Here is a 144,179-nt window from a genome sequence, read left to right as displayed (position 1 = left end):
TTACCAGCTGGAACCCCAATATTGTGACTTTGGGTGGGTGGATCAGCGAGGGGGAGGATATCAAACCCACCCAAATAGACCCTCAGCTCCTCTTTATGGCCCACCGTATGTACCAACAGCTTTACAACCGCCGCCCCCTCAGAGGGGCCATTGGTCTACTGGGAGAAGAGGATGGGTCAGATATAGAGGGAACAATGCATGTTTTAATTGCGGCCATGCAGATCACTGGCATCAGGAATGCTCCTTTAAAAGACAGGCAGCAGAAGAAGACTACCCGACCCAAAGGAGGGGGTACCCACCAAGGGGAGGACAGACGAGGTACACTGACTTCTCCCAGGCAAACCCTTACCAAACACAGGATTTACTAGCTAATTTAGTCATAAGGACTCTCCAATCGGACAGGGAACCTGTTATCTCTCTGCAGATAGGAGATCAACATCACCCATTTGTAATCGACACTGGAGCAGCCATGTCTTCAGTGCAATCAGAACTTCGACTACTACTATCTGACCATACACAGCATTTGTCGGGGTTCCAAGGACAGGTGTGTGAGTATCCTATTTCTGAACATGTGACAGTCACTTACGAGAATAAGTCTGCGGATCATCAGTTTGTAGTGACTACTGGATTGGACTGTAACTTGTTGGCCCGAGATTTACTGTGTATCTTCCAGCTACAGCTAGAGTGCGGAGACGAAGGGGTAACAATTCAATCATGGAGGATGAGACAACAGTGCTATATTTCTATCACCCCCCAGTGGTGGACGTTAGACATTGAACATTCACTGCATCATGTTACCCTGGCCTATGACAGAACCGGACAAAACAGGGAGTTGGAGGACAAATACCGGCCGTTAATTGGGACCGAATGGCCAGTCAAGGTTACAGCCACAGTCACGGGAAAAGAAGGTACAGCCGATTTTGTTACAATACCACCACATTTATGGCCACAGTCAGCTTTGGTAAGCCCTCACATTACACGTCAGGTCCATGACCAGTACCATGCCAGGGATCTGGGGCCTTTGGTAAGGAGGGCAGTGGATCATTCGGATCCAACAGAGTACGCACTTCAAGTCACGCCAGACGGCACTGCCATAAAATATTTTGAGGTCCCTGAAACGATTAACACTCGACTGCAGCATCACAGGGGACATGATGTTTTGGACTATGTCAATCCACAGGTCTGGGCGGAATACCCATCACAATGGGAAAGACAAATGTTACACCTATTAAGGTAATGATTAAGGACCATGTAAAGCTGCCTTCCATTCGGCAATACCCCCTGAAACCCCAAGCTGCCCCGTCTATCGACAAATTAATCCGAGAGCTGTTGCAACAGGGTATTTTGGTCCCTTGCCAATCAGAATGTAACACCCCCATACTTGCTGTGCCTAAACCAGCCAAGCCAGACCAGTACCGATTAGTACAGGATTGATGTTTAATCAATGCCATCGCACAGCCGTTACATGCTCTCACTCTCCAACAGGATATTACGGTGTATAGCTCCCACTCGGTCATCGCACTACTGAGGCAACTGCAGACTCAGCATCTAACCGCAGCTTGTCAGAATAGGTATGAGATATAGCTTTTGAACAATCCACGTCTGACATTTAAACACTGTACCACTATCAATCCAGCCTGTTTTCTTAGCGGTCCCCCTGTCCATGAAGACGCACCTGGCCACGACTGTTTAGCCTTGATTCAGGAAACTACCACAATAAGGGACGATCTGAGTGATATTCCGTCAGAACAACCTGACATGATTATGTATGGTCAAATATCCCACCAGGGTTTAGTTAATAACCTACTACAGGCCCTCCTTATGCCCGCGCAGATTTCCGTCATTAAATGCGCTGTCCATACAAATGGTAAGACCCCGGTTGACGTTGGTAATGAACAAGCAGATTGTGCAGCACGGAGGACAGTCGTGCAAATTCAGCAAGTGATGGTGCCTAAAATGTTAGGTCAGACTAAACGTTCTGCAATAAATAGGTCTGCCTCTGACAAGCCAATGCCAACCATCCAAGACGTCATAAGGTTACAGGAGGATGCTCCTGAGAGTGATAAACAAATGTGGAAACGGTTAGGTTGTACATATGATTCTGTTTCTTCTTTATGGACCACGCCAGCACATCAGACTTGTATGACTGATGTACTGGCTTTATGGGTCACTGAATGTGTACACTTTGCAACTCATTGTGGGGCTCGGGGGACTAGTGATTTGTTGCTGGACACTTGGTGGCACCCTAAAATGCAGGGGTTGGCCCAGAGTATCAGTAATCGGTGTTTAATCTGTCAGCAATATAACACCGGCAAAGGTATCCCTTGTGGTATGGGGCAAACCCTGTTGCCCAGTGGTCCCTTTGAGACGCTCCAAATGGATTACATTGAGTTGGAAAGGTGTCAATGTTATAAATATGTTTTGGTCATTGTGGATGTGTTCAGCAGATGGGTTGAGGCGTATCCGACTATCGATAATAAAGCTGCTACTGTGGTTAAAGTTCTGATGCGGGAAATCATTCCCTGGTACGGCGTCCCAGCTCAGTTGAGTTCTGATAACGGGCCTCATTTTCTTGGACAGATTAACCTGCCTCCCTTCCCCAGTGCTATTTTACAGGTGTGGAGCATGACGGGGTGGCTACGCACCGCCTGTGTGATCTTCGGCCTCACCTCGCTTGGAGTGACATTGGCGACGGACATATTATCTACATTTGTAACCCCAACCAATTACTACAAGGACATTTTGTTTATGCAGAGGTGATGTTCTTCGGTGCCCCCATATACGAGGGCATGGTATCGACTCATAGAAGGTCTTCAAATTAACGGACAATGCAGGACTCATGAAGCAATTGCACTGGTCCCGGCGATGGGAAGGGAACATTACATGGACATTGCCGTGTTTTTGGAGTACATGTATATTTGATTTTGGGATGTGTTAAGACTGGTGCCATAAAGGTAAAATCAGACCGTCAGGAGAGGGTAAGAAGAGGCTGTGAGAGAGAGAGAGGGACTAGAGAGAGGACGGGGCGTGTAAGGAGGGGAGTACAACTAGAACGTAGGTTATCAGGAGATACACTTAAATCATTTAGGGCCCAGACTGAGGAAAACCCGGGTAGTATGAATCTCTTCTACCAGATTTACCCCCGCTTGTTTGGCCAGGGACGGGTTGTTTGCTACCCGAACCCCGCAGCGGTGTCTAGGTTATTTTCTGTTTCACCGCTTTGGGGCACTCCCCAAACGGTGGTTCATTGTCAGCGCTCCGAGCCACCGCCCAAGCAAGTCACTCTTCCTTACGATCCGGGTTCAGCACCACCGGCTATTTGCCGTCCCCTTCCTCGGGATAATTCCCACTCACAGTATGATAGGCTGCAACGGTGGAGGGCGTACATACCTAGCCACTTCACTCCCAATAGGGACTCCCGGTCGTACGAGAATTGTTTCAGCAGTGAAGGATACGGCTGTTTGCTGGTAGAGGTGGAAACGAATATAACATGTCTGTTCTCCACCTGTACGGACAGGTGGTGTTATATCACCCAGGCATCTGGCAAATGCGTTTGTTACAACACCACCTGCGTTCCATTGAATGCCGGCCTCCAGCTCCTTTGTGGCTGGGCGAATGTCTCTCATATCACTGTTGGGACTAGGGCTTTCCGCATTGCCAGGTGGCCCGAATGGGCGTTCCAAAGCTGGATAAACTGGGCTACTGGGGGATCCCTACGCAACCGATATACTGATTGTGATGCTAGCCTGTGCACGGAGCAAGGATACTACTTTTTATTTAATGGCACAGCGACCAATGGTTTGTCACCCCCATTTCCCCGCCAAATTGCTATTGGGACTCTAGTCCCTACCACAGTCCCCTGCCCCTCGATGTGGATGCTGCATAATCAGTTAGCACGCCGGGCAGTCTCAGCTGAATTCTGCGAGAACTGGAAAAAACCTCAGGTTCTCGCACCCAACTGGGGCCACTCAGCCGAATGGGGAATTCTGAGTGTCTTGACACTGGGAGGTGTGGGGGGTTCCTTGGCGGTCAGCGATAGGAATTATTTTATTTGTGGCCTTACCATCTTGGGAAATGAAACCTTGGGAGCCCTTGGGGCAATAACCAAGGAACTGTCTCAGCTGCGGTTGTTTGCAATGCAGAACCGGTATGCTCTTGACTATCTTCTGGCCCGTGAGGGAGGGGTGTGCGCCATAGTACAGGGCAAGTGTATCATGGGAGTTCCAGACTTAACCGCTAACATCACTAAATTTATGAATCGCATACGGGATCACCTGGATGGAATGCAGGACCCTGGCTCTTGGGGCAACTGGGGATTTGGAGGTTGGAAGGGCTGGTTGATAAATATGGCCATGTATTTAGCAGTGGCACTCGGCTGCATCTTTGTGGGCCTGGCCATCCTTAAATGCGTGATGGGTAGAATGCGGGGTGAACTGGAACAGATAGACGCCCCTAGAATCTTGGCTGTTAGGATCCAAGAGGGTGCAGCGGATGAGGGGGGGGGCTACAACAGGAATTGGAAATGCAGCGAGAAATCTTTTTAGATGAGGGGCCGTAGCTACGGATTGAATAGCTCGGTTATCATGAAATGATAAAAGGAGGGAATGACGAATGTGATATCAAATAGTTACTTTAAATATATTAGTTACTGTAATGTAGATATAGGCCGGTCTAATTCATGTTAGTTCACAGACAAAGGATTTCAGAGAGCATGGCAAAGGAGGGGGGGGGGGGATGGGGTGTTTAGTGCATGAGGAGAAAGGGATGCTGGGAAACAAGAGGCCAGGGGAAGGAATGAGAAGTGAGCCAATTAGGATGTATGGCCAGGTCAGGAGGGGTATAGGATGACCTATGGGAATCTGTATGTGAAACTTGATGCCATTTGAATGTATTTGCAGAGAACCCTTTGTCTCGGACCTCATTCGTTTCTAAGGGGTCCAGGAGACTGGAACTGTGTTCTGTGTCCCTGAGAAGCGAGTCAGACTTGCAAGTCGAATAAAAATAACTAATGCTATGCCTACAGATCCATCTCGAGTTTTATTGAGGCCAGACTGACGGGTAAAGAATTTAAGAATTCTCACAGACGTCATGTCGGGGCATGGGATGGCAAAGGGAAAATGGGAGTCTTCATCGATCACACTGAGGAAATACGTGTGTCTGTCGGAGGAGGGAGGGGGCCTTTGAAATCCATGCTGAGGCGTTCAAAGGGGCGTGAGGCTTTCACCAGGTGCGCGCGGTCCGGCCGGTAGAAGTGCGGTTTGCACTCCGCACAGACCTGGCAGTCCTTGGTGATCGTCCTTACTTCCTCGACGGAGTAGGGCAAATTTTGTGCCTTAATGAAGTTGTACAACCGAGTGACCCCTGGGTGACATAGGCTGTCGTGCAGGGCCCGGAGTCGGTCTACCTGTGCGCTGGCACATGTACCTCGGGATAGGGCGCCTGGGGGCTCGTTGAGTTTGCCATGGCGATACTTAATCTCGTAATTATAGGTGGAGAGCTCGATTCTCCACCGCAAGATTTTGTCATTTTTGATCTTGCCCCGCTGTGTGTTGTTGAACATGAAGGGAACCGACTGTTGGCCAGTGAGGAGAGTGAATCTCCTGCTGGCCAGGTAATGCCTCCAATGTCGCACAGCGTCAACGATAGCCAGGGCCCTCTTTTCGACGGATGAGTGCCGAATTTCGGAGGCATGGAGGATGCGGGAAAAGAATGCCACGGGCCTGCCTGCCTGTTTTTTAAAAATTTTTATAAATTTAGCGTGCCCAATTCATTTTTTCCAATTAAGGGGCAATTTAGCGTGGCCAATCCACCTACCCTGCACATCTTTGTGTTGTGGGGGCGAAACCCACGCAGACACAGGAAGAATGAGCAAACTCCACATGGACAGTGTCCCAGAGCCGGGATCGAACCTGGGACCTCGGCGCCGTGAGGCAGCAGCACTAACCACTGTGCCACCTTGCTGCCCCTCTGCCTGCCTGGTGGAAGGTGGCGGCAAGGGCGACGTCCGATGCGTCGCTTTCTACTTGGAAAGGAAGTGTTTCGTCTGCAGCGTGCATTCCAGCTTTGGCAATATCAGCTCTGATCCAGGCGAAAGACTGTTGGGCCTCGGCCGTCAGGGGGAATTGAGTGGACTGTATGAGTGGGCGGGCCTTGTCTGCATAGTTTGGGACCCACTGAGCGTAATACGAGAAGAACCCCAGGCAGCGTTTCAGGGCCTTGGGGCAGTGGGGGAGGGGAAGCTCCATGAGGGGGCGCATGCGGTCGGGATCGGGCCCCAGAACTCCGTTCTGGACCACATAGCCAAGGATGGTTAAGCGGTTTGTACGGAACACACACTTCTTCTTGTTATACGTGAGGTTGAGGAGAGTGGCGGTGCGGAGAAATTTAGCGAGGTTGGCGTCGTGGTCCTGCTGATCATGGCCGCAGATGGTCACATTGTCTAGGTACGGAAACGTGGCCCACAATCCGTACCGGTTGACCATTTGGTCCATCTCCCTTTGGAAGAACAAACCCCATTGGTGACGCCGAAGGGGACCCTAAGGAAGTGATATAGCCGGCCGTCTGCCTCGAAGGCGGTGTATGGCCGGTCCGATTTACGGATGGGGAACTGGTGGTAGGCGGATTTCAGGTCCACCGTTGAGAAGACCCGGTACTGTGCAATCTGATTGACCATATCAGATATGCGTGGGAGGGGGTACGCGTCGAGCTGCGTGTACCTGTTGATGGTCTGGCTGTAGTCCACGACCATTCGGTTTTTCTCCCCCGGCTTAACCACAACCACTTGAGCTCTCCAGGGGCTGTTGCTGGCCTCGATGACTCCCTCCCGAAGCAACCGCTGGACCTCGGACCTGATGAAGGCCCTATCCTGGGTGCTGCGCCGTCTGCTCCCGGTGGCGACGGGTTTGCAATCTGGAGTTAGTTTGGCAAGAGGGAAGGAGGATCGACCTTTAGGGTCGCAAGGCCGCACACCGTGAGGGGTGGTAAGGGTCTGCCGAATTTAAGGGTCAGGCTCTGGTGGTTGCACTGAAAATCCAGGCCAAGGATAAGTGCAGCGCAGAGGTTAGGGAGGACATAGAGGCGAAAACCGTGGAACTCTACGCCTTGGACTGTGAGCGTGCTCGTGCAGTACCCCCAGATCGCTACGCGATGGGATCCGGAGGCCAGGGAGATACTTTGATTGGTAGGGTGTACCGTAAGGGAGCAGCACCTTAACGTATTTGGATGTACAAAGCTCTCGGTGCTCCCGGAGTCCAGTAGGCAGGAGGTCACGTGGCCGTTGACTTTCATACTGGTGGATGCGTTGGTCAGAGTGTGGTCGAGACTGGTCGATTGTCATGGATGCGAGTCGTGGTTGATCGTCAGGTAGTGAGGCGGCCGCTGAGTCAGGGTCCTGAAACGCCGTTGGTCTCCATGTGCTGCGGGGTGGACAAGATGGCGGCGCCCGGAGGTCCTGGGGGTCACAAAATGGCGGCATCCATGGAACGCACGTTGCGGGGGTGGAGCAAGATGGTGGTGCCCATGAAATGCACGTGTTGTGCGGGGGAGAAGATGGCGGCGCTCATTGCTTGCACATGGCCTGGGAGGAGGGGAGGATAGCGGCGCCCATTGTCCGTGACCAAGGGGGGGGTGGGTCGTCCACGGCCGCTGAGCGGGCCTGGCACACCACTGCGTAGTGGCCCGTCTTCCCGCAGGGCTTACAAAGGGCAGCGCGGGCCGGGCAGCGTTGGCGAGGGTGTCTTTGTTGGCCGCAAAAATAGCACCGGGGCTCCCCGGAGATCACCGGCTGGCGCGTAGCGCAGGCATATTGGGTGGGTAGCGCCCCCGCTGGGGCGGCTACCTGTGGGGCCCATGAAGCGTAGGAGGAGTGGGCCGCGCGGATGGGTGCATAGGACTGTACATTGCGCAGGCCGACTGTCATGGAAAGCGCTTGTGTTTTAGTCTCTGCGAGGTCGCGCATGGCCCCTTCTAGGAGCCGCTGCCTGATAACGTCGGACCCAATCCCAGTTACAAAAGCGTCCCTCATAAGGAGATCTGAGTGCTCCTTAGCTGTAATGTCCTGGCAGTCACAGTCCCGAACTAGTGGGATCAGGGCCCTCCAGAAGTCCTCGATTGACTCACCAGGTAGTTGAGTACGCGTTGCGAGCGCGTGTCTGGCGAAGAGCGTGTTCGTCTTCTGCTCATAATTTTCTTTGAGTCGAGTCATAGCGTCAGCGTAATTGGGCGCATCCTGGATCAGCGGGAAGATTTTGGAGTTGAGTCTGGAGTACAAGATTTGAATCTTCGGAGTCTCTGGAACAGGGGTCGGCGCCGCGTTGATATACGCTTCAAAACAAGCTAGCCAGTGCTGAAAGTCCTTTCTGGCGTCGCTTGTGTGTGGATCCAGCTGCAGTCGATCTGGTTTAATCCGGAGGTCCATCTTCTGAATCAGATACTAATAAATTGAGGCACGATCAATTTGGCTGGAGACGAAGTTGAATTCAAACTGAGGCTTTAGTAGTATCTGATGTGTGGCCTCCTACAGCAGCTGATGAAATGGCTGCTAGCGGAAGGCCACGCATATTTATATCCCGGCCCCTGGGCGGAGCTAGCATGCAGGGGCCCAGGTGAACCTGTAGTGCAGGTTCTATTGTACAACCCTTAATATAAGAACACAGTGGTTTGCCACAGAGGTCATTCGGTCCTTCAAACCAACTCCGCCATTCATTTATGATCGTGCCTGATCATCCAACTCAATAGCCTCATCCTGCCTTCCACTTATATTCTTTGATCCCCTTCGCATCCAAGTGCGATATCTAACTGTTTCCTGAACAGCAGGGCGGTAGATCTCGCGAGAGGCCTCTTGTGCGATTCCCGACGATCCTAGCATCCCGCGGGTCTTACAAGATATCACAAGAGCTTAACTGCTCACTTAATTATGCCAGATCTAACCGGCCCCTGGATCTACCGGCCTTGCCGAGGACACCCCACACAACAGGTGAGTTGGGATGTTGGAGGGGTCCGGAGGTCGCATTGGAGGTCAAGAGGTCGGGTGAATGTGTCTGAGTGCAGCCTTGGTGGGGTGTTCCCCATCGGGTTCTGAAGAAAGTAGTGCTACAAGCATCGGGAATGACCCTGCTAATCCTGCCCAGAATGAGATTCTTTTTCATTAGATTGCACCCGCAATGGTTTGGCTTCAACTACTTTCTGTGGCAATGAATTCCACAGGCTCGCCACTCTCTGGGTGAAGAAATTTCTCCTCATCTCAGTCCCAAATAGTCTATCCCGTATCCTCAGAATGTGACCCTATTCAACCCACCAAACAATGGGCGCGATTCTCCGACCTTGTTACGTTCTTGCTCGAGCGAAACAAGGTTGGTGAATCGCGGGAGAGGCCGAAAATAAGAACCACGCCAGGCACCAAACAGTTTGCAATGCAACCAGCCCGCTCCTGTAGGCAAAATTGGGATCTTGTCGCAGCGTGACGAGAAACCAATTATCACCATTCAATTAACTGGAGCAACCCCATATCCAACGGCCACCTGTGATTTTGCGGCCTCCCCAGCATGTGATCACACTGGCGCCAATTTGTATTCCCTTTTAAAACCGTGAGCCTGGCGAAAGGGCTTCCATGGGGAGCCGAGGAGGTGAGTAGCCATCTTTGCTCACAGGTAAAGAGCCCGGGCGGGCTTGGATTGCCACCCCAGTGCTCGGCAGTTAGTGGGGCTCCCTCGGCTGGGGGTGGGGGGCCCCTCGCAGCGGTGGGCTGCCTTGGGAGGATGGGGGGAAGCACTAGGGGGAAATCACATGTGGCACCATCATGCCACCCTGGATCATGTGTACCCATTCCGAGGGCAAGCTTTGTCCCTGCCCATCTGATCCACCAACCACCCATCGACTGCCAAGGGGTTTGGCCGTGCGCCTGAAGGCTATTGCTTATAGGGAATTGCCAGTCATGGTTAAGAGATCACTTAACACAACCCAAGTGGATTCCCGTGGGTGGGCGGGCCATTTAACATGTGGAAGTCATTGCCTAGCATCCCAATCACACCCTAATGCATGGACACTATGCCTGAGCACTGCGAGAGGCCACTCCACACACGCAGCAGTCAACATCCGAACACCCAGGGGATGAGACACAGCTTCGGGGACATGTCCACGGCCAGACGCTGGGTGAGTGCCACAGAGAGGGGGATGCCTGTTGAGATGGACCAAAGATTCAGAGATCGGCCTGCATTGCGGAAGAAAGTGACAGAGGCAACATAGTGGTTGTGCACAAGTGTGTTTATTGTGTGTAACAATTCCCCACTCTCCCGATGGTACCGAGCCCTCCCACCTCCCTCACCACCTACCCCCCCCCTGCCCCCCCAACCCTGCCCCCCTGTCCTGGTGCCCTCAGTGATCCTCGATGTGCTTTGCCTTCTTAGCTCTACCGCTACTTCTAGGTGTGTCCCCAGGATGCTCATCTGAGGTGGTGGCAGCCAGCTGCTCACCTCGTCCCATGGGCTTTGATGCCCATGGCGGGCGTCTTCTGGGGACTCTAGCACCAGAGGGCCCCTGCTCAGTTTTCAGTGGCACATGCACAGCAGTGCCGCCCTACTCTGGGTGCTGACTGCGAGACATGACCTCAGAGGGGTGGAACTCGGGGGAGCTGGTGGCCACCGCCGCCACTCCCTGAGATGGGTCCGGGTTGGCACTCAGCACCCATTCCTCCCGGTCAGTGCCCATAGGGCACTGGGGTTCACCTTGGGATAAAAGGGCAGCTGGTTCAACCCCCAGCTTCCCCTGCATCATCTGGCTCTGTCAGCCCAGGTGGTTGCCCGCGGTCTGCACCTGGTGACACTCTTGGCGCTCCCAGCCGCCATCTCCTCGTCCCAGGCAGCACTGTGACTGACCCTCCAGGTGAGCGTGGTGCTGGCGAATCGGCTGGCAAGCCTTCAATTGCGGCGGGAAGCCTGTGAAGCCCCATTAAGTGGACCATTTAAAGTTGAATAGCGTTGCCGGCCTCACTGGGCAGAGCAGCAGGATGTTCATGGCAGATCCCGCTCGCTACCATATTTAGAAATTGTTCCGGACAATTGAGCCCATTAACTCTGTTCTGTCTCCCTACATGTGCTGCCAGACCTGCTGAAGCTTTCCAGCAATTTCTGCTTCTTTCAGATTCCAGCATCCATAGTATTTTGCTTATTTTATTATACCAGTTTTAAGTGTTGTGTTCAGGGCTTACACTGTTTCAGTTATTATTTAGTTAATACCTGCGAAGTGTAACACACAACCGATGTTCATTTGAGCATACGGCATTTTGCTCAAAGCAAGAACCACAGAAATTATCCCCACCCACAATTGAATTGACCGGTGAATGATAGTGGACCATATCTGTGGTCTTTGGTGATACTCCTGGGTTACCCACATTGCGCACCAGATAATACTTTGCATGAGTCAACAGTGTGCAAATTCACAAGCAGAGAAAGTATTTCTCTCACCGTTTGAGTCAAAGGGCCAGTAAGAAGAGGGAAATCCCGCAGTAACAATGCAGAACTGCACAGAGACCAACAACTTACACTTCAAAGGTTGAAGTCGATACATAATTCTAAGAAGGATTTGCTTGCCAATACCAACCACATCGTAAGTGCAACAAGGACTGCAACATGACAGAAAATAACATAATGGAGCAACAAGAACAAAATACTGCAGGTGCAGGAGAGCTGAAATCAAAACAGAAGAAGCTACAAACAGTTAGCTGGCCTGACAAAACCTATGAAGAGAAAATCGAGATAATGGGCTGCGCTTTTGATGCACTATCAATTACGACGAGAAGAGAGTAGAGTGTAATCGAGGCTTTATTACGCAGAGATGTGTAGCCTCCCGCAGCTGCTGCCGAAATGGCTGCAGCTCGGAGAGCCCACACATTTATACTCTGCCTACTGGGCGGAGCCAGCAGGCAGGGATCTACCCCCGTACCTGTAGTACAGGGGCCTTACCCCACGTATGCGGTATATACAATACAACAGTGGTGACTACCACATTCACCCCCTGTTAAAAAAGAGTCCAGCGGGGGTTTTAGAAAACTATTTACATTCAGGTGTTTGACATTTTAAGGAAAAGTTTACAAATTCAGATGATCGGGTGCCTTGATCCATCGTTGCGAGCGCCGCAATTCTGGTGGCGATTTCGGCAGCAGCTGCGGGAGGCTACACATCTCTACATAATAAATTGATGCACTATCAATTACGACGAGACGAGAGTAGAGTGTAATCGAGGCTTTATTACGCAGAGATGTGTAGCCTCCCACAGCTGCTGCCGAAATGGCTGCAGCTCGGAGAGCACACACATTTATACTCCGCCTACTGGGTGGAGCCAGCAGGCAGGGATTTACCCCCGTACCTGTAGTACGGGGGCCTTACCGTAATACCCCTCGTATGCAGTACATACAATATAACAGTGGTGACTACCACATTCACTCTCTGTTAAAAAAAGAGTCCAGTGGGGGTGGTGGAAAACTATTTATATTCAGGTGTTTAACATTTCAAGGAAAAGTGTTCAAATTCAGACGATCGGGCGCCTTGAGCCTTTGTTGCGAGCGTCGCAGTTCTGGTAGCGATTTCGGCGTGGGTTCGGTCGTCAGTGACTCCGGGTGGGTGGCGCCGGGGTAGGGGGGAGGGGGGGGTGTGGGGACCCAGCTGGTGCCAGGTCCCTGAGGGAGACTGTGTCTTGGCGGCCGTCGGGGTACACTACGTAGGCGTACTGCGGGTTCACGTGAAGTAGCTGTACCCTCTCAACCAACGGGTCTGCCTTGTGTAGCCGCACGTGTTTGCGGAGGAGGACAGGTTCTGGAGCTGCCAGCCACGTTGGGAGCGAAACCCCGGAGGTGGACTTCCTGGGGAAGGCAAAGAGACGTTCATGGGGAGTTTCGTTAGTCGCAGTGCAAAGGAGCGACCGAATGGAGTGAAGGGCGTCGGGGAAGACCTTCTGCCAGCGGGAGGCCGGGAGATTTCTGGACTGTAGGGCCTGCTGTAAGGCAGTCCAGACCATCCCATTCTCCCGCTCCACCTGCCTGTTTCCCCGGGGGTTGTAGCTGGTTGCCCTGCTCGAGGCAATGCCCCTGTTGAGCAGGTACTGGCGCAGCTCATCGCTCATAAATGAGGATCCCCGGTCGCTGTGGATGGAGGCGGGGAAACCGAACAGAGCGAAGATGGTGTTGAGGGCTTTGATGACGGTGGCAGACAAAATATCGGGGCATGGGACGGCGAAGGGGAATCTGGAATATTCGTCGACCACATCAAGAAAGTACGTGTTTCGGTCAGTGGAGGGGAGGGGCCTTTTGAAGTCCACTCTGAGGCGTTCAAAGGGGCGGGAGGCGTTCACCAGGTGCTCTCAGTCTTGTCATAATATCCACTCATGTATATAATGAGATGCAGACAAGCAGTGATTGACACACAGGATGACCAGTAAGCACACAACACAGTGCAGCCAATCACCAGACAGGACACTACCACTATAAAGCCAGTGGGCACTAGGTTTCCCGCTCTCTCGGGCCCCAGCTACTGAGACAGTCAGAGTCCATGAGCTAGCAAGTGCAAACACCATGCGGCAGCTAGTAAGTCTGGTCAGGCTACTACAGGGTCACTAGTCAGTTCAGTATAGTGTCGACCCACAGCCGAATATGTATATCAGTTCTATCGTTGAATAAAACAGTGATGGATCTTCTCCAGTGTTAGACGTCTGTTTCTAGCTTCCCTGCATTGAGTGCAGTCCACATCGAACCTACCTGCCTAACACATCATGGTACCAGAGTGATACTGATCTTGATGGACCTACCTCGAGTGAATCAGCATTGACCAGCAAGCTGCCATCCGGTGAAATAGAAAACATCCAGCCTCCTCCGCAGCTCCGCATCTCCGGAAACCTCGGCGCCAATTGGAAAATCTTCAAGCAAAAGTTCCTCTTGTACATCGAGGCCTCCGACCTCGAAGCAGCATCGGATGCCAGGAAGATCGCGCTATTTCTCTCCACCGCGGGCGACCATGCCTTCCACATCTACAACGCCCTTACGTTCGCTGACGGTGAAGACAAAACAAAATTCAAAACAGTCCTGCTGAAGTTTGACAGCCACTGCAACATTGAGGTGAATGAGAGCTTTGAACGGTACGTTTTCCAACAGAGGCTTCAGGCTAAGGATGAACCTTTTCAGTCCTTCGTGACCCATCTCCGCATCCTCGCGCAGTCATGTAACTATGACTCGACGGCTGATTCCATGATCCGGGGTCAGATCGTTTTCTGGGTCCACTCCAACTCCCTTCGGCAGCAGCTCCTGAAAGTCAAACAATTGACCCTCTCTGTCGCTATCGAGACGTGCGTTGTCCATGAGCATGCCAAGAATGGTTACTCCCACATCAGGGCGGCAGAAACTGCAAAGCTGGCCTCCCACGAGGCGGAACGGGTGCAGGCCATTGCACAGATGCAGGCCTGAGCATCGAGGAGAGTGGCTGTTTTGCGTGCTTTTCCCGGGTCCCTGCGCATACGCGCCACGACCGAGTGGACGACGAGCCCGACAACCCGACTGCGCAGGTGCGTACGTCGACCGACCGCACTGCGCATGAGCGATGGCGCATGGAACGCGCTGACGTCGGTGTCATGACGTGAACGAATAGTGGCTCCGCCCATTTAAAGCGGCAATGTCCGGCAATAGGACGCTGGTGTCTACAGTGTGGCAAGCTTGGCCAATACACAGCCCTTTGCAGATTGCTCCACCGCTCAGCAGCCAGCGATCCCAGCTGCGGTGCAGAAGTGTCCGCTCAATACAACAAGGCATGCCAGATTCCGATCCAGACAGCCCTACAGACCCTGATGCTGAGTGCCTCAAGTCCCCATACCGGGTGAGCATCGTAACTACACATGCACTGTCTTCCACCACAACGGCGAAACAACTCTCGATCCTCAGTATGGATCCTGACAACGAGTGGTGTGCTGCCCTCACAGTTAACAAGGCTCGCATCCAATTTAAACTGGACACCGGTGCATCAGCCAACCTCATCTCAAAATCCGACCTCGACACCATCCGCGCCAGGCCAAGCATTCTTCCACCGGCCTGCCAGCTCCTTGACTACAATGGCAATGCCACAGCTGCCAGTGGCTCCTGTCAACTAGGGGTATCCAACAAGGCGAGCAAGGCAACACTGCGGTTTGAAATCGCCGTGCCTGACAGAGCGTCCCTGCTCGGTGCTCGAGCCTGCAAACTCCTTAACCTGGTTCAGCGAGTCCACACCATGTCATCATCACCGGCGACGGCTTCACCTGATGGAATATTGCAAGCCGACATAGATGACAGTCTCTCGCAGTACCACAGCGTATTCGATGGAATTGGCATGCTCCCGTACCGATATAAAATCCTGCTCAAGCCGAACACCACCCCTGTAATTCATGCACCACGCCGGGTGCTGGCACCACTCAAGGATCATCTGAAGAAGCAACGACAGGACCTCCAAGACCAGAGCATCATATCAAAGGTCACAGAGCCAACAGACTGGGTCAGCTCCATGGTCTGCGTAAAGAAGCCGCCAGGGGAGCTTCGCATTTGCATTGACCCGAAGGATCTAAACCGCAACATCATGCGGGAGCATTACCCGATACCGAAACGTGAAGAATTGACCAGTGAGATGGCTCATGCCAAATACTTTACCAAGCTGGACGCCTCCAAGGATTTTTGGCAAATACAGCTGGACGCGTCCAGTCGCAAGCTGCGCACGTTCAACACCCCGTTCGGTCGCTACTGCTACAACCGGATGCCTTTTGGGATCATATCTGCCTCCGAAGTACTTCACTGCATCATGGAGCAGATGAAGGAGGGCATCGAGGGGTGCGAGTATGCGTTGACGACGTAATTATCTGGTCCACAACGCCCCAGGAACACATCGCTCGCTTCAAGAAGGTATTCCAGAGAATTCATGAACATGGTCTCCAGCTCAACAGGGCCAAGTGCTCATTTGGTCAATCTGATATTAAGTACCTGGGTGACCACATCTCGCAGCAGGGTGTGCGGCCAAATGCCGACACGATCAATGCCGTGAAGACCCCGGAGGACAAGAAGGCGGTCCTCCGCTTCCTCGGGATAGTCAACTTCCTCGGGAAATTCATTCTCAATATGGCATCCCACACCACGGCCCTCCGCCATCTCGTCAAGACGTCGACGGAATTCCAGTGGCTGCCCACACATGAAGCGGAATGGCGGGAGCTGAAAGCAAAACTCACCACAGCCCCAGTTCTAGCGTTCTTCGACCCAACCAAGAAACCAAGATATCGACTGATGCAGGCCAGGACGGCATTGGGGCGGTGCTCCTTCAGCGAGATGACTCCTCGTCCTGGGCTCCAGTGGCGTATGCCTACAGGGCCATGACGCCCACTGAGCAACGGGACGCCCACTGAGCAACGGTACGCTCAGATTGAGAAGGAGTGTCTGGGCCTCCTGACAGGGATAGTCAAGTTTCACGACTACGTTTACGGCCTGCCAAAATTGACAGTAGAAACGGACCACAGGCCTCTTGTCCATATAATCCAGAAGGATTTAAATGACATGACACCTCGGTTACAGCGAATTCTTCTTAAGCTACGCCGCTACGTCTTCGAACTTGTCTACACGCCAGGCAAAGACCTGATCGTTGCAGATGCCCTATCCAGGTCCATTACCACACCGTGTGAACAAAGTGACTTCATCTGCCACATAGAAGCGCAAGTGCAGTTGTGTGCCACCAACCTTCCGGCCTCAGACGAACGGGTCGTCCAAATTCGTGAGGAGGCAGCCAAGGATCCTCTGCTGCAGCGTGTGATGCAGCACCTTACCCATGGCTGGCAGAAGGGACAATGTCCCCAGTTCTATAACGTAAAAGACGACCTGATGGTGGCGGAGGGGATCCTTCTGAAACTCGACAGGATCGTAATTCCTCAGAGCATGCGGGCTATGGTGCTGGGCCAACTCCATGAGGGTCACCTTGGGGTCGGGAAATGCCGACGCAGAGCTCACGAGGCGGTCTATTGGCCGGGCATCAGCCAGGACATTGCCGACACAGTCTTCAACTGCCCTACCTGTCAGAAGTTTCAACCAGCACAATTGCCCTTAGTGTTGGGTGGGGTTACTGGGTTATGGGGATAGGGTGTAGGTGTTGAACATGGGTAGGGTGCTCTTTCCAAGAGCCGGTGCAGACTCGATGGGCAGAATGCCCTCCTTCTGCACTGTAAATTCTATGATATGATATGAGACCCAAGGAAACGCTGCAATAGCACGAGATCATGACCTCTCCTTGGTCCAAAGTAGGTGTAGACCTTTTCCACGCCAAGGGGCGTGACTACGTACTCCTGGTCGACTACTTCTCCAGTTACCCAGAAGTGGTGAAACAGTCCGACCTCACGTCGAAGGCGGTAATCAAAGCCTGCAAAGAAACGTTCGCCAGGCATGGGATTCCGCTCACGGTAATGAGCGACAACGGTCCTTGCTTTTACAGCCAGGAATGGTCTGATTTTGCTCAGTCCTACAACTTCCGTCATGTAACCTCCAGTCCCCACTACCCGCAGTCAAACGGGAAGGCCGAGAAAGGGGTCCACATTGTCAAGCGGTTACTGCAAAGCTGCAGACTCAGGCTCCGACTTCAACCTGGCGATGCTGGCATACTGGACAACCCCACTGTCCACTGCGTTGTCTCCAGCGCAGATGCTCATGAATCGCACTCTGAGGACCACAGTTCCAGCCATCCATGTTCCCGACATTGACCACCTCACGGTCTTACAGAAAATGCAGCAGTCACGGGCCCAACAGAAGGCCACATACGATGCTCATGCCACAGATCTACCCGAGCTGGCCCCAACTGATCATATTCATGTCCAGTTGCCTGAGGGCAGCTGGTGAGCCACAGCTGTTGTGGTCAAACAAGTGGCCCCAAGATCGTTCCTTGTCCACATGGCTAATGGCTCCCTGCTACGGCGCAACAGACGGGCACTGCGAAGAGTTCCACGCCCGCTACCTGACTGAAGTGCCCCGCCGCCTACGACGCTTCCTCCGGACGTACCATGCCACGAGGCCACCGATCTACCAGCAATCCTGCCGACCCATGTGACCACCGCAATGGCAGCGATCCCACCTATCCACGTGCAGGCGGCTCCTGATCCACCTCTGCGGCGATCAATAAGAATTCATCGCCCACCACAAAGACTGAATCTGTAGACTGAACTTTTGTACATTTTGTGCCTTCATCGATTTAACCTTGGTAAATATTGTTTTGTTTGCCATGTATCTGCACTATCGACACCTTCCTATGTATATATGCTCATTTAGACACATTTTGTATATAGTCAGGCATACGCACACCTTAGTATTTATTTATCTGAAAAAAAAGGGGGGGAGATGTCATAATATCCACTCATGTATATAATGAGATGCAGACAGGCAGTGATTGACACACAGGATGACCAGTAAGCACACAACACAGTGCAGCCAATCACCAGGCAGGACACTACCACTATAAAGCAGCAAACTACCCAGTCTTCAGAACAGTGACCACGACACCACACAACCCTGCCATGGCAATCTCTGCAAGACGTGCCAGATCATCGACATGGATACCACCATTACACGTGAGAGCACCACCCACCAGGTACGCGGTACATACTCGTGCGACTCGGCCAACGTTGTCTACCTCATACGCTGCAGGAAAGGATGTCCCGAAGCGTGGTACATTGGTGAGACCATGCAGACGCTGCGACAACGAACGAACGGACATCGCGCGACAATCACCAGGCAGGAATGTTCCCTTCCAGTCGGGGAACACTTCAGCAGTCAAGGGCATTCAGCCTCTGATCTCCGGGTAAGCGTTCTCCAAGGCGGCCTTCAGTACGCGAGACAACGCAGAATCGCCGAGCAGAAACTTATAGCCAAGTTCCGCACACATGAGTGCGGCCTCAACCGGGACCTGGGATTCATGTCACATTACATTCATCCCCCACCATCTGGCCTGCGAAATCATACCAACTGTCCTGGCTTGACACAATTCACACCTCTTTAACCTGGGGTTACCCCATCTCTGGATCTGTAAAGATTTAATCACCTGCTAATGCTCGCATTCCAAGCATTGTCTGGCATCTTTGAATTTGTCAATATGTATGTTTCTGGAACATACCTCTCCATTCACCTGAGGAAGGAGCAGCGCTCTGACAGCTAGTGACATCGAAACAAACCTGTTGGACTTTAACCTGGTGTTGTAAGACTTCGTACTGTACCACTATAAAGCCAGAGGGTACTAGGTTTCCCGCTCTCTCGGGACCCAGCCACTGAGACAGTCAGAGTCCGCGAGCTAGCAAGTGCAAACACCATGTGGTAGCTAGTAAGTCCGGTCAGGCTACTACAAGGTCTCCAGTCAGTTCAGTATTGTGTCGACCCACAGCTAAACATGTATATCAGTTCTATCGTTGAATAAAAGTGTTGGATCTTCTCCAGTGTTAGACGTCTGTTTCTAGCTTCCTTGCATCGAGTGCAGTCCACATCAAACCTACCTGCCTAACACATCCGGTCTGGCCGGTAGAAGTGCGATTTACACTCCGCGCTGACCTGGCAGTCTCTGGTGATAGCCCTGACTTCCTCGATGGAGTAGGGCAGATTGTGGGCCTTTATGAAGTGATAAAAGCGGGTGACCCCTGGGTGACAGAGATCATCGTGCAGGGTCCGGAGTCGGCCCACTTGTGTGCTGGCACAAGTACCTCGGGAGAGGGCATTGGGGGGCTCGTTGAGCTCATCGGGCGATACAAAACCTCGTAATTGTAGGTGGAGAGCTCGATCCTCCACCTCAAGATCTTACCACTTTTGATCTTGCCCCGCTGTGTGTTATTGAACATAAAGGCAACCGACCGTTGGTCAGTGAGGAGAGTGAATCTCCTGCCGGCCAGGTAATACCTTCAATGCCGCACAACGTCAACGATAGCTTGGGCCTCTTTTTCGACGGAGGAGTGCCGAATTTGGAAGCATGGAGGGTGCGGGAAAAGAATGCCACGGGCCTGCCTGCCTGGTTGAGGGTGACGTCTGATGCATCGCTCTCGACTTGGAAGGGGAGCGTCTCGTCAACCGCGTGCATCGCAGCCTTGGCGATGTTGGCCTTGATACGGTTGAAGGCCTGGTGAGCCTCGGCCATCAGGGGGAAAAGGGTGGAGTGAATGAGTGGGCGGGCCTTGTCCGCATAGTTAGGGACCCACTGGGTGTAGTATGAGAAGAAGCCCAGGCATCGTTTGAGGGCCTTGGGGCAGTGGGGAAGGGGAGTTCCATGAAGGGGCGCATGCAATCGGTGTCGGGCCCTAGCACTCCGTTCTGGACCGCATACCGGAGGATGGCTAATCGGTTCGTGCTGAACACGCACTTCTCCTTGTTGTAGGTTAGGTTGAGGAGTTTAGCGGTGTGCAGGAATTTGGAAAGGTTAGCGGTGTGTTCCTGCTGGTCGAGGTCGCAGATAGTGACGTTATCCAGGTACGGGATGGTGGTCCGCAGATTATTCGGTCCATCTCCCGTTGGAAGACCGAGACCCCGTTAGTGACGCCAAAGGGAACCCTGAGGAACTGGTAAAGGCGGCCGTCCGCTTCAAACGCGGTGTACGGGCAGTCCGCCTTGCGAATGGGGAGCTGGTGGTAGGCAGATTTCAGGTCCACTGTCAAGAAGACCCAGTACCGTGCAATCATACTGTCCATATCAGATATGCGTGGGAGGGGGTGTACGTCAAACTGCGTGTACCGATTGATGGTCTGACTGTAGTCAAGACCATCCTGTTTTTCTCCCCAGTTTTCACAACTACCACTTGGGCTCTCCAGGGGCTGTTGCTGGCCTCGATAATACCTTCCCATAGCAGCCGCTGGACCTCAGACCTGTTGAAGGTCCTGTCCTGGGCGCTGTACCATCTGCTCCTGGTGGCGACGGATTTGCAATCCGGGGTGAGGTTTGCAAACAGAGAAGGCGGGTCGACCTTAAGGGGCGTGAGACCACAGACAGTAAGTGGTGGTAGGGGCCTGCCAAATTTCAGGGTTAGGCTCTGGAGGTTGCACTGGAAGTCCAGGCCGAGTAGCAAGGCAGCACAGAGGTCGGGAAGGACGTAGAGCCGAAAGCCGCTGAACTCTATGCCCTGGATGGTGAGGGTGGCGGTGCAGTACCCCCGGATCACCACAGAGTGGGATCCGGAGGCCAGGGAGATTTTCTGGTTAATGGGGTGTACCGTGAGGGAGCAGCACCTTACCGTATCGGGGTGGATGAAGCTCTCAGTGCTCCCGGAGTCCAGAAGGCAGGATATCTTGTGCCCGTCGACCTTCACTGTTGTCGACGCGGTCGCGAGTTTGTGCGGTCAGGACTGGTCGATTGTGATGGAGACGAGACGCGGCTGGTCGGCAGCGGTTGCATGCAATGAGTGACCCGGTGAGGTGGCCGATGAGCAGGGGTCCTGAGGCGGGGAAGATGGCGGCGCCCACGGGCCGCACGTGTCCTGAGGCAGGCAAATGGCGGCGCCCACGGGCCGCACTTGTTGTGAGGCGAGGATGAAGGCGGCGCCCACGGGTCGCACCTGGGGAGTGCAGGGACAATAGTGGCGGTCGAGCGGGCCTGGCACACAGCAGCGAAATGTCCTTTCTTCCCGCAGGCCTTGCAGAGCGCACTCCGCGCTGGGCAGCGCTGCTGGGGGTGTTATGTCTGTCCGCAGAATTAGCACTTGGGTCCCCCGGGGTTGGTTGGCTGCTGCGCGGTGCAGGCCTGGGGTTGGCTGGGGGCGGTCGCTGGCGGGGTCCACGATGCCCAGGAGGGGTGGGCCATGCGGTCAGGATGGAATGGTCGGAGTACTGGACCTCATGTCGCTGTTTAGGGCAGATTAGGACCAATTAAGGTCAAATGGAATTTTTCAGTCAGCTTCCAGATCCCCACAAGTGCCTTGGCCAGTTTAACTCCCTGGAGGTTTGCTTTATTTGATTTGATTTATTATTGGCACATATGTACACAGTGAAAAGTATTGTTTCTTGCATGTTATGCAGACAACGCATACCGTCCATAGGGAAGGAAGGAGAGACTGCAGAATGTGATGTTACAGTCATAACTAGGGTGGAGAGAAAAGATCAATTTACTACAAGGTAGGTCCATTCAAAAGTCTGATGGCAGTAGGGAAGAAGCTGTTCTTAAGTCATTTGGTACGTGACCTCAAACTTTTGTATCTTTTTCCTGACGGAAGAAGGTGGAAGAGAGTATGTCGGGACTGCGTGGGGTCCTTAATTATGCTGGCTGCCTTTCCGAGGCAGCGGGAATTGTAGACAGAGTCAAGGGATGGGAGGCTGGTTTGCGTGATGGATTGGACTTCATTCACGACCTTTTGTAGTTTCCTGCAGTCTTGGGCAGAACAGGATCCTGTGATACAACCAGAAAGAATGCTTTCTAAGGTGCATCTGTAAACGTTGGTGAGAGTCGTAGGTGACATGCCAAATTTCCTTAGTCTTCTGAGAAAGTTGAGTAGTTGGTGGGCTTTCTTAACTAAAGTGTCGGCATGGGGGGACCAGGACAGGCTGTTGGTGATCTGGACACCTAAAGACTTGAAACTCTCGACCCTTTCTACTTCATTCCCATTGATATAGACAGGGGCATGTTCTCCACTACGCTTCCTGAAGTCGATGACAATCTCCTTCGTTTTGTTGACATTGAGGGAGAGATTATTGTTGTCGCACCAGTTCACCAGATTCTCTATCTCATTCCTGTATTCTGTCTCGTCATTGTTTGAAATCCGACCCACTTCGGTGGTGTCATCAGCAAATTTGAAAATCGGGTTGAAGGGGAATTTAGCCACACAGTCATAGGTGTCTCAGGAGTACAGTAGGGGGCTGAGGACACAGCCTTGTGGGGCACCGGTGTTGAGGATGATCGTGGAGGAGGTGTTGTTGCCTATCCTTACTGATTGTTGTCTATGGGTTAGGAAGTTCAGGATCCAGTCTCAGAGGGAGGATCCGAGGCCCAGGCCACGGAGTTTGGAGATGAGTTGTGTAGGAATAATGGTGTTGAAGGCTGAGTTGTAGTCAATATATAGGAATCTGACATAGATGTCTTTGTTATCTCGGTGTTCCAGTGTTGAATGCAGGGCCAGGGAGATGGTGCCTGTTGCAGTGGTAGGTGAACTGTAGTGGATCAAGGCAATCTGGGAGGCTGGGGTTGATTTGTGACATGACTAACCTTTTGAAGCACTTCATGATGATGGATGTCAGAGATGTGAACATATACCTGGAATTCCCTCCAAGTGGCACAGTGGGTGCAGCTACATCACATGGACTGCAGCAGTTCAATCAATCAATAAATCAATCAAATCATCCTGCCTCTGAATCAATCAAAGCAGTTCAAGAAAGCATCTCACTACCACCACCTCAAGGGCAATTAGGGATGGGAAATAAATCCTGGCCTGGTCAGCGTCGCCCACATGCCACAAATGGATTTTTAAAAACTCAAGCAGAGGTGCTGCCTCAAAAAGCATCTCTGCAGCGCTACTGGAAGTTGTGGCCACTGCTGGAACAACAGCAAATACCCAGAGTCCAAGTCCTGGAGGCAGGATGAGGGTAAGTGCCAGGGGAGGAGTGGTGTTGTGGTAGTAACAGAGATGGGGGGGGGGCTGAGGTGGGGTGAGTACGGTGGGGGTCCTGATGGAGTTGCTGGAGTGAGAGAACACAGGGTAGGGAAGAACCTGGGGGGCGGAGGGTGGAGCACCCGATGTGGAAAGGAGACCAGTGAGGGAGGCGCTCATCCCGTTCCTGGTGAGGCCTGACTAGGTTAACCTACCAGGCGTACGCGTGCTTTACCCTTGACCTCTACCCGAATGGTCTCAAAATTGAGGCTGAGAAGTAGCACTTTGGTGTCCATTAATTCCTCTCCACCCCACCTACATGTGGGGAGTTGATAGCATAGCTATATTGGTAATATTAGTCATCCAATGAACTGGGCTGATTCTCTGAGAATTTGGGTTCAAATCCCACTGCTGCAAATTAAAATTAATTAAGCTTTGACAAAGAGTCATCGGACTCGAAACGTTCGCTCTTTTTTCTCCCTCCAGATGCTGCTGAGCTTTTCCACCATTTTCTCGTTCGCTGCAAATGAAATGATTTTTTTAAAAGTCTGGAATTAAAAGCCAGGCTCAGTAATGCTCCCATTATACTTTCATCAATCTTTATTAAAGCCCATCTGATCCACCAATGTCCTTTCGGGAAAGAAATCTGCCATCTTTACCTGGCCTTGTTTACCTGTGTCTCCAGACCCACAGCAATGTGGTTGACTCTCATCTGTCCTCTGAAATGGTTGTAAAAGCATTCAGTTCAAGGGTAATTAGGGACAGACAGTAAATGTGCCTTGCCACAAAAACAAAGCCTGCCAGTCGATGCTGGTAAAATTCTGCCACAGGTGTCGGCCTGTAGGTTCTCATCAATCACAGATGTTGTTGAGTGTGGCTTGTTCAGACATAGCATGATGGTAAATCATTTCATGAAGAGATGCTAAATATGACAGGGTCAAAATGTGTGTTTTGTCACTGATAACTGACTGGAAACACAGAGAAAAATGTAACTTTAAGCCACACTAATGCTTATTTGGCACAGCAAAATGCGAAGGGCAATCAATCTTGGCAAACCATCCAGTCACTGTTTTTTCAGTAAACAGTTTCATGATTCTGCTTGCTTATTCTATGATGCACCATCAGTTGGACACGAGGCGAAGATGCGATCCAAACGCAAGGCTTTAATACACAAGATGTGTGCCCGATAGCAGACGTACAGAAGAATGGTCGACTGCCGGGGAACACGGGTTCTTATATCCTGAGAGGCACATGACTTACCTGGGCCAATGGGCAGCGAGTCCTCTACACCACTGGCAGCTCACCTCTGAAGGTACCGTAATACCCCCAGTCATACTACCACATTCACCCCTTGTTGAAAAGGAAGCCGGGGGGGGGGGATGTCCCATGAGTACGTGAGGCTGGTAGTATGACTAGAGAAGTTAACACCGAGCTGTTGCATCTATGGCTGCCCACTGACGCGTAATCACTATCCAAAAGGAGAACAGAACAATAACTATGTACAGTGTGCAATAATCAGGGGGGAAAAAAAATGGGTGAACAGTTAAAGAACAAAAAAATCACAAGAGTCCATCCGCAGCCAGAAGTCCACCCCAAGTCCACCCGTAGGTCACATCGATTCAATCAGTCGAGTGGGCGCCCGCGATATCCTGCTTGACCTGCGTAGTGGTGCCGGTGACATCGGAGCGGTAGGTGACGTCAGAGCGGTGGTCGTCAGTGACTCCGGGAACGATGATCTTGTTGGAGCGGTGGTCGTCCGTGACTCCGGGAGCGATGATCTTGTTGGAGCGGTGGTTGTCCGTGACTCCGGGAGCGATGATCTTGTCGGAGCGGTGGTCGTCCGTGACTCCGGGAGCGATGATCTTGTTTCTGTGTCCATACCCCTAGTTGGAGCTAGCGGGGGCCAGGCCGGGGGAGGGGGTCCCTGTCCGCTGAGCTGTGGGTGCGTCGTTGCTGGGGGCAGTGGGTGTCGAGGGGGGGGGGGGTGGCTGGTGCTGGGGGGTGTGGCCTAGATCCGGAGAGTGCCAGGTCCCGGAGGGAGACCATGTCCTGTCAGCCATCGGGATACTCCACATGCGCGTACTCCGGGTACGCGTGGAGTAGCTGGACTCTTTCGACCAACGGGTCCGACTTGTGCACCTGCACGTGTTTCCGGAGCAGAATGGGCCCGGGGGTAGCCAGCCAGGTCGGGAGCGGGGTCCCGGAGGAAGACTTCCTGGGAAAAACAAGAAGACGTTCGTGAGGCGTTTAGTTAATGGCGGTACAGAGACATGACCGGATGGAGTGGAGGGCGTCTGGGAGGACCTCTTGCCAGTGGGAGACTGGGAGATTTCTGGACCATAGGGCCAGCAGGATGGTCTTCCAGACCGTATCGTTCTCCCTCTCGACCTGCCCGTTACCCCGGGGGTTGTAACTGGTCATCCTGCTGGAGGCGATGCCCCTGCTGAGCAGGAATTGACGCAGCTCGTCACTCATAAAGGAGGACCCCCGATCGCTATGAAAGTATGCGGGGTAACCGAACAGGGAAAAGATTGTATGCAGGGCTTTGATGATGGTAGTTGTGGTCATGTCGGGACAGGGGATGGCGAACGGGAAGCGGGAGTACTCATCAAACACGTTGAAGTACGTGTTGCAGCTGTTGGAGGGGAGGGGACCCTTGAAGTCCACACTGAGGCATTCAAAGGGGCGGGAATCCTTTATCAGGTGCGCTCGTTCAGGGCGATAGAAGTGCGGCTTGCACTCCGCGCAGATGCGGCAGTCCCTAGTGACTGTCCTGACCTCCTCGATGGAGTAGGGCAGGTTGCGGGTCTTTATGAAATGGAAAAAGCGGGTAACCCCCGGGTGGCAGAGGTCCGCGTGGAGGGTACGGAGGCGGTCCACTTGTGCGTTGGCACAGGTCCCGTGGGACAGGGCATCGGGAGGCTCGTTCAGCTTCCCAGGACAATACAGGATGTCGTCGTTGTACGTGGACAACTCAATCCTCCACCGCAAGATTTTATCGTTCTTTATCTTGCCCCTCTGTGCATTATCGAACATGAAAACTACTGACCGTTGGTCTATGAGGTGGATAAACCTCCTGCTGGCCAGATAGTGCCTCCAATGTCGCACAGCTTCAACTATGGCCTGTACTTCCTTCTCGACCGAGGAATGTCGGATTTCGGAAGCGTGGAGGGTCCGGGAGAAGAAGGCCACGGGTCTGCCCGCTTGGTTGAAGGTGGCCGCCAGAGCAACATCAGACGCGTCGCTCTCGACCTGAAAAGGGAGGGACTCGTCGATAGCGCGCATCGTGGCCTTTGCAATGTCTGCTTTGATGCAGCTAAAGGCCTGGCGGGCCTCCATCGACAGGGGGAACGTGGCTGATTGGATGAGGGGACGGGCTTTGTCTGCGTAATTGGGGACCCATTGCGCGTAATACGAAAAGAAGCCCAAACAGTGCTTGAGGCCTTTGGGGGAACTCCATCAGGGGGCGAATGCATTCGGGGTCGGGGCCTATCACTCCGTTACGCACTACGTAGCCGAGGATGGCTAGACTGTTGGTTCTAAACATGCACTTATCCTTATTGTAGGTCAGGTTAAGGAGTTTTGCGGTACGGAGGAATTTGCGGAGGTTGGCGTCGTGGTCCTGCTGGTCGTGGCCGCAGATGGTGACATTATCGAGATACGGGAAGGTTGCCCGTAAACCGTGTTGGTCGACCATTTGGTCCATCTCCCTTTGGAAGACCGAGACCCCATTCGTGACACCGAAAGGAACCCTTAAAAAATGGTAGAGTCGCCCATCCGCTTCGAACGCAGTGTACCTTCGGTCACTCGTGCGGATGGGAGCTGGTGGTAGGCGGACTTAAGGTCCACCGTGGAAAAAACCTTGTACTGCGCGATCCTGTTAACCAGGTCGGAGATACGTGGGAGAGGATACGCGTCCAGCTGCGTAAATCGGTTGATGGTCTGACTGTAGTCTATGACCATCCGATTTTTCTCCCCCGTCTTAACCACCAGCACTTGTGCTCGTCAGGGGCTGTTGCTAGCCTCGATAACCCCCTCCTTCAGGAGCCTTTGGTCTTTGGACCTGATGAAGATCCGGTCCTGGGCACTGTACCGTCTGCTCCTGGTGGCGACGGGTTTGCAATCCGGAGTGAGTTTTGCAAACAAGGATGGGGGATCGACCTTGAGGGACGCGAGGCTGCAGACAGTAAGGGGAAGCATCGGGCCGCCAAATTTGAAAGTTAAGCTCTGGAGGTTGCACTGGAAATCTAACCCCAGGAGTGCTGCCGCGCAGAGGTGGGGAAGGACGAAGAGCTTATAATTTTTAAACACCCTCCCCTGGACCGTGAGGTCCGCTATGCAGCACCCTGTGATCTGGACCGAGTGCGAACTGGAGGCCAGAGGGATTCTTTGTCTAACCGGATGAACGGGAAGTGCGCAGCGTCTTACCGTGGCGGTGTGGACAAAACTTTCCGTGCTCCCGGAGTCCAACAGGCAGCTTGTTTCGTGACCGTTGAGGAAAATCTTCGTGGTCGCCGTGGAAAGATTGCGGGGCCGTGACTGAATTGTGATGTTATATTTATTGAATTGTGATGATATATTTACTGAATTGTGATGTTACATTTTATTGAATTGCGATGTTATATTTATTGAATAACAATGTTATATCTATTGAGTTGTGATGTTATCATCATAGAATCCTAGAATTTACAGTGCAGAAGGAGGCCATTCGGCCCATCGAGTCTGCACCGGCTCTTGGAAAGAGCACCCTACCCAAGGTCCACACCTCCATCCTATCCCCATAACCCAGTAACACCACCCAACACTAAGGGCAATTTTGGACACTAAGGGCAATTTAGCGTGGCCAATCCACCTAACCTGCACTTCTTTGGACTGTGGGAGGAAACCGGAGCACCCGGAGGAAACCCATGCAGACACGGGGAGAACGTGCAGACTCCACACAGACAGTGACCCAAGCCGGGAATCAAACCTGGGACCCTGGAGCTGTGAAGCAATTGTGCTTACAACAATGCTACCGTGCTGAATTGCGATGTTATATTTATTGAATTGTGATGTTATATTTACTGAAATGCGATGGTATATTTACTGAATTACAATGTTATATTTATTGATTTGCGATGTTACTTTTACTGAATTATGATGTTATATTTACTGAATTACAATGTTATATTTATTGAATTGCGATGTTATATTTATTGAATTGCGATGTTATATTTATTGAATTGCAATGTTATGTTTATTGAATTACCATGTTTTTTTACTGAAATTTGATGCTATATTTGTTGAATTGTGCTATTATATTTATTGAATTGTGATGCTGTATTTGTGATGTTCTCTGTTTTGTAAATCAGGATGTTTTGAGTACATAGTGTTGACCAAAGAATTAAATGAACGAAGCTGATTGATTTAAACTACTTCAGTAAGATTCAAACAAGTCCCAAGGTAAAAGTTATTAAATTAAACTATACGATATCTCTAACTATAGAACTCTACACTGTGCAATTAATCTCTCTCATGCCTAAACACCTTCTTCCAGAATCCCAGGAGTCACATGATATTTACATGACTGCTCCTTATCTCCATCTGATGGTGAGAAGTATTAACATCAAATTGTTAACCCTTTGTATTCCTTACAATATATATATTGTTACAACATTTACTGACTTCAATTTGCTGCGTGCATTCTAGAGCCTAAGAAAGTTTGAAAAATCATGACTGGTACATCTACTGTCTCTGATGCCACCATTTTTAGAATCCCAGGATGTATAGAACATAGAACATAGAACAGTATGGCACAGAACAGGCCCTTCGGCCCTCGATTTGTGCCGAACTTTATCCGAAACCAAGATCAAGCTATCCCACTCCCTGTCATTCTGGTGTGCTCCATGTGCCTATCCAATAACCGCTTGAAAGTTCCTAGTGTCTGACTCCACTATCATAGCAGGCAGTCCATTCCACACCCTAACCACTCTCTGAGTAAAGAACCTACCTCGGACATCCCTCCTATATCTCCCACCCCAAAACTTTTGGTTATGCCCCCTTGTAACAGCTACATCCACCCGAGGAAATAGTCTCTGAACGTCCACTCTATCTATCCCCCTCATCATCTTATAAACCTCTATTAAGTCACCTCTCATCCTCATCCGCTCCAAAGAGAAAAGCCCTAGCTCCCTCAACCTTTCCTCATGAGACCTACCCTCCAAATTGAACCCACGCTGTTGGCATTGTTCTGCATTACAAGCCAGCTGTTTAGCCCACTGAGCTAAACCAACTTCGCCTTCTCCTCTTACCACACACTTACATTTGCACCTTTTTCTTTTCATGTACCCAAGCAATGGAGGAAAACAAGAAGATAATAATGATAATGGAACACCTTCATCTGATCTTCCACCCCTAGCCACTAGTTTGGATATTGGCATGGCACAGATCTTAGAGGATAGCACAAAGAGCGGGCACAAGTGTGCTGCAGCTAGGGCAGGATGCAAGATGCAAGAATAGCGCAGGTGCCGACTGGCAACAGGGCAAGGTTGCAAATGAGTTCCATTGCACGGAACTCCATAGAGTCCCTCCAATACAGAACAAAGTAATTCGGCCCACTAAGTCTGCACTGACCTTCTGAAAGAGCACCCCACCTGGGCCACAGGTGAGGACTTTGAAGGGCTTAGCTACAGAAAAATGTTGATGGGTTTACACAACAAAATACTTTGCAAATTGGAAAACCTGTCAGAAAATCGGCCTTCAATATCAAGAAACATGGAAGAGCACAGCACCAATTTGCCACGGGGCTTGGAGCATACCTTGAAGTCCATCCTTGTCAGCACGGAAGTGGTGGCCAATTCTGTTTGCACCCTTGCGGGCACAACCATGGAGCAACATCTGATGCTTGATGTCTTAGCTTTCTTTACAGCATAAGCAACAGCCACCCATTGTATAAGTGCTCCTGAACCGGCAGCTCTTGACCCACCCTTGAGGCGGTCAACCAGAATTCGTCACCCACCTGAGAGACTAAATTTATGAACTTTTCGAATTAATGGACACTCTGAATTATTTTGTTGCTTTGTTTGATCGTTTCCCTGGTTTGTATATAGTGTTGATCTCGTTACTCTTGTTGCATACTGCTTCTCTGCACCAGGCACCTTCCCATGTAAATAGCTTAGTTCCCATGTACATAGTCCTGTAAATATGTCTTCGCACCCCACACGTAGTTAGGAACATTATCACCACACATTATTTATTGCCACAAACATACATTTTTTGAAAAAAGGGGGAATGTCATAATATACACCAGTATATCATGATGAAGACACACACACTGATGGACACACAGCAAGACCAATCAACACACACAACACCGCAGCCAATCACCATTAGAGCACACTCACTATAAAGACAGAGGGCATCAGTTTTACCGCTCATTCGGGCTGCAACCGCTCAGAAGGACAGAGCTTACAGCTTACAGCACAGATCTTCACTATGTGCTGAGTGCATAGACTGGTTAGGACAGGCATAGGTCTTTAGTTTAATCTAACATCGTGTTAACCCACAGTGAAAGTATGTTCAACAGTTTCTAGCTTAATAAAATAGTGTTGCACTATTTTAAGTGTTGGTGGCCTGTATGTGTTCCACGGATGCAGAGCACCCAACACATCACTCCCGATCAGCAAACCGGTGGAACCGCACCAGCACAGCCCGCAGTGGCTCGTTGGGCTTGGGCCTCCTTGCCAGCACTCGGTGGGCCCCCTCCAGCTCCAGGGCCCCTGGAAGGACCCCACTCTCATCAGCGAATTCAGCATGGTGACCACGTAGGCCCCCACGTCCGATCCCTCCAGTCCCTCCGGGAGGCCCAGGATCCGCAGATTCCTCCGCCTCGACCGGTTCTCCATCTCCTCGAACCTCTCCTGCTTTTTATGGAGCGCCTCGTGCGCCTCCACCTTCACCACTAGGCCTAAGATCTCATCTTCGTTCTCAGAGACCTTTTGCCGGACCTCCCGGATCGCCGCCCCTTGGGCCGTCTGGGTCTCCAGCAGCTTATCGATTGACGCCTTCATCGGCTCCAGCAGATCCGCTTTCAGCTCCCTAAAGCAGCGCTGAAGAAACTCCTGCTGCTCCTGCGCCCACTGCATCCACGCTGCCTGGTCTCCACCCGCCACCATCTTGGTCTTCCTCCCTCGCACCTTCTTTTGCTTCACTGCCACTTTTTTGATCGCCCCACTCCTGGTCCAAGCCATACACTATTGGGGGAATGTTGCTATCTCCTTCCCACACCGGGAAACGTCGAGCAAGCTCCGTTACGGGCTCTAAAAAGAGACAAAAGTCAGTTTCTAGTGGGAGCTGCCGAACGTGCGACTTAGCTCTGCATTGCCGCAACCAGAAGCCCGCCAACTCTGTTTCTTGTTAGCGAGCCAATCTTCAACCCACGCTAATATGTTACCCTCCACAGCAGGAGTTCTATTTTATGCAATAACCTTTGATATGGCACCTTCTCAAATGCATTCTGGAAATCTAAGTACATCCACCAGTTCCCCTTTATCCATAGCACATACTCCTTCAAAGAATTTCAATAAATTGGTTAAATGTGATTTTCTTTTCACAGGCCTGATTACAAGATGACAAGATGTAACTAGTGGAGTGCCACAGGGTTCAGTCCTTGGGCCCCAGCTATTTACAAACTATATAAATGACTTGGATACAGGGATAGAAGGTCCTATAGCCAAATTTGCAGACAACACAAAAATAGGTGTGACAGTAAGTTGCAATGAAGAAATAAGAACGTTACAAATGGATAGAGATAGGTTAGGAGAAAATGTTGCAGATCGAGTTTAATGTGGATAAGTGTGAGGTCATGCATTTTGGTTGGAAAATGGGAAAGGCAACTTATTATCTAAATGGGGAGAGACTTTGGGATGCTCCGATGCAGAGGGATCTGGGGGTCCTCATTCATGAGTCACAGAAAACTACCAGGCAAGTGAAGCAGATAATAAGGAAAACAAATGGAATTTATAGCTAAAGGAATAGAGTATAAATGTTAGGAAGTGTTGTTGCAACTATACAAGGCATTGGTGAGACCACATCTGGAGTATTGTGCACTTTTTTGGTTCTCTTATTGAGGAATGATGTAGTGGCATTGGAGGCAGTTCAGAGGAGGCTCACTCGGTTGATTCCAGAGATGAGGGGTTTGCCGCATGAAGAGAGATTGAACAGTTTAGGCCAATACCCTCCCAAGTTTAGAAGAACGAGGGGAGAACAAATTGACGTATACAAGTTGATCAAAGGTATGGATAAAGTTGACATAGAGCGGTTGCTTCCTCTTGTGGGGCATTCTAGAACATAGTCTTAAGATAAGAGGTAGCATCTGTGGAATTCGCTATCCCTGAATGAGGTGTTTGCTGGGACAGTGAGTAAATTTGAAAAGTTAGACAGATGTTTAATTAGTAATGGGTTGAAGGGAAATGGAGAATGGGCAGGACGTTGGAGTTAAGGCCAGGATGAGATCAGGCATGATCAAATGGTGGAGCAGACTAGATGGGCCAAATGGCCTGCTTCTGCTCCGATATTTTATGAACTTATGATTACCATGAATTTTTTCAAGTGCCCCGCTATAACATCTTTAAAAATGGCTTCAACCATTTTCTCAATAACAGGTGTTATAGGTTAATTGGCCTAGTTTCCTAGTTTTTTGTCTCCCTCTTCTCTATCCCTTTTTGAATAAAGGAGTCACAGAAAGCTACCATGTAGGTGCAGCAGACAATAAAGAAAGCGAAAGCCAATCTAATAGAACTTTCCCCGAATCTAGGAATTTTTGGAAAATTAAAGCCAATGCATCAACTACCTCATTGGCCATTTCTTTCAAGACCTTAGGGTGAAGTCCATCCGGACCAGGTGATTTGTCAGCCCCCAGACCTAACAAATTGCTTAATACCAATTATCTGGTAATTGTAATTTTCTTGAGTTCCTCCCTCACTTCCATTTCCTGATTTACAGATATTTCTGGGATGTTCCTTGTGTCCTCCATAGTGAAGACACATGGAAAATACTTGCTTAATTAATTCACCAGTCATACTATAGCAATTCCCCAGGCAACTTTCTTTGGGACCAATGCTCACTTTGTTAACTCCTTTTTTATCTAAATATCCACAGAAACTGTTACCGCCCATCTTTATATTATTGACTTGCTTTCTCTTGTACTCTAATTTTTCCCTCCTTATCAATTTTTTTTCACTCTTTGATGTTCTTTATATTCTTTCCAGTCTTCTGACCTGCCATTCGCCTTATATCGCAAATATATGACTTTTCTTTAAGTTTAATACAGTCCTTAACTTATTAGTTTCCCAGAGATGACAGACCTCCCTTTGGAATTCTTCTTTCCTACTGGTACATGTTTATTCTGTGTATTCTGAAATATCCCTTTAAATGTCTGACACTGAATATCTATGATCTTTCCCTTAGGGCAGCACGTTAACACAGTGGTTCGCACCGTTGTTTCACAGCTCCAGGGTTCCAGGTTCCATTCCCGGCTTGGGTCACTGTCTGTGCGTATTCTGCACATTCTCCCCGTGTCTGCGTTGTTTTCCTCCGGGTGCTCCGGTTTCCTCCCACAGTCCAAAGATGTGCAGTTTAGGTGGATTGGCCATGGTAAATTGTCCTTAGTCTCCAAAAAGGTTAGGTAGGGTTACGGGGATGGGGTGGGCTTAAGTGGGGTGCTCTTTCCAAGGGCCGGTGCAGACTCGATGGGTCAAATAGCTTCCTTCTGCACTGTAAATTCTATGATTCTATGATTATGCATATTTACCAGTTCACTTTAGCAAGCTCCACTTTCATGTCCTCAAATTTGTCCTTATTTAAGTTTAAAATACTAGCCTTGGATATATTCTACTCTCCCTAAAGCTGAATGTAAAATTCAATCCTAATATGATCGCTGATACCTTGGGTGCCTTCACCACGATGTTATCAATTAATTCCATTTCATTGCACAATACCAGATCTAGTATAGCCTGCCCTGTGTTTGGCTCCAGAATGTCCTGCTGTAAGCTGCTATCCTGAAAACATTCTATGAACTTATCATCTGCACTACCTTTGCCAATATAATTTTTCCAATCAATGGGCATGATTTAACGGAGAAAGAAAAGTCCTGTTTTGGGCACAAATATTGGCCTGTTTCTCAACGACCTCGCAATCAAATGGGACTTTTTGGGGGCCTTGATGAGGAATGCCCAGCCGAGGCTGCGCTTTGCTTCATTTCCTACATGCCGAGCTCAGCTCACCCGTGCAGAAAGAGATTGCGGCGCCATTTTGAAATGCTGTCCCGATCTCTGGATCCCGCCAATGTGGCCTCTGGATCCTCCCAACTGCCCGACTTACCTGCTAGGGGGTCCTAGAGCACCCCAATAACGACTTCATAAGTGCATGGGACCCCCAGGGCCATGTCATGATATGCAAACATGCAGCTAATGAACACATAGGATCGAACACTCAGGGGTGGTATCTCACTGTAAAAGGGATGAGGCACTCACACTCTGCCTCTTTCCACAGACCAACGTCTACAGAGTGAGACAGGGTGTATCCTCAGCATCACACCCCAGCACGTGGCTTAGAGCAAGGCTGGTTTATTAGACTGAGTTACTACATTTAGATTAGCAGAGAGTTGAACTCATTAAGAACTGTGCTAATAGTTCAATAAAATACATTGAACTCACTTCAAAGTCTGGAGCATCTTTTACTAAAAACTGCATCAAGTGGCAGCCTGTCTTATTCCAAATTACATAACACAACAGGCCAATCTCTGGCACTGCCAGCCGAGCACCCTGGCAGTGCCCCAGCCAGTCTGGCAGTGCCACCCAGGCTCTGCCAGGGTAGCACTGCCAGGGTGCCCATGTGGCATTGCCAGGATGCCAAGGTGGCAGCATGAATTCCAGGGTTCCCCTTGCCCAGAGCCCGGCCACCCAAGAGCCTCCAATGGCCTGGGAGATCCCCCCAGGTACCGTTATGCTTGGTATGCATTTGAGTGGACAAGTACTAAATGGCACCACGGTACAGTCTCCCAGGCGCGGGCATTCATCCTAGCCTAGGGATTCGCTGGCGCAGACATATTTAAGTGAAGCTGACTGCATGCTTAAATATGCAAATCTGGATCTCGCTGTCAGGTCAAGATTCAGATCAAGACAACATCTCACAAAGTCTTGTTAGATCTCACAAGGCATCCCGAGTATCATTAATCTCGCGGGAACTGCCTTGTTGCGTCCCGAGTTGAGCACAACAAGGCCATACGGTAGCGCCCTAAATATAGATTAAAGCCACCCATGATTCTTGCCCCTTCTGACAATCTCCCATTCTGTCTTCTTTTTTGTATTCATTAATTTCAATTTGCACTATCAGTTTGTTTCAAATGCTATGTGCATTCATATACAGAGCCTTACATTTTGTCGTTATATTATTTTTGTAGCATCTAACCTTATCTGTTGATTTACTCTTAGATTTGTACTCTCTGTCTCTTTCACAGTGAGTTTATCATTTCCCATGTTAGTACCTTTCTCTCTTGCCTTGCCTCTACTCTTTGGTATACCACATCTTCCGAAATTTGATCCCTTGCCTCCACTATTTAGTTTAAATCTTCCCGAGTTATGCATCTCGCTGGAACTTTAGCCCCAGCACAGTTGATGTGTAGATCGTCCAATCATACAGATCCCACTTTCCCCTGTACTGGTTCCAATGCCCACGAACCGCACCCAGTTCTCCTACACCACTCTTTGAGCCATGCATTCAGTTCTCCAATCTTATTTGTCCTATGCCAATTTTCACGTGGCTCAGGTAATATCCAGATATGATCACCTTTGAGGTTCTGTTTCTTAATTTAGTGCCTCGCTTCTCATACTAAATATTCCTTCTCCTGTTTATGTTGTTGGTACCTACATGGATCCTCTCCCTCCCACTGCAAGTTCCTCTCCAACCCTGGGCAGGTGTCACAAAACCTGGCACCCGGCAGGCAACACAGCCCACTGGACTCACATTCCTTGCTTCAGAGAACAGTGTCAATCTCCCTCACTATAATGTCCCCTACTCACATTATATTCTTATGAATCCTCCCCACTTGAACTTCATCCTGCATGACAGTGCTATGATCAGTCAACCAGGTCAACCGCCCTGCAGCCCCCACTTTCACCAAACAAGTCTCTCCTGATTTGATTTATTATTGTCACATGTATTAGTATACAGTGAAAAGTATTGTTTCTTGCATGCTGTACAAACAATGCATACCGTGCATAGGGAAGGAAGGAGCGGCTGCAGAATATAATGTTACAGTTATAGCAAGGTGTAGAGAAAAGATCAACTTAATACGAGATAGGTCCATTCAAAAGTCTGATGGCAGTAGGGAAGAAGCTGTTCTTGAGTCGGTTGGTACGTGACCTCAAACTTTGGTGTCTTTTTCCTGACGGAAGAAGGCGGGAGAGAGTGTGTCCGGGGTGCGTGGGGTACTTAATTATGCTGGCTGCCTTTCTGAGGCAGCGGGAATTATAGATAGAGTGAATGGATAGGAGGCTGGTTTGTGTGATGGAATGGGCTACATGCACGACCTTTTGTAGCTTCCTGCGGTCTTGGGCAGAGCAGGCTCCATACCAAGCTGTGATACAACCAGAAAGAATGATTTCTATGGTGCATCTGTAGAAGTTGGTGAGGGTCGTAGCTGACATGCCAAATTTCCTGTCTTCTGAGAAAGTAGAGTCTTTGGTGGGCTTTCTTAACAATAGTGTCAGCATGAGGGGACCAGGACAGTCTGTTGGTGATCTGTACACCTAAGAACTTGAAGCTCTCGACCCTTTCTATTTCGTTCCCATTGATGTAGACTGGGGCATGTTCTCCACTACGCTTCCTGAAGTCGATGACAATTTCCTTCGTTTTGTTGACATTGAGGGAGAGATTATTGTCGTCGCACCAGTTCACCAGATTCTCTATCTCATTCCTGTACTCTGTCTCGTCATTGTTTGGAATCCGACCCACTACGGTGGTGTCATCAGCAAATTTGAAAATCGAGTTGGAGCGGAATTTGGCCACACAGTCATAGGTGTCTCAGGAGTATAGTAGGGGGCTGAGGACACAGCCTTATGGGGCACCGGTGTTGAGGATGATCGTGGAGGAGGTGTTGTTGCCTATCTTTACTGATTGTGGCCTGTGGGTTAGAAAGTTCAGGATCCAGTCGCAGAGGGAGGAGCCGAGGCCAAGGCCACGGAGTTTGGAGGTGAGTTTCGTAGGAATGATGGTGTTGAAGGCTGAGCTGTCGTCGATAAATAGGAGCCTGACATAGGTGTCTTTGTTATCTAGGTGTCCCAGGGTAGAGTGCAGGGCCATGGAGATGGCGTCTGCTGTGGACCTGTTGCAGCGGTCGGCGAACTGTAGTGGATCAAGGCAATCCGGGAGACTGGAGTTGATTCGTGCCATGACTAACCTTTCGAAGTACTTCATGATGATAGATGTCAGAGACACTGGACAATAGTCATTAAGGCTGTGTTTTGGTGTTGACGTTTTTTGGTGCAGGGATGATGGTCGTCTTCTTGAAGCAGATAGGGAACTCAGATTGTTGTAAAGAGAGGTTGAAGATGTCTGCAAATACCCCCGCCAGCTGATCCGTGCAGGACCTGAGTGCCTGTCCGGGTACCCCATCCGGGGCAGTGGCTTTCCGTGGGTTGACCTTCGAGAAGGCTGCTCTGACGTCTGCAGTGATCTCAGATACAAGTTCATCCGAGGCTTCTGGGGTGGAGGGCTCGCTCTCGCTGACCTCCTGCTCAAAGCGGGCATAGAATGCGTTGAGCTCATCAGGGAGGGGTGCGTTGGATCCAACAATTTTACATGCCTTCATCTTGTAGCCCGTTATGTCTTGCAGACCTTGCCATAGACGGCGGGGATCCGTGTGGCTAGCCTGGGACTCGAGCTTGGTCCGGTACTGTCTTTTGGCATCTTTGATGGATTTCTTTAGATCATATCTGGCTTTCTTGTAGAGGTCAAGGTTGCCTGACTTGAACACCTCAGACCTAGACTTCAGCAAGCAGTGAATATCCCTGTTCATCCAGGGTTTCCGGTTGGGAAACATGCGGATTTGCTTCTTTGGCACACGGTCTTCTACACACTTACAAATTGATGCATGATCAATTGAACAAAGACTAGAGTTGGATACAACTGAGGCTTTATTGCTCTAAGATGTGTGGCCTCCCACAACCTCTGGCGAAATGGCTGCTGAATGGAGGACACGCATATGTATACTCCGCCTACTGGGGGGAGCCAGCAGGCAGGGACTACCGGCGAACCTGTAGTCCTACCTTACATCACCTAATAAAGGTGTAACAGTGGTCTACCACATTCAACCCCTGTTAAAATTGAGTCCGGCTGGGGTGGTGGAGAACTATATACAGCAATGAATCTATATTTACAGTATTTGAGCAGAAAAAAAATGTCTTTTGAAGTCCGGTGGACCAGTTAGAGGTTTAACCGGTCCGGGGCCTTGATGTTCCGCTGGGAGCGATGTAGTGGTGGCGGCGATGTCGATGCTGGCCCGATGTTCAGTGACTCCGGGAGCGTGCCAAAATCCTCTTCATCCTCGGGCGTGGGCAGGGGAAGGACGGATGGTCCTGGTGGGGTTAATGCTGGGAGCGCCGGGGAAGGAAAGGGTGGGGCCGGGCTGGAGGGGTGTGTGTGTGTGGAACCTGCTGGTGCCAGGTCCCTGAGGGAGACAGTATCCTGGCGGCCATCAGGGTACGCCACGTATGCATACTGGGGGTTTGCATGGAGCAATTGCACCCTCTCCACCAACAGGTCCACCTTGTGGAATCGGACATGCCTACGGAGCAGGACTGGTCCTGGAGCTGCAAGCCAAGTCGGGAGCGAGACCCCGGATGTGGACTTCCTGGGGAAGGCAAAAAGACGTTCATGGGTGTGTTGTTAGTGGCGGTGCACAGCAGTGACCGAATGGAGTGTGGTGCATCAGGGAGGACCTCCTACCAGCGAGAGGCTGGGAGGTTCATGGACCATAGGGCCAGTTGGACGGCCCTCCATACCATCCCGTTCTCCCTCTCTACCTGTCCGTTTCCCCAGGGGTTATAGCTAGTCGTCCGACTGGAGGCGATACCCCTGCTGAGCAGGAACTGACGCAGCTCATCGCTCATGAATGAGGTTGCCCTGTCACTGTGGATGTAGGCAGGGAAACCGAACAGAGCGAAGATAGTGTTTACGACTTTGATGATGGTGGCAGACGTCATATCGGGGCATGGGATGGCGAAGGGAAATCTGGAGTACTCATCGACCACACTGAGAATATATGTGTTTCAGTCGGTGGAGGGGAGGGGCCCTTTGAAATCTACGCTGAGACATTCAAAGGGGCGGGAGGCCTTCACCAGGCGGGCACGTTCCGGCCGGTAGAAGTGCGGCTTACACTCCGCACAGACCTGGCAGTCCCTGGTGATTGTCTGTACTTCCTCGACGGAGTAGGGCAGATTGCGAGCCTTGACAAAATGGTACAACCGTGTGACACCCGGGTGACAAAGGCTGTCGTGCAGGGCCCGGGGTCGGTCTACTTGTGCGCTGGCACATGTACCTCGGGAGAGAGCGTCTGGGGGCTCGCTGAGTTTGCCGGGGCCATACAAAATCTCGTAATTATAGGTGGAGAGCTCGATCCGCCACCTTAAGATTTTATCGTTTTTGATCTTGCCCCGCTGTGTGTTATTGAACATGAAGGCTACCAACCGTTGGTCAGTGAGGAGGGTGAATCTCCTGCCAGCCAGGTAATGCCTCCAATGCCGCACAGCCTCAACAATAGCTTGGGCTTCTTTTTCGACGGATGAGTGCCGAATTTCTGAGGCATGAAGTGTGCGGGAGAGGAATGCCACGGGTCTGCCTGCCTGATTGAGGGTGGCGGCTAGGGCGACGTCTGATACGTCGCTCTCTACTTGAAAGGGAAGTGTCTCGTCTACTGCGTGCATCCCGGCCTTGGCGATATCGGCTCTGATACGGGCGAAGGCCTGTTGTGCCTCGGCCGCCAGGGGAAAGTGTGTGGACTGTGTGAATGGGCGGGCCTTGTCCGCATCGTTTGGGACCCACTGGGCGTAGTATGAGAAGAACCCCAGGCAGCGTATGAGGGCCTTGGGGCAGTGGGGAAGGGGGAGCTCGATGAGGGGGCACATGCGGTCGGGATCGGGCCCTGGAACTCCGTTCTGGACCACATAGCCAAGTATGGCTAAGCGGTTCGTGCTAAACACGCACTTCTCCATGTTGTAGGTGAGGTTGAGGAGAGTGGCGGTGTGGAGAAATTTGGCAAGGTTGGCATCGTGGTCCTGCTGATCATGGCCGCAGATGGTGATGTTGTCTAGGTATGGGAAGGCGGCCTGCAAACCGTACCGGTCGACCATTCGGACCATCTCCCTTTGGAAGACCGAGACCCCGTTAGTGACGCCGAAGGGAACCCTGAGGAAGTGATAGAGATGACCGTCCGTCTCGAAAGCAGTGAATGGATGGTCCAATTTATGAATGGGGAGCTGGTGGTTGGCGAATTTGAGGTCTACTGTTGAGAAGACCCGGTACTGTGCAATCTGATTGACCATATCAGATATGTGTGGGAGGGGGTACGTGTCGAGCTGCGTGTAGCGATTGATGGTCTGGCTGTAGTCCACGACCATTCTGTGTTTCTCCCCAGTTTTAACTACCACTTGGGCTCTCCAGGGGCTGTTGCTGGCCTTGATGATGCCTTCCCGAAGCAGCCGCTGGACCTCGGACCTGATGAAGGTCCTGTCCTGGGTGCTGTACCGTCTGCTCCTGCTGGCGACGGGTTTGCAATCTGGCGTTAGTTTTGCAAAGAGAGAAGGCGGATTATTGACCTTTAGGGTCGCGAGGCCGCACAGTGAGGGGTGGTAGGGGCCCGCCGAATTTGAGGGTTAGGCTCTGGAGATTGCACTGGAAGTCCAGGCCTAGTAGTAGAGCAGCGCAGAGGTTAGGGAGGATGTAGAGGTGGAAGCTGCTGAATTCTATGCCCTGGACCGTGAATGTGACCGTACAGCGTACAGTAACACCGGATCGTGACGGAATGGGATCCGGAGACTAGGGAGATACTTTGGTTGGCGGGGTGTACCGCGAGGGAGCAGCGCCTTACCGTATCCGGGTGTATGAAGCTTTCGGTGCTCCCGGAGTCCAGCAGGCAAGAGGTCACGTGGCCGTTGATTTTCACGCTGGTCGATGCGGTGGCCAGGTTGTGCGGACGAGACTGGTCGATCGTCACTATGGCGAGTCATGGTCGGTCGTCACTGGCGTCAGATGATGGGGAGCCTGGGGGACCCAGGTCCTGGAATGCAGTCGGTGTCAGTGCCCCGTGGGGGAGACAAGATGGCGGCGCCTGAAGATCCTGTGGGGGACAAAATGGCGGCGCCCATGGGCCGCACGTTGCGGGGGTTGGACAAGATGTCGGCGACCATGGGCCGCACGCGGAGTGAGGGGGAGAAGATGGCGGCGCCCACTGGCCGCGCGTGGGCCGGGGAGATGAAGATGGCGGCGCCCATTATGTGTAGACTAGGGGGGTGGGGGCGATAGCGGCGACTGCGCAGGCCTGGCCCACCGTGGCGAAGTGCCCCTTTTTGCCACAAGCCTTGCAACGGGCCCCGCGGGCCGGGCAGCGTTGGCAAGGGTGTTTCTGCTGGCCGCAGAGGTAGCATTGTGGACCTCCGGAGTGTGTGGGCTGGCGTGTGGCGCAGGTGTACTGGCTGGGTAAGGCCCCCACTGGGACGGCCATATGTGGGGTCCACGATGCGTAGAGGGGTGGGCCGCACAGCTGGGGTGGTAGGCCTGAATGTTGCGTGAGGCGACTCTCATAGAGAGCGCTAGCTTCTTTGTCTCAGCTAGATCGAGGATGGCCCCTTCTAACAGTCTTTGGCGTATGAGGTCCGACCTAATCCCCGTAACGAACGCGTCCCACATAAGGAGGTTCGAATGTTCAGTGGCCGTAACGGCCTGACAGTCCCAGTCCCGGACGAGTGGGATTAGGGCCCACCAGAAGTCTTCTATGGACTCACCAGGGAGTTGAGAGCGAGTGGCGAGTACGTGCCTGGCGAAGAGCGTATTCGTCTTCTGTGCATAGTTTTCTTTGCGAATCGCCATGACGTCGACGTAGTTCGGTGCGTCTTGGATCAGCGGAAACACGTTGGAGCTCATCCTTGAGTACAGGATCTGTATCTTCTGAGCCTCCATCAGAGGGGTTGTCGCTGAGTTGATATACGCCTCGACGCAAGCTAGCCAGTGATTAAAGTCCTTTTTGGCATCGCTTGATTGCGGATCCAGCTGCAGGCGATCTGGCTTGATACGGAGATCCAGCTTTTAGAAAATGTTAGAGCAATAAATTGATGCACGATCAATTGAACAAAGACTAGAGTTGGATACAACTGAGGCTTTATTGCTCTAAGATGTGTGGCCTCCCACAGCAGCTGCCGAAATGGCTGCTGAATGGAGGACACGCATTGATGCACAATCAATACTCTTGAGACCACGAGGAGTCATATCGATTCAGCTAAATCAGATAGAACTGTACCCAGCAGCGATGTTACAGAAGTGGAGGCTGCTGGGACGGCATTGGTTCTTATAACCCGCCTCTCAGGGCAGGGCTATGTACCTTGCCCAATGGTAGACCCTGCGGTCTAGCCAATGGTCATTCCTCTCTCAGGTACTGCAATACCTGGTATTACCACATTCACCCCCTGTTAAAAAAGAGCCAGCGGGGTGATGGCCAGTATTACTGTCGCCTTTTCATGGTAGGACCAGGTATTGCAGGTATCATGTTGTCGAGGGTTGCGGAGAAAGTTCTTGTGTAGTTTATTTTCTTCATGGTGCTGCAATCAGACGATCGGGCGGCCTGGTCGTCCTACTGGAGCGTCTAAGTTTCGGCGGCGATCCTGGTGAGGGCCCCGGCGGTAGTGACTCCGGGAACGTGGTGTCTTCCTCCCAGGCAGTTTTGTCACCCCTAGGCGGCGCTGTAGGGTCGAAAAATGGGCAGGAGGAAGGGGTTTCTGTAGGGGCGTCGGTGCCTGCTCGGCTCTGGGTCGGGGTTCTGGCGTCAGTACTGACCCTCTGGTCAAGTCCGGTGGGGGGGGGGGGGGGGGGTGCGGGGGGGGGGGGGGGGGCGGGGGGTAGGGGGGGGGGCAGTGGCTCGGGCACGCGTGGGGCTCCGGCAGGCGCCAGGTCCCGAAGGGAGACCGTATCTTGGCGTCCGTCGGGGAACGCTACGTAGGCGTACTGGGGGTTGGCATGCAGCAGGTGGACCCTCTCGACCAACGGGTCTGACTTGTGCGCCCTCGCATGTTTCCACAGCAGGACGGGTCCGGGTGTTGCTAGCCAGGTGGGGAGCGAGGTCCCAGAGGAGGACTTCCTGGGGAAAACCAGGAGACGTTCGTGAGGTGTCTGGTTTGTGGTAGTACAGAGTAGCGACCAAATGGAGTGTAGGGCCACTGGGAGGACTTCTTGCCAGCGGGAGACTGGGAGATTCCTGGACCGAAGGGCCAGCAGGACGGTCTTCCAGACCGTTCCATTCTCCCTTTCTACCTGCCCGTTACCCCGGGGGTTGTAGCTGGTCGTTCTGCTCGAGGCGATGCCTTTGCTAAGCAGGAACTGGCGCAGCTCGTCGCTCATAAAGGAGGACCCCCTATCACTGTGGATGTATGCGGGGAAACCAAACAGCGTAAAAATACTTTGAAGGGCCTTGATGACGGTGGTTGTGGTCATGTCTGGGCAGGGGATGGCGAATGGGAACCGGGAGTACTCGTCAATCACGTTAAGGAAGTACGTGTTGCGGTCGGTGGAGGGGAGGGGGCCTTTGAAGTCCATGCTGAGGCGTTCAAAGGGACGGGAAGCCTTTATCAGATGCGCCCTCTCTGGTCGGTAGAAGTGCGGTTTGGCAGTCCCTGGTGACTGTCCTGACCTCCTCGATGGAGTAAGGCAGGTTTCGGGACTTAACGAAATGGAAGAACTGGGTGACTCCCGGGTGGCAGAGGTCCTCGTGGAGGGCTCGGAGGCGGTCTACTTGTGCGGTGGTACAAGTGCCGCGGGATAGGGCATCAGGAGGCTCATTCAGCTTCCCGGGACGGTACAAGATCTCGTAGTTGTAGGTGGAGAGTTCGATCCTCCACCGCAAGATCTTGTCGTTTTTTATCTTGCCCCGCTGCGCATTATCGAACATGAAGGCCACCGACCGTTGGTCCGTGAGGAGAGTGAATCTCCTGCCGGCCAGGTAATGCCTCCAGTGTCGCACAGCTTCTACTATGGCCTGGGCCTCCTTTTCGACTGAGGAGTGGCGAATTTCGGAAGCATGGAGGGTGCGGGAGAAGAAAGCCACGGGCCTGCCCGCTTGGTTGAGGGTGGCCGCCAGAGCTACGTCGGACGCGTCGCTCTCGACCTGGAAGGGGAGGGACTCGTCGATGGCGCGCATCGTGGCTTTTGCGATGTCCACTTTGATGCGGCAGAAGGCCTGGTGGGCCTCCGCCGACAGGGGGAAGGTTGTGGACTGGATCAGGGGTCGGGCTTTGTCGGCGTAATTGGGGACCCACTGTGCACAGTAGCTAAAGAAGCCGAGGCAGCGCTTTAGGGCCTTGGGGCAGTGAGGGAGGGGGAACTCCATGAGGGAGCGCATGCGTTCAGGGTCGGGGCCTATGACTCCATTTCGCACTACATAGCCTAAGATGGCTAGACGGTCGGTGCTAAACACGCACTTCTCCTTATTGTCGGTCAGATTAAGGAAGTGCGCGGTCTGGAAAAATTTACGGAGGTTGGTGTCGTGGTCCTGCTGGTAATGGCCGCAGATGGTGATGTTGTCAAGATACGAGAACGTTGTGTGTAAGCCGTACCGGTCAACCATTCGGTCCATCTCACGCTGGAAGACCGAGACCCCGTTTGTGACACCGAAGGGAACCCTTAAAAAGTGGTGGAGCCGCCCATCTGCTTCGAAGGCAGTGTACTGGCGGTCACTATTACGGAGGGGTAGCTGGTGGTAGGCGGACTTGAGATCCACCCTGGAGAAAACCTTGTATTGCGCAATCCTGTTTACCAGGTCGGCAATACGGGGGAGAGGGTACGCATCCAGTTGCGTAAACCGGTTGATGGTCTGGCTATAGTCGATGACCATCCTATGTTTCGCCCCGGTCTTTACTACTTGAGCCCTCCAGGAGCTGTTGCTTGCTTCGATGACCCCTTCCTTCAGCAGCCTTTGGACCTCAGACTTGATGAAGGTCCGGTCCTGGGCATTGTACCGTCTGCTCCTGGTGGCGACGGGTTTGCAATCCGGGGTGAGGTTTGCAAACAGGGAAGGCGGGTCGACCTTAAGGGTCGCGAGGCCGCAAACAGTAAGGGGGGGTATAGGGCCGCCAAATTTAAAGGTCAGGCTTTGTAGGTGGCACTGGAAATCCAGTCCCAGAAGGGTGGCTGCGCAGAGATGCGGCAGCACGTATAGGCGGAAATTGCGGAATTCACTGCCTTGGATGGTGAGGTTTGCGAGGCAGAACCCCTTTATCTCCACTGCGTGTGACCCGGAGGCCAGGGAGTTCCTTTGCTGGTGGGATAGGTGACCAGGGAACAGCGCCTTACCGTGTCGGGGTGGACGAAGCTCTCCGTGCTCCCGGAGTCGATGAGGCACGACGTCACGTGGACGTTGATGGCGATCGTTGTGGTGGCCTTCGCTAGCGTCCGGGGCCGACTATGATTCAGAGTAACGGAGGCCAGCTGCAGCAAGGAGTTCTGGTCGGGCAGCGCATAGTCAGCCGTGCTGGGGGCTTGAGGCCCCATCCAAGATGGCATCGGCGAGGGACAAAATGGCGGCGCCCACCCATCCAGCGTGGTTTCCGGGGGGCAAAATGGCCGCGGGTCGCACGCTGCCTGGGGAGAGAAGGGCGGCGGTGGGCCTTGGACGGCCGGGATAGGAAAGAAAGACTGTGCCCGTGGGTCGCACGTGGCCCTAGGATAGGGGGGTGGAGGTGAGCGCTGGAGCGGGGCGTGCTGCGGCGTTCCGGAGGCGCGGGAGACCGCGGCCACTGTGCGGGGCGGTGAGCGCTGGCAGGTCGGGGCCTGGAGCGGGGCATGCTGCGGCGTTCCGGAGGCGCGGGAGACCGCGGCCACTGCGCGGGGCGGTGAGAGCTGGGCGGTCGGGGCCTGGGGCGGGGCGTGCTGCGGCGTTCCGGAGGCGTGGAAGACCGCGTCCACTGCGCGGGGCGGTGAGAGCTGGGCGGTCGGGGCCTGGGGCGGGGCTGCTGCGGCATTCCAGGGGCGCAGAAGACCGGTACGCGGCATAGTGGCCTTTCTTGCCGCACCCTTTGCAGGTGACGGCGCGCGCGCGGTGATTCCCCTGGCGGCAGAAGAAGCAGCGTTGGCCAGCGGCGGTAGCAGGGCGCCTTGCCATGCAGGCCTGCGGAGTTAGAGGGTAAGTCTGCGGGTTAAGCGGGTAAGTCTGGGGGGCTGCCGCGGCGGGGTGCCACGCAGCCCAGGGGGGCGCGGTGCGCGCGGTGGCGTACGCAAGGGCGTTCTTGTATGCCACGTCCATGGACCCTGCCAGGGCCCGGGCCTTGGTGAGGCCCAATGTGTCCATTTCGAGGAGCCTTCGGCAGATGTCGGGGGAAACCATACCTGCCACGAAAGCGTCTTGAATTAAAAGTTCAGTGTGCTCGTTCCCTGTCACTGCTGGGCAGCCGCAGTTTTGGCCCAGCACTATCAGTGCCCGGTAGAAATCTTCAAGCGTCTCATCTGGGCACTGCCGTCTCGTTGCCAGCAGGTGACGGGTGTAGACCTGGTTCAGTGGACGAATGTAATGTCCTTCCAGCATTTCCATGGCTTTATCATAGTTCGCCGCCCCTTTGATCAGGGGGTAGATCGCCGGGCTGACCCGCGAGCGTAGGAGGTGTATCTTCTGCCTTTCCGTGGGGTGTCGGCAGCCGTATCGAGGTAGCTCTGGAAGCATGCTAGCCAATGCTTAAAAATCGCGGCAGAGTTTTCTGCGTGAGGGCTGAGCTGAAGGCACGCCAGCTTGATGCCGAGGTCCATCCTTCAAAAGTACTTATCTGATTAAATTGATGCACAATCAATACTCTTGAGACCACGAGGAGTCATATCGATTCAGCTTTAATCAGATTGAACTGTACCCAGCAGCGATGTTACAGAGGTGGAGGCTGCTGGGACGGCATCGGTTCTTATACCCCGCCTCTCAGGGCGGGGCTATGTACCTTGCCCAATGGTCGACCCCGCGGTCTAGCCATTCCTCTCTCAGGTACTGCAATACCTGGTATTACCACACGCATATTTATACTCTGCCTACTGGGCGAAGCCAGCAGGCAGGGACTACCGGCGAACCTGTAGTACAGGTCCTACCTTACATCACCTAATAAAGGTGTAACAGTGGTTTACCATACTAATGAAGTCAATTACTGTCGTGGCGTACTTGTTCAGGCTGAGTTTTTAAATACTGACCAGTCCACTGACTCTAAGCAGTCCCATAGGAGATAATCCAATTCCTCAGATCAACAGTGCACGACTTATTTGACGGATTCTCCTGCTTCAGTATTTGCTTATAAGCCGGGAGCAGGAGCACAGCCTTGTGGTCAGATTTGCCAAAGTGTGGGCGGGCGATAGAGCAGTAGGCATGTTTGATATTTGTGTAGCAGTGATCCAGGATGTTTGGGCCTCTGGTGGAACAGGTGACGTGTTGATGGGAACTTGGTAGTATGCTCTTGAGCTTGGCCTGATTGAAGTCCCCAGCTACAATGAACAAGGCCTCGGGATGTTTCGTTTCAAGGTCATTTGTGGTGGTGAATATTTCGTCCAGTACGATTTTCACATTCGCATGGGGTGGGATGTAAACTGCCGTCAGTATAACGGAGCTGAACTCCCACGGAAAGTAGAAGGGGCGGCATTTTAGCGTCAGGTATTCTAGGTCCGGGGAGCAGAAACTCGCCAGTGTTGCTACATCTAAGCACCAGGAGGTGTTAATTAGGAGGCAGACCCCCACCTCCCCTTGCCTTGCCTGAGGCCGCCGTATGGTCCATTCGGTGGATTGCGAAGCCCCCTGGTTGTAGGGCACAGTCCGGTGAAGCAGGAGTGAGCTATGTCTCCGTGAAGCAGAGCACACAGCAGTCCCTTAGTTCTCTTTGAAAAGTGAGCCTGGTTTGAAGTTCGTCCAGCTTGTTTTCTAGAGATTGGACATTAGCGAGGAGTAAGCTCGGCAGAGGGGCTTTGGGGCCGCTTTGTTTCACTCTCACCTGCAGGCCTGCATGTTTTCCATGCTTCCTGAAGTGACTGCTTCTTTTCGAGCCTGGGAGACGGTGAGAGTATGCAGTGTCAAGGGAATAGTTGTGTCCAATGAGGTTATTCACTCTGGTCGGTGTGTGGATGGAGGATTTTTTGCCTTGCTTGCAGTTCCTGCGTCGGTAGGTGGGTCTGCGCGGGTCGCTGTCGGGCTGCGGTTTGTCTTCACAGGTCGGTGGATGTCCAGACCATGCTCCGGCGTGGATGGGGTGAAGGCCGGTAAGTGGATGACGTCTCTGGGATCGCGGTTGCGGATGAGGCGATGGCCGGGTCCGTGTGTTGGGGTCCGCAGCGTCCTTTCCAGATTGCGGTCTTCCTTCCGAGGACAGAGGATCTCTAGACCTGCAAGTAAATTTAAAAGAGCAGTATTAATGATTGTTAGGCTATGGGAGTTGAGTTTTAGGAGTGTGGGGCGACAGTAGAGGGGGGGAGTGGAAGGAGTGCTTGGGGTATGCAGGGGGTCGCAGCTCTCCGGGTCAGAGGTGTTGGGAGCTGGCGGGGGGGGGGGGGGGGGTTGGGGGGGGGGGGCTGCAGCTGCTGCAATGCTGGTCTGGTCGTTGGAGAGCAGCAGAGTGGAGGTCCCGGCTTCTAGGGCGTTTTCCTGGTCTCTGGCAGCCGCTGTAGGGGAATTCCCAGGCCTGGGACGGCAGCTCCGGCAGCTGCTCACATGTGGTCGGCTGCTCATGGTCGATTTCAGGTCGTCAGTTTCAGGTGTCTCCAGGGTCCTAAAGATCGCCAAATCTGTAAGTAATTGAATTAGAACATTGTTAGAGAGTTTAAAAGAGTTCGAATGAAGTTTTAAAAGCATAGAACGAGAGTAAAAGATAGAATTAGAGGGTATGCTGGGCACAGCTTGCAAGAAGTCGCCTCGCTCCGGCGCTATCTTAAGTCAATGTATGACATATGACAGTCATACGGCAGTCCCACCATCTCAGGAATCAGCCTGGTAAACGTTCGCTGCACTCCCTCCATAGCAAGAACGTCCTTCCTCAGATAAGTACACCAAAACTGTGCAATACTCCAGGTGTGGCCTCACCAATGTCTGATACAATTGCAGGAAAACATCTCTATTATTATACTCAAATCCTCTCGCTATGAAGGCCAACATACCATTTGCCTTCTTTACTGCCTGCTGTACCTATGCGCTTACGTTCAGCAACTGATGCACGAGGACACCAAGGTCTCGCTGAGTATCCCGCTCTCTCAATTTACACCAATTCAAATAATAATCTGCTTTCCTATTTTTGCTATTGATGTATAACCTCACATTTATCCACATTATACTGCAACTGCCATGCATGTGCCCTCTCACTCAGCCTGTCCAAATCCCACTGAAGCACCTCTGCATCCTCCTCACAGCACACCCTCCCACCCAACTTTGTATCCTCTGCAAATTTGGAGATAATACATTTAGTTCCCTCGTCCAAAGTACTAATCTATAATGTGAACAATTGGTGTCCTAGCACAGATCCCTGCGGTACCCCACTAGTCACTGCCTGCCAATCTGAAAAAGATTCATTTATTCCAACTCTTTGCTTTCTGTCTGCTAACCAGCTTTTTATCCATCTCAAGACACTACCCGCAATCCCATGCGCTTTAATTTTACATAGTATTCTGCTATGTGAGATCTTGTCGACAAACTTCTGAAAGTCTGAATAAACCACATATGTTATTGCAGTAATTATATTGCGTGTCTCAAGAAAGCAATAGTAGCAAATATTTCATATCAAATAATTGATCTTCTTGGAGTTTTTATTCTACACATACCCGTTGATTAACATGATAGTGACTGTACTTAAATCCTGATAAGATCGTTAGCTTGTACAAAAATGTGATTTAAATCAATGTGTAGTTTTGTCAAGTAACCATCTTCTTGCCCAAATGGGTGGGAAGATTTTTTTTCTTAAGTGGGCAAAACTGAAAAAATCCTACATTATCATATGGATAAGTCTCACTTTATTAATGGTCACTCATTACTGGGAGATGGCCCATTATTTTCAGACACATTTCGTTTTCTCAGCATCAGGATTTTTGTCTAATTTCCAACGCTACATTAGGCAATCTTCTGTGAATGAAAGCTTCAGGCTACCTCTTGGAAAAATCAGCGACCCACTGAAACCTGCAGGCAGGATTAATTTGAAGACTCAAGGGCAGACAGGCCACAAGTCTGGAGAGATCACCGAGGAGGTTAACCAAAAGAGGTGCCACTAAGTGACCTGTCCAAAGGAGCAAGCTCCAGTTCTTTTTCGGGTCTGGCCTGCGTCTGACTCCAAATCTATTGTAATGTGATTGACTCCTTTTTATGGGGTGTGGGCAACAAATGCTGGTCTTTCCAGCGATGCCCACACCCCATGAAAGGAATATAATAATAATAATCTTTATTGTCACAAGTAGGCTTACATTAACACTGCAACAAAGTTACTGTGAAAAGCCCCTATTCGCCATATTCTAGCGCCTGTTCGGATACACAGAGGGAGAATTCAAAATATCCAATTCACCTAACAAGCACATCTTTCGGGACTTGTGGGAGGAAACTGGAGCACCCGGAGGAAACCCACATAGACACAGGGAGAATGTGCAGACTCCGCACAGACAGTGACCCAAGCCAGGAATCAAACCTGGGACCCTGGAGCAGTGAAGCAACAGTGTTATCCACTGTGCTACTGTGTTGCCCACAAAATGAAGCGCCCAACGTCGGGAATAAAGGGAACAAAAGGGGCCACAGTCCCAAAGATTGCCCCAGCATCAATTGCTTTACTTTCTTCACATTCTTGAAGTCTTCAGTAAACCGACAGTCAGCAGGCACGGGATCTGATAAGTATACGGTTGATGAGCGGGGTTAGTTTGCACGGTGACTTGAGTGGGGATTGCTTTTTACACACATGTCCAAGTTGTACCTGGGGCATAGGGGAGAACTCCCCCACCAAATGTGAAAATGCCCTCATGTCCCTGTAGTATGAAGTTTTGTAAGGGTTAATGATCATAGAATCATAGAATTTACAGTGCAGAAGGAGGCCATTCGGCCCATCGAGTCTGCACCGGCTCTTGGAAAGAGCACCCTACCCAAAGGTCAACACCTCCACCCTATCCCCATAACCCAGTAACCCCACCCAACACTAAGGGCAATTTTGGACACTAAGGGCAATTTATCATGGCCAATCCACCTAACCTGCACATCTTTGGACTGTTGGAGGAAACCGGAGCACCCGGAGGAAACCCACGCACACACGGGGAGGATGTGCAAACTCCGCACAGACAGTGACCCAAGCTGGAATCGAACCTGGGACCCTGGAGCTGTGAAGCAATTGTGCTATCCACAAGGCTACCGTGCTGCCCCTTTCGATGATGGATGATGGAATTAGATGATGGAACTTTGTAAATAGCAGCCTGTCATAATGATGATGGAACTTTTTAAATAACACCCTGTCATAATGATGATGGAACTTATAAATAGCACCCGGTCATAATGATGATGGAACTTTTAAATAGCACCCGGTCATAATGATGATGGAACTTGTAAATAGCACCCGGTCATAATGATGAGGTAAGAGAATGTCCATGGATTCAGCAGTGTAACAGCCAGTTGTGGATTGCTGAACATGGTTCATTCAAGAAACCAGTTGTTGTTTGAACATAGTAATTTGAATATAGACTAATCAACATTGAATTAACACCCGGAGAGGGTCAAGTTTATTACATGTTCACTCCAGCTGTCAGTTTTCCATGGAAAATCGTTACTTCCTGTGTTTCACAAGTTTGTGGTGAACACAGCACAATTCAGTTCTCCTTTAGGCATGAGCAATTTAAGCAGTATCACGATAAATAGTGAACTGTACCTTTCTGGTGCCCTATATGTATCTCTGTGTTCACACGCTGACATGTGCTTTTTGGGTTTTCCCTCACAACTCCCCCGTGTCCCAATCATAATCAACTCCCTCTGAGAAGAAAGGTGCTGCTAAAAGGCAGAGCACAGTTTTCTGTACTGTAGATTATTTGCGACACTTTAGATTATTTTAAGATGAATATCAAAGGGCTTTCTTTTTTAAGTTTTTGCTTTGTTCTTCTGAATCAGTATGACAAATAAATTGTACATGCAGGGACTGAGACGGGGTTCGAACAGATTCCCCAGCAGTTGGTGGGCACAGTTCTGTGCCAAGTCTCCGGGCAACACTCTAAAAGGAAAAACAAAAACCATTTGTGTATGTGTGGGCAGTGAACTATGGAGAGATTGTGAGCTTCACCTCTCACACAGTTGAATGTGATCCAACTCAAATGCAGCCAACAGGGGCCAGATATTTCCATCTGGGGGAAAGGCAAGGCATGATGCATTGCTAAGGTATTGTATCATACCTTACAAGGAGAACTGTGCAACTGCCATTGATATACTCTTTGATCTGATCTCTTGGAGCCTGACAGCAATGGCGAAATCGGGGAGTGCAATCGGGCGGAGAATAGCTTCCAACACCAAAATCATGACAGGCGCCGGTTTGACGCCAAATCGCGATTCTCCGTTACCTTGAAATCAGCATCATTGCGTTCCGCTCCGTGCATACTTTAAACACTGTTTGCATATCATTAGACTACCGTCCGGTGGCCCTGACTTTATTCATAATGAAGTGCTTTGAGAGGTTGGTCATGAAGCGCATCACCTTCATACTCACAGAACGCCTTGATCCGCTGCAATACGCATACTGCTGCAACCGGTCCACAGAAGACACCATCTCTCTGACCCTACACTCATCTCGAGAACATCTCGACAACAAGGACTCCTACAGTAGACTCCTATTTATTGACTACAGCTCCGCCTTCAACACCATAGTCCCAGCCAAGCTCATATCAAAGCTCCAAATCCTAGGACTTGGCTCCTCACTCTGCAACTGGATCCTCGACTTTCTGACCCACAGACCACAATCAGTAAGAATGAACAACAACACCTCCTCCACAATAGTCCTCAATACTGGGGCCCCGCAAGGCTGCGTACTTAGCCCCCTACTAAACTCCCTGTACACACACGACTGCGTGGCAAAATTTGGTTCCAACTCCATCTACAAGTTTGCTGACGATACGACCATAGTGGGCCGGATCTCGAATAATGACGAGTCAGAATACAGGAGGGACATAGAGAATCTAGTGGAGTGGTGCAGTGACAACAATCTATCCCTCAATGCCAGCAAAACTAAAGAGCTGGTAATTGACTTCAGGAAGCAAAGCACTGTACACACCCGTCAGCATCAATGGGGCCGAGGTGGAGATGGTTAGCAGTTTCAAATTCCTAGGGGTACACATCACCAAAAATCTGTCCTGGTCCACCCACGTCAACACTACCACCAAGAAAGCAGAGCAGCACCTATACTTCCTCAGGAAACTAAGGAAATTCGGCATGTCCACATTAACTCTTACCAGCTTTTACAGATGCATCATAGAAAGCATCCTATCTGGCTGCATCACAGCCTGGTTTGGCAACTGCTCGGCTCAAGACCGCAAGAAACTTCAGAGATTCATGAACACAGCCCAGTCCATCACACAAACCTGCCTCCCATCCATTGACTCCATCTACACCTCCCGCTGCCTGGGGAAAGTGGGCAGCATAATCAAAGACCCCTCCCACCCGGCTCACTCACTCTTCCAACTTCTTCCATCGGGCAGGAGATACAAAAGTCTGATAACACGCACAAACAGACTCAAAAATAATTTCTTCCCCGCTGTTACCAGACTCCTAAATGACCTCTTATGGACTGACTTCATTAACACTACACCCCTGTATGCTTTACCCAATGCCGGTGTTATGTAGTTACATTGTGTACCTTGTGTTGTCCTATTATGTATTTTCTTTAATTTCCTTTTCTTCTCATGCACTGAATGATCTGTTGAGCTGCTTGCAGAAAAATACTTTTCACTGTACCTCGGTACACGTGAGAATAAACAAAATCCAAATTACTGGGCCCACCCACGATTCTCCGCCTCCGATGGACCGAGTTCCCGAAGGCGTGCTTCACTTATCCAGAATATATGAGAGATAAAAAGGGACTTAGAAGACTTCCGGTGATGGGGATGTGCTGAGCCGGCGCATAAAAGGTGATTCTCCGCCTCAAAAGTCAAAATTAGGCACTTTTAGTCGAAAATAGCCCACCAGAACCAAAAATAAAAGCATCTCTTCAATCGAAATACAAAGAGTGATACTGAACAATAGCAGCTTCAGAGGCTGGAAAAAAAAGCAAAAATCAACAGACGCCTGGAGAAGCGAGCCGTGGGACAGCAGACCCACGAGGTGAAGGAACTCTGGTCACACACGAAAGAGAAGGACAAACAAGCCGCACACGCATCCTCCTCCTTGCCTGAGGGCGGATGACAGAAGTTCCTCACCAGGAAGCTAAGGGAGCTCAAAGAGTAAATCAATGTCGATATAATGGCAGCAGTCAGGGTGGCGGTTGCGAAGCATTGACCGCCTCGCATGTGGCCATGGACAAGGCAGAGAGGCAACTAGAGGCCATGGGGAACACCATTAAAGAGCTGGAAAAGGCCTCAAAATGTTCAGAGCGACTGGATCGTTGTCCTGGTGATGGAGATAGCGAGGTTGGTGGTTGATGTGTTGGGTGTTCTGGATCACATACAGGTCACCAACACTTGATGTAGTGCAACACTATTTTATTAAAAGGTTAACTATTTAAACATACTTGAACTGTGGGTAAATACAATACTAGCTTTAACTAAAGACCTTTGCCTTGTCCTAACCAGTCGATGCACTCAGCACATGGTGAATGTCTGTGTTGCAGTTTGTGAGCTCTGTGCTCCGAGCTGGCTGCTACTCGAATGAGCGGGAACTCTGATGCCCCCTGTCTTGATAGTGCGTGTGCTCTCACTGGTGATTGGTTGCGGTGTTGTGTATGTTGATTGGTCCCACTGTGTGTCCATCAGTGTGTGTCTGCACCATGATATACTGGTGTATATTATGACAGTGGTGACACAGGGGAGCATAAAGGGCAAGATAGAAGACCAGGAAAACCGGTCGCGACGCCAACATCAGCGGATATTGGGCCTGCTGGAGGGAACTGAAGGCAGGAACCCAACAGACTACATGGCCCAGATGCTGGTGGGAAGGGACAGCTCCTCAACCCGCCCGAGATAGACAGAGGCTACAGGTCACTCCTGCTGAAACCCAGGGCTGGGGAGCAGCTAAGGACCATAATCCCCAAGATGCATCAGCACCAGGTCCGGGAAAGAATCCTACGCTGGTCCAGGCAGACAAAGGCCGGCAACTGGGAGGGACACCAGATCCAGATATACCAGGACATTAGGCAGACCTGGTCAAGCGTCGGGAGGAGTTTAACAGAGCAAAAGCGACCCTGTTCAAAAGTGGGGTGAAGTTTGGGATGCTGCACCCAGCCAAATTATGGGTCACTTTCCAAGACAGGGAACACTGCTTTACGGCTCTTGTGGATGCAGACAAATCCATCCAAGAGAACGGCTGGGAAGGCAGCGACAGGAGTAATGGTGAAACGGTCACCCAGAAAGACAGGTATACTAAAAGACAATAAAGGGACAAGGGAAGGAAGGGCTCAAGGCTGGCTACAACAGGCCACACAGAGCAAGTAGAAACAAAATGGCACTACAGACAGCCACTTTGGAGGGTCTCCAAATAAAGGAACTCACCCACATGGCGTACACACAGGGCCCGATTCTCCCAAACAAATTCTAAGTTAATTTATAGCGGGTTTTTCAGGGAGTTTCCCGCCGGCTCTACCGGGTCCCCACCTCTATTCAATGATGGTTTAGCCCACACTTTGTGCTGGATGCTCTGGAAACAGGGCTAAGTGTTGACGCCGTCGTGAAAACTGTGGAGTTTCACGACGGCGTCATCGGGCCCTCAGATGGAGCGATTCAACGGCCCAAAAGGGGCTAGCACGGCCGGAACATAAAGCACCCGAGCAGCGGCTGCCGCTATGCTGGTCGCATCATTGACACAACGCCGTGACTGCTCTTGGCCATTCTCCCCCCCCCCACCCAGTAGAGCAGCCCCGCGATTTAGGGACGGCGAGTTGACGCCCTCCCTTTTGATTTGATTTATTATTGTCACATGTTTTTTTTTAAAAAAATAATTTTTATTAAAGTTTTCACAAAATATCAACAACAAAATGTAAAAGGAACCCAATAGAATTAAATACCAAACAAAACAAAACAACCCCCATGCCTCCCTCCCCTATACATAAATAATAAATGAACACCCGCCGAAACACATAGCAAACATAGCAAATATACACCCCCCCTCAGATCCCCCAGTATAGACAAACAAAAATAAAATAGAACCCACTCCCCACCCCCTCGCCCCCGGGCTGCTGCTGCTGCTGACCAATGTCTACCGTTTAGCCAGGAAGTCTAAGAACGGTTGCCACTGCCTGAAAAACCCTTGCACCGAACCCCTTTAGGCAAATTTCACCCTCTCCAATTTAATAAACCCCGCCATATCGTTGATCCAGGTTTCTATGCTTGGGGGCCTCGCATCCTTCCATTGAAGAAGAATCCTTCGCCGGGCAACCAGGGACGCAAAGGCCAGAATACCGGCCTCTTTCGCCTCCTGCACTCCTGGCTCCTCTGCAACCCCAAATATTGCGAGCCCCCAGCCCGGTTTGACCCTGGATCCTACCACCCTCGACACCGTCCTTGCTACGCCCTTCCAAAATTCCTCCAGCGCTGGGCATGCCCAGAACATATGGGTGTGATTTGCTGGGCTCCCTGAGCACCGAACACACCTGTCCTCACCCCCAAAGAAACGGCTCATCCTTGTGCCGGTCATGTGTCCCCTGTGCAGCACCTTAAACTGTCTGAGGCTGAGCTTCGCGAAGAGTTCACCCTCCCTAGGGCATCTGCCCACGTCCCCTCCTCGATCTCTTCCCCAAACTCCTCCTCCCACTTACCTTTCAGCTCCTCCACCGAGGCCTCCTCCTCCTCCTGCATCACCTGGTACGTTGCCGAGATCTTCCCGCCTCCAACCCACACCCCCGAGAGCACCCTGTCCTGTACCGTGCGTGGTGGCAGCAGCGGGAATTCCACCACTTGCCACCTGGCAAACGCCCTTACCTGTAGATACCTAAAGGTGTTTCCCGGGGGGAGCCCGTATTTCTCCTCCAGCTCACCCAAGCTCGCAAACTTCCCATCCACAAACAGGTCCCCCAACCTTCTTATACCTACCCTGTGCCACCCTGAAAACCCTCCATCTATTCTCCCTGGGACAAATTGGTGGTTCCCCCATATTGGGGTACACACCGAGGCCCCAACCTCCCCCCTGTGCCACCTCCACTGCCCCCAAATTTTGAGGGCAGCAGCCACCACCGGGTTCGTGGTATACCCTATTGGAGGGAGCGGCAGCGGCGCTGTTGCCAGTGCCTCCAGACTCGTACCCTCACAAGACGCCATCTCCAGCCTCTTCCATGCTGCCCCCTCCCCCTCCATCGCCCACTTGCGCACCATCGCCGCATTGGCGGCCCAGTAATACCCGCAGAGGTTGGGCAGCACCAGCCGCCCCCCCATCCCTACTCCGCTCCAGGAACACCCTTCTCACCCTCGGAGTCCCTCGCGCCCACACAAACCCCGTTATGCTCCTGTTGACCCGCCTAAAGGCCTTCGGGATAAGAATGGGGAGGCACCGGAACAGGAATAAAAACCTTGGGAGCACCGTCATCTTGACTGACTGCACCCTACCCACCAGGGACAGCGGCAACGCGTCCCACCTCTTAAACTCCTCCTCCATTTGCTCCACCAGTCTCGTGAAATTAAGTCTATGCAGGGCCCCCCAGCTCCTGGCCACCTGGAACCCCAAATTCCTGAAGCACCTCTCCTCCCTTTTTAATGGGAGATCACCAATCCCCCTCTCCTGGTCCCCTGGGTGAACCACAAACAACTCGCTCTTCCCCATGTTGAGCTTGTACCCCGAAAAGTCCCCGAATTCCCTAAGGATCCTCATTACCTCCGGCATTCCCCCCACCAGGTCCGCCACATATAGCAGCAAGTCGTCTGCATAGAACGACACCCTATGCTCCTCCCCACCCCGCACAAGCCCCCTCCAGTTCTTCGACTCCCTCAGTGCCATAGCCAGGGGTTCAATCGCCAGTGCGAAGAGCAGGGGACACAGGGGACACCCCTGCCTCGTCCCTCGATGCAACCGAAAGTACTCAGACCTCCTCTTGTTCATGGCCACACTCGCCATCGGGACCTCGTACAACAGCCTAACCTACCTGACGAACCCCTCCCCAAACCCAAACCTCTTCAGCACCTCCCACAAGTACCCCCACTCTACCCTATCGAAGTCCTTCTCAGCGTCCATCGCCGCCACTATCTCCGCTCCCCCTCCCTCGCCGGCATCATAATAACGTTCAGGAGCCTCCGCACATTCGCGTTCAACTGCCTCTCCTTCACAAACCCCGTCTGGTCATCATGGATGACCTGCGGCACACAATCCTCAATTCTCATGGCTAAGACCTTCGCCAGCACCTTGGCATCTACATTTAACAACAAAATCGGCCTGTAAGACCCACACTGTAGGGGATCCTTGTCCCGCTTCAGGATCAAGGCGATCAGTGCCCGGGACATCATCGGTGGCAAAGCCCCCTCCTCCTTTGCCTCAATGAATGTCCTAATCAGCAACGGGCCCAACAGGTCCACATATCTCTTATAAAATTTGACCGGGAAACTGTCCGGCCCCGGTGCCTTCCCCGCCTATCTCCAGCTCCTCCAGCCCAATCAGGGCCCCTAATCCTGCCACCAGTCCCTCCTCCACCTTCGGGAACCTGTTGCTCCAGAAAGCGGCCCATCCCTCCCTCCTCCAGTGGGGGCTCGGACCAATACAGTTCCTCATAAAAGTCCTTGAAGATCCCATTGATGCCAACACCACTCCACACCACACTCCCTCCCTATCCTTAACTCCCCCGATCTCCCTAGCCGCGTCCCGCTTCCAAAGCTGATGTGCCAGCATCCGACTTGCCTTGTCCCCATATTCATAAATTGCCCCCTGGGCCTTCCTCCACTGCGCCTCCGCCTTCCTGGTGGTCAACAGGTTGAATTCGGCCTGGAGGCTACGCCTCCCCCTCAACAGTCCCTCCTCCGGCTCCTCCGCACACCTCCTGTCTACCCTCACCATTTCCCCCACCAGCCTCTCCCTCTGCTCTCTCCTCTCCTTGTGGGCCCTAATGGAGATCAGCTCTCCCCTAACCACCGCCTTCAGCGCCTCTCAGACCATCCCCACTCGGTCCTCCCCGTTATCGTTGGCCTCCAGGTATTTTTCTATGCTTCCTCGCACCCGCTCGCTCACCTCCTCGTCCGCCAACAGCCCCACCTCCAAGCGCCACAACGGGTGCTGGTCCCTCTCCTCCACCAGCTCTAGGTCTACCCAATGCGAGGCGTGATCCGAAATGGATATCGCCGAGTACTCGGTATCCTCTACTCTCGCAATCAGCGCCCTGCTCATAACAAAAAAGTTGATCCGGGAATAGGCCTTATGAACGTGCGAGAAGAATGTAAATGCAAATCTCCAAGGGTCCACCCCTCCCAGCTGGTCCATAAACCCCCTCAGTACTTTAGCCGCCGCCGGTCTCCTATCCATCCTAAACCTGGAGCGATTCAGTGCCGGATCCAACACCGTGTGAAAGTCCCCCCCCCCGTTATCAGGCCCCCCACTTCCAAGTCCGGGATCCGACCCAACATGCGCTGCATAAAACCCGCATCGTCCCAGTCCGGGGCGTACACGTTGACCAGCACCACCCTCTCCCCTTGCAGCTTACCACTTACCATTACGTACCTGCCGCCATTGTCTGTCACAATGCTCGATGCCTCGAACGACACCCACTTTCCCACCAAGATCGCCACCCCCCGATTTTTGGTATCCAGTCCCGAATGAAACACCTGGCCTACCCACCCCTTCCTCAATCTTACCTGGTCTGCCACCTTCAGGTGTGTCTCCTGGAGCATGACCTCATCCGCCTTCAACCCCTTCAGGTGCGCAAACACCCGGGCCCGCTTAACCGGCCCGTTCAGTCCCCTTACGTTCCAGGTTATCAGCCGGATCAGGGGGCTACCAGCCCCCCTCCCCCGCCGACTACACATAACCCCTCCTTGGCCAGCCACGCGCCCACGCCCCACGCCCGGCCCGTTCCCCACGGCGGCAGACCCCCGTCCCAACCCCCTCTACTCGCTCCAGTTCCACCTTGACCATACCAGCAGCAACCCGGTTCCCCCCCAACCCCCACCACCCCAGCTAGGACACCTCCTAGCTGCATTGCTCCCCCCATTGCACTCCCGCAAGTCAGCTGACTCCTGCTGACCCCGGCCGCTCCCGCCTCTCCTTTGACTCCTCCCATTGTGGGACTTCCCCTCCCCCTCCATTACCCACCCGCAGGCTCTCCACCTCCCCCTTCCATCCCCAGCGCTGGAAAAAACTCGTGCTTCCCCGCTGCGGCCCCGTCTCTTCCAGCCTTCAGCGCGCGAAAAGGCCCGCGCTTTCCACCTGCCCAGCCCCGCCTCCTCTGGCACAGCTCCTTTTACAGGCCCAGTCCCCTCACATCCGCCTCGGGCCTCACCCGCCCTCGCGGGGCCCCAACCCCCCCCACCGGGCATTCACCCCCTACTCCGTTTACTTGCCCCCCTCCAAGAGCCCACCCGACAGACCCAACCAAAACAATGCCCAACCCACCCTAACCACCCACACCGAACCAAAAATAAACAAGAACAAAGAATCCCCCATCAAAATGTAACACAACAACAACAACAATCCCCAACCATCCCCACACCCGACCCCCCATCCCGACCCTCAGTTTGTGTCCAACTTCCCGGCCTGAACAAAGGCCCACGCCTCCTCCGGGGACTCAAAATAATGGTGCCGGTCCTTGTAGGTGACCCACAGATGCGCCGGCTGCAGTATGCCAAACTTCACCCCCTTCCTGTGCAGCACCGCCTTCGCCCGGTTATACCCAGCCCTCTTCTTCGCCACCTCCGCGCTCCAGTCCTGATATATTCGAACCTCCGCGTACTCCCACCTACTGCTCCTCTCTTTCTTGGCCCACCTGAGTACACACTCCCGATCAGCGAACCTATGAAACCGCACCAGCACCGCCCGCGGTGGCTCATTAGCCTTGGGCCTCCTCGCCAGCACTCTATGGCCCCTTCCAGGTCTAGGGGCCCCTGGAAGAACCCCGCTCCCATCAGCGAGTTTAACATGGTGACCACATAGGCCCTCACGCCCGACCCCTCCAGCCCCTCTGGGAGGCCCAGGATCCGCAAATTCTTCCGCCTCGACTGATTCTCCATCTCCTCGAACCGTTCCTGCCATTTCCTGTGGAGCGCCTCGTGCGCCTCCACCTTTACCGCTAGGTCCAAGATCTCGTCCTCGTTATCGGAGATCTTTTGTCGGACCTCTCGGATCGCCACCCCCTGGGCCGCCTGGGTCTCCAGCAGCTTATCAATAGAAGCCTTCATCGGCTCCAGCAGGTCCACCTTGAGCTCCTTGAAGCAGCGCTGGATACCCTCCTGCTGCTCCTGCGCCCATTGCATCCAGGCTGCCTGGTCCCCACCCGCCGCCATCTTGCTCTTCTTCCCTCGCAGTTTCTTTGGTTTCACCACCACTTTTTTAGTCGCCCCGCTCCTGGTCCAAGCCATACACTGTCAGGGGAATGTTGCAGTCTTCTCCCCACACCGGGAAATGTCGAAAAAATGTGAGACTTCCGGTTGCATAGCTGCAACCGGAAGTCTCACATGTATTAGTATACAGTGAAAAGTATTGTTTCTTGCTTGCTGTACAAACAATGCATACCGTACATAGGGAAGGAAGGAGAGACTGCAGAATATAATGTTACAGTTATAGCAAGGTGTAGAGAAAAGATCAACGTAATACGAGGTAGGTCCTTTCAAAAGTCTGATGGCAGCAGGAAAGAAGCTGTTCTTGAGTCAGTTGGTACGTGACCTCAAACTTTGGTATCTTTTTCCTGACGGAAGAAGGTGGAAGATGTATGTCCGGGGTGCGTGGGGTCCTTAATTATGCTGGCTGCCTGTGGTGAACGTATTGTATTTACCATTCACCATGTAATACACTGTATCACGCTGTTGCCCATGTGGGCTCCACCGATGGACCGTTGTACGATATTACACAGAATGTATCAGGTTGGTACCCTTGTAGGCTCCGCCCCTGGCTCCGCCCCTTGAGGGGAGGTAAGAGCAGCAACCCTGTAGGCGGCTCTCACTAGCAGAGCAGTCGCAGGCAGGCACTGTTCTAGTCGATTAAAGCCACTGTTTGTCATAATATCCACTCATGTGTATAATGAGATGCAGAGGGGCAGTGATTGACACACAGGATAACCAATGAACACACACGACACATAACAACCAATCACCAGACAGGACACCACCACTATAAAGCACACAGGGCATTAAGACTCTCTCTCTCTCCACAGGACACAGCTACTGAGATGGTTAGAGTGCACAAGCCAGTGAGCACTATCACCATGAGGTAGAGAGTTAGTCTGGTCAAGCCAATAGGAGGTTATCAGTTAGATTGCTGGAGTGTCAACTCACAGCAGACTACGTACAGCAATCAGGAACTTCAATAAAGCAGTGTTGGACCATCTCCTGTGTCAGAAGCCTGTTTCTAGTTTCACTGCATCCAGTTGCAGTCAATGTTGAACCAACTTACTGAACACACCATGGTACCAGAATGGTATTAATCCTAACGAACCTACCTCGAGTGCATCTGCAACGACCAGCAAGCAGCCACCCAGCGGCATGGAAAGGATCCAACCTCCTTCGCAACTCCGGATCTCCGGCAACCTCAGCGCCAACTGGAAAGTCTCCAAACAAAAGTTCCCCCTGTACATCGAGGCCTCTGACCTCGAGGCAGCATCGGATGCCAGAAAGATCGCGCTGTTCCTGCCGACTGCGGGGGATCACGCCATCCACATCTATAACTCACTTACTTTTGCCGATGGCGAAGACAAGACAAAGTTCAAGACAGTTCTGCTGAAATTCGACAGCCACTGCGACATTGAGGTGAATGAGAGCTTTGACAGAGGCTTCAGGGTAAAGATGAACCTTTTCAGTCCTCCTTGACCCATCTCCGCATCCTAGGGCAGTCATGTAATTATGACTCGATGACTGATTCTATGATCCGGGATCAGATCGTTTTCGGGATCCAGTCCGACTCCCTGCGGGAGCAGCTCCTCAAAATCAAACAGTTGACGCTCTCCATCGCCATCGAAACGTGCGTTATCCATGAGCATGCCAGAAATCGCTACTTCCGCATCAGGGTGGCAGAAATTGCAAAACTGGCCTCCCACGAGGTAGAAAGGGTGCAGGCCATCGCAAAAATGCAAGGCCTGAGCATCGAAGAGAGTGGCAGTTTCGCGCGCTTTTCTCGGGTCCCCACGCATGCGCTCCATGACTGGGTGGGCGATGAGGCCAAGACCCTGAGGCGCATGCGCGAACATCGGCCGACCGCTCTGCGCATGCGTGATGGCACACAGAACGTGCTGACGTCAGCGTCATGACGTGTCCGAATTGTGGCTCCGCCCATTTAAAGCAGCAATGTCCAGCCAAAGGCAGGCGATGTCTACAGTGTGGAAAGCCTGGCCACTACGCGGCCTTCTGCAGGTGTGCTCCACCGAACAACAGCCAGTGATCCCAGCTGCAGCGCAAACATGTCCGCTGCGTAAAATAAGGCATGCAGGATTCTGATCCAGACAGCCCAATGGACCCCAATGCTGACTGCCTCGAGTCTCCATATCGGATGGGCATCATCACCACACGCGAGTTGGTCTCTACCATGCCTGCCAACCGTCTTTCGATCCTCAGTGTTGATCCTGACGACGTGTGGTGTGCCATCATTACAGCCAACCAGTCTCGCATCCGATTTAAGTTGGACACTGGCGCGTCTGCGAACCTCATATCACAGTCGGACCTCGACAGCATCCGATACCAAACTAGCATTCTTCCACCAGCCTGCCAGCTCCTTGACTACAATGGTAATGTCATAGCTGCCAATGGGTTGTGTCAGCTACGTGTCTCTCACAAGGCAATCAAGGCGACGTTGAGATTCGAGATCGTCCGGCCCGACAAGGCATCCCTGCTCGGTGCTCGCGCAAGCAAATTCCTAAATCTGGTATAGCGAGTTCATACCATGTCCATGACACCGGCGACAGCCTCGCCCAATGCGAATCTCCAGGCTGAGATAGACAACATTCTCACACAATACCACAGTGTGTTTGATGGGATGGGCACGCTCCCATATCGCTACAAGATATTGCTCAAGCCGAATGCCACCCCAGTCATCCATGCACCACGCCGGGTGCCAGCTCCTCTCAAGGATCTTCTGAAAACGCAGCTCTGAGAGCTCCAAGACCAGGGCATCAATTCAAAGGTCACGGAACCCAAAGACTGGGTCAGCTCCATGGTCTGCGTCAAGAAACCCTCTGACGAACTCCGCATTTGCATTGATCCCAAAGACCTGAATCACAACATCATGCGAGAGCATTACCCGATCCCGAAGCGTGAAGAATTGACCTGTGAGATGGCTCACGCCAAATTCTTTACCAAGCTGGACGCTTCCCGTGGCTTCTGGCAAATTCAGCTGGACGAGTCCAGTCGGAGGCTGTGCACTTTTAACACTCCGTTCGGCAGGTATTGCTACAACCGCATGCCTTTTGGTATCATATCAGCTTCTGAAGTATTTCATCACATAATGGAGCAAATGATGGAGGGCATCGAGGGGGTGCGAGTCTACGTGAACGACGTGATCATCTGGTCCACGATGCCCGAGGATCACATTGCTCGCCTCAAACAGGTTTTCCAGAGGATTCATGAAAATGGCCTCCAGCTCAACAGGGCCAAATGCTCGTTTGGGCGGTCCACTATCGAGTTTTTAGGTGACCACATTTCACAGCAAGATGTGCAACCTGACGCCGACAAGGTGCTGGCAATCAATGCCATGAAGACCCCAGAGGGCAAAAAAGCGGTCCTCCGCTTCCTCGGGATGGTAAATTTTCTCAGAAACTTCATTCCCAACATGGCATCCCACACCACGGCCCTCCGGCATCTCGTTAAAAAATCGACAGTGTTCCAGTGGCTTCCCGCACATCAAGCGGAGTGGCTTGAGCTGAAGGCGAGGCTCACCACAGCCCCAGTACTGGCGTTCTTTGACCCAACCAAGGACACCAAGATATCCACAGACGCAAGCCAGGACAGCATTGGGGCGAAGCTCCTCCAGCGAGATGATTCCTCGTCCTGGGCTCCAGTGGCATATGCCTCCAGGGCCATGACTCCGACCGAACAACGGTATGTCCAGATCGAAAAGGAGTGTCTGGGTCTCCTGACAGGAATAGTCAAGTTTCATGAGTACGTATACGGTCTGCCGAAGTTCACGGTGGAAACAGACCACAGGCCTTTAGTTCACATAATCCAGAAGGATTTAAATGACGACACCTCGGCTGCAGCGAATTCTTCTTCGTCTCCACCAATATGACTTTCAACTCGTCTACACACCGGGCAAGGAGCTGATTGTCGCGGATGCCCTATCCCGATCCATCACCATGCCGTGTGAACCGGGCAACTTCATTCGCCACATTGAGGCACAGGTGCAGTTGTGTGCCAGCAACCCCCCAGCCACTGATGAACGAGTTGTCCAGATACGCGAAGAAACTGCCAAAGATCCTCTACTGCAGCGCGTGATGCAACACCTTGCCCATGGCTGGCAAAAGGGGCAGTGCCCCCAGTTCTTCAACGTTAAGGACGAGTTAACGGTTGTCGAAGGGATCCTTCTTAAACTAGATAGAATCGTCATTCCCCAAAGCATGCAAGCCATGGTGCTCGGACAGATCCATGAGGGTCACCTTGGGGTCGAAAAATGTCGACACAGAGCTCAGCAGGCAGTCTACTGGCCTGGCATCAGCCAGGACATTGCCAACACGGTCCTCAAGTGCACAACATGCCAGAAGTTTCAACCAGCTCAGCCCAAGGAAACACTGCAACAGCTTGAGATCGTGACTTCTCCGTGGTCCAAAGTGGGGATAGACCTCTTTCACGCAAATGGACGTGATTATGTGCTCTTGGTCGACAACCTCTCCAGCTACCCGGAAGTGGTGAAACTGTTGGACCTCTCGTCCAAGTCAGTGATTAATGCCTGCAAAGAGACGTTTGCCAGGCACGGCATACCACTCACAGGAATGAGTGACAACGGCCCATGTTTCTATAGCCAAGAGTGGTCCGACTTTGCACGATCCTACCACTTCAGTCACATCACATCCAGTCCCCATTACCCGCAATCAAACGGGAAGGCCGAAAAAGGGGTCCATATTGTCAAGCGGTTGCTGTGCAAGGCTGCAGACTCAGCCTCGGACTTCAACCTGGTGCTGTTGGCATACAGGGCAACCCCCCTGTCGACTGGTTTGTCTCCGGCACAGCTGCTCATGAACCGCAACCTGAAGACGACTGTTCCAGCCATCCATGTTCCAGGCCTTGACCGCCTCACGGTGCTGCAGAAAGTGCAGCGATCCAAGGACCAGCAGCAGATTACGTATGATTTCATGCCAAGGATCTACCTGCGCTGGCTCCAGACGATGTTGTTCGCGTCCAGTTGCCTGAAGGAGGTTGGTCAGCCCCAGCTATTGTCGTCAGGCAGGCTGCCCCCAGGTCCTTCGGTGTCCAAATAGCTGATGACTCCATTCTAAGGCGCAACAGGAGGACCCTACGAAAAGTTCCCTGCCCACCGCCTGGCCGCACTTCTCCGCATGTCATCATGCCTCTCCGGACATCTCGCTCCACGAGGCCACCGATCTGGCAGCGATCCCGCCTCTCCATGAGGCTACCGACATGGCAGCAATCCCGCCTGTCCAAGTGCCGGCATCCCCCCTCCACCTCTGAGGCGATCGACACGAATTTGTTGCCCGCCACAAAGACTGAATCTATAGACTTAAATCTTGTAAATTTTGTTCAGTTTGCTCTGTATCTACACAATAGACACCTTCCCATGTACATATGTTCATTCACTCACCACTTGTATATAATCATGCATGTATATATATCGCCACGTTCCAAAATTTACATCAAAAAGGGGAGATGTCATAATATCCACTCATGTATATAATGAGATACAGACGGGCAGTGATTGACACACAGGATAACCAATGAACACACACGACACATAACAACCAATCACCAGACAGGACACCACCACTATAAAGCACAAAGAACGTATTGTATTTACCATTCACCATGTAATACACTGTATCACGCTATTGCCCATGTGGGCTCCACCGATGGACCATTGTACGATATTACATAGAATGTATCAGGTTGGTACCCTTGTAGGCTCCGCCCCTGGCTCCGCCCCTTGAGGGGAGGTAAGAGCAGCAGCCCTGTAGGCGGCTCTCACTAGCAGAGCAGTCGCAGGCAGGCACTGTTCTAGTCGATTAAAGCCACTGTTTGTCATAATATCCACTCATGTATATAATGAGATGCAGACGGGCAGTGATTGACATACAGGATAACCAATCAACACACACGACACATAACAACCAATCACCAGACAGGACACCACCACTATAAAGCACATAGGGCATTAAGACTCTCCCTCTCTCTACAGGACACAGCTACTGAGATAGTAAGAGTGCACAAGCCAGTGAGCACTATCACCATGAGGTAGAGAGTTAGTCTGGTCAAGCCAGTAGGAGGTTATCAGTTAGATTGCTGGAGTGTCAACTCACAGCAGACTATGTACAGCAATCAGGAAGTTCAATAAAACAGTGTTGGACCATCTCCTGTGTCAGAAGCCTGTTTCTAGTTTCACTGCATCCAGTTGCAGTCAACGTTGAACCAACTTACTGAACACATCACTGTTCACTTCAACTCAGTCTTGCGTGAATTGATGGTCACATTACTGCCTTTCTGAGGCAGCGGGAATTCTAGACAGAGTCGATGGATGGGAGGCTGGTTTGCGTGATGGACTGGGCTACATTCACGACCTTTTGTAGTTTCCTGCGGTTTTGGGCAGAGCAGGATCCATACCAAGCTGTGTTCCAACCAGGAAGAATGTTTTCTAAGGTGCATCTGTAGAAGTTGGTGGGAGTCATAGGTGACATGCCAAACTTCCTTAGTCTTCTGAGAAAGTAGGGTCGTTGGTTGGCTTTCGTAACTATAGTGTGGGCATGGGGGGACAAGGACAGGTTGTTGGTGATCTGGACACTTAAAAGCTTGAAGCTCTCGGCCCTTTCTACTTCGTTCCCATTGATGTAGACAGTGGCATGTTCTCCGCTATGCTTCCTGAAGTCGATGACAATCTCTTTTGTTTTGTTGACATTGAGGGTGAGATTATTGTCGTCGCACCAATTCACCAGATCTTGGACGCTGTGGAGGAGAGGAGGCTGGTTTTGTACCAGGGGCCGGGACGCAGGACAGCAGGCGCCATCGTTCGCCATACCTGGGCGGAGGTGGCCGGGTCCATCAGCGCCGGTGGTCAGGACCGCAGACCACTGCCGAAAGAAGCCGCACGATCTCCTCAGGGCAGCCAGGGTGAGTACCCAGCACTGTGCCCCTGGCATCAACCACCCTATCCCCCACACACTTGTGATCCCCCCCACCCCCAGGGGGACGGTCCCACCCCCACCCTGACCCACATGGCTGCACCCACCCATGCCAGCCTCAATGGCCAGGTACCCTATGCACTGATGCCATCAGAGTCCCAACCCCTGGGCTGCATGCGTTGGACTGTCTAACAATGTTGCTGTTTGTTTCTGCCCCCCCCAGGAGAAGTCCGCGCATAACCGCCGGGAGCGGGAGAAAACCAAAGGGGGACCACCAGAACTGTGTCCCCCTGTGTCCCCTCACTGAGCCTGAGCAGAAGGCAATGGGCATTGTTAGCAGACCGGAGGAACGTGAGGTTGTTGATGCGGAGGTCGGAGGTGCGCCACCAAGTGAGAAGCCCCTGCGTTTATGCAGCCCCTCACAACACATGTGTGCCCAACCCCCCCTCACCCCACCCTCTTCACCCCATCCCCCTCACCCAACTCCTCACCACCTCACGACTCACCCCCGTCTGTCTGTCTAACCGTACATGCTCTCTTGTGTCTTGCAGGACCAGCCAGCGATGGTCGCGGCCCAGCCAGCGCCCCCCAACCCCCCCCCGCCCCGAGCCAGTGCCAGGGCCTGTGCCCCCCAGGGACTCAAGCGCTGATGGGGAGGGCAGCCATAACAACAGCACTCCGGCCGAGACGAGCCAGGAAACCACAACCCAGAGGACGGAAACACAGGAAACCACGACCCAGGGGACCGACACACAGGGGACAGAAACATAGGAAACCATGACCCAGGGGACCGACACACAGGGGCAGACACACAGGAAACCACGACCCAGGGGACTGACACACAGGGGCAGACACACAGGAAACCACGACCCAGGGGACCGACACACAGGGGCAGACACACAGGGAACCACGACCCAGGGGACCGACACACAGGGGACAGACACACAGGAAACCACGACCCAGAAGGACATTATATCCACCCTGTGAACCAGGTCTACGCTCGTCACCTGCTGGCGACTAGGAAGCAAAGCCCCGAGGAAACGTTGGAAGACTTCTACTGGGTGCTGCTGGGCCGAAACTATGGCTGCCCACCAGTTTTCGGGGAACGAGCGCACGGAACTTTTGATCAGGGGTGCTTTTGTGGCAGGTATGACCTCCCCCGATATCCGCCGAAGGCTCCTAGAAATGGACACTCTGGGACTTACAGAGGCACGGGCCCTGGCGGGGTCATGGACGTTGCATATAAAAACACGCTGTCCTTTGCTCCCAATTTCGCGGCGGCCCCCTGGGCTGCGTGGCACCCCGTAGCGGCAGCCCCTCAGATCTTTTCCCTGACCCCGCAAGCCTGCGCGGCGAGATGGCCCGCTAACGCCGCCGGACACCGCTGTTTCTTCTGCGGGCTGGCGAATCATCCCCGTCCGTGCTGCCCGGCCCGCACCACCACCTGCAAAGGGTGCGGCAAGAAGGGCCACTATGTGGGGGTCCGCCAGGCCCGCGCCGTGGCCATGGTCTCCAGCGACTATCGGCAACCCCCTTTCAGGCCCCGACCGCCCAGCGCTCGCTGCCACCCCCCTATCCTGAGGCCACATGCGTGGCCATTTTGCCCCCGGACACCACGCTGGACTGGTGGGTGCCGCCATTTTGTCCCTCGCCGCCGCCACCTTCTTCATCCCCGGACACCATGTGCGACCCATGGGTGGTGCCATCTTGGATGGGGCCCCAGGCCCCCAGCACAGCCGACTACATGCTGCCCGACCAGAACTCTCCATTACTGCAGCTGGCCTCGGTGACTGTGGACCAGAGTCGGCCCCGGACGCTTGCGAAAGCGATAACGACGATCTCCATCAACGGCCACGAGACGTCGTGCCTGATCGACTCTGGGAGCACGGAAAGCTTTCCAGTGCCCGGAGGGCGACGTGCACCTCATTGATGACCCCCTCGACCAGGGGCATCCTGGCGATGGCACCGAACGCCGTTGCCCGGCATCCTGGTGGGCGCGGTCCACAGGAAACTATATGTACCGGTCCGCAAGAGCATACAGGGCGTCCTTGATGGCGCGGATGCACCTGTGCACCGATGCCTGCGAGATGCCAGACAGGTCCCCACTCGCCGATTGTGGTAAACCACGGTATTGCATTGTATGACATTGTATTGTATTGTGCATGCCTGGGCTTGTCCAGGCTGGCTCCGCCTGTGGCTCCTCCCCTTGGGCTTATGTATAAAGGTGGCAAGTCTCTGCCTCCGGACCCAGTTCAGGTCCAGAAGCAGGAGGCTTGCTGTTTAGTGTATTAAAACCTCAGTTACGTTCGTCACTCGTCGTGTGTTATTGATGGTGTATCAATTTAATACACTAAACTTCTAAAGATGAACTCATCACTCAAGCCCGATCACTTGGAGCTGGACCCACAGGCAGCCGACGCCACAGAAATGTTTGAACACTGGCTAAGCTGCTTCGAAGCGTACCTCGCATCCTTCAACGAAAACTTCACAGACCTCCAGAAGAAGCAGATCCTCCACTCCCGGGTGAGCCCAAGAGTCTTTCTCCTCATCAGGGACGCCCCCTCGTACGCGGAGGCAATAACGCTGCAAAAAGGACAATACATGAAATCCGTTAATGGTGTATGCTAGGCACCTCCTCGCCACGAGACGACAATGTCCTGGGGAATCACTTACAGAGTTCCTGCGTGCCTTGCGTATACTCTGCCGGAACTGTGATTGCCGGGCGATATCGGCTACCCAGCATGCAGAGCTGCTGATCAGGGACGCTTATGTCGCAGGCATGAACTCAAACTATATCCACCAGCGATTACTAGAAGGGGGGACACTCGGTCTCCCAGAGACACTGCAACTCTCCAACTCGCTGGAGGTGGCCTCCCAGAATATGGGGACCTACACCTCCGACCGCGCGGCACCCTCGTGGGCCTCGTGGGCGCAGCCATCAACCGACCCGGGTGCGACGCAAGCCTGTGCCGCACAGCGGCCTGCCTACGCCGGAGGCCCGAGGTGCTACGTTTGCGGCCAGAGTAATCACCCCCGACAATGCTGCCCGGCACGGAACGCAACTTGTAATGTCTGTAAGAAGAAGGGCCACTTTGCAAAAGCCTGCCAGGCCTGATCCCCCCCTAAACCTTTTAGGCCCAGCAGCACTGCCTACTGCCTGTCGGGGCCGCTCCCAGTTGCTGCGCCACCCGCCATGTGCGACCCGTGGGCACCGCCATCTTTAATTTCAGCCTACATGTGCGACCCACGGGGGCCGCCATCTTGGGACTACTCCACAGCATCCCGGGAGCCCTGCTAGCCCGACCGTACGCTGGCCGCCACTACCTCCGACCGGCCTATCAACCGCCTTACGAAGCTCGCCTCCATCACGCTCGACCAGTCCCGACTGCACCACCTCGCGAAGTCCGGATCAACGGGCATGAGACGGCCTGCCTTTTCGACTCCGGGAGCACAGACAGCTTCATACACCCAGATACGGTAAGGCGCTGCTCCCTCCCAATTTTACCCGCGACCCAGAAAGTCTCCCTGGCTTCCGGATCCCACGCAGTAGAAATCCGGGGGTACTGTATCGCAACCCTTACTGTACAAGGCGTAGAGTACGCTAACTTCAAACTCTACGTCCTTCCCCATCTCTGCGCTGCCCTATTACTGGGGCTCGGCTTCCAGAGCCTTACCTTAAAGTTCGGCAGAATTCTGCACCCCCTCACCGTCTGTAGCCTCGCGACCCTTAAGGTCGCCCCACCCTCCCTCTTCGCAAATCTCGCCACGGACTGTACGCCAGTCGCTACCAGAAGCAGATGCTACAGTGCCCAGGACAGGGCCTTTATCAGGTCGGAGGTCCAGCGACTCCTGCGAGAGGGGATCATTGAGGCTAATAACAGCCCCTGGAGAGCCCAAGTGGTGGTCATCAAGACTGGGGAGAAGCACCAGGATGGTCATCGATTACAGCCAGGCCATTAACCGGTACACGCAGCTCGATGCGTATCCCCTTCCCCGCATATCTGACATGGTCAATCAGATTGCGCAGTATCGAGTCTTCTCCACAATCACTTGAAGTCCGCGTACCACCAGCTCCCTATCCGCCCAGAGGACCACCAATACAGTGCCTTCGAGGCAGATGACCGCCTCTACCACTTCCTCAGGGTCCCCTTCGGTGTCACCAACGGGGTCTCAGTCTTCCAAAGAGAAATGGACCGAATGGTTGACCAGTACGGGCTGCGGGGCACGTTCCTGCACTTCGACAATGTCACTATCTGCGGCAATAATCAGCAGGACCATGACGAGAACCTCCGGCGCTTCCTCCACACCGCTAAACTCCTGAACCTAACCTACAATAGAGAAAAATGCGTCTTCAGTACAACCCGCCTTGGCTACGTCGTGGAACACGGTGTCCTAGAGCCCGACCCTGACCACATGAGCCCCCTCCTGGAACTCGCCCTTCCCCACTGCCCCACGGCCCTGAAGAGATGCCTGGGGTTCTTCTCTTACTATGCCCAGTGGGTCCCCAACTATGCGGACAAGGCCCGCTCACTGATCAAATCCACCATTTTACCCCTGAAGGCTGAGGCCCGACTGGCCTTCAATCGCATCAAGGCAGATATTGCCAAAGCCGCGATGCACGCTGTGGACGAGTCCATCCCATTCCAGGTGGAGAGCGATGCGTCGGACTTTGCTCTGGCCACTACACTCAACCAGGCGGGCAGGCCCATGGCTTTCTTCTCCCATACCCTCCATGCCTCCGAAATTCGGCACTCCTCAGTGGAAAAGGAAGCCCAAGCCATTGTAGAAGCTGTGAGACATTGGAGGCATTACCTGGCCGGCAGGTGATTCACTCTCCTCACTGACCAACGGTCGGTTGCCTTCATGTTCAATAACACACAGCGGGGCAAGATCAAGAATGACAAGATTCTGAGGTGGAGCATCGAGCTCTCCACCTACAGCTATGATAACTTGTATCGACCCGGGAAGCTCAATGAGCCCCCAGATGCCCTCTCCCGCGGTACATGTGCCAGCGCACAGGTAGACCGACTCCGGGCTCTCCACAACGACCTCTGTCACCCGGGGGTCACCCATTTTTTTCAATTCATCAAGGCTCGCAACCTGCCTTACACCATCGAGGAGGTCAGGACCATGACCAGGGACTGCCAGGTCTGTGCGGAGTGCAAACCACACTTCTATCGGTCCGACAGAGCACACCTGGTAAAGGTCTCCCGCCCCTTTGAGCGCCTCAGCATCGACTTCAAAGGGCCCCTCCCCTCCACTGACCGTAACGTGTACTTCCTCAACATCATTGACGAGTACTCAAGATTCCCCTTCGCTATCCCCTGCTCTGACATGACCTCTGCCTCCATTATCAAGGCCCTGCACAGTCTTTTCACCCTGTTCGGGTTCCCTGCCTACATCCACAGCGATCGGGGCTCCTCCTTTATGAGCGATGAGTTGCGTCAGTTCCTGCTCAGCAAGGGCATCACCTCCAGCAGGACGACCAGCTGTAACCCCCGGGGAAATGGGCAGGTGGAGAGGGAGAATGCGACGGTCTGGAAGGCCGTCCTTCTGGCCCTATGTCTAGAATTCCCCAGTCTCCCGCTGGCAGGAGGTCCTCTCCGGCGCGCTCCACTCAATCCGGTCGCTCCTGTGTACTCCTCAGGAACGGATGTTTGCCTTCCCCAGGAAATCCACCTCCGTGGTCTCGCTTCCATCCTGGCTGACGTCCCAGGGCCCATCCTTCTCCGGAAGCATGCGAGGAGCCATAAAACCGAGCCCCTCGTCGAGAAGGTCCTGCTCCTCCTTGCAAACCCACAATATGCCTACGTGGCGCACCAGGACGGGCGGCAGGACACCGTCTCCCTTTGGAATTTGGCCCCTGCAGGTTTCCCAGCGACCATCACCACCACCCCGCACCCTACACAGTCTCCCCCCACCCCTGCCAACTTCCCTCACGAACTAACACCTGCAGGCCCACCGGCGACAAGTACCACCACCTCCGCCCATGCACCGCACCCCCTTCGTCGACTCAACATCTAGGTGAAGAAAAAGAAGACAACACGCTCCCAGACGCGCAGGTGTCGACACCGTCGCCCAAACTACAGCCGGGACTGAGGCGATCACGGCGGAAGGGCAAGGCCCCCAACAGACTTGACTTTTAAGATCACTTCACCCCCGCCGGACATTTTTTAAACATGGGGTGAATGTGGTAAACCACGGTATTACATTGTATGACATTGTATTGTATTGTGCATGCCTGGGCTTGTCCAGACAGGCTCCGCCTTTGGCTCCTCCCCTCAGGCTTATGTATAAAGGTGGCCAGTCTCCGCCTCCGGACCCAGTTTAGTGTTCTAAAGCCTCAGTTACGTTCATCACTCATTGTGTGTTATTGATGGTGTATCACCCGTGGCGTAGGGGTTGAGGGCAACCGTCACCTTGACGGCCACCGGTAGTGGGTGTCCGTCCCCTCCAGTCCCACGTGGTGCCAGGTGTGCCATCATGTGGCAGATGTGAGCGACGGTTTCCAGGCTCATCCGCAGCCTCCTCCTTGATTTGTTCCTCCTCCACGGCCTGTCGGGCAGGCGGCCCTCCAGCCTGAGTGGCTGGCACCTGCCCTCTGCGGCTTCCACAACCTCTCTCAGCCGCATGCGCTAACGCTGCCACAGGGCTGCAGGCAGGTCAGCGGCCCCGCCACGGCAGCCAACATCACTGGATGATCCCCAAACATTATGATCTGCAGGGGGTGAGGGGACACAATGTTACCATGGCGCAGACACCCGTGCACAATCAGGTACCATGGGCTACATGGTGGACCCGGTTGGCACTTCAAGCCCCGGCCATGCATGTCCCCCAACCCCGCCCCACGGTGCCCCCGCTCCTGGCGCCCCTCCCTGCTTCCAGGGCCACGGCTTGATGGCACTGCCCTCACTGGGGGCTGCCGTCGGTGTGGCCCTGGGTGGCCATTCGGTGGGTGTCACCAGTTTGGTGGGATGGCCGGGGAGGGGGTCGGCATCCACCCATACGGTCGTTAGCCCTGCGTTCACCCAGCACCAACAAGATGGCCGCCATAATGGTGCCTTTTTCATGAGCATCGCCCCTGAACTGTCGGAGGCTCCCCGACTGTTCAGCCTGTCCTCCCCTCCACTTCCCCTCCCTTTCCCCGACCCTGGCAAGGCCCCCACCCCTCCGCAGAAATCACGGCTAGTGTCCGTTACGGGAGCACACAGTCCCCCCCATGCCAATTCCTATCTCCTCCTGCCGCCGCATCAGGCAGCACGCCAGCTTCACAATTTTCTTTATGTGGTTAGAACCACACCGTCGGGACTTTGGCCCATCCCGGCCACAGAATCACTCTGGCCCTGGAGAATCGGCCACCTAATGCAATTCTCCGGGCCGCGCGGCGGGTGCCGCAATTTCATCATCTTGGAGGGGCCAGAGAATCAAAAATCGCCGCCGAACCGGCGTCAAAGCTGATTTTAGCGTCGGAGACGATTCTCCAGCCGATCGCGTTCGCGATTTCGGCGCGGAGCTATGAAGAATCCAGCCTTTTGTTTTAGCACTGGGGTGCTGAACTCAAGAGATCAGGTCGCTATTTTGAAAGGGTTCCCTGACCTCTAAGTGTGTTGTGGGTCCCCCACAACCTCCACACATGGGCAATGTCACCCCCGACAAACATGGACACTACCCCACACCTCCCAAGTGCGGATAGCCCACTAAGGGGCCCTTGGGCGTCCCCTCTCTTCAGGCCACCCCAAACCCGCTTACAGCACCCCTTCCTCTCGGGCACCCACCCATCACCCACCCATCCTCCCGGAGGCTCATACTTACCTTCCCTGCACTCCCCCACCCTTCAAACCCCCCCCCTCACCCTCATTTTATGGCATGGCCTCCCTGGCCCCCTAACACTTGGCAGTGCCACCCCGGCACTCAGGCAGCCTTGAACTGCCACCCTGGCACCCAGGCAGTGCTCCTGTCAGCTTGGCAGTGCCATTTGACCACCTCGGACAGTGTCAGGGTGGCATGCCAAAGTGATAGCTGGGCAGTGCTAAGGTGCCCGCGATCCAGGGCGAGGGCCTGCACTTACCCTGACCACCCTGGGGTCTCCTGCAGCCCGGGACAAATGGAAATCCCGAGCGCACGGGCCTGACCTCATGGTTATTATTGTGACAGTGGCCATTTTGGATGAGCTCCTAACAATGGGAAACCCCAGAGTGCAGGGGCGCATCCACAAAGTAAGTATGGTTGATCCTGCAGGAGGTGGGGGGGGGGAACGACAAAATCTCCCCATCTGAATAGTCACCTGGAGTGTCAAGGAACTTAACAGCCCAATGTAAAGATTCAGAGTCTTTTCCCATCTGAAGAGTACGAAAGCTGACATAGTCTTCCTCCAAGAGACACACCTGAGGTGGAAGATCCGACTGCGGGTAAGAAAGGGCTTGGTGGGACAGACGTACCATTCTTGCTACAGGACGAGAGATATGGGGTAGCCATACCGCTTAAAAAGAGGTCAGAATTGACCGCAACGAGGATGGTTTCGGACCTAGGGGGTCAGTATGTCATGGTCAGCTGGAAGGGGCACCAGTGGTCCTGGTCAATCTGTACGCTCCCAACTGGGATGACACGACGTTCATAAAGATGACCATGCTGGAAATACCCCACATAGATACGCAACGACTAATCGTGGCGTGGGTGGGGGGTGCAGCTTCAACTGTGTACAGGACCCACGGATGGACAGATCAAGACCCAAATTGGGAAAACCTCAAAATATGGCGAAAGAACTAGGTTCGTTTATGGAACAGAGCAGGCAGTCAACCTGTGGAGGTTCACATACCCAGAGGATAAGGAGTTGTCCTTCTCTCAGGTACACAATGTATACACGCGCACTGACTTCTTTGTAGTGGGGAAATCGGTGCTTCCGGGGATAGTAACAGCGAAACACTCCACGATCGTAATCTGTGACCATACTCCACACTACAAGGACGTGAGGTTAGAGCCCATCGTCCCCCATGGAGGTTCGACATAGGCGGTTAAAATACTAATAAGCAGAGTGGGGAGGCCTCACCCTCAACGTTCTGGGAGGCGCTGAAGGCTGTGATCAAGGGTGAGATTATCACTTATAAGGCACATAGAAACAGGCAGGGAAGGGCTGCTAAGCAACAACTGGTCGACTCCATACTGGAGGTGGACCGGCGGTACTCCGACGCCCTGACCGTAGAGCTCCTAGCAGAGAGGAAAAAGCTACAGGTGGACATTGACCTGCTCTCCACTAGGAAAGCAGTGCACCAACTCCGCCAGTCATGCAAGACCTTCTACGGACACTGAGACAAAGCCAACCACATACTGGCTCATCAGCTGAGAAAACAGGCAGCCACGAGGAAAACAGCACAGATTAGGGACAACAAAAGCAGACTGGTAGCCAAGCCAGAAAAGGTCAAAGAAGCATTCGAGGCCTGTACATATCTGAGTACCTCTGAGGGGCACTTGAGGATGAAGCAGTTCCTCAATGGACTGGATATGCCAGTCGTGGGGGAGGAAAGGAAACAAGGCCATTAAAACTGGGAGAGGTCATGGAGAGCAGTAGCTCCAGGCTGGCGGAGAAGGCGCTGGGACCAGATGGATTCCCAACAGACTTCTACAAAATATCCGTGGTAGCACTGGCCCCCCCACTTGCGGGAGATGTTCACGGACTCGCTAGCAAGGGCACACTGCCTCCAACACAAGCACAAGCATCAATCTCGCTGATACTCAAGAGACAAAGACCCAACGGAATGCGGATTATGCAGACCCATCTCGCTGATCAATGTAGATGCAAAGATACTGGCCAAGATCCTGGCTAGGCGACTGGAGAACTACGTACTGGAGGTGGTCGCAGAAGGCCAGGTGGGTTGTGTTAAGAGTAGGCAGCTAACATTGCACATCAGGCACCTGCTGAACGTGATAATGACCCCATCCAGGGAGAGAACACCCGAGGTGATCGTCTCCTTGGACAGAGGAAAGGCCTTCGACTGAGTCGAGTGGAAGTACTTCAGAGATACTGGAGGGGTTTGGGCTCAGAGCGGGGTTCACCACATTGGTCAAACCTCTGTACACTGCCCCCATGGCGAGGGTACGGGCAAACACCACCAACTCTAAATACTTCCAGCTGCACATGTGCACAAGGAAGGGATGTCCGCTGTCCCTGCTTCTATTTTCCCTGGCAATCGAGCCACTGGTGATCGCCCTCAGAACAGTGAAAAATTGGACGGGCGTCCAGGGAGGAAACAGAGAGCACTGTATTTAACTCTATGCGGGTGACCTGCCTCTCTACATCTTAAACTCCCAAAGCAGTGTGGAGGGGATCATAAGGCTTCTGAAAGAGTTTGGAACCTTCTCGGGCTACAAACTCAACCTGAGTAAAAGTGAAATCTTCCCGGAGAACCTGCAAGGAAGAAGGGCACAGCTGGAGGGACTGCCGTTCAAACAAGCCCAAAACAAATTTTGCTGCCTGGAGATCCAAATTGCCCACGACTGGGCACGGATCAATAAATTGATCCTGACGCGTCTGGCGGAGGAAGTAAAAAAAGAACCTTCGGAGGTGGGACAAGCTCCCACTCTCCCTGGCAGAGAGGTTGCAGACAATCAAAATGAACGTGCTACCCAGGTTCCTCTACTTGTTCAGGTCCATTAACATCGACATGCCCAAGACCATTTTTAACAACAATAGACAAAATGATCATAGCATGGCATTTTTGTGCGTGTGTGCGGGGGGGGATCCCTACACACCGACTGCATCCAGATGCCTTCTGCCCCCCCCCCCTCCCCCCCAACCCCACCGCCCCAATAGCAACTTGTGAATATGTTCGGTAGATTAGGGTTGGACTACTGTTATGTCTTACATCTGCTATCGCATGACTGGGCACCTCACAATGTGTCCTTTACACACTGATGTAAAATAACGAAAAGCCAATAAAAACATTTGTTTCAAACGAATTAAAAGGGGACTTGAAGCTGCCAATGAAAACTATTTTTTTGTTTCCGTGCTTGTTGAAGGGGGAATAATGAGTCCAGTTTAGCGAAATTATTATTTTGAGGGCAGCATACGGCGCAGTGGTTAGCACTGGGGCTGCGCCGTTGAGGACCCAGGTTCGAATCCCAGCCCTGGGTCACTCTCCGTGTGCAAAGATGTGCAGGTTAGGTGGAGTGGCCATGCTAAATTGCCCCTTAATTGGAAATACAATAATTGGGTACTCTAAATTTATTAAAATAAAATCATTATTTTGAAAACAAGAGCAAAGTATATGTAAAAGTATGAGTTAGGGGCAGGGGTAGAACTTTCAACCCTTTCAGGCTGCTCTGTCATTTGGTAAGATCATGACTGATCTCATTGTGACCTCAGCCCTGCCTTCCTCTGTAACCTTTGACTTCCGTGTTAATCAAGAATCTATCTAACCCAGCCTTAAAAAGACTCAACGAACCTGGTTCCGTTGTTCTCTCGGGAAATCAGTTCTGCTCCTGTGATAAAGTACAGCAAATGCTGTAAACCTGATCGGAATAAAACAGAAAATGCTGGAAGCATCTGTGGAGAGGAAGAAGGTTAACATTTCAGGTGATTCTTCATCAGAATTTAGTGTAACTAGACCAAAATCCTCTGGTCTCCAGATCGTCGGACACCATTATTACAACTGAAGATGTGTGTCAGGAGCCTGTAGAAGTGCTAGCATGTTGGCCTATGTGGGAATTGCCTGGGAAGCTGCAACTTCTGATGGGCAATTCACCTGCTTGCCAGGACCATCCACAAATGTTAAAGCTGAGTGAGAATCTGAAACTTCAAACAATTCTGAAACATACAGCTGGATAGTTACCCAAGAGATTTTAGACAGATTAAAACCTAATCAGATAGCTGGGACACTACACAATGATTACCCTCTTCACTTATGCTGACCATGTTAGATCCAGACAGAGCAAGCACAAAGAAGAGATGAAGAAAGGTTTTAATCACATGATAAACTATAATATACAACTCCATTCCCCATCCGGATCGGGGCTGTTATGTCCGGTTGGCTTCCCTTGTTAGGGAAAGCCCCGCCTCCTTAAAGGGGAAGCTTGTATTCTTCCAAGGTCACAGGGAAACTGACAGTCCACACCCCATGATTCTCATGAGGGTTACAACAGACCCCATGACTACCACTCTGTTCCATCCTGACTACCTTCCCCAAACCCCAACCTGACCTGACTACCCTCTGATAACCTAACTAACTCCCAGCCACGACTACCACTTCACCCACCCATTCGGCTACTCACCACCTCACCCAAAAATACCTACTCTACCAATCCCACCAAACTACTCATGTATCTCTCCCATCTACCCACCTTACCATCCGACCTATCCGCACATCAATTCACTAGCATTCAAACTGGGCATTTACACTTATTTTACAGAAGCTGGTTCTGTAAATGGTGTCATATCTTCCCCCGCTTCGAAGGAGCTTTGTGATTGACACTGAGCTCTGATTATCTGGAAAATCTGGGCTCTGAAGGTCCCAGAAGAAATGCAGAGCAGCATTGAGTCGGGAGAATTTGAGAGTGGAAAAGTATGGACCTGAGGCCAATAATTTTCCAAATTGTATATCTTTGCATTTTAGTTCTGCTTTGTTCTTGATTTTTAAAAAACCTATATTAAGCCTATATTGACTGTATAAAGGTTACTTTTCAACCTTGATTTAAAAGTGTGTTTGTGATTTAAGTCAAATAATTAATCTACCTTAATCAATAGTGATATTAACTATGGCCTTGTTTTCTCCAACATTGTTTTTTATGTTGGCCATGTTCACAGCTGGTATTTCGTGCAAGATCATCTGGAGGTTCACGTCGACGGGATCTTCCAGGACCGCCGAAGGCGCACGCCCACCATGGGTGTACCGGCGACGGGGGTGGGGGTTGAATTAAATGGGAAATCCCATTGGCAGTGGCTGGACCAGAAGAGCACGATGATGGCTATCAGCAAGCCAATTTGGGTAACCATTTGTAATATAGTGTATTTGTTCATATTTGTAATATAGTACAAAAAGTGGGTGGGATTCTCCAGTCTGACAGCCACGTCTTCCTGTGCACCGGGATTTTCCGCTCCTGCAGCCGGCCAATAGGGTTTCCCATTGTGGCCACCAATGCCATCGGGAAACCTGCGGGAGTGGGTGTGCAGCTGGCGGACTAGAGGATCTCTCCGATGGAGAATTTCACTGAGTATGCATGGAAAGGTGTCCTTCTTCCTTTCAATATATATATATAGTCTGTTTTTCCTTCCTTTCTTTTTAATCAACTTATTTTTTTTCCTTTTAATCATTCATATTATTAAACATTTGTCTAATAATGATTGTTGTTTTCACACATTGCTTGATATTGAGTCACTCATTGCTCTGAAATGTGGTACTGGGGACAGACTGACAGAGGGGAAAAGACATGCAGATCGAAATCAGGAGTTACCAAATAAAGCCCTGGCCGGAATCGGTGTTGACTGTTTGCCGGACTACTCAAGGCAGCACAGAAACTCATTATCGCTGAACCAAACCTTATGATGCCCAATTGCAGTATTTATCACATTAGCACAACAGGACCCAATGCCATGTTATAAATGTTGGACCAAGGTGTCTACATGTATGGGGATTTTTGGTTTCAGTTCAAACTTTGTTTCTATTTTGCTGAGAGAGGATTTCCGATGGGTTCCCGAACTTTGAGAAAGAATGAGATGTTGCTTGCCAACCTGGGGCACCGTTAGGGTAGAAAGACTGTTTTTCTTTCTAATTAAGGGGCAATTTAATGTGGCCAATCCACCTACCCTTCACATCTTGGGGTTGTGGGTTGAGACCAAGCAGACACGGGGAGAATGTACAAATTCCATATGGACAGCGACCCGGGGCAGGGATCGAACCTGGGTCCCCGGCGCCATGAAGAAAGATTCTTTTTGAGTGTGTATTAAACTGGAACTACAGGCAGCTGGAGATAGGACACGAGAAAAGGAACAACCCTCAGCTCCGCTGGAAGCAGAAAATCTATACAATTTAAATATGTATTTGAATTTGATTTATTGTCACGTGAAACGAGGTACAATGAAAATTATTGTTCAGCGTACAGACCAGACAGAACGTTCCATACATGAAAAAGCATGGGACATGCATTAATACACAATCCACATAGACACAGAGATTGGGTGAAGCATACCGAGTACAGAAGATGTGTGGAGCGATTAGTTCAGTCCATAAGAGAGTCATTCAAGAGTCTGGTAACAGCGGGGAAGAAGTTGTTTTTGAATCTGTTAGTGTGTGTTCTCAGACTTTTTTGTCTCCTGCCCAATGGGCAGCACGGTAGCATAGTGGTTAGCATAATTGCTTCACAGCTCCAGGGTCCCAGGTTCGATTCCGGCTTGGGTCACTGTCTGTGCAGAGTCTGCACATCCTCCCCGTGTGTGCGTGGGTTTCTTCCGGGTGCTCCGGTTTCCCCCCATAATCCAAAGATGTACAGGTTAGGTGGATTGGCCTTGCTAAAATTGCCCTTAGTGTCCAAAATTGCCCTTAGTGTTGGGTGGGGTTACTGGGTTATGGGGATAGGGTGGAGGTGTTGACCTTGGGTAGGGTGCTCTTTCCATGAGCCGGTGCAGACTCGATGGGTCGAATGGTCTCCTTCTGCACTGTATATTCTATGTTCTATTCATTTAGTGCCTCAATCATGTCCCTTGTCACCATGTGTAAATCCCCTTTTTGCGTCCTAATCACTCCCATTCCTCTTTTAGCATCAATTTACTATTTATATGCCTATATGAGGCTTTGTTACGCTAGCTGTCAGTCATACTCTCTGTTTGCTTCTTTTATTTACATTTTTCAATTCCTCTATGAACTGCCTATATTTATCCTTGTCCTAAATTGTATTATCCACCTGCCATCTGTCATTAGCATTCTTTTCCCACTCATCTTAATCTCTGATTCTTTCATCATCCAGGGAGCTCTGGATTTGTGGGAATATATCTTGCCTGCACTTGAACTATCCCGTCTTTAAAGGTAGCTCATTGTTCAGCTTCAGTTTCGCCTGCCAATCTTTGTTTCCAATTTATCTGGGCCAGACCCATTGAAATTGGCTTTCCCCAGTTAAGTATTCTTATTCTGGATTGCTCCATGACCTTTTCCATCGCCAACCTAAACAGTATGGTGCAACGATCACTGTCCCCTGAATGTTCCCCAACTAATACTGAGAGGAATTTTCCAGCCCTTCCTGCTAGCGCGATCTTCCGGTCCTGCTGAGCGAACTCCCCTGTAGTGGTGGCTCCCCTGACGGCAGGACGATCGAGCCACGGAAAATGCCATAGACCTTGGAGGGACCAGAAGATCCTGTCGATGGCCAAAAACTGAGCCGCCTCTGCTGCTGGAAAGCACAAAGTGTGGAGTCGGAAAATCCTGCTCATCGGGTTCACTTGTTTAACCTCATTCCCAAGAACCAGGCCCCTCCTTTCTCTTTGGATTTATATATTCCAGCTTATATTCTCCTCGACAAAAAAATAAACTTATAAAACATTGAAAGGTTATTTTTCCCAGCCTCAATAATACTGCAAAGGCTATGGGCCCTGACAATATCCTGGCAATAGTACTGAAGACTTGTGCTCCAGAACTTGCCGCATCCTGTTCCAGTACAGCTACAACACTAGCATCTCCCCGGCAATGTGGAAAATTTCCCAGGTGTGTCCTGTGCACAACAACCAGGACAAATCCAATCCAGTCAATTACTGCCCTATTAGTCTACTCTCCATCAACAGCAAAGTGACGGAAGGAGTCACCAACAGTGCTATCAAGTGGCACTTACTCAGCAATAACCTGCTCACGGACGCTCAGCTTGGGTTCAGCCAGGGTCACTCAGTCCTTGAACCCATTGCAGCCTTGGTTCAAACATGGACAAAAGAGTTGAATGCCAGAGATGAGGTGAGAGTGACTACATTTGACATCAAGGCAGCATTTGACCGAGTATGGCATCAAGTAGCCCTAGCTAAACTGGAGTCAATGGGAATCCTGGCTACAACTCTCCGCTGGTTGGACTCACATCTGCCACAAAGGTAGATGGTTGTGGTGGTTGGAGGTCAATCATCTCAGCTCCAGGACATCACTGCAGGCGTTCCTCAGGGTAGTGTCTGAGGCCCAATCATCTTCAGCTGCTTCATCAATGATCTCCCTTCCATCGTAAGGTCAGAAGTGAGGATGTTTTTGGATGATTGCACAATGTCCAGCATCATTCGCGAATCCTCAGACAATGAAGCAGTCCATCTCCAAATGCAGCAAGATCTGGGCAATATCCAGGCTCGGAATGACAAGTGGTAAGTTACATTTGCGGCAATGACCATCGTCTACAAGAGAGGATCTAACCACCGCCCCTTGACATTTAATGGCATAACCATCCCTGAATGCCCCACAATCAACATCCTGGGGGTTACCGTTGATCAGAAACTGAAATGGACTAGACATATTTGTACTGTGGCTACCAGGGCAGGTCAAAGACTAGGCGTCCTATGGCGAGTAACTCACCTCCTAACCCTCCAAAAGCTGTCCACTATCTACAAGGCACACGCCAGGAGTGTAATGGAATACTCTCCACTTGTCTGGATGAGTGCAGCTCCAACAACGCTCAAGTAGCTCAATACCATCCAGGACAAAGCAGCCCACTTTATTGCTACCCCTTCCACCAACATTCAAACCCTCCACCACCGACGAACAGTGGCAGCCATCTGTGCCATCTACAAGATGCACTGCAGTAATTCACCAAGGTTCCTTTCGGATTTGTGAGGGGTAGGTCTTGCCTTACAAATCTTATTGAATTCTTATTGAATTCTTTGAGGAGGTGACCAAGCATGTGGATGAAGGTAAAGCAGTGGATGTAGTGTACATGGATTTTAGTAAAGCATTTGATAAAGTTCCACATGGTAGGCTTATGCAGAAAGTAAGGAGGCATGGGATAGTGGGAAATTTGGCCAGTTGGATAACGAACTGGCTAACCGATAGAAGTCAGAGAGTGGTGGTGGATGGCAAATATTCAGCCTGGATCCCAGTTACCAGTGGCGTACCGCAGGGATCAGTTCTGGGTCCTCTGCTGTTTGTGATTTTCATTAATGACTTGGATGAGGGAGTTGAAGGGTGGGTCAGTAAATTTGCAGACGATACGAAGATTGGTGGAGTTGTGGATAGTAAGGAGGGCTGTTGTCGGCTGCAAAGAGACATAGATAGGATGCAGAGCTGGGCTGAGAAGTGGCAGATGGAGTTTAACCCTGAAAAGTGTGAGGTTGTCCATTTTGGAAGGACAAATATGAATGCGGAATATAGGGTTAACGGTAGAGTTCTTGGCAATGTGGAGGAGCAGAGAGATCTTGGGGTCTATGTTCATACATCTTTGAAAGTTGCCACTCAAGTGGATAGAGCTGTGAAGAAGGCCTATGGTGTGCTCGCGTTCATTAACAGAGGGATACAATTTAAGAGCCTTGAGGTGATGATGCAGCTGTACAAAACTTTGGTAAGGCCACATTTGGAGTACTGTGTACAGTTCTGGTCGCCTCATTTTAGGAAGGATGTGGAAGCTCTGGAAAAGGTGCAAAGAAGATTTACCAGGATGTTGCCTGGAATGGAGAGTAGGTCTTACGAGGAAAGGTTGAGGGTGCTAGGCCTTTTCTCATTAGAGCGGAGAAGGATGAGGGGCGACTTGATAGAGGTTTATAAGATGATCAGGGGAATAGATAGAGTAGACAGTCAGAGACTTTTTCCCCGGGTGGAACACACCATTACAAGGGGACATAAATTTAAGGTGAAAGGTGGAAGATATAGGAGGGATATCAGAGGTAGGTTCTTTACCCAGAGAGTAGTGGGGGCATGGAATGCACTGCCTGTGGAAGTAGTTGAGTCGGAAACATTAGGGACCTTCAAGCAGCTATTGGATAGGTACATGGATGACGGTAAATGATATAGTGTAGATTTATTTGTTCTTAAGGGCAGCACGGTAGCATTGTGGATAGCGCAATTGCTTCACAGCTCCATGGTCCCAGGTTCGATTCCGGCTTGGGTCGTTGTCTGTGCGGAGTCTGCACGTCCTCCCCGTGTCTGCGTGGGTTTCCTCCGGGTGCTCCGGTTTCCTCCCACAGTCCAAAGATGTGCGGGTTAGGTGAATTGGCCAATGATAAATTGCCCTTAATGTCCAAATTGCCCTTGGTGTTGGGTGGAGGTGTTGAGTTTGGGTATGGTGCTCTTTCCAAGAGCCGGTGCAGACTCAAAGGGCCGAATGGCCTCCTTCTGCACTGTAAATTCAATGATAATCTATGATTAATCTAGGACAAAGGTTCGGCACAACATCGTGGGCCGAAGGGCCTGTTCTGTGCTGTATTTTCTATGTTCTATGTTGTTCTATGTTCCTTAGACAGCACCTTCCAAACACACGATCACTACCATTTAGAAGGACAAGAGCAGCAGATACCTGGGAACCCCGCCACCTGGAGCTTCCCCTCCAAGTTACTCACCACCTTGACTTGGAAAGATGTTGTTGTTCCTTCACTGCTGGGGCAAAATACTGGAACTCCCTCCCTAACAGCACAGTGGGTGTACATATATCTCAAGGACTGCAGTGGATCAAGAAGGCAACACCCACTACCTACTGAAGGGCAACTAGGGATGGGCAATAAATGCTGGCCTAACCAGCGACGATCACATCCTGTTAATGAATAAATATATAGATTTGCATCTTATTACATAGATACATGTATACATTCATATTTTATTTCTATTTATGGGGTGTGGTCATCACTGGCTGGGACATCATTTATTGCCCATCCTGAATTGCCCTTGAACTGAGCCGCTTGCTAGACCATTGCAGGTCTAGAATCCCTACAGTGCAGAAGGAGGCTGTTCAGCCCATTGAGTTTGCAGGGACCCTCCAAAAGAGCACTCTACGAAGGTTCGCTCCCCACTTCACCCCATTCTATCACCCTAACCTGACCTGCATATCCCTGGGCACTAAGGGACAATTTAGATGGGCCAATCCAGCTAACCTGCACATCTTTGGACTGTTGGAGGGAACCAGAGCACCCAGTTGGAAATCCACGCAGGCACGGCGAGCAATTGCAAACTTCACACAGACTGTCACTCAAGGACGGAATCAAATCCGGGTCCCTGGCACGGTGAGGCAGCCACACTAACCACTCTGCAACCGTGCCACCACTCTGCCACCCGGTCAATCACATTGCTGTGTATCTGGAGTCAGATGTAGATCAGACCAGGTAACGACGGCAGATTTCCTCCCCCAAAGGATATTAGTCAACCAGATAGGTCTTTACAACAGTTTCATACTTTTATTTCCAGATATTTTTATTGAATTCAAATTGCACCATCTGCCGTGGTGGGATTCAAGCCCAGGTCCACAGAGCACTAGTCTGGGTCTCTGGGTTACAAGTTCGGAGGCCACAGCCTGCGTCATATATTTCATGAAGCATTTAGGGGCTTTTCACAGTAACTTCATTTGAAGCCTACTTGTGACAATAAGTGATTTTCATTTCATTTTCATTTCATTTATATTTAGGTAAAAAATCCCATGGGTGTAATGACAGCACACATTCCAGTTTATGGAATCACTACACATCCTTACTAGATGGAGTCCAGGTTTCTTGCAAAATCAGGTTGATTGCTATGTGGGTTGTCTAGACAGGAAAAGAAGCTTACTTCATCTCCATTTTAGTTCAAATAGTTTCAAGGTTAATTGGAGGAATCCTGAATATTGGTGGCTACAATGTTTGAGGCAATGGTTTTTTACTGTGTTCAGTCTCCAGAAATGGGCTTCTCACTTTGGTATTCCCCCAGTTCCTGGCAGAATCCAATCATTACAACCTGCATTTGAGTCACGGATAGATTCCTCAAGTTGCACAATGGAGACCTCCCAGACAGCCTCACTTCTGCTGGAAGCAGAAGCATGCAAGAGAAAGAGATTTTATTTATAAATTCATTTACGGGATGTGGGCTTCGATAGCTAGGCTATCATTTATTGCCCATCCCTAATTCTCCTCGAGAAGGTGGTGATGAGCTGCCTTCTTGTGCCCCTTCTGTCTATATGGTGCTGTTAGGGAGGGAGTTCCAGGATTTTGCCCAGCGACAGTGAAGGCACTGTCCAAGTCAAGATGATGAGTGACTTGGAGGGGAATGTCCAGGTGGTGGCGTTCCCATGTGTATGCTGTGCTTATCCTTCTAGATGGTAGCAGTCGTGGGTTTGGAAGGCCAGGTTACACCAGGCCTTCCATGAAGGACCCCTCCAACTGAACTCTTGACAAATTTCATTTTGTCCAAAACAACCAAACCATTGTTTCCAGGTGAAGTACCGTCTCCAGAACCCTATGATATTTTGCCAACTTGACTGGAAGCCAGCAGTTGCTGCATTGCAAAAATAACCTTTTGTGGACACTTTGGCTGCCTCTATTTGTGCCTCCATGGTCAGAACAGAAAGCCCGATTTTTGCCTAGGAACATGACAATGGCCAACTATTAAAAAAGGAGGAACTGAGAAAGCTATAATGCCAGACCCCAAACACCACAATCTGTGACAAACGCAGGAGGGCCAATTCAGCTAGTGGTATTTTCACTGGACTGGCAATCCAGAGATCCAGAGTCGCAGGGACCTGGGTTCAAATCCCACCACGGCAGATTTGAATTCAATGAAAATTGGAATTAAACGTCTGACCATGAAACTGTTGTTATAAAAACTCATCCTGTTCACTCATGTCTTTTAGGGAAGGAAATCTGCCATCCTTAACTGGTCTGACCTACATATGATTCCAGGTCCACAGCAATGTAACTTTCAAATAGCTTAGCAAGCCACTCAGTTCAAGGGCCATTAGGGATGGACAATAAATGCTGTCCCAGTCAACGACACCCATGCATGTACTCCACACATTGCACCCTTCAAAATCAGAGGACTGTTGGAAGGGTCATTCCCTGCATCCAAAAGTCCCGGATAACAGGGGTGGGATTCTACAGTCCCTCAGCCACCTATTTCTCGGCGGCGGGCCATTCGCTTGCGATAGGATTATCTGTTCCCGCCGCTTTTCAATGGGATTTCCCACTGAACCCGCCCCATGCCGCCGGGAAACCCACAGGCAGAGGTGCGCTGCCGACGGGAAAATAGAACCCAACGGCCGGACAATTCCGGCCCAGGAACAGGGCCAATGTCAGAGTCCAGGGCACCTAACTTAACTTGTAGCATTTTCTTTTGGCAAACTTGCTTATAGCATAGGCAATGGTTGTACAGTATGCTCTTCTCGCAGTTTATGAAGTATACGATCAGAACTCTGCCCACAAGGGAGAATGGACCCCCGCACCCCCCTCAGCAATAAGAGAGCCAGCCCGACTCTCCCTATTAGCTGTGAGAAGATATAATTTCCCCAATGACAGCCCCCCCCACTCCCCCCACCCACCTTCAACCTAAAAGTCAAGAGGCTCCTGGGGCACAATCTGGAGAGCACCACAAACATGCAGCGGTACATCAGGTGGAGGTCGGAACTCCCAAGGGCGCGGACAATCGGAGGGTGGCCCGACCCCAGGGTCTAGCTGCTGTCCAGATTGGTCTCGGGCCTCTGAAAAGGGCAGCCCCATCAATAGTGACTACATGAGGGGCTGTCAGCAATCATCCAACACCTGTAGGTGCAGTTGGAGGAGTCCAATAGCCTGCAGGGACAGGAGGCGGTGCCGAGCAGGCGTGCCACCCAGGCCAACACCGCATGGGTGGCATCTGCGGTGGAGGCCCTGGGGCGAAGGTATCGGCCATGGGTGGTGGCCGAGACACATGGCATGGCAGCCACGTAGCTGGGCCATCTGGACATTGCAGTGGTGCTCCAGAGCTTGACCCAGTCACAACAGGTCATGGCTGTGGGCCTCGGCGGCATCGCCTGGGCACTGGTTGACCTGAGCCAGTCACAGGGTGATGTGGCACAGTCTACACTGCAGCCCCCGCATGTGCCTTTCCCCACTTCCCTCCCTAATCCCCACGCTCACCACCAGCTATACGCCCTGGAACTCTGCCCTCCGCACTGCACCCCTGACCCGTCAGCGCCCGGCATCGCAGGGACCTCTGGCACCAGCACCCGTCCCTGCTGACAGTGACCCATCCCTGCGGGCAGGAGTACCAGTAGCTGGCTCTACCCTTGACATCCGGCACCCCCCCTGTAGGGGCTACTGTGGGCATTGCCCTTGGGTGGGCCACATGATGCCCCACCAGCAGGTGGTGCCTGGTTGGGGGGGTTTGGTTGGTGGGGTGGAGGGTGAAGTGCGGGAGTGGTGTCGTGGGGGCACCCATATGGCCAGTGTCTCTCTGCACAGCCACGAGCCACGGTGAGCGGTCACTGGGGTACGAGGCAAAATGGCTGCCTTGCATGTCAAGGCAATGGCTGTTTGTGCCTGGATACCCCGGTCCCGGGGCGTTAGCCCGATCTCACGGCCCATTCCCTGGTTACCCCCTACTGCTCCTCCCTGCCCTGGCAGATGCCCCCCCCCCCCCCTCAGCCAGCCATACTAGGATTGGCAGCCCGCGGACGTGCCTCCAGGAACATGTCCTACCTCCTCACACTCCCTTGGCAGCCATGGTGCCTGGGTTTCTCAATTTTTAAAACGACACAGTGGGCGGCACGGTGACACAATGGTTAGCACTGCTGCTCCCTCACGGCGCCATGGTCCCGGGTTCGATTCCAACCTCCGGTAACTGTCTGTGTAGAGTTGCACATTCTCCCTGTGTTTGTCGGTTTCCTTCGGTTGCTCCGGATTCCCCACAGTCCAAAGATGTGCAAGTTAGGCGGACTGCCCTTGCAAAATTGCCCATTAGGGTGGGGTTACAGGAATAGGCTGGGGATTGTACCTAGGTAATGTCCAAAGGGTCAGTGCAGACTCGATGGGCCGAATGCCTGCCTTCTGCACTGTAGGGATTCTATTCTATGATAATAGAATAGGGCCTCTGAAAAGTGCGCTCCCATCAATAGTGACTAGATGAGGGGCTGACGATAATTCCTCCTGGCGGAGGCAGAGCATTGCGGGAGTCCTGGCGAATACTGGGTCAGGCCAGTTAATAAAATGCAATGGCATTTCCTGTACATGCAGAGTAGAATGCATTCACGCCACTGCCGAGGTACCTGAGCATGGCAATCCATTGGGACCCGGCGCCAGCCACGATTTTCACCTCACATGCGATTCTCTGCCCAATCGCATTACACGATTCCGGTGTCGCTGGGCGGAGAATCTGCCTGTTAACTCTGTGTTTCTCTCTTCACAGATGCTGCCTGAATCATTGAGTATGTTCAGTACCTTCAGTTTTATTTCAGCTGTTCTAGAGATTAAGTGCTCCTGCCAGTGGAGATTCCCGACTGGTCCTTGTTGGAGCTAGGAGCGATGCCCAGATGAAATTCCTTCTTCTTTACCATACTAATTTATGAATGGAGGAGAGCTCACCGGATTTTGTCGGAATCCCGGTATCGGGCTGCCTGCTCTAAAAGGCAGCTAAGTGCTTTCACTTCCTCTTTTTCACAACAGAATGCACTTAGCTCTTTTTGATGTGGTGAGGAGCTGTCAATCATAGCAAGAGTGTTGATAACATTGTGATTAGCATCAAAGCAGAATTCATGAGATGCCCTCAAGCATAAAATATGATACGGAGATGGAACAAGGAGCCAGAAGCCGAGTGGGAGCGCGCGGAGGAGGCCTCCTGCAAGGGGACCTCCCTCCAGGCCCTCGCCATGGCGGCACTCCCATCCCCACCCAAAAAACACTCCAGCAGCCCGGTGGTGATAGCCACCCTTCAGTCCTGGAACCAACTACGGCAGCAATTTGGCCTGACCAAAATGTCGGACAAAGCACCCATCTGAAAAAACCATAGGATCACACCAGCTATGACTGATGCCACCTATAAAAAGTGGGGACAGGACGGAGGGACACTGACAGTTAGGGACCTATATACGGATGGCAGGATCGCAACACTGGACAAACTGACGGAGAAATTGCAGCTAGCCAGGGGGAAGGAGCTAAGGTACCTGCAACTCAAAAACTTTCTACGAAAGGAGACATTGACGTATCCACAACCGCCATGACAGACATTACTGGAGGAGTTACTGGACGCAACCATCCTAGATAAAGGGAACTGTAGCGACATGTATGAACGACTGGTAGAAAGGGCCGACACCGCACTGAACGCAACAAGAAAGAAATGGGAGGAAGACCTGGGGATTGAAATAGGGTGGATACCCTGGAGCGAAGCACTGCATAGGGTCAACTCCACCTCCACATGCGCAAGGCTCAACCTGACGCAACTAGAGCCCACTTAACAAGAACTCGAATGAGTAGGTTCTTCCCAGATGTGAACGGTGCCAAGGAGGCATGGCCAACCACGCCCACATGTTCTGGTCTTGCCCCAGGCCTGTTTGGTACTGGGCAGCCTTCTTTGAGGCTATGTCCAAAGTGGTGGGGATAAGGGTGGAGCCCGAAAGTGGCGGTCTTCGGGATTTCAGACCAGCCAGATCTATTCCTGGGGAGGAGGGCGGACGCCCTTGCCTTTGCCTCCCTGATCACCCGCCGTTGAATCCTGTTCGGCTGGCGGTCAGCAGCACCACCCAAAGCTGCAGACTGGCTGTCCGACCTCTCGGAATCTCTCCAAATGGAGAAAATCAAATTCACCATCCGAGGGTCGGACAACGGCTTCCACAGAACGCGGGAGCCATTCACCCAATTGTTCTGGAACCTGTTTGTGCCCAACGAACAAGCAGAAGAATGGCCAAGTAGCCAAGAATCAGGGGAAAGTAGCCAAAGCGTGAGAGGGACGAATAGACCCGGGGCGGGGGCGTGGGGACAGCTAAACATTAAAGAAAAGAAAGGCGAACCACAGGAGAAGGGAAGAGGGGAAGGGGAGAAGGGGACAGAAAGGAGGGGGGGGGGTGAAGAGAGAAGAGGGAGGAGACAGGGAACAATAGAGGGGAACCAGAGAGGGGGGGAAGGCGAGGGAATGAAAGCCGGACGGAGAGCACGGGAAACGACAACAAACTTGGCAAATACAGCAACAGAGAGCAAGGAAAATATGGGCGAAAGGCGGGACGAATGGCCAAAGCGGAGGTGAACGCGCAACAACAACGGCAGCGAAAACTGTCCGGGAGAAGCAAGTAACAACACCAACACCAGATCCATTCTCGTGTTGCCCTCTCTGGATTGGACATAACTACTGTAATTGTTTCTCCGGCACCCAAATGTATATATACCTCCCCAGTTCTCTCTCCCCCCCCACAAACATGTGTCTACCTATTGGTTAAAAATAATGGGCGGGATTCTTCAACCGCCCGCCGGGTCGGAGAATCGCCGGGGGGCGGCGTGAATCACGCCCCGCCGCTCAGACGCCAGCGGCCGAATTCTCCGGCGCTTGGTTTTTGGCGGGGGCGGGGATCACGTTGCGCCGTTCGGTTGGCAGTGGTCCCCGCGGCGATTGTCTGGGCCCTGATGGGCCGAGCGCCGCCTGTTTTCGGCCGATCCCGCCGGCGTGAAATACCGGCATACCGGCAGTACCTGGCTCTGAGGGCGGCCTGCGGAATCCTTGGGGAAGCGTGGGGGGATCTGGCCCAGGGTGGGCCCCCACGGTGGCCTGGCCCGCAATCGGGGCCCACCGATCTGCGGCAGGGCCTGTGCCGTGGGGGTACTCTTTACCTCCGTGCCGGCCTGTGTAAAGCTCAGTGATGGCCGCGCGGAGAAGAAACCCCCTGTGCATGCGCAGTGATGCCAGCGGTTCTCCGCATGCGGCAGAACTCGCTGGCGCTCCAACGCATGCGCCAGCTCGCGCCGGCCGCAGAGGCCCTTCGGTGCCGGTTGGCACGGCGCCAACCACTCCAGCGCTGGCCTCGCACCCGGGCATGCGGAGGATTCCGCACTTTCCGGGCAGCCCGATGCCAGAGTGGTTCACGCCACTCTTTGGCACTGGTACGGCCCGCTCCGCCGGTTGTGGGAGACTTCCGGCCAAAATTGCTAACTGTACAGAGTTGTTGTTTGTGAGCTAGTGTACAATATCATACCAGTTTTTTTTTCTTCTTTATATATATATTTTAATCTGTGTACATAACTGTAAATATACTATGTTCAAAAACCCAATCAAAAACATTTGTAAAAATAAAAGCATAAAATGTAAGATAGATCAATTAACCACCAAGCAGTGTTTCCGGAGTAATTACACTGCCAATCATTAGCTAATGCAATATATTGCTGTGTGAAATTAAATGGAGGATTTGCATTTTAAAGGCTGTCAAGGAATATTAAGCCCTTTGAAGTGTACTTGGCTTTCGCAAGAACCTCTGACACTTGTAACAGTTGCTGCTTGAAACATTTTTGGCTGAGGCAACAGATATTAGGGAAGGGTACGTGAAAATGCAATGATTTTTCACTCTGTTAGCTGGTTGTCTCTTCAGCTTTCAGGCAGAGGTGACTGATGGGGGGGTCTGATGGCGGGGATGGTCTGATGTGGGGGGGCCTCATGCGGAGTCTGATGGGGAGCATGTTCGAGGCGGTGGGGCTTGGGCAGAAGGGACAGGATTTGTGCTGTCCCTTCTTTTGGAGGAATCCTCAGTTGAGCACTGAACCCCTTAACCCACTGCGGGGTCCACCACATCAGGGACATACTTGGGAAAGCTTGCACTATATCCTGCCTGGAGGACTTCCTGCTGTGGGAGTCGGTGCATAACGGGGCGGGGGGGGTATGTCTCAACCTTCCAACCCATTAATCAGATGGGGTGCGTAGCTTGCTACCACAGCTGGGTGATGGGGGGGGGGGATGGGGGCGGAATACCTGGCGCTGATCCCGGTTTTTGGCCAGCGTTCCATCCTCCACCTGATCGGAAAACCGATACCGGCATCAGGCAATGAAAAATCCAACCCCATATTTCCAGCATCTGCAATGTTTTGCTTCTAATTTATGATCGTCCCATGTCAGAGGCATGAAATGATTTTGAATTTGAATCGGTGAAACCAAGTTGAAATCAACAAGGGCAGCATGGTAGCACAGTGGTTAGCATTGTCACTTTACAGCACCAGGGTCATGGGTTTGATTCCCAGCTTGGGTCACTGACTGTGCAGAGTCTGCACGTTCTCCCCGTGACTGTGTGGGTTTCCTCCGGGTGCTCCGGTTTCCTCCCACAAGTCCTGAAAGACGTGCTTGTTCAGTGAATTCGACATTCTGAATTCTCCCTCAGTGTACCCGAACAAGTGGCGGAGTGTGGTGACTGGGGGATTTTCACAGTAACCTCATTGCAGTATTAATGTAAGCCTACTTGTGACACTGATAACGATTTTTTAAAAGTTCATCAGTGGAAAATTGATATAATCCTTCAAATTGTTCCAGCCACCCAAGTCAAGGATATTTTGAGCAATAAAAAAAAACAAATGAGCCTGTACATGTTAATAAACTTCTTTGCGATTTCCACACTGGACTACTTGGATCAGTTCCACATTATTAGCTTTCCAGGCTCATTACTCATCAGAAAAAGCTTGGCATCATTTTATTGTTGGATTATTCTCATGCTTGCAAGCGGAAATTATATCATTGCCCTTGCTTAAAGGGCGGATAAATCTGCTTAAACGTCTCCCACTCAAAAGGCAAAACAGAGGAATAAAGAACAAAGAACAAAGAAATGTACAGCACAGGAACAGGTCCCTTCGGCCCTCCAAGTCCGTGCCGACCATGCTGCCCGACTAAACTACAATCTTCTACACTTCCTGGGTCCGTATCCCTCTATTCCCATCCTATTCATGTATTTGTCAAGAGGCCCCTTAAATGTCACTATCGTCCCTGCTTCCACCACCTCCTCTGGCAGCGAGTTCCAGGCACCCACTACCCTCTGTGTAAAAAACTTGCCTCGTACATCTACTCTAAACCTTGCCCCTCTCACCTGAAACCTATGCCCCGAGTTACGAAATATGTTTTGGCTAGCTTGAGATATAAACACAATGAATGGGATTTGAACTTGTCATAAACTGCAGGAATAGCCAATATTTAATCATTGAAATGGAATACAATGATGTACACAAGTGTATCAGAGTAACATCATTGGCTGGTGTAATGTCATGCGTTACGCAATGACATCATCACAGTGTTTTTGCGGGTTTTTGTGGAGCTCACTATTGGAGCAACATCTTGTAAATTAACCCCTTGCGCTATGCTATATGAACTCGATGTGTGTCACCTCTGATTCTTTCTCTTTGCGGCTACTACAAAGAACATAACAAAAGAGAAACTGGCGACGAGATCTGGGCCGTTTAAAAAAAAAGGGAGAAAACAACTTTTAATGCTGATTTTGTGAGCCAGAAGAAGGATTCATCGACGGAGATCCAGGCCCATATACCATCAGGAGTGAGGTCGGGAGAAATGTCATTGACTTCCAAGGCGAAATCTTATTGTGGCAAGTAAAAACAAGTCTCAGGTAAATACCTGGACACCGTACAATTTGCAGTGGAGCGTCAGCGAACCATCTGATTGATCGCAACAGCCGCTAGTGCAAGTGAAAGGGTTTTAAAAAAGGAGAAACACTATCAGACAACTGCAAGTTATTGGGGGACTTACCTCAAATGGAGGACCAAAGTTTTGAGTACACTTACCGTTGTATTGAGTAGAGCTGCAGACACCGCGCATGAGGCACTGTAATGGGCCATGGGAGCACAAATCTATGGGGCTGCCGACTCTGAAATGAAATGAAATGAATGAAAATGAAAAATGAAAATCACCTATTGTCACAAGTAGGCTTCAAATGAAGTTACTATGAAAAGCCCCTAGTCGCCACATTCCGGCGCCTGTTCAGGGAGGCTGTTACGGGAATCGAACCGTGCTGCTGGCCTACCTTGGTCTGCTTTCAAAGCCAGCGATTTAGCCCTGTGCTAAACAGCCCCTGCACCCTACTGCCTGGGGATCGATAGTGAGGGACAGATACAGCTAGTCTATTTGTGCGCTATAAGTTTGCCTGCTTTAAGCAGAGAGAAAATAAATGGCAGGGAAGACAGCTGAAGGCTGAGTAACACAGATTAGGGAGCTGCAATCCAAAAATGACAGGAAGAAAACACGTTTGATGGGGAGGAGGAGACATGGAACTCTTATGAGGAAAGGTTCCAGTCATAGCCAATCAGACATCAGCAGACCTGAATACTGCAAGCTTTCGCAGCTCAGTTGGGACCAAAACATTTATGTGGGTACAGAATTCAGTAATGACGGTCTTGCAAGAATATTTCTCTCCCTGTCCCCTATTAATAGCTGAACGATTCCGCTTTCACCATTATGCACAGGACGAAAGGGAAACAACTTGTTGCATCACTGCAAAAGCTAGCAAAGTACTGCAAATTTGGCCAATCGTTGGATGATACACTTTGCCACCGATTAGATTGTGGCCTCAGGAATTAAGCCATCCAAACGCAATTGTTGACTGAAAATGCGTTAAGCCGAATATCCGCTATAGAAATCGCAACGTCTATGGAACTTGCTGCGAGAGAAGCTTCGCTGATTGAAGATCGAGCTAAAGTCCATAAGATGGAGTCTGTAAGAAGCAGGTCCCCAAAGACCTAACTTGTCATCATGACTACTAATGTGGGACATATGGCGAGAGATTGTTGGGAACAAGGAGAACACATGCAAAAATCGTGGTAAAAGTTAGTCACATTGCCAAAGCATGTTAGAAACGCCAACCTTCATCAGCACAAAAGGGAGTGCACCAAGTAAGGGTAAGTTTACACAGTTAAGTGATCCAACTGAAGATTCACCGAGTACCAAAATGTCAAGTCAGTTGAAGAAATTTAAGCTCAGTGTTGTTTTTTTAAATGTATTTTATTCCAAACATGTGTAAAAAGCAGCAACGCCCAAAAGACACTCCACAAACTCACAGTCTACAGTTTGTACAATTTTTCTCCTTTTTACCTCCTCCCCCCACGACAAACAGTTCCTCAAACATTGTCATGAACAACCCCCACCGTGTCTCGAAGCCCTCTACTGACCTCCTCAACTCAAACTTCATCTTTTCCGCCCGAAGAAAATTGTACAGGTCCCCCAGCCAGGCTGCCACCCCCGGCGGTGCATCCAACCTCCAATTTAGCAAGATCCTTCATCGGTCAGTCAGAGAGGCGAAGGCCACAACAGCGGCCCCCTTCCCCTCCATCAGCTCTGGCACTTCCGATACCCCAAAAACCTACACCCCCACAATCTTAGACACTGTCCCAAACACCGCCTCACAGTATCTCTCCAGCTTTATGCAACCCCAAAACATGTGCGCATGATTGGCCGGCCCTCGCCCACACAGGCTCATCCTCAGGCACAAGGAGGTTGAATTCCCCCTGCGCATCACCTCGCACCACAGACCCCATCCTATTTCTCCCCCTGCCCGCCCCCCCCCCCCCCCCCCCAGCTCCTCCTCCCAATTGTTCTTGATCCTCACTACCTGCAACCCCCCTGCTCCCCCAATCACCCATATATCTCCCCAATCCTACTCTCTCCCAACCCTCCTGAGGGCAACAGTTGCTCCAGCAAAGTGTACTCTGGCAACCTGGGAAACGCCCTCCACTCCTTCTGTGCAAAGTCCCTCACCTGCATATGTCTAAATTCACTCCCCCTCAGCAGCTCAAACCTCTCCCGCAACTCCCCCAGTCCTGAAAACTTCCCTTCCGAGTACAAGTCCCTCGCTCTCACCAGCTCCATTCCCTCCACTTTCCATACATCCTGTCCATCTGGCTAAAAACCTATGGTTCCCGCAGAGCGGTGCCAATACCGACATCCCCTCCAACTTAAAGTGGCTCCGCAGCTGATTCCTGACCGTTGACTGTACCACTGGGCACCCCATATACTTCCCCAGAGCGAGTGGCAGCGGGGCCGTCAGCACCAGTGATTAGACAACCCCAATCATCCCAGTCTTAAAAAAGGATGGTTCAGTACAAATATGTGGGGATTCCAAAGCAACTATCAACCCTTTATTATGTGCTGATCAATACCCTCTACCACTTATCAAAGATCTTTTTACCGGCCTCCCAGACAGTTAAAATTTTGCAAAATTGATCTCTCCCAAGCCTATCTGCAAATGAATGTAGCAATTGAGTCTCAACTGTTCAGACCATAGAAACACACAAGTGTCTGTTTCAGTATTGAAGGCTTCTGTTCGTCAGCACTGGCTCTCTTCCAATGATCTATGGATCAGATCTTGAGTGGGATATCAGGGGCGTCATTCTCCGACCCCCCAGAGGGTCGGAGAATGCCCGTTGGCCGCCGTGAATCCCGCCCCCGCCCCCGCCGAAGTCTCCGAAGGGAGAAAAGTCGGCGGGGCGTTAATGGCGCCGCTGCCGCGGAGAATGTCACGGGTCTGCGCAAGGCAGCCGAGTTTCGGCCTGCCGATATTCTCCCTTCCGGATGGGCCGAAGTCCCGTCGACGTGATGACCGTTCACGTCGACGTGAATCAAGCCTCCTTTTCATCGGCGTGACCCGATGCTCCAGGCTCACGCCAACCAGCGTGGAGGTGAGTGACGGCCTGGGGGGTTGGCTCTGGGCAGGAAATGGCGTGGCCGCAGACTGATTGCGTGAGGAGAGGTGTGTCTCGGCTTGTGTGTGTGTGTGTGCGGCGGGGGGGGGTGGTTAGAGTAGGCTGGGCTCCGGGGGAGTGCCGGGAGGGGGTCCGTGCCGGGTGGAGGTGGGGGGGGGGGGGGGTCCGTGCTGGGGTGGAGGTTGGGGGTTGGGGGGGGTCCGTGCTGGGGTGGAGGTTGGGGGTTGGGGGGGGTCCGTGCTGGGGTGGTGGTTGGGGAGGGGGTCCGTGCCAGGGTGGAGGTTGGGGAGGGGGGTCCGTGCCGGGGTGGAGGTTGGGGGTTGGGGGGGGTCCGTGCTAGGGTGGAGGTTGGGGAGGGGGTCCGTGCCGGGGTGGAGGTTGGGGGGGGGTCCGTGCCGAGGAGGGTGATGGGAGGGCAAGTGAGTTGGTCCACCTGGCCAGGTGCCAGCCTCCAACAGTTGGACCCATGCGGTCCATGCCACCTGGCTGGGGGGAGGAGGGGATATGGGCAATGATGACATGTCGTCGTTCCCCTCCCCCCCACCAGGCCGTCATGTTTTCAGATCATCCAGCGATGTTGGCCGCCGTGGTGGCAGCCGCTCATGTCTATGTTGCCCTGGATGAGGAGGAGGAGGAGGAGGAGCGTGACAGAGAGGCGGCGCAGGCTGCCGCAGAGGGGCAGGCGGCAGCCGCCCAGGCTGGAGGGACACCTGACCGACAGGACGAGGAGGGGGAGGAGGACGTCGCGGCCCCACGGCAACGGAGGCACCCGAGGGCGCCCCGTGTGTACCGGTCCCGGCAGTCATACCAGGACCTCAGGGACTGGGAATGCAGGAGGAGACTCCGGATGAGCCGGGAAACCGTGGCACACATCTGCCACCTGCTGGCACACCTGTTACCGCGTGGCACTGGCGGGGGACACCCTCTCCCCGTGTCCGTCAAGGTTACGGTGGCCCTGAACCTTTATGCAACGGGGTCATTCCAGGCACCGAGTGGGGACCTGTCCGGTATATCGCAGACATCGGTGCATCGGTGCATCCGGGCAGTGACAGATGCCCTATATGCCATGGCGCACCGCTACATCCGCTTCCCCGTGGACCGGGCCAGCCAAGATGCCCGGGCCGTGGGCTTCTCTGCCGTGGCCGGGTTCCCCATGGTCCAGGGCGCGATCGATGGGATGCACGTCGCCGTGCGGCCACCTGCAGATAACAGGGCCATGTTCACTAATAGGAAGGGGGACCTATTCGATGAACGTACAGGTGGTCTGCGACCACCGCATGATGATCCTGCACGTCTGCGCCCCGTCACCCAGGCAGTGTACACGACTCATTTGTGTTGTCGCGGTCATCCATCCCCGGCATGTATGAGGGACGCCATCCCCGGCTGAGGGGCTGGTTGCTGGGCGACAGGGGGCTACCCTTTGCGATCGTGGCTGATGACGCCTATACGGAGGCCACGCAATGAGGCGGAGAACCGCTACAATGATGCCCCTGTAGCGACAAGGGGAGTGATCGAGAGGTGCTTTGGCGTGCTGAAGATGCGTTTCAGGTGCCTGGACCTCTCTGGGGGCGCCCTCCAGTATCGGTCAGATAGGGTCGGCCGCATCATTGTGGTGTGCTGCGTCCTGCACAACATAGCCCAGCAGAGGGGCGATGTGCTGCAGGCAGAGGAGGGCGGAGTGGAGGAGCAGCAGGAAGAGGCACAGTCCTCCCCAGATGAGGGGGATGGGGGCAATGGTCAGGGCAGACGGGGTAGACACAGGCGGGTGGCTGTCCACCGTTACCGGCTGGCCCAGCGGGCACGGGACAGACTGATAGACGCCCGCTTCACTGACTAGATGGGCGTGGGAATCGGGTAGTATGGCCACAGACCGCACACCATGGCAACAGCCGACCACCCACACCCCCCACCCATCCACCCACCCAGCACCCTCACCCCCCTCCCCAACCCCACCACCCCACCCCGCATGCACACCACCTCCCCCCCCCCCATTGCCGATCCACCGGCGGCACAACGGGCCGGGCTCACACAGTTGCCGGTGGACGCGTGTTTATCGCAGGCCATGGAGGATGATGACAACCAGCCCTGCGATGAGCTCCTGGCTCTACATCGTTGGACTATGTCTGACCCATGGCCACAGTACCACCATCCACCTGGACCATCCCTGCATGCGGCTGTGACACTGCAGCGCACGGTCCCCGTCCTCTGCCCGGGGGATGTTGATGGCGGCCCAGGGGGAAGGGGGCAGACTCACCTGGGGCTGAGGTAAGACCACCCCTCACACACACACTTGCGCTCAACGTACATGACACGCCCGCACACTTTGGACAGAGCACAAAGGCAGCTTCGGTAGGTGTAACATTGACTTTAATAACCAAAGAAGTTCATGCACGTGCCCTAGCCCCTAAAACTCATCTGTGCCCTGCACCCGTGCCAACTTACTCAGTGTCTAATTGTTTGGCCTTACTGGCCCTTTGACTACGTCTACGTGGTTCCCCCAGACGGTACAGCAGCACTGGAGGTGGACTCCTGTGATTCCTGCCCTATGACACTGGATCTCTTTGGCGGCCGTTTCCTGGGGCGTCCTGGCCTAGATGGGCCAGGCTGCGGCCCGGGCGACTGGGATGGCGAGCTGCCAGCCTGTCCTGCCCGTTGCCCACCCGATGCACCTGGGACGGAAGGGGGGGGAGTCCGAGGTGTCGCGGTGTACCGGGACCCTCCCCTACAGAGGGAGCCGGGACGGACCACACCACCTCCTCCTCCCTCGGGGTGCCCCGATGGCCCCCCAGGCCTCTACATGGGTGGGGGATGCGAACGGGACTGGCCATCCGACGCCCCCCCCGACATCTGGCGCTGCCAGTCCTGGAGGCCCGTGCTGGTATCGACAGGGGTCTGCAGGTTTGCAGCCATGGAGCCCAGGGTGTGTTGGCAAACCCTGTCTGTGACAGTGCGACGCCGGCTCGCACATGGCCACTGGGCGCCGATGCCCTCAGCGATGGCCTGCAGAGACTGGGCCAGGGCCTGCAGAGACTGGGCCATGGCCCTGCTGAGACTGGGCCATGGCCTGCAGAGACTGGGCTATGGCGTTGAGCGCCTCTGCCATCTGGCGCTGGCACTGGCTCATGGCCTCCTGTGAGAGGGCAGCCATTTCCTGGGCCACAGACGCCGCCTGCACGGAAGGCCCCAGGCCTCGCAAACCGTTCCCCATGTCTGACACCGTCGCAACCATTGCCTCCACCGCGGACGCCACCCGTGCGGTGTCAGCCTGGGGTGGCACGCATGAACGGGGACCACTCCCAGCTCCTGGGCATCCTGGAGTCCGCGGGTGGACTCCTCCAACCTGCGACCGTAGCCGCCGCAAGCCGCCCGTCACCCTCTTCGCTCGTCTCCGGGGTCGGTGGTTGCATCGGATCTATGTGTGGGGTGTGGTAACTGCAGGAACCCGGGATCCATCTGGGCGGCAGATGTTCGCTTGGCCTGGGCTGCCCTCCGACCGCCCGGTCCCTCTGCTGCTCCTACCTCCACCTGCTGTACCGGGACGGCTGTGTTGTGCGCACCAGTGAGTGTACCGGACGCCTCATCACTAAAGTGCCCAACCGTGGTGAGTGTTTCTGCGATGGTGGAGGGTGTTGGTGACAGCAGTGGTGTTGTGTCGTGCTCTTCGTCCCACTCTGAGTCCATGGCACTTTGGGGGTGGGGGTTCGTCTCCACCCATCCACTCTGAGTCACTGTCCGGTATTTCGTCTTCCTCGGTAGTGCTGTCACGGGTAGTGCTGTCCGGGTAGGGGTGTCCTGGGTAGTGGTGTCCTGGGTAGTGGTGTCCTGGGGTAGTGGTGTCCTGGCTCGGATGTGACGGGGGGCCTGTGGCTGCCCCCCTCATCGCTGGGGTGGTCGCTCCCGCACGTGACGGGGGTGTCGTCTCCCTGTTGCTCCAGGTCTCTCCGTCTCCCGTGGTGTGCGAGGGGCATCCTGCGGGCGTCGCATGCTGGAGGGTCCGGGTCTCTCCGTCTCCCGTGGTCTCCGAGGGGCATCCTGCGGGCGTCGCATGCTGGAGGGTCCGGATCTCTCCGTCTCCCGTGGTCTCCGAGGGGCATCCTGCGGGCGTCGCATGCTGGAGGGTCCGGGTCTCTCCGCCTCCCGTGGTCTCCGAGGGGCATCCTGCGGGCGTCGCATGCTGGAGGGTCCCGGGTCTCTCCGTCTCCCGTGGTCTCCGAGGGGCATCCTGCGGGGCGTCGCATGCTGGAGGGTGCGGGTCTCTCCATCTCCTGTGGTCTCCGAGGGGCATCCTGCGGGTGGTGTGCATCTGCGGGGATGGGTGCCTGGACGTTTGGTCCTGCGATACACAATGAAGCATGCATGGTTAGACATCAGGCAGTGATCAGGTGATACGGGGGAGGGGGATATAGGGAGAGGGGGATATGGGGACGGGCTGTCGGTGGCTCACTCGCTAGTACGCCCCCGACCTCTGCATCAGCAACCTCCCGGTCCTCAGGTCCGCCAGCCAGTTCCAGGGCCCTTTCCTCGTGTACGGTCAGTGGCCTCTCATCAGCGGGCCCTCCTCCAGTCCTCACATGCTCCTTATTGTTGTGTGCGCGCTTCTCCTGTGGGGGGGGGGGGTGGGTGGCAGGGGTAAAAGGCAACAGTGTTAGGCAGGTATATGAATGCACACCATCGGTTGCGCGTGCATTGCAGAGGTTAAGGTTAGGGCTGGATTCACTTGGGGGTATGGGGGATATGGGGGAGGGGGGGAGGGCAGGATATGGGGGAGGGGGGATATGGGGGGAGGGGGGATATGGGGGATATGGGGGAGGGGGGGTATGGGGGAGGGGGGACATGGGGGGGATATGGGGGGAAGGGGGGATATGGGGGAGGTGGGATATGGGGAGGGGAGGATATGGGCGTTATGGGGGGAGGGGGGATATGGGGGAGGGGGGATATGGGGGAGGGGGGATATGGGGGAGGGGGATATGGGGGAGGGGGGATATGGGGGAGGGGGGATATGGGGGAGGGGGATATGGGGGAATATGGGGGAGGGGGGGATATGGGGAGGGGGGATATGGGGGATATGGGGGAGGGGGGATATGGGGGGAGGGGGGATATGGAGGGGATATGGGGGAGGGGGGGATATGGGGGAGGGGGATATGGGGGAGGGGGGATATGGGGGATATGGGGGAGAGGGGGGATATGGGGGAGGGGGGATATGGGGAGGGGGGATATGGGGAGGGGGATATGGGGGATATGGGGAGGGGGATATGGGGGAGGGGGAATATGGGGGATATGGGGAGGGGGGATATGGGGGAGGGGGGATATGGGGGATATGGGGGAGGGGGATATGGGGGGGATATGGGGGAGGGGGGATATGGGGAGGGGGAATATGGGGGAGGGGGGATATGGGGATGGGGGATATGGGGAGGGGGAATATGGGGGAGGCTCACCCTGCCTGCTCTGACGAGGTCGTTCACCTTCTTGTGGCACTGGGTGCCTGTCCGTGGTGTCAGGGCAACAGCGGTGACGGCCTCTGCCACTTCCCTCCACAGACGCCGGCTGTGGCGTGGGGCAACTCTGCGGCCGTGCCCGGGATACAGGGCGTCCCTCCTCTGCTCCACCGCGTCCAGGAGCGCCTCCACATCGCGTGACTCGAACCTCGGGGCTGAGTGACGGCCAGCCATCCAGTCGGGTGTTGCGGTCGGGTGTTGCGGTCGGGTGGGGGGGAGCAGCGCGGCCTTATGAGCCGTCACGCCGTGCAGCGCGTATGACGCTGCACGGCGTGAACCACTGCGCAAGCGCGGATCCCGTTACGTCGCTGCTAGCCCATTTCGGGCCGGAGACTATCGACCCATTTTTCTGACGTGACGCAAGTGGGACTTGTGCCGTTTTTTGCGCCGATCGGCGGACTTTCCGCCGATAACGGAGAATTTAGCCCTTCTATTCATTATCTCGGACACATCATTGACCAGGAGGGTCTTCACAAAGAACCCAAGAAGATGTTGAATACCCTGGATGCTCCACGTCCACAGAACATGACTCAGTTAGGTAGTTTCTAGGATTATTAAATTGATATGGAAAGTTTGTATCGCACTGACACACTTTGCTTTGTAACAAACAGATTTGACTCTGGGTGAAAGATTGTGAGGATGCTTACCAAAATGTCAAAAACAAAATACAGGAATTGGAGTTATTGGTCGACTATAGCCCACAGTTGAAGCTGCAGTTTGCTTGCAATGCATCATCCTATGGGGTTGGAGCAGTTGTCTTCAACCCCAACGCTACGACCAAGAAAGAACAACAGTGACAATATTTCCGAGGAAACTAAGAAAATCTGGCATGCCCCACACTGACTCTTACCAATTTCTTACAGAAGCACCAGAGAAAGCATTCTATCTGGCTGCATCACAGCTTTGTATGGCAACTGCCTAGCCCAAGACCGTAAGAAAATGCAGCGAATCATGAACACAGCCCTGTCCATCACGCCAACCCTCCTCCCATCCATTGACTTTATCTACACCTCCCGCTGCCTTGGGAAAGTGGGCAACATAATCAAAGATCCCCTTCCAACTGGGTTTTCCTCTCTTCCAACCTCTTCCATCGGGCAGAAGATACAGAATCATAGAATTTACAATGCAGAATGAGGGCATTCGGCCCATCGAGTGGGCACCGGCCCTTGGAAAGAGCACCCTACCTAAGCCCATACCTCCACCCTATCCCTACACCTTCACTCTATCCCCGTAACCACACCTAACCTTTTTTGGACACCAAGGGCAATTTAGCATAGCCAATCCCACCTGACCTGCATATCTTTGGACTGTGGGAGGAAACCGGAGTACCCGGAGGAAACCCACGCAAACACGGGGAGAACGTGCAGACTCCGCACAGACAGTGACCCCAAGCCAGGAATCGAACTGGGACCCTGGAGCTGTGAAGCAACTGTGCTAACCACTGTGCAACCGTGCTGCCCTAGACGTTTGAGAACACGCACCAACAGATTCAAAAACAGCTTCTTCTCCACTGTTACCAGACTCCTGAATGACCCTCTTTTGGACTGAACTGATCTCTTCACACATCTTCTCTACTGTTGTAGACTTCACTCCGCATGTTTCACCTGATGTCTATGTCGATGTATTTACATTGTGTATTTATCGTATGTCCGATGTTTTTCATGTATGGAATGATCTGCCTGGACTGTACACAGAATAACACTTTTCATTGCACCTCAGTACACATGACACTAAATCTAAATCATCCATTTGAATGGCCCACCAGGCAATGACAAAGAATCTACGTTAATTATGCAGGACCAGTCAAAGGATACATGTTTTTGAATATGGTTGACAAGCATTCGAAGTGGTCAGACGTTGCCATCATGAAATCGACAACTATGAAATAGACCATAGAAAGGCTTGAGGAGGTATTTGCAAGATTCAGGCAACCTGAACAACTCATGAGTGGTGATGGTACTCAGTTCACATCGGCCGGATTCGAGGACTACCTGAAGGGGTGTGGCATCTGCCATATCTAATGTGCCCCTTACCATCCGGCCAACAATGGCTTAGCTGAATATTTTGCACAATCGCTCAAGCAAGCAGTGAAGGTTGAGAGATAATGACCGTTTACCTAAATGTGTGAGTTTTCTAATGACATACAGAAACACTGCGCATTCAACAACACAAAGCTCACTGGCTTTCTGATGTACAAAAATAAACTACGCACACAGTTCGACCTTTTGACTCTCTCTTCAACTCGAGAGATAGTCAGGCAACAACATCAGATGCAAGTGGCTAGAAAGGAACAACATTCCAAAAGCAAGGGGCTGGATTCTCCGCCGTCGGGATGCTCTGTTTTGCCGGCAGCCTGGGGGTTTCCCGATGGCGTTGGGCTGCCCCACAATGGGAAACCCCATTGACCAGCCAACGAAACGGAGCATCCCTCTGGCATGCTGAACCAGAAATCTGGTGCGGTGGGACGGAGAATCCCACCCAATGTCTTTGACTGTGTGGAATGTGTTCTTGCGAGAAATTACATCTCAAGCAATTGTATTAGCTAAAATGAGTCTGATTCCTTATACTGTTCAATCTGATGATGAACAAATTTGCTGTTAGCCCGCTGACCAATTATTCTCTGCACAGAGAGAAGTGCAAAATTGGGACCAGATATTTTCACCACAGAGTGTATGAAGAGTATGAACAGTGACAAGCCCAACTTACAAATGACTACAAATGCCAAAATTACGGAATCTGTTATGACAGAATCATCTGCAGTGGTAGCACTGCTGCCTCACGGCGCCGAGGCCCCAGGTTCGATCCCGGCTCTGGGTCACTGTCCGTGTGGAGTTTGCACATTCTCCCCATGTTTGCGTGGGTTTCGCCCCCACAACCCAAAGATGTGCAGGGTAGGTGGGTTGGTCATGCTAAATTGCCCCTTAGTTGGAAAAAATCAATTGGGCACTCTAAATTTATAAAACAAAAATGACAGAATCATCCACACAGCCAGAGGCAGTTCCTGAGTTGGTTTCGCCTGATGTTACTCTGACAGGAAGACACACCCAGCAATCCTAAGAGCCAAGTTTCGGAATGTCATAATCTGCCAAAATGAGACAGATGTCCACCCACGAGACTGCCTCACTAATGAGCATATGTATCCATAAAGGCAACAGTGTTAGGCAGGTATATGAATGCACGCCATCGGTTGCGCGTGCATTGCAGAGGTTAAAGTTAGGGCTATATTCACTTGGGGATATGGGGGAGGGGGGATATGGGGGAGGGGGGGATATGGAGGATATGGGGGAGGGGGGATATGGGGGATATGGGGGAGGGGGGATATGGGGGATATGGGGGAGGGGGGATATGGGGGAGGGGGGATATGGGGGAGGAGGGATATGGGGGAGGGGGATCTGGGGGATATGGGGGAGGGGGGATATGGGGGAGGGGGGATATGGGGGAGGGGGGGTATGGGGGAGGGGGGATAATGGAGAATTTCACCCAATGTGTTTGATCTGTGTTAAAGTGTTTGCTGAAGTAAAAATGCCAGGCAGGCTAAAGTAGTAAAGAGGGAGGGGTTTTATGTAAGAGTAACACCATTGGCTGGTATAATGTCATGTGTTACGCAATGATGTCACCGGAGTGTTTTGCTGGCTTTTGAGGAGCTCACCACATTACTCTGGCCAGAATCTTGTAAATAAACCCCTTGCACAATCTTATATGAACCCAACGTGTGCCATCTCTGATTCTCTCTCTCTACGGCTACAACAAAGAATATAACAGAAGTGTTAGAACCTGCCTGAATACTGTTGTCTGGGGACAGGAAAAGAGTCAGCAACGTGCAAAAACAACATAGTCACGAAAAACAGTAATCTGCCAAAAGCATTTACAAGATACAAAAACCACCAGCTCTCAAGCCAGCACACACACACAACCACCCACTGTCCCCAACGGTAGCCCCACATCGACGAAATGGTGCCCGATGAGCAGCACAGACCACCGGGAAAGGACACACCGGTATACGGCATAGTTTGAGAGAGAGAGAGAGAAAAAACACCCTACTCCTCCCAAGAAGGGGTCACAGTTTAATCCAAACCAGTTCCTTTAAACAGGCCACCAGCGACAAAGCATGTATACGGCCACTTCTCCCCCCCACCCCCCCCCCCCCCCCCCTCCCCCACCCTCGATCATAGCCTTTCCCAATAGTAGCCCCACATCGGTGGAAAGGCACCCAAATGACAGCCCAGACCGCCAGAAAAGGACACAGCGATACATGGCATGGCAGAAGAAAGAGAGAGAGAGGGATCTCCCTTCACAAAAACAAATGCAGAGCAACCGCAAGACACCCAACAAACAATTAAATACAAATCAAAGCTGCCAGCACTCAAGCCAGTGCACGCACCCCCCCCCCCCTCCCCTACCCCTTACCCCCCCAACCCTCTGGGCCAGCAATAGCCGCAGGTCGGTGAAGAGGAGCCCGCAAGCAGCTCAGTTCACCAGAAAGGGACAGGCAGCGCATGGTTGAGTAGAGAGCGAGAGAACACCCCTCCCCCTCACTAACACCAGGAAGGTCCCCTCAACCCCCATTGCACAGAAGCAGGAGGGTCGCAACTGGCGAGCATCCTGCGCTAAGCCCAAAATAACAATACACAACAAAATACAATAATATCCATACAATCTCCCAATGTTAAAACACAACCAATTGTACCAATTGGTACAGACAGTACACAGAGTCAATTGGGCCACTGCCCTACTGCTCTCACAGTCCCGGCATCCGATCTTCAGACACCATCCAGTCTAGAACTGCAAAAGCGACTCCGTTCCAATCCACTTTCAGCCCGTCAGCTGCCAACCAAGGTCCGCTTCTCACTTCACTCCAAGCCGATAAGCAGAGAGGCAGCCAGTGACATGTCCCAGGCGTGGCAACTGCAGGCAAGCAGTCTCTTCTCTCCCCCTTGCAAGCACCAGGCTCGCCTTTCCCACCATTCAACTGGTCGTAGCACCGTTCCCCCTTGCCGTAGTCCAGGCTTCAATGTCCAGAAAAGGCAGCTAGGATACGGAATAGCACACCAGGTACAGAAGCAGGGTTACAGACAGAGGCAGCAGGAGCTCAGAGGCAGAATCCCCTGCTGCAGCTCAGAGCATGAGCTACTCAGGTGGAGTGTGAGCTCCCCCAATGAAGCGGGGGGGGGGAGGGGGGGGGGGGGGGTCAGGAAAATCATGAGCAGTTTCACCTGCATAAATAGAGCTGGGCAGTGTGGTACCAGCTAGAGGAGTAAAGCAGTGGTGAAGTAATCCTGCTGCTGTATATATAAAATTATAAATAAAGTTATTTTCTTTCGACTCTACAAACTCGTGCTGGATTAATGGGGTAGGTTTTTTGGGAGCATCCTAAAGGAATAGAGAGATGTGGAGAGGCAGAGAGATGTTTAGGAAGGAGCTTCGGAACAGGAGTAGACCCTGGTCCCTTGGGTCTGCTCCGTCATTCAATAAGATCAAAGCTGATCTGCAAGTTAACTTCATTTCCCACTTTCGCTTTAAATCCCTTAATACCTACCATTCTGTAGCACCGTCAATATGACGCGAGGCAGGTTGAGGTAATGTCAATTGAAGGCTTTATTAAGCAGACCTTTATCCCCAGCAGCGTGGTTACAGAATGCAGCTGCTGCAGGAAATGGAGGGAAAAACTGGGTTCTTATACCGGCATTTCTGGGTGGAGTCCAGTAGGTGGCAGATTCTAGCAGGACCTGGCATCCCTCCACCAATAGCCTGTCGACACGTGGTGTACCGTATTACCCCTAATACATACCACCACATTCACCCCTTGTTGAAAAAAAACCCGGCGGGATGGTGGTTCGCATGGTGGTAGGGGTTTACAGAGTCGGTACTGTGCCGTAACTTTGAACAAAACACAAAATTATCGCTTCAACTGGGCCAACGGGCCAAACAGGCTCAGCAGCTGCATTCTGTAACCACGCTGCTGGGGATAAAGTTCTGCTTAATAAATTGTAGCACCGTCAATATGACGCGAGGCAGGTTGAGGTAATGTCAATTGAAGGCTTTATTAAGCAGAACTTTATCCCCAGCAGCGTGGTTACAGAATGCAGCTGCTGCGGGAAATGGAGGGAAAAACTGGGTTCTTATACCGGCATTTCTGGGTGGAGTCCAGGAGGTGGCAGATCCTATCAGGACCTGGCATCCCTCCACCAATAGCCTGTCGACACGTGGTGTACCGTATTACCCCTAATACAGACCACCACACATTCTCAGGTTTGAAATGAACAATTGATCTGGCATCAATTGCCTCTTGCGAAAGAGTTCCAAACTTTTACCATCCTAGGTGTGAAGAATTGTATCCCAGCTTCACTCCTGAAAGGACTGCCATTACTTTTTTTGACTATATCTCTTAGTCCGCGAACCAATAGAAATAGTTTCCTTCTATCCTCCTTTCTGTTCCCTTTAAGATTACAAAACCTTTATCACCCCTTAACCTTCTACATTCCAGGGAATACAACACTAGTTTGTTTTATCTTTTCTCGTAACTTAATCCTTGGAGACCAGATACCATTTCACTGAATCTATGCTGCACTCCCTCTCAGGGTTGAGGGCTTAGTCCCTAGGGACCTGAGGCCAACCTAGCACAGTCACCAAGAATGGGTTGAAGGAACTCAGGAATGGATAAGAGGGCAGATCCATTCTAAGTCACATCATCACCTCAGCTCCTATCTTGGATAGCACAGAAGTGACAATAGGGCAATTGACTGGGCTGGGGAGAGACGGATTTCAATGATTTTATTTATTTTTAAGTAGCTTCTGTAGGGGTAAGGCTAATTCAATGTCATTGAAAGGAAACCCCTGATCTAGGGCGCAATCTACCAGTCTTGTTGTACTGGGCGAGAGAATGAGCAGGCCGGTTAGATAGTGGGGAGGGAGGGAAAATCGGGAACCATGCCAGGCGCCAATCGGTTTCTGATCTAACTGGCCTGGTCCCATTGGCGAGATCAGGATTCCGTTGCGGCGTGGCGAGAAGCCAATAATCACCAATTAAGACCAATCACCATCCCATTGAAGGGAAGGACTTCCTATCCAGTGGCCTCCCATGACTAACTGCCTCCCCAGCGAGCTGTCAGGTGGGCACCATTTAGTATACCCATTTAAAAACATGAAGCTGGCGGAGTAGCCGCTGTGGGGATCAGAGGAGGTGAGTAGCCATCTTCAAAATCGGGCAGTCAGTCCAGGGGCACTTGTGCTGCTGCCCCAGTGCGCAGGAGGGTGGGGGTGCCTCTGGGTGAGGGAGGTGGGGGGAGTGGAGGCTTGGTCAGTGGGCCGGCCACCATTATTTGGGGGTCGTCCCTGGGCTGGGTGGGGCGGGCAGGTGGCTCAGCGCCCATGGGCCTAGCATGCTCCCGCCCGGATCGTGTGTACCCATAACGGGGCAGCTCCAGCTGCTGCCTGTCTGTCCCACCGAACATACTCGGAACAGAGCTCTGCCCGTGGCGATAAGGCGATGGTCCCTTTAACTCCCATTGACCCTGGCGGCCTCTGGCTGCTCAACTGAAGGGAATTGGCAATTCTAGTAATACGAGCACTTCACAGCCCCCAAGTGGTTGTACAGGGTGTGTCTCCTGACTGGGCGCGATTCTCTGCTCCCGCGACTAAGTGCCCACGCCGTCAAGAACGACCCCGATCGCAATCGATTCAAAGCCCGAAAATGGGCTAGGAGTGGTGCCGCAAGGAACTCAGAGGGCGTGTCGCGAACGCAGCGTCGTCAGCGCATGCTGGGCATTTGCGCTGCATAAAAGAGGCACCGCGTAAATGACGCGGCCGGTGCTGCGTAACTGGCGCCAACCCGCGCATGCGGAGTTGCCGTCCTCCCCGAGGCCGCCCCGCAAGAAGATGTCGAATGGATCTTGCGGGGCGCGGAGGAAAGGAGGTCCTCCTTCGGAGAGGCCGGCCCGCCGATCAGTGGGCACCGATCGTGGGCGAAACCCCATTTGAGGCCCCCCCCGGTGCAGGAACCCCCTCGCCCCCCCACAGGCCGCCCCCCACCAGCGTTCCCGCGCTGTTCCCGCCGGCAGAGACCAGGTGTGGATGGCGCCGGTGGGAACCCGTCATATTGGGCAGGCCGCTCGGCCCACAAGGGCCAGAGAATAGCGGGGATAGTGGAGAATCGCCATTTTGGGTGTCTCGGGCGATTCTCCGGCCTGCACCGCGCAGAACACGACGGGGCCGTTCTCACCGCTTGGGTGAATCGTGGGAGGGCGTCGGACTGGCGTCGCGTGGAAAAATGGCGCGCCAGCCGATTCTCCCAACCGGCGCGGGAGCGGAGAATCGCGCCCGAGTTGTCTGGGGATTGCAAACTGTTTGCAGGCTGATGTTTTCTACAGCCTGGAAAACAGACAGGGAAGAAAGAAGAGATTTGCTCATGCCTGTTTTTGAACAAGGAGAAGGGGAATGGGGAGTTCTTTCTCTCTCACTTCTCTCAATTTCAGTGCTGAGAGACTACTCCTGGGAGGAGAGAGAGAGAGAGACAGACCATTCTGCAGGGAAGGCCCTGGCCTGGGGTTCATCCTGAGGCCGGATTTAAAAACTGCCTGCCTCCCTGTGTGCTTGTTTGGAGGACTACTGTTGCTGCCAGTTGGATGCTGTGAGTCTGCTTGCTACAACCTCTTTCCTTCTGCCTGAAGTGAGGAAGGAAGGGGAAACGGTGGCGGCTGTTTCACCTGAGTGACTTGCTGAAGGTATGCAGTCTGCTTTGCAGCTTGCTGGTGCTTTTAACGGTACTGCTGCTTAGTCACTGTTTCATGTCATGCGTTGCTGTTTGCGGTAAACCACAGTTGCACCTCTATTAGGTGATGTATGGTAGGACCTGTACTACAGGTACATTGGTAGTCCCTGCCTGTTGGCCCCGCCCAGTAGGCGGAGTCTAAATATGTGTGTCCTCCGTGCTGCAGCCATTTCGCCAGCTGCTGTGGGAGGCCACACATCTTAGAGCAATAAAGCCTCAGTTGTACCCAACTCAAGTCTTTGTGCAATTGATCGTGCATCAATTTATTGCTCTAAGATTTTCAAAAGATGGACCTCCGTATCAAATCGGATCGCCTGCAGCTGGATCCGCATTCAAGCGATACCAAAAAGGACTTTCAACACTGGCTAGCTTGTTTCGAGGCGTACATCAACGCGGCGCCCAGCCCTGTCTCGGAGGCTCAGAAGATACAGATCCTGTACTCAAGGTTGAGCTCCAGCGTCTTTCCGCTGATCCAGGACGCGCCGAACTACACCGAAGTCATGACGCTTCTCAAAGAGAATTACTCTCAGAAGACGGACACGCTCTTCGCCAGACACATACTCGCCACTCACTCTCAACTCCCTGGTGAGTCCATAGAAGACTTCTGGTGGGCCCGAATCCCACTCGTCCGGGACTCTGACTGTCAGGTCGTTACGGTCACTGAACATTCAAACCTACTTATGCGGGACGTGTATGTTACGGGGATTGGGTCGGATCTCATACGCCAGCGACTGTTAGAAGGGGCCACGCTCGATCTCGCAGAGACAAAGAAACTAGCGCTCTCTATGATGGTCGCCTCGCGCAACGTTCAGGACTACACCCCCAGCCGCGCGGCCCACCCCTCCTACGCATCGTGGACCCCACAGACAGCCGCCCCAGCGGGGGCCTTACCCAGCCAACACGCCTGCGCCACGCGCCAGCCAGCGAACCCCGGGGGTCCCCGATGTTGCTTTTGCGGCCAGCAGAAACACCCCCGCCAACGCTGCCCGGCCCGCGCTGCTCTTTGTAAGGCTTGCGGCAAGAAGGGGCACTTCGCCACGTTGTGCCAGGCCTGTGCAGTTGCCGCTTTTGCCCCCAACCCCCTTGTTTACAGACAATGGGTGTCGTCATCTTCACCTCCCCAAACCACGCGCGGCCAGTGGGCGCCACCATCTTCTCCCCCTCACACCACGCACGGCCAGTGGGCGCCGCCATCTTCTCCCCCTCAGACCACGCACGGCCAGTGAACGCCGCCATCTTACCCTCCAAGCAACACGTGCGGCCCATGGACGCCGCCATCTTGTTCAACCCCCGCCACCTGTGCCCCCCGGGCTCCCCATCCGACACCAGCGATGACCGACCACGACTCGCCTCAGTGACCATCGACCAGTCTCGTCCGCACAACCTGGCCACCACATCGACCAACGTGAAAATCAACGGCCACGTGGCCTCTTGCCTGCTGGACTCCGGGAGCACTGAAAGCTTCATCCACCTGGAGACGGTAAGGCGCTGCTCCCTCGCGGTACACCCCGCCAACCAAAGAATCTCCCTGGCCTCCGGATCCCATTCCGTGGCGATCTGGGGGTACTGTACGGTCACACTCACGATCCAGGGCGTAGAATTCAGCGGCTTCCGCCTCTACATCCTCCATAAACTCTGCGCTGCCCTGCTACTCGGCCTGGATTTCCAGTGCAACCTCCAGAGCCTAACCCTGAAATTCGGCGGGCCCCTACCACCCCTCACTGTGTGCGGCCTCGCGACCCTAAAGGTCGATCCGCCTTTCCTCTTTGCAAATCTAACCTCGGATTGCAAACCCGTCGCCACCAGGAGCAGATGGTACAGCACCCAGGACAGGACCTTAATCAGGTCCGAGGTCCAGCGGCTGCTTCGGAAAGGCATCATCGAGGCCAAGTGGTGGTAGTTAAAACTGGGGAGAAACACAGAATGGTCGTGGACTACAGCAAGACCATCAATCGGTACACGCAGCTCGACGCGTACCCCCTCCCACACATATCTGATATGGTCAATCAGATTGCACAGTACCGGGTCTTCTCAACGGTAGACCTCAAATCCGCCTACCATCAGCTCCCTATTCGTAAATCGGACCGTCCATACACTGCCTCTGAGGCAGACGGTCGCCTCTATCACTTCCTCAGGGTTCCCTTCGGCGCCACCAACGGGCTCTCAGTCTTCCAAAGGGAGATTGACCGAATGGTCGACTGGTACGGTTTGCAGGCCACCTTTCCGTACCTAGACAACATCACCATCTGCGGCCACGATCAGCAGGGCACGATGCCAGCCTTGCCAAATTTCTCCGCACCGCCACTCTCCTAAACCTCACCTACAACAAGGAGAAGTGCGTGTTTAGCACAACCCGCTTAGCCATCCTCGGCTATGTGGTCCAGAACGGAGTTCTGGGGCCCGATCCCGACCGCATGCGCCCCCTCAAGGAGCTCCCCCTGCCCCAAAGCCCTCAAACGCTGCCTGGGCTTCTTTTCGTACTGCGCTCAGTGGATCCCAAACTATGCGGACGAGGGCCGCCACTCATACAGTCAACCCATTTTCCCCTGACGTCCAAGGCACAAGAGGCCTTCGCCCGAATCAGAATCGATATCGCCAAGGCCGGGATGCACACAGTAGACGAGACACTGCCCTTTCAAGTAGAGAGCGACGCACCAGACGTTGCCCTAGCCGCCACCCACAATCAGGCAGGCAGGCCCGTGGCATTCTTTTCCCGCATCCTTCATGCCTCAGAAATTCGGCACTCATCCGTCGAAAAAGTAGTCCAAGCTATTGTTGAGGCTGTGCGGCATTGGAGGCATTACCTGGCTGGCAGGAGATTCACTCTCCTCACTGACCAATGGTCGGTAGCCTTCATGTTCAATAACACACAGTGGGGCAAGATCACAAATATTAAGATCTTGAGGTGGAGGATCGAGCTCTCCACCTATAATTACGAGATTTTGTATCGCCCCGGCAAGCTCAACGAGCCCCCAGAGGCCCTATCCCGGGGTACATGTGCCAGCGCACAAGTAGACCGGCTCCAGACCCTGCCAGACAACCTTTGTCACCCAGGAGTCACACAGTTGTACCATTTCATAAAGGCCCGCAATCTGCCCTACTGCGTCGAGGAAGTACGGACTATCACCAGGGACTGCCAGGTCTGTGTGGAGTGCAAGCCGCACTTCTACCGGCCGGACCCTCCGCGCCTGGTGAAGGCCTCCCGCCCCTTTGAGCGCCTCAGCAAAGATTTCAAAGGGCCCCTCCCCTCCACCGACATAACACGTATTTTCTCAGTGTGGTCGATGAGTACTCCGGATTCCCCTTCGCCATCCCATGCCCCGACATGACGTCTGCCACCGTCATCAAAGCCCTCAACATAATCTTCGCTCTGTTCAGCTTCCCCGCCTACATCCACAGTGACAGGGGATCCTCATTCATGAGTGATGAGCTGCGTCAGTTCCTGCTCAGCAGGGGTATCGCCTCCAGCAGAACGACAAGCTACAACCCCCGGGAAAACGGACAGGTGGAGAGGGAGAACAGGACGGTGTGGAGGGCCGTCCAACTGGTCCTACGTTCCAGGAACCTCCCGGCCTGCCGCTGGGAGGAGGTCCTCCCTGATGCACTACACTCCATTCGGTCAATACTGTGCACTGCCACTAACAACATACCTCATGAATGTGTTTTTGCCTTCCCCAGGAAGTCCACATCCAGGGTGTCGCTCCCGACTTGGCTCGCAGCTCCAGGGCCCGTCCTACTCCGTAGGCATGCCGATTCAACAAGGTGGACCCATTGGTGGAAAGGGTGCATTTGCTCCATGCAAACCCCAGTATACCTACGTGGCGTACCCCGACGGCCGTCAGGATACTGTCTCCCTCAGGGACCTGGCACCAGCAGGTTCCACACACACACACACCCCGGCCCGGCACTACCCTCCCCTACCCCGGCGCTCCCAGCAGCAACCCCCCCGGGACCATCCGTCCTCCCCCTGCCCACGCCCGAGGATGAAGAGGATTTTGGCATGCTCCCGGAGGCACTGGACATCAGATCAGCATCGGCATCGCCACCACCACTACGTCGCTCCCAGCGGCACACCAAGGCCCCGGACCGGTTAAACCTCTAACTGGTCCACTGGACTTCAAAAGACAATTTTTTCTCTCTATCAAATATTGTAAATGTAAATGTAAAAAAAAGAAAACTATTTGTTGTATATAGTTCGCCATCCCCCCCCGCCGGACTCAATTTAACAGGGAGTGAATGTGGTAAACCACTGTTGTACCTCTATTAAGTAATGTATGGTAGGACCTGTACTACAGGTACTTTGGTAGCCCCTGCCTCTGGCTCCGCCCGGTAGGCGGAGTATAAATATGTGTGTCCTCCATGCTGCAGCCATTTCGCCAGCTGCTGTGGAAGGCTACACATCTTAGAGCAATAAAGCTTCAGTTGTACCCAACTCAAGTCTTCGTGCAATTGATCGTGCATCACTGTTACTGTCTTTTTCTCCGTGGCCTGGGGCAAGGATATAGCTGCTAGACTGGGACTGCAGCAGGTGGTGAGGCAACCAACAAGAGGGAAAAACATACTTGACCTCATCCTCACCAATCTGCCTGCTGCAGATGCATCTGTCCATAACAGTGTTGATAGAAGTGACCACCGCACAGTCCTTGTGGAGACAAAGTCCCGTCTTCACATTTAGGATACCCTCCATCATGTTATGTGGCACTACCACCGTACTAAATCAAACAGATTTCAAACAGATCTCGCAACTCAAGACTGGGTATCCCATGAGGTGCTGTGGGCCATCAGCAGCAGCAGAATTGTATTCAACCTTATGGCCTGGCATATCCCCCACTCTACCATTACCACCAAGCCAGGGAGTCAACCCTGGTTTAATGAAGGGCGCAGGAGAGCATGCCAGGAGCAACATCAGGCACACTCAAAAATGAGGTGTCGACCTGGTGAAGCTACAACACAGGACTACTTGTATGCCAAACAGCATAAGCAGCAAGTAATAGACAGAGCTAAGCGATTCGACAATGAACACATCGGTCCTTTAGAGGATGAGAAGGGAGATTTAATAATTGGAGATGAGGAAATGGCTGAGGAACTGAACAGGTTTTTTGGGTCGGTCTTCACAGTGCAAGGTACAAATAACATGCCAGTGACTGATAGAAATGAGGCTATGACAGGTGAGGACCTTGAGAGGATTGTTATCACTAAGGAGGTAGTGATGGGCAAACTAATGGGGCTAAAGGTAGACAAGTCTCCTGGACCTGATGGAATGCATCCCAGAGTGCTAAAAGAGATGGCTAGGGAAATTGCAAATGCACTAGTGATAATTTACCAAAATTCACTAGAGTCTGGGTGGTCCCGGCAGATTGGAAATTAGCAAACGTGACACCACTGTTTAAAAAAGGAGGTAGGCTGAAAGCGGGTAATTATAGGCCAGTGAGCTTAACTACGGTAGTAGGGAAGATGCTGGAATGTATCATCAAGGAAGAAATAGCGAGGCATCTGGATGGAAATTGTCCCATTGGGCAGACGCAGAATGGATTCATAAAGGACAGGTCATGCCTAACTAGTTTAGTGGAATTTTTTGAGGACATTACCAGTGCGATATATAACGGGGAGCCAATGGATGTGGTATATCTGGATTTCCAGAAAGCCTTTGACAAGGTGCCACACAAAAGGTTACTGCATAAGATAAAGATGCATGGCATTAAGGGTAAAGTAGTAGCATGGATAGAGGATTGGTTAATGAATAGAAAGCAAAGAGTGGGGATTAATGGGTGTTTCTCAGGTTGGCAATCAGTAGCTAGTGGTGTCCCTCAGGGATCAGTGTTGGGCCCACAACTGTTCACAATTTACATAGATGATTTGGAGTTGGGGACCAAGGGCAATGTGCCCAAGTTTGCAGATGACACTAAGCTGAGTCGTAAAGCAAAAAGTGCAGAGGATACTGGAAGTCTTCAGAGGGATTTGGGTAGGTTAAATGAATGGGCTAGGGTCTGGCACATGGAATACAATGTTGACAAATGTGAGGTTATCCATTTTGGTAGGAAATACAGCAAAAGGGATTATTATTTAAATGATAAAATATTAAAACATGCTGCTGTGCAGAGAGACCTGGGTGTGCTAGTGCATGAGTCGCAAAAAGTTGGTTTACAGGTGCAACAGGTGATTAAGAAGGCAAATGGAATTTTGTCCTTCATTGCTAGAGGAATGGAGTTTAAGACTAGGGAGGTTATGCTAAAATTGTATCAGGTGTTAGTGAGGCCACACCTGGAGTATTGTGTTCAGTTTTGGTCTCCTTACTTGAGAAAGGATGTACTGGCACTGGAGGGTGTGCAGAGGAGAGTCACTAGGTTAATCCCAGAGCTGAAGGGGTTGGATTACGAGGAGAGGTTGAGTAGACTGGGACTGTACTCGGTGGAATTTAGAAGGATGAGGGGGGATCTTATAGAAACATATAAAATTATGAAGGGAATCGATAGGATAGATGCGGGCAGGGGTTGTTTCCATTGGCGGGTGAAAGCAGAACTAGGGGGCATAGCCTCAAAATAAGAGGAAGTAGATTTAGGACTGAGTTTAGGATGAACTTCTTCACCCAAAGGGTTGTGAATCTATGGAATTCCTTGCCCAGTGAAGCAGTAGAGGCTCCTTCATTAAATGTTTTTAAGATAAAGATAGATAGTTTTTTGAAGAATAAAGGGATTAAGGGTTATGGTGTTTGGGCCGGAAAGTGGAGCTGAGTCCACAAAAGATCAGCCATGATCTCATTGAATGGCGGAGCAGGCTCGAGGGGCCAGATGGCCTACTCCTGCTCCTAGTTCTTATGTTCTTATACCTGGCACAAAGAAAGATGGCTGTGGTGGTTGGAGGTCAATCATTTGAACTCCATGACATCACTGCAGGATTTCCTCAGGGTAGTGTCCTAGGGCTAACCATCTTCAGCTGCTTCATCAATGACCTCCCTTCCATCGTATGGTCAGAAATGGGGATGTTTGCAGATGACTGCATAATGTTCAGCAGCATATGCGACTCCTCAGATAATGAAACAGTCCATGTCCAAATGCTGCAAGACCTGGACAATATCCAGGCTTGGGCTGACAGGTGGTAAATGACATTTGTGCTGCACAACTACCAGGCATCGCTTGCCCCTGCAGCCGCGACATAAACTTTGATATGGACTAAGCCCAACAAGATGCCCAGGCAATAGGATTCTCCGCCATCTCCGGGATGCCCCAGGTCCAGGGGGTAATAGATAGCACACATTTTACATTGCGTGCAGCAGGTGGTCTGGGAACGCCCTTCATTAACAGGAAGGGGTTTCATTTCCTGAACATCCAACTTGTGTGCCACCACCACATAAAGATCATGCACTTGTGTGCACGTTTCCCATGGAGTGTGCACGACGACTACATTCTGGGCAGTCAGACATCCCGGCATGTTCGAGGATGACAGGTTGGCTCTTGGGAGATCAAGGGCTGGATTCTCCGACCCCCTGCCGGGTCGGAGAATCACCAGGGGGCGGTGTCAATCCCGCCCCCGCAGGCCGCCGAATTAATTCTCCGGCACCGAAAATTTGGCGGGGGCGGGAATCACGCCATGCCGGTCGGTGCCCCCCCCACCCCCCCCCCCCCGCCCCCCGCCCCCCCCCACCCCCCACGGCGCTTCTCCGGCCCGCGATGGGCCGAAGTCCCGCTGCTGTCATGCCAGTCCCGCCGGCGTGAATCAAACCACCCACCTTCCCGGCGAGACTGGTGGTGCAGGCGGGCTCCAGGGTACTGGAGGGGGGGGGTGCGTGGGGCGATCTGGCCCCGGGGGGTGCCCCCACGGTGGCCTGGCCGGCGATCGGAGCCCACCGATCCGCGGGCGGGCCTGTGCCGTGGGGGCATTCTTTTCCTTCCGCCTCGGCCACAGCTTCCGCGATGGCCGATGCGGAAGTGACACCCCCCCTGCGCATGCGCGGGGATGACGTCAGCAGCTGCTGACGCTCCCGAGCATGCGCGGACTTCCGCCGCTCGGTGCAGTCCCTTTGGCCCCGGCTGGCGTGGCACCAAAGGCCTTTCCCGCCGGCCAACCACTCCGGCGCGCGCCTAGCCCCTGAAGGTGAAGGCTTGGCCCTAAAGGTGTGGAGAAATCCGCACCTTTGAGGCGGCCCAACGCCGGAGTGGTTCCCACCACTCCATCCCGCCGGGACCCCCCGCCCCGCCGGGTAGGGGAGAATCCCAGCCAAGGGCTACCCGCTTAGGTCCTGGCTGATAACGCCAGTACCACGGTCGGTGACCAATGCAGAGACCTGCTATAATGAGGCCATGTGGTCACCCATCCCCCGCCCCATCGCCCTGCTCCACCCTCCCGGGGTCTTTTACATCACTCCACAGTGATGGGCCTGTGTTGGCACTGTCCGTGGGTTAATATACAAGGCAGGAGCGTGGTGATAACCCACTGTGAGCTGAGCTCTGGTACTCATCAATCTATGCCATAGTCTGACTCATGTCTGTCTGCTGAGTGCTCGCTCACACCCATCAACTGCATGTGGTATTCCGGGGGGGGGGGGGTACAGGTCTCATAGCAGGGAGCTCAGGGGCTGGTGCCGGGGAGGCGGAAGGCAAATAAGGGAGGGGGGTGCAGACGGCCCGCAATGCGAAATAACGCGACAGAGGCTTCACATATCTCGGATGCAACATATGTTTAATGGTGTACGAGTGCAATAGTGACCCCAATGGTCCCTAGCTACCGATGGTGCTGCACCCCCCACTCTCCCCAACAGTGCCCTCTCAATGATCCTCAATCTACTTCGCCCTCTGAGCTCTACCGTTATATCTAGGTGTTTCCACACGATGCACATCAGAAGTGGAGGCAGCCTGCTGCCTATCGCGTCCTTGGCATTTGATGCCCCTGGCAGGCATCCTCTGGGGAGCTTGGGGCCAGAGTGCCCCTGCCGAGTTGCTGGTGGCACATGCCTTGCTGTACCACTCTGTTCCGCACGCTGACCCTGAGATGCGCCGTTGTCGGTAGGGGGGCGGGTGCGAGGGGGAGGGTGGACCTAAGAGGGCTGTCTTCTCTCTGTAGAGGGGCTCTGGGTCGGCCTCCAGTGTTCCTTCCTCCCGATTGGTGCCTGTAGGGCCTTGGGGGGTCACCTTGGGATGGAGGGGCAGCTGGATTGGATTTGGGCTTCCCCTGCATCATCTGGCTCTGCCAGCCCTGGTGGCTCCCTAAAGTCTGCACCCTGGTGGCGATGCCCGCCGCGATGCTCCTCTGTGAACGGACCACGCTCTGCAGTGCCTCGCCACTGTCCACCTGCGTCTGGGACACTGTCTTCAATGACCGGGACACACTCAGATCCTACCTGAGACAGGCACATGCTCCACAGCACCTTGGAAAGGTCCAGCTGTGTCTGGGAACTGTCCCCCAGCGACTGGGAAATGCTGTTGAGGCCCTCTCTGACTGAGCTACGCCTTGCAAACCACCAGTCTTACTGCCGACATCGTGCTCCAGGCTCTCCACTGCAGTCGCCGCCCGAGCAGCATTGGCCTTGGTGTCACACATCCCCTGCACCCATAGCCTTTGGGACTCCTCTAATCGGCTATGGACCTGCTGGAGTGTCGCTGACATCGCCTTTTGCACCCTATTGACTGCATCTGCTCTATGATAGCCTTGTCCAGAGGCTCAGCATCTGACTGCTGCCTACCCTGGACGTTCCTGCCTCCCCCTGATGTGTATCTGCTCACCAGAACGTGCCCCAGAATCCTGTCCACTACATTCACCCACCGAGGTTTGTGTCTCTGCGCTGGTGAAGGGTAGGGATGTCAGTCGTGATGCGATGATGGTGGCATCCTCGGAGCTCTCCTCCACAGTGTTCTCTTGGAAAGGGAGGGTGAGGGGTTGTTGCGATTCTGCGGGAGAATGGACATCTGGTCAGTGGGAGGGGACAACATGCAAACGCCACACAGACAGTCACCCAAGGCCAGAATTGAGCCTGGGTCCCTGGCGCTGAGAGGCTGCAGTGCTAACCACTGTGCCACCCGCCTAGGTTTACGATCTATTTTTATTCTACTGATTTATGTCACTCTGCATATCTCCACGTAGATGCTGTCCGCTCTGTTGTAATTAGTAATGCCTTCTCCCCTCTTTCTGCAAGCTAGCAGGGGAACCTCGCCACCATGAAAATCAATCAAATGAAGATTACAGACCATAGCCCACCACCTGTGGAAGTCACTATCGTTCAGAACTGTAAAACTTTAATTTATTTTCTAATATAAAAAACCCAACTGAGTACAACTCAGCATCACCAAATCCTGGGAAACCAGTGGCCAGGATGCTAAAACATAACCCGCCAATTGTAGGGAACATTATCCTCACTCAAAACATGGGGGGGGGGATTCTCCAAAATGGAGACTAAGTGTTTGCGCCGTCGTGAAACGGGCGTGGGGACAACCGATTCTGGTCCCCATAGGGGGCCATCACGATGCTGGAGCGGTTCACGCGCCAAATGGGCACCGCACCAACCCACGCAGTTGGGCCGCGCCAACCTGCGCATGCACGGGGTACTTCTTCAGCGCGCCGGCCCCTACGCAACATGGCGTGGGGGTTCAGCGGCCGGCCGCGCAACAAAGTAGGCCCACCCCCCCCCCCCCCCACCCCGGGGACGGAGCCCCCCTCCCTCCCCCACAGGCCGCGCAAATGGAGCTGATTCACCTCAGAGAATCACGCGCCGGCGTCGGGGCGGCGTGGCACGGTTGCGGCGATTCTCTGGCCCGGCGCGGGGCTCGGAGAATCGCGCCCATGGTAACTGGTCTCAAAGAAAATAACCTGTCACGTGAGCCAAAATGCTATCTTGTCTTAGAAAGCACACATGAGGGAAATAAAAAGATTTTAACAGCTGCAAAAGATTAGAAGCTTAATTTGTAAGTACACGTTAAATTAGAGAAATGTTCAAGATGCTTTACTGGGGCGGGGGGGGGGGGGGCGGCAGAAGGATGAAAAGTTTGGGAAGGCTGCCCATTACAGAGACAAACAGGCAGGTTTGAGGAAAGTCTTTAAATGAAGGAAAGGACAGGAGAGCCAGGGGAATATAGAATGCCAAAGCTTGGGGCCTATAGACGGCAGGAGGCATGGACGCCAAACATGTGGTGAAAGGAGTGGTGATGCACAAGCAGCCTAATAAGGCTCAAAGGCCCGTTGAGCCTGCCCTATGGTGATGAATGTGGTGGTTATGAATCACCCGGGCACCTTACACGGAGTGTGCACAATGAGTGTATTTAGACATGAAAACCACTCAGGTCATGCAAAAGTTGCTTATCTCGGGATGCTGCAGTGTACAAGTGCCTTTCATTAACATGTAGACTGCGATGTGGTTTGAGAAAATTTGTGCCTTCTTTTTCTGTGAGCAACATGGTTTTGCACACGGGCATTGAACATTTCTTGAACATTTATTTAAAATTTATTTACGACCTCCTCGCCTCACATAGGCCGGATTTCTGCCCGAGCGCTAAACCTGCTGCAGCTGTGCAAGCATCCTTTGTGGGCAGTATTTTCATCACTGCAAAAGATTGTGATGTCCTTGCAGGCTCCACCTCACTTCACGCAATTGGCTATTTATAAAATGTCTTCTTGTGAAGTGGCATTTTTCGATCTGACTCAACTTCATTTTGTGCTGGATTCAACCTGGATTACGGAAAAAGAAAACCTCACTTCTGTGTTGTTTACGGAAGTCCAGTGCTCAGTGTCAGTGATGCCTGAGAATCATGGGGAAGCTTCCAGGTTTGCTTTCTGAGTTAGCTGAATACAGAGAGAGGACCCTGGGCCCAGGGAAAGGCAGAATCAGCTTGGGTTCCAGCTCCAAATCACTTTTCGGTAATGACCCTTCAACACATTTTCATACAAAGTCACAGATTTCTAGAATTCCCTTAGTTCTAGATGCTGGGACAATTAAAGTTTACACAACTGATAACTTGACTCAGGCAGGTACAGATCTAACTAAATGACAGAGCAGTCTAGAGAGTCTGAATGCCCCATTGTTCTTCCTAATGTGCCAACGTGCATGCAGTTAAAGAGCAGTAAACTGGATCAACTATAATGGTTGAATGAATATCTAATCTGCAGTAATACCCACTGAAAATAAACAGGTGTGGTAATGTGATGTGAGCTCGGGAGAGGCTACGTTATCATGAGCCCTGGCTGTATTCGTCTTTTAATCCTTTATTACAATGCAATCCTTTTTGGGATATATGTCTTGCATTATGTCCCTGGATGGTCCTGGTTGGAGTTTTGTGATGGGAGCCGAGTGGGATCAAAGAGAACTCTTGTTTAATTGAGGCAGTCGGAGAGGGCTGGGGTGGGCCCAGAATGCTGAGGTGATTTTGCTGGTGAACGGGCCTTCGCCTCGGAGGTGCTGTAGGTATCGGGATGATGACTGTCATTCCGAATGATGTTCTGGATGATGACGTCCTTTGGAAAATGGTGCAAGCACAGAAAAGAATCCTGGATACAGCGATTTCCCTGTTGAGGGCACGTGTTCGGTCCATAGCAATCCTATTGCATGGTGTGTCGTCTATCCTGACCGACTCGGGAAGTGGGGGCCAGGCAAGGAGCACTCGAGAGTCCGAACTCTTGCGGGAAGTGGGAGGCGTGTTACTGATTAAGTTTGAAAATTGGCTGCCATGCTTTAACAATCTTGATTTGGAGGCTGGGTGCATCAGGTTCGACGGACCAGAGTGTATCCTGGGCGGGATTCTCCAATCCCGCGGCAGAGTGTCCACGCTGTCGTAAACGCCATCATGTTTTACTACGGCGTGAATGGGCTGCTCCCAGGACTAATTCTGGCCCCTACAGGGGGCCAGCACGGTGCTGGAGGGGTTCGCACCGCTCCAGCTGCCGATCCCGGTCGAATTGTGCATTTTTGTGCATGCTCGCATGCACAGTTGCGGTGGTGCCAACGCGGACATGCGCAGTGGCGCAGGAGCCAACGCGCGCATGCGGAGTGGCCTCCTTCAACGCGCGGCCCCGACGCAACATGGCGCAGGACTACAGGGGCCGGCGCGTGTGAAAGGAGGCCCATAACCACAGAGGCCGGCCCGCCGATCGGTGGCCCCCGATCACGGGCCAGGCCCCATCGGAAGCCCCCCCCGGGGTCGGACCCCCCCACCCACAGGCCGCCACTTGACCCTTCAACGGCGAGGTCACGCCGGCTCAGAGCAGTTTAGAATGGCGCCAGCGGGACTCGGCTCTTTTCTTACGGCCACTCGGCCCATTCGGGTCGGAGAACCACGTGCCGGCGTCGGGGTGGCGTGGCCCGTTCACAGGGATTCTCCGGCCCGGCCCAGGGCTGGGAGAATCCCGCCCCCTGTCTTTGAGGCTTGGGGTCAGTTAGGGCCCCGACCACTTTGCTCCAAGCTACTTTGAAAAATTTATCTGAATACTGTGAATTTGGAGGCTGTTAACAGAAAGCAATTTAAACCTAAAGAAGGCTTTAGAAGTCGTGATCCCTATGGAATTAGCAGCTAAGGAAGCCCAGCAATTAAGTTTGAGCACTAGAATTCATAAAAAGTCGGATGAGACACGAACACAGGCAGGCAAAAACTATGCAGGCAGCAACAGACTGCTGGTGCAAAGAGGCGAAATTTAGGAATTGTGGTTAAAAAGGGGCACCCAGAATGTGCGTGTTGGGTAAAGAGACAAAAAGTTCCAAACAAGAATTGTAAAAAGCAAGAACCAAGTATATCAAAAGGAAGACCGAATAGAGGGAAAAAGATCCGTGTGATCCAAAAGAGGCCCATAAAATGTCCAGAGTCACATTAGATGGCTAAATGTTGTTGACTGCACTGGCCATTGCAGGTGCAACAAACTATGGCTAGGTAACTCCTTTACTGGACAGACAACTGGAGGTGGATATTGGCACAGCCATATCATTGGTACCCGAAATTGTTTAGATTTCATAGAATTTACAGTGCAGAAGGAGGCCATTCAGCCCATCGAGTCTGCACCGGCTCTTGGAAAGAGCACCCTACTCAAGGTCCACACCTCCATCCTTTCCCCATAACACAGTAACCCCACCCAACACTAAGGGAAATGTTGGACACTAGGGGCAATTTATCATGGCCAATCCACCTAACCTGCACATCTTTGGACTGTGGGAGGAAGTCCCACAGAGGAGCACCTGGAGGAAACCCACGCACACACAGGGAGGATGTGCAGACTCCGCACAGACAGTGGCCCAAGCCGGAATCGAACCTGGGACCCTGGAGCTGTGAAGCAATTGTGCTATCCACAATGCTACCGTGCTGTTACCAAGAGAAAGTACGAATTATCGCCTTAAAACCCTCAAAGACAATACTAAAAGCATATGTTCTTACCTGTGTTGTGCCATGGATCAAGTTCTAAGTGGACCAGAAGGAGTTCAATGCTACTTAGATACTTACTTACTGGAAAGAATGAAGAAGCGCATCTCCAATATTTAGATGCTAAACTCCAGAGACTCGAAGATTATGGACCACAGGTATGATAGGATAAATGTGAATTCTTCAAATCTTTTATTGAATACCTGGGGCATGTCACAGGTGCGAAGAGACTGCACAAATGGTCTTCAAAAGAAAAAGCCATAACTGAGGTACCTGCACTTCAGAACATAAATCAACTTTGATCGTTTTTAGGTTTATTAAACTATTATGGAAGGTTTGTTCCCAGTCTAACAACTATTTTCATGCCTTTCACCAACTTATTGTGATAAAACAGGAAATGTAAATGGGTGGATCAGTGCGAGAAGGCCTTCAGACAAGCTAAAGAGGGACTACTAAATCAGAAATCTTGACACATTTTGATCCAAAGCTACCCTTGCAACTGGCTTGCAACGCATCACCTTATGGGGTGGGAACAGTGGGTTCTCACATAATGCTCAGTGGTGAAATGAAGCCATTGGCGTTTGCATCAAAATCCTTGAACAAAGCAGAAATGAAGTATGTACAGGTAGAGAAGGAAGTTCCAGGCATCATTTCCAGAACCAAATGTTTTTACCAATACCGTAAGAAGTCTTACAACACCAGGTTAAAGTCCAACAGGTTTGTTTCAAACACTAGCTTTCGGAGTGCTGCTCCTTCCTCAGGTGAAGGAGCGGTGCTCCGAAAGCTAGTGTTTGAAACAAACCTGTTGGACTTTAAGCTGGTGTTGCAAGACTTCTTACTGTGCTCACCCCAGTCCAATGCCAGCATCTCCACATCATGTTACCAATACCAATATGGAAGGAAATTTACACTACTCACGGATCATCGACCACTGACAATGATACTCAGGCAGCACACCGGTATTCCACCTCTAGCAGCAAGCCAGATGCAGAGATGGGCATTGCTGTTGTTAGCACATAGATACACGATAAAATATCGCCAATCAAATCCCTACGGAAATGCTGACGGACTCTCGAGATTACCTTTACTTAACGAGTCGTCAATGAATTGTTTGAGTGGTAATATTTTCTATTTTGAAGAAGTCAATGACACTCCTGTAATCGCAGGACAAGATAAGAAGTATACCAGAAATAATCTACTTCTGTCAGAAATTATGGACAGGATACTTCATGGCAAGATCGAGAGAACAAATCTGGAATTGAAACCATATATTGCCCGAAGATTGAACTATCTGTACAGACTGGTTTTCTCCTCTGGGGAATGAGGGTAATCAGTCTGCTATTGTTAAGGAAACATGTCCTAAACCAACCTCATGAAGGTCATTTTGGGATCGTAAGGATGAAGGAGATGACCAAAAGCTATTTTTGGTGGCCATGGCTCGATAGTGAAATCAAGGAGAAGACGGGCATGTGTTCAGCTTTTGCAAAGGTTTGAAACCTGCTGCCACTAGCATCATTCCATCCATGGGAATGGCCAAAATGGCCATGGCAAAGAGTTCAGACACATTATGCGGACCATTCAAAGGATGAATGTTTTTCATCGTTGTAGAGATGCATTCAAAATGGTCTGAAGGTCTCCATTATGAAGACTACGTCCTCGGAGAGAACAATAGAAAGACTGGGTGAAATGTTTGCAAGATTTGGTTACCATGAACAACTTGTTAGAAACAATGGGCCACAGTTAATTTTGAAAGAATTCGCAAATGATCTAAAGGAGAATGGAATGAAGTGAAAAATGAAATGAAATGAAATGAAAATCGCTTATTGTCACAAGTAGGCTTCAAATGAAGTTACTGTGAAAAGCCCCTAGTCGCCACATTCCGAAGCCTGTCTGGGGAGGCTGGCATGGGAATCCAACACATCCGATCTGCTCCTTATCATCCTGTCTCAAATGGGCTGACTGAAAGGTTTGTTCAATGAAGCATTCATTGAAGGTAACATGTGAGCAAGGATCATTGTCAAAATGACTAAGCCAATTCCTGATGACATACAAGAATACAACACATTCGACAACCTAAAGTCCTCCTTCATTGCACATGGTAAAACATCAGTTACGTCCAGCGTTTGATTTGCTGTAGCCGCCTAAGACAAGAGAAATTGTTGAGAGGAGACAGCAAAGTCGGGTTTTGCGACGTGACAACAGGTCTGAACGCCATGTTTTTCCGAAATGTCAGGAAGAATTGGTAAGGATCTATACCACCATTCATTTGTGGACCAGCGATAGTAGAAAGATAGGTGCTCCTGTGAGTGGATACGGATCTGACCTGCTGACAATTTTTTGTACCTTTCCTGCATGCTATCATCCAGGGGTACCATTGGCTAGACGTCCTTGGGGAAGGTTTCACTGTTGTCAGCATTGGTGAATGAACGCTGTCTTTAAGGTGTTCAGAAAGATTATATGGCATAAGGATGCATAATGTGCTCACTTGAGAGTTGGGGAGGGGGTGGATATCTTGAGATTCAGGGTGGTTTGTGTTCTTTGGATGTCCACAGGAGAACTATGTCTTTAGAAATAGTAGTTGAAAGCTGACAGGGGATGGCGGGGTGGGTAAAATTCTGTAGCTATGTCCTACATAACAGAAGATGTCAGTGGGATCATTGGGTTTCTCACTGTGCTGTAAATATACCGATCAAAAAATTTCCTTGTGCACATTCTTCCCCCTCTTTTTCTTTTACGTTGTTATTTTTTCCAAACTCCAATATGATAACTGAATTCCAATTATCACTACAACTAATGTTCTTCTTTCTGTCAGCAATTTGCCTGCAATGTTTGCTCCAGTCTCACATTGATGGCCTGTAGGAGGGTATTGTTTCTTACAGCTAACCAAGCAGATTCAGACTTTGAACCCTCGGGTGTTTGTTGATTGACTGCCCACAGGAGGGCTTCTTCCCCAACTGCAGCCAGTATTCTTTCTGGCGTAATAGGGATTCTTTTCCGTTTAGAAGTGAGGGGTACCAATTGGGCGTCAAGGTAGCACAGTGGCTAGCACTGTTGCTTCACAGCGTCAGGGTCCGAGGTTCGATTCCCGGCTTGGGTCACTGTGTGGAGTCTGCACATTCTCCCCGTGTCTGAGTGGGTTTCCTCCGGGTGCTCCGGTTTCCTCCCACAAGTCCCGAAAGACATGCTTGTTAGGTGAATTGGACATTCTGCATTCTCCCTCTGTGTACTCGAACAGGTGCTGGAGGGTGGCGGCTAGAGGATTTTCACAGTAACTTTGCTGCAGTGTTAGTGTAAGCGAATTCGTGACAATAATAAAGATAATTTAAAAATCATGCAAACATTCAAAGTTCCTCTGAATTTTACAGCACAGTCGGGTCAACTAGCTGTGCTGGTGTATATGTTCTTCACAAGCCTCCTCCCATCCTTCTTCATCTAACCCCATCTACATATCCCCCCATTCCTTTATGCATTTATCTAGCTTCACCTTAACTGCATCCACGGCATTTGCCTCAACTCTCCCTGTCCCATTTAGTTTCCTGATCAATATTTTTTCTAATCTTTCCTTAAAGATCCTCATCTGTGGCACCTTGTTAGTTCACATGGCTAATTCCTGTTAGATTGATTATTGTCTGTGGTGATAAGCCTGTAAGCAATATCATAGATGGCTGAGGGTGCAACCTCCAACCAGCAGGTGGCAGTACATGCACACCATGCGGTCTCAAGACAGTGGTCATGTGACAATGCACTCCAATATAAGTGGGGGTACATCTGGCCATCATGAGATAGTTATAAGACGTACAAGACGCACAAACGTGCACTCGGTGCAGTTCCAGAGAAGTACAAAGAAACTCCATGATAACGTGTTCTGTAACAATTCGTTATCTTGCCACGTGTGCTTCAATAAAGATCTTGGTTTGGACAAGCCACAAGGTGATTGGTAGATTCCTTGCTAAACACTGAACACCAAACACAACATTGCCTAGCTTTTATTTACAAGCCTTTGTTCTGGAATCTTATTATTCCTAGTTTTGGCCCCTGTATTTTTAAGATGGCGAGAGCATGGCAGCGCTTGGGGACTCAGAACACACCGCCACTAACTCCGAAAGGCCAACTACCATTTTACACTCTAACGAGTTTTGATTGACATTAAGCGCGACTTCTGCCCCTCATTCAGGAGGAAGTCCTACTTTAGACAGTTGCCAGCCAATCAGATTGGCCAGCAGCTCACCAGGCCCTCCAGCAAAGGAGCTGCAGGGGCTGGAAGATGAACTGCATTGGAGTTGCTGGAAACCCAGATGGAATCTTGTCCCTGCAATTCTACATTCCTCCACCCAAAGTCTAGAGCTGCCTTGCTTTTCTTCAAATGGTGCCATGATCCTTTACATCCATCGAAGAGTGTTGATGGTGCGTAGGTTTAACACTCGTCCGAATGATGGCATCTCTGACAGTGCAGCATATAGCACTAGACTGTCAACCTAGATTTTTTGTTTCAGTCTTTGCGATGAGGCTTGAATCTACAATCTTCTGAATCTGAGGCGACACCTCGACCCGGTGAATCACAGCTGACATTTAGAGGTGGGAGCCTCTCATGAGCCTCAGTGGTGTTATGTGAAATACTGTTTGCAGCTTTCAAAAGCTGGTGACCCTTTATCTCCAGCATTTTAGAACTCAATGGTAGGGACTCCCCTCCAGTGACTCAATGATTTAGTCAGACAGAGCATACCTCTGGCTACAGTGTCCAATTTAAACTAGGGAAAGTTGGCCAGGACTGCAATGCACACTCATGCTCAACACCCAGCTTTGTTGAAGTTGTGCCAATGTGGATTCAGGATAAAGCTGCATTTGCACATCTGGATATTTGGCTAAGAATCAGTAAGGTGACTACTGAGAGTCAGGTGAAGGGAGGGCACAAGGATAAAACTGAAAAGGGATCACAATTTATAGTACATCTTTGTTACCAGATATATAAAAGGTACATCTTCCAGCATCTCAGCATCAGTTATCCAAACATTGATGAAATAAGGACACTTTCGAGTGTGGAAATGATTTAATCAGGTTCAATGCAGTGAATTATAACACAAAGAGTGGGATTTTCCAGCCTCGCCCACTGTGGACCAGAAATCCCCAGCTGAAGTCAACGGACCTTTTGCTAGCCGTCAAATTGTCTGGTGATTCTGTCAGCGGATGAGACGGGAAAATGTAGGCCTAAGAGTTTAGTATGAATCAGAGAATTACATGGACTTTTACAGCACTGGAGAAGGTTAATCCGGCTAACTGGTATATGCTCCACATGACTGGCCTCCCACCTCTCTTCATCTGACACAACCATAAAATATCCTTCTATTCCTTTCATTCTCGTGATTATCCAGCTTACTCTTAAATACATCCTTGCAATTATTTACCTCACCTATTCCTTTGGTAGTGAGCTCCATACTCTAAGCATACTCTGGGTTAATACAATCTTCTGTTTGATTTATTAGAGAGTATTTTATATTTAAGGCCCCCAATTTTTGTCTACCTCCGCTACAAATGAAAACACCTCACCATCTAGCTCATCAAAACCCTTTCACAAAGTTAAATACCTTAATCGGGTCATTCTCTCAGTCTCCCCTTTTCTAGAAAAAACAGCCCGAGTCTGTTCAATCCTTCCTGATACCTATAATTCTCTCAGTTCTAGTAAGTCCTTATACACCTTCACCAGTGTCTCAGTGTGGTCTAACCAAGGTGCTGTACAAATTTAACACAAATTCTGCGCTGTCCTTCAGGTGATGTACCCTAGTGTTTAGTCGGCCCTTTTACAGTCTTATTAACCTGTGTCACTTCCTTCAGTGATTTAACAGTTTTGCTTTATTCTACAATATAGCTTTTGCTCCATTGACTTCACGTCACGTATGGATATAAAGAGTTCACGTATGTAGATAAAAGAGCTTTCCTGTCTGACAAACATTTTGAAAAGCAGCTTACTGGATTAGTAAATGGAGGTGAGCACAATGACGCAAATTGATGATGCAATGGCATCTCTAAATTACCAATTACATCTGCTGCTAAAACCACAGCATGATTCAAAAGGCAAATAACAGAAATCTAAAACAAAAGCACAAATTGCTGGAAATATAGCCAAGGTTCACCAGCGTGGAAAAGAAGAAAAGCAGTCGAACGTTTTAAGTGCAACCCTTTCATTGGACCGGGAAGCTGAGAGATAAGCGAGCTCATTTGTGGGTGGTGGAAGGAAATGGCCAGCAAATACTTGTAGAGGTGAAATTAGCTGGGTTATGGGGGTGGGGGGACTAATTGTATAGCTCTTGCAAAGAGCCAGCACAGGCACAAGGCACCAAGTGGCCTCCTTTTCTGAGTTGTATCGTTCTATGACTTATGAAATGCTGAGTCAGATATGCTGACTGGAGTAAGCAAAGAAGTAGTCAATTGGTGCATTAAACTGTGAGCACATTATTTTGATGAGGGAATGTTAGATGACAGATATAAACTATCCCTGCCAAGCAATGAGAAGGCATTTCAGACAGAAAGATAGAGAATATGGTTCAGTCAGGCAGGGAAAGTACATAAGAGAACACAAGCTCCCTGGCAATACCAACCATAAAGAGGATTGGACGAGTGTGGGCCCTCTATTTTCCTGACAGTGCAGCAAGTTGTGATGTTTGCCCTCCCATGTGATTCCATCACTGGCATTTGGATGGTTCCCTGAGCAGACTGTCAGAGTCATCTGGCAGAACGCCTCATCACCAGAACTTACAAACAAGCACCAAGACCTAGCTTGGCTGGATGTTAGAAGGGCCCTCCCCATCAGATTCTTCATGTACACCCCAAGACTCAGCGCCGTTGCCCTCGGAGTGGCTGTGGGGGAAATGAGACGGTCACCCACCTCCTTGTGGAATGTGCCTTTGCAAAGAAGGTCTGGAGAGAGATGCAGTGGTATTTGTCAAGGTTCATCCCGAGCAGCTCTGTGACACAGGACTCTGTGCTCTCCGGACTGTTTCCAGGGACACACACCGAAACAAATATCAACTGCTGCTGGAAGGTCATCAACTAGGTGAAAGACGCTCTTTGGTCTGCCCAGAACTTGCTGATCTTCCAGTGCAAAGAACTGTCCTCGACCGAGTGTTGCAGACTGGCACATTCCAAGGTCCAGGACTACGCACTCAAGCTTGGGGCAGCTGCCGCCAAGGCGCAATGGGGAAAGACCACTGTGTAAGGTCTTACCAGCAAATGTACACTGAGGGGCGGGTAACAGTGTAAACCCCCCTCGGTCTGGGTCATTAACACTCCAGTGTATAAAAGAAGCATGACGATGTAAATATTTAAGAAAGAATTATAACGTAAAGAGGGATATGTGGGTAATGTCATCCCAATTGAATGGAAGAAAGTCAAGGGAACGTGCAACTCTGATGGAAATGTACAGTCAGGACAATTCAAAATGTTCTCTAATGTTTATTATAGATTTTATGAATAAAGTATATTTTTTGCAACAAAAAAAAAATCACTGGCATTTTAGTTTTTTCCTGTGTGTGGTGGGACACAAGCCTGATCTGGCACATGGGCAGTGGGATTTCACAAAACTCCTGCTCCTGACTGGCTCTCCAGCCAGGAGGGTGGGTCTAGGGCGGTAGGCTGCAGCTCTTCAAATGTGCAGAAAGACACATACAGGAAAGGGGAAGAGAGGTTGCACTGGAACACTGAAAAAGGTCATGTAAGAGGAGGAATGTTGTTGAGCAAGGTCCCAAGATTCTCAAAAGCCTGGGTGGATTTAGTACTGACAGGGAACATTCACACCTCCAAGTCCCATATCAAGTACTAGAGTACAAAATTTGGTTGATAAATTAGTGCGATACTGAGGAAGTGTTGCAAAGCGCAAAGAACAATACAGCACAGGAACAGGCCCTTCGGCCCTCCAAGCCTGTACCGGTCATGATACTAACCTTGAATGAACCTTGGCCAAAACCCTCAGCACTTCCTCAGGCCGTATCCCTCAATACCCACCCTATCCATGCATTTGTCAAGATGCCGTTTGAATACCGTTAATGTATCTGCTTCCACAACCTCCCCTGGCAACGTGTTCCAGGCACTCACCACCCTCTGTGTAGAAAACCTGACTGACACATAAGACCATAAGACCATAAGACATAGGAGCGGAAGTAAGGCCATTCGGCCCATCGAGTCCACTCCGCCATTCAATCATGGCTGATTTCAACTCCATTTACCCGCTCTCTCTCCATAGCCCTTAATTCCTCGAGAAATCAAGAATTTATCAACTTCTGTCTTAAAGACACTCAACGTCCCGGCCTCCACCGCCCTCTGTGGCAATGAATTCCACAGACCCACCACTCTCTGGCTGAAGAAATTTCTCCTCATCTCTGTTCTAAAGTGACTCCCTTTTATTCTAAGGCTGTGCCCCCAGGTCCTAGTCTCCCCTGCTAATGGAAACAACTTCCCTACATCCACCCTATCTAAGCCATTCATTATCTTGTAAGTTTCTATTAGATCTCCCCTCAACCTCCTAAACTCCAATGAATATAATCTCAGGATCCTCAGACGTTCATCGTATGTTAGGCCTACCATTCCTGGGATCATCCGTGTGAATCTCCGCTGAACCCACTCCAGTGCCAGTATGTCCTTCCTGAGGTGTGGGGCCCAAAATTGCTCACAGTATTCTAAATGGGGCCTAACTAATGCTTTATAAAGCTTCAGAAGTACATCCCTGCTTTTATATTCCAAGCCTCTTGAGATGAATGACAACACTGCATTTGCTTTCTTAATTACGGACTCAACCTGCAAGTTTACCTTTAGAGAATCCTGGACTAGGACTCCCAAGTCCCTTTGCACTTCGGCATTATGAATTTTGTCACCGTTTAGAAAATAGTCCATGCCTCTATTCTTTTTTCCAAAGTGCAAGACCTCGCACTTGCCCACGTTGAATTTCATCAGCCATTTCTTGGACCACTCTCCTAAACTGTCTAAATCTTTCTGCAGCCTCCCCACCTCCTCCATACTACCTGCCCCTCCACCTATCTTTGTATCATCGGCAAACCTAGCCAGAATGCCCCCAGTCCCGTCATCTAGATCGTTAATATATAAAGAGAACAGCTGTGGCCCCAACACTGAACCCTGCGGGACACCACTCGTCACCGGTTGCCATTCCGAAAAAGAACCTTTTATCCCAACTCTCTGCCTTCTGCCTGACAGCCAATCGTCAATCCATGTTAGTACCTTGCCTCGAATACCATGGGCCCTTATTTTACTCAGCAGTCTCCCGTGAGGCACCTTATCAAAGGCCTTTTGGAAGTCAAGATAGATAACATCCATTGGCTCTCCTTGGTCTAACCTATTTGTTATCTCTTCAAAGAACTCTAACAGGTTTGTCAGGCACGACCTCCCCTTACTAAATCCATGCTGACTTGTCCTAATCTGACCCTGCACTTCCAAGAATTTAGAAATCTCATCCTTAACAATGGATTCTAGAATCTTGCCAACAACCGAGGTTAGGCTAATTGGCCTATAATTTTCCATCTTTTTCCTTGTTCTCTTCTTGAACAGGGGGGTTACAACAGCGATTTTCCAATCCTCTGGGACTTTCCCGGACTCCAGTGACTTTTGAAAGATCATAACTAACGCCTCCTCTATTTCTTCAGCTATCTCCTTTAGAACTCTAGGATGTAGTCCGTCTGGGCCCGGAGATTTATCAATTTTTAGACCTCTTAGTTTCTCTAGCACTTTCTCCTTTGTGATGGCTACCATATTCAACTCTGCCCCCTGACTCTCCGGAATTGGTGGGATATTACTCATGTCTTCTACTGTGAAGACTGACGCAAAGTACTTATTTAGTTCCTCAGCTATTTCCTTGTCTCCCATCACAAAATTACCAGCGTCATTTTGGAGCGGCCCAATGTCAACTTTTGCCTCCCGTTTGTTTTTAATGTATTTAAAGAAACTTTTACTATCATTCCTAATGTTACTGGCTAGCCTACCTTCATATTTGATCCTCTCTTTCCTTATTTCTCTCTTTGTTATCCTCTGTTTGTTTTTGTAGCCTTCCCAATCTTCTGACTTCCCACTACTCTTTGCCACATTATAGGCTTTCTCTTTTGCTTTGATGCATTCCCTAACTTCCTTTGTCAGCCATGGCTGCCTAATCCCCCCTCTGATAACCTTTCTTTTCTTTGGGATGAACCTCTGCACTGTGTCCTCAATTACTCCCAGAAACTCCTGCCATTGCTGTTCTACTGTCTTTCCCACTAGGCTCTGCTCCCAGTCGATTTTCGTCAGTTCCTATAAACGTTGCCCCATGACCTTAAAACTATGCCCCCTGGTGACTGATCCCTCCACCCTGGGAAAGAGTGCCTGCCCATCCACTCTATCCATGCCCCTCATAATCTTGTAGACCTCTATCAGGTCACCCCTCAACCTCCGTCATTCTAATGAAAACAGTCCGAGTCTATTCAGCGCTGTCACAGGCACCATCTTTTGGATATGTTGTTAAACTGCCTTCTCAGCTAGTTATTAAAAAATTCTACTTAAAGAAAATATGTAAATATATAAATAATTAAAATGTTTAATTAGATCTAAGGGGATATAAATAGAATTAACTAAACAGACAATATCAGCATTAAAAGAATTCAAATAAATAGAAATAAAAATCTGTTGTGCATAAATAATGAAATAATAAATTGGGGTAAAGCCATAATAAACTAAAACCACACACCTATACATATATATTATATATAATAGGTCCCATTGCCTTCAATTCAAGTGTAGGGTGGGAACTTCAGGGTGCCACATGTCCTTGATAGTAACATAGGCACAAAGTACTCTTTGTTGCTTGATATATCCCAGAGACCACGTGAGGAAAATGGCAGCAGAAGGAGGTCAAGGCAATGTGGAGTATGTTTTTAAGCAGGGATTCGATAGACAGGGGGACAAACAGGCATGACTGTAACCAGCAGTGTGGGTCCCACATGGTGTATTGTCTCATTGGTGCCAGAGTAAAGGGCATTCTAAATGTGTGCAAAACATCTCGTGGAAGGGACAGGCCCCGTGTTAAGGTCATTGTTGGAACCAATGTCGTAGGTAGTTAAGTCCCTGCTTGTCACACACTCTGTGCCCAATGGGGGACTCACTGACAGGGATGGAATGACACAGAATAAGACCACCCTCTGTCCTTTAAACAGACCCTCAGTGGCTACTGTTCTTGGCGTCTGATTGGCTGGTAGTTCTCAGCGATGGGACATCCAACCTCCAGCAGGATTTCCAGGGTAAATTCCCTTCATGGGTGCTAGAAACCACAATGTTGATCGGATAATTGGGATTAAATCCATCCAGTTTCCCCATCCCAGCACCTGGAAACAGCTGCAGTGGGGTTGTCACCAGTTTCCAGACAGTGGATGGGTGACCATTTAATTATAGAATCATAGAATCACAGAATCTCCAGAATTATGTCCAGTGATTTTGGAATTTCAGACCCAACCATCTTCAGCTACTTAATTTATAGCCTCCTCCTCCTGTCAGATGTGGAGATATTCAGTGTTACCATTTGCAGATACTGAAGGAATCTGTGGCCACATATAGCAAGACCTGGACAACATTCAAGGTTGAACTGCTAAGTAATGATAACAAGAAATATTCATTCTGGGCCAGGAATCACATGGGCAGGGATCACTACTGGAATTTACCAGTGTGGTACTGACGTGATGGACCTTACCTTGGGCCAACGAGGTAACCCCTTAAGGGAGTTGCCCCCAAGGTTCACACAATGGCCTGCCTACCTCCCACAATGCACAACCTGCCCACCTCTCCTTCCCTATCAGACCCCCACCGCGCACCCCCCCCCCTCCCCACTACTCTCTACCCTCCAGACAGGTTCTCCATTCTGAAGGGGTCTGTGGCAGCAGGGGGGAAGGTTACTGTAGTTAGGGGGTCTCTGGGGGAGTCCTATTAGTTAGGAGGTCTCGGGGGGGGGGGTGCCTTTAGTTAGGGGGTCTGTATGGCGGGGCTCTTCCAGTTAGGGGGTTTCTGGGGAGGGGTTCCACTAGTTAAGGAGTCTCTGAAGGGGGTCCCTCTATTTAGGGGAATTCTGGAGGCTTTCCCTTTAGTTAGGGGTCTTGAGGCGGCGGGGGGGAGGTTCTCGACAGCGAGTCTCCAGGGACGGGTTTCCTCTAGTTAAGAAGTTTTGGGGAGTCCCTCTAGTTCGGGGGTCACTGAGGGGTCTCCAATCATATATCCACATAGCGTGGAGCATGGTCCAATAGTACAAGCGCCGAGTATCCAGCTCCACCACCCCCGAGAATAACACCTTTCCCACTATGAAGAAATTGATTCTGGAGTAGACCCATGCACGTGAGAGAAGAAGGAAAACTCCCTCTCCCTTGGGTGACTAAATCTCCATGGACCCACCCCCCTCCCATCTCTTCCATCAACACAGCCAACTCCCTTGCCATCCCAGAAATAACCAGAGACCTGGGACTTGACCTGTTCATCCTCGGGTCTAATACGCAATTGAAATCTCCCCCCATAATCAACTGGAGTCCAGATCAGGGATGGTTGCCAACGCCAACACCCTTTTGATAAAATCTGCGTGTCCCAGGTTGGTGCACTCACCATAACCTATCGCCCTCCCGGGTCTGTCAAAGTTCTAGCTGCCGTAAATGCCATTCCCCTGTTGATCAAGATTGCCACTTAATCGACCTTGAATCAAAATTAGAGTGGAACACCTGCCCAAAACACCCTTTCCTCATTCTCATCTGATCCCTCGTTTGGAAATGTGTCTCCTGCAAGAAGACTACTTCTGCGTTCAAAGTCATCTAATGGGATCTTTCAACCGGACCATTAAGTGCCCTAACGGGGGCTGTTTAGAACAGGGCTAAATCACTGGCTTTGAAAGCAGACCAAGGCAGGCCAGCAGCACGGTTCAATTCCCGTAACAGCCTCCCCGAACAGGCGTCGGAATGTGGCGACTAGGGACCTTTCACAGTAACTTCATTGAAGCCTACTTGTGACAATAAGCGATTGGACCCTCTCTCTCGTAGAGTCAGCCATATCCTCCCAATGAGGACCTCCAACTGGGCCCCAACCTAACTCGAATCCAGGCCCACCCAAGATAGGCGCCGCCTCCACCCTCACATAGGACCATACATAAAGAGATCCTCGTCACCAGCATTTTATCTACCCACCTCCCAAACCCCCTCGGCTGTCTACCCAATACCCCTCCCCCTCACCCTTCCAAACATCTGCTAATCACCCCTCTCAGCTCAAATAGGCACCCACTTCCTCCCCCTCTGACCCCCAACACAGAAAACCCAACCAACCTAAACCATTACCTCACCCAACAAACAAAACAGAAATCATTCCCACCACAAACATCTAGCCGCAGCCCCCATCCCCACTTTGCTTCCATTAACCAGCAAAACTGCTAGTCAGACGACTACCATCCAGCAAGTCAGAGACAGAAAAAAAAAGGGAAACTCAACCTGAAAGCGTCAGATACTCATTTACCCCAGTTCCTGATCCAAACCAACAAAAGTACATATTAGGTGAAAAAAAGCAGTCCACACCCCTCATTGACACATCAAACTATTCCATACTACCATATGCAGAAGAAGAAGAAGAAAACAGAACCCAAAATAACTAAAACACAAAGAGTGCCAGGAACTATAAACATGAACATGCAAAATCCAAAAAGCTCCAACAAACATCTCATAGCCACAATCAAATGTCTCCTAGTCAATTCCTCCTCACAAAGTCATTCCCCTCCTCTGGTGGATTGATGTAATGATCCTTGTTTTTTAAGCATGACCCACAATCGAGCTGGGCACACCATTCTGAATCGTACCTTATTTTTGTAAAGCGCTGCCTTAAACCTTGTCGAACCCAGCTTGTCGTTTTGCCAGTTCCACCCCAATGTCCTGGTAAATTCGAATATGGTGCCCTTTCCAAAAGCTTTCCTTCATGGCCTTCGCCCATTTCAAGATCCGCTATTTATTGAGAAATCTATGAAGGCGGACTATGACCACCCACGGTGGATCACCAGATTTTGGTTTCTGGCACAGTGACTGGTGGGCCCAGTCCACCTCAGGAGGGTTAGCAAAGCCCCCATCCCCCACAAACTTCTCGAACGTCTTTGCCACAAATTCTGTGGCATTTGTGCCTTCAATGCCCTCTGGTAGCCTAACAAGCCGCAGATTTTGGCGTCAAGACCTATCCTCTTGGTCTTCAACCTTGGCTCTTAAAACCTTTTGGGTCTCTGCCATCAAAAACACCTCAGCATCGAAAGGGACAATCCGGTCACTATGATCCAAGACTGCCTCTTCCATCTCATGGATCTTTGTGCCTTGTGCCTCCATCCGCTGCTCTACCCTCTCCTAGGTTAACCGAAGGGGGCACCACTTCCTCGATTGTTCTGGAAAGATCTTCTGCCATCAACTGCCTTTGCTTCTGGAACTCCCCCACAAGGAAGTCCATCAATTTCCCTGTTGGCTCCAGGGAGCAAGTCGACGATTCGCAGGGCTTCGCCATGTTGTTTTTCCTCTCACCACGACGTATTGCCGAATCTGGTGTGGAACTTTTGTTAGTCTTCTGCTTGGTTTTACCCCCTGCAAGCCCACATCAGAGGAGACAGGTAAGTAAAAATTCCCATCCTTTTTTTAATATT

At 51.9% G+C, this 144,179-nt stretch overlaps 1 long non-coding RNA gene across 1 annotated transcript; it reads right to left on the bottom strand.

Annotated features, from left to right (window-relative positions):
* Positions 1-49,417: 49,417 nt before the first annotated feature.
* LOC140427331 (uncharacterized) lies at positions 49,418-111,280 on the bottom strand. The gene is made up of 3 exons (XR_011948473.1): positions 111,175-111,280; positions 98,028-98,110; positions 49,418-49,607 (listed from the first exon to the last, which is right to left on the bottom strand). It is a non-coding gene; the product is annotated as an uncharacterized lncRNA (long non-coding RNA).
* Between the last annotated feature and the right edge of the window lie 32,899 nt (positions 111,281-144,179).

This window comes from Scyliorhinus torazame, chromosome 7 (assembly GCF_047496885.1).
Source record: "Scyliorhinus torazame isolate Kashiwa2021f chromosome 7, sScyTor2.1, whole genome shotgun sequence".
In the NCBI taxonomy this organism is placed as follows: Eukaryota; Metazoa; Chordata; class Chondrichthyes; order Carcharhiniformes; family Scyliorhinidae; genus Scyliorhinus; species Scyliorhinus torazame.
This window is presented reverse-complemented; position numbering and strand designations above follow the sequence as displayed.